This window comes from Prionailurus bengalensis, chromosome C1 (assembly GCF_016509475.1).
Source record: "Prionailurus bengalensis isolate Pbe53 chromosome C1, Fcat_Pben_1.1_paternal_pri, whole genome shotgun sequence".
Lineage (NCBI taxonomy): Eukaryota > Metazoa > Chordata > Mammalia > Carnivora > Felidae > Prionailurus > Prionailurus bengalensis.
The window spans coordinates 163015096-163159274 of NC_057345.1; the positions used below are offsets into that span (position 1 = coordinate 163015096).

At 40.8% G+C, this 144179-nt stretch overlaps 1 protein-coding gene across 1 annotated transcript; it reads right to left on the bottom strand.

The window, feature by feature from the left end:
* Positions 1 to 48410: 48410 nt before the first annotated feature.
* Positions 48411 to 108902, bottom strand: SP3 (Sp3 transcription factor). Its single transcript, XM_043577074.1, has 7 exons — positions 108744 to 108902; positions 107966 to 108120; positions 107290 to 107412; positions 98002 to 99361; positions 58200 to 58392; positions 52639 to 52835; positions 48411 to 50178 (listed from the first exon to the last, which is right to left on the bottom strand). The coding sequence occupies exons 1-7, from the start codon at positions 108748 to 108750 to the stop codon at positions 49862 to 49864; spliced, it is 2352 nt and encodes a 783-aa protein (XP_043433009.1). The 5' UTR covers positions 108751 to 108902; the 3' UTR covers positions 48411 to 49861.
* Between the last annotated feature and the right edge of the window lie 35277 nt (positions 108903 to 144179).

The following is a 144179-nucleotide window of genomic DNA, read 5'->3' on the forward strand; positions in this document are numbered from 1 at the left end:
TCATCACTACTGGAAAATTACTGTAGCTGTTGGGCTTGCCACGAGATCGGAGGACCCAAGGCATTTATAAAGAAGCCCATACATGATTGTGACTCAGCTTTTAAACATATTTTGATAACAATATTTTTCAGATGGGTTTCCTTTGTAATCCTCTGTATTTTATTTAATGAACTTAAGTCTCATTCTGAAAAGGAGCCCAGAGGCCTTACCAGACTGCCAAAGGTTTCCGGTGCACAAAGTAAGTGAGGAGCTCCCGTGGGTGAAGGGGGTAGACCGTCTGAGAGCTATTTAGGAGGTCAGTGTGGCATGGCCCGGATGGGTTGACCGAGGATGGAGAAAGGCACCTTACCATTCCTAGCGCTCTGGTTCCCGCGAGGGGGTGGGCGGTGAAGGTCTAGTGTTTCACTCAAGACAGAAGATACCAGGAGCTCGCAAGCACATCTGTGGATAAAGTGCAAGGGATTTTGTTAATGGGCTTGAGGGACATCTAGTTTGGCCACCTTTCTCACTTTGTAAATCTCAGCAGACTCACAGCTAACTGAGAAATATTGGTAAATTGGGTAGGTGTCACCATACATACAAATATAAAAATATAAATAGGAATAGTTATCAAGAAAATTATAAGTTTCACAAACCACAAGAGACTCTTAAATGTAGAGGACAAACTGAGGGTTGCTGGCGGGGTGTCGGGTGGGGAGATGGGCTAAATGGGTGATGGGCATTAAGGGGGACACTTGTTGGGATGAGCACTGGGTGTTACAAGTAAGTGATGAACCACTAAATTCTATTCCTGAAATCATTATTACAGTATATGTTAACTAACTTGGATTTAAATTTAACAAAGGAGAAGAAAATAACAAGTTTCTATTCCAGCAAAACACTTTCCAGTTACAAAGTATTTTTAATACTCACAAATGAAACAGTTACCAAAAAATCTGCCAATTCCTCTCTAACACTGTTTTCCAGAGGATTGACTCTCTTTTTCCTGGAAGACAGTTTTCATTAAAACCTATAGTCAAGCGATGCATGCTGTCTCCCAACATCTTCCTTCCTTGGATCCCAATCTCCATTCTGTTTGTTTAAGACCCAAACTTCCATCGCCGCTCCTTCAAAAAAAATCAGAAACAGCATCAACCCAAATATCCTCATTATTTCTATTTCTACACACGAGCAACATATTGGCTTTGCCAAAACAATTAAACAAACTTAAATTATGACTCACTAGCCAGAGAGTTCTCTGATGACTTCATCCAAGCCTCCTGCCAGCTATCCCATCAGGCGTCTGTTGAATCCTGGACAAGAGGAGGGTTGCAAACAGAGGAGTTTCAATTCGGTGTCCGTCTCCATTCCTGTTTACCTTCAAAATCGCGTACACCTTCTAAACACTAATGCGTTCAGAGAGAGTTTTAAATACGAAAGCCAGACCATGCCAGTCTGATTTGCCCTTGGCTCTGCAGAACTTGAGAGGGGTGTTCTCATTGTCTACTCTTTTCTTTTTTTTTTTTTTTAATTTTTTTTTGTTTTGTTTTCAACGTTTATTTATTTTTGGGACAGAGAGAGACAGAGCATGAACGGGGGAGGGGCAGAGAGAGAGGGAGACACAGAATCGGAAGCAGGCTCCAGGCTCTGAGCCATCAGCCCAGAGCCTGACGCGGGGCTCGAACTCACGGACCGCGAGATCGTGACCCGGCTGAAGTCGGACGCTTAACCGACTGCGCCACCCAGGCGCCCCACATTGTCTACTCTTTTCCCTTTCACCCGTGGAAAGAACATGTCAGGCAAGAATCCCTTCAAAAGCCTGTAGACGGGGCTTGAGAAAAAGTGGTTTTCCTTGCCCTTGTCATTCTCGGGTGTCCGTGCACACCGTGCCAGGGTTATGACACTTGTACCGATTCTTTTTCTTTTCATTTTCTTTTACCCACGTACCAGGCCGCAACTCTTTCCCGCAGAAGAATCTCAAAGAAATCAAAACCGTGGGGATTTTACGTGCCCTTCCCCAACAAGCACACTGTGACTATGATTCACACTATGCTGAGTGAGATCCATTTCCGTTGTCCTGCTCTCAAATTTCCAGACCTTCATACAAAATGTAAAGATTTGATTTGATTTGATTAGTGCACCTATTTAGCGTTCAATCATTACCTTTGATCATGGGCTCGAGACAAAAAACAATTATTTTCAAGGGCATTAACTGCTACTCTAGGCTGCTCCTTGAGAGACCCAGTTCTCTGTACTATAGAGCATTTCGACAAAAACTTTTGCATCCAACTGGTGAGTTTTTAAAGAAAATTCCAGATTAAAGTCTGCTTGGAAGACTGGACTTCCTGGCAGTTGGCTGAGGTTAGGCAGGTGGCTGGCCACATTTCTCAAACTTTATTTTTCCGATTTCCTATTACACAAATGATATAGAGTAAATTGTTGAAGGAAGAGAGAAGTTCGAAGAAAATAGTGTAGTGAGCTTGTAAGTATCTTCCTCACACAGAGACTGTGACCTACGTTCTAGGGTAGAGGAGGCGTATTTGTTCAGCTTGTTTATCTAAGAAAGCAAAACGAAATCTGCATGTGTTAGAACTTTTTGAATGGTTCACTGCAAAGCTTGGAAACACAAACCAGCGAAAAAGAAAAAGTATCTCTCGTCTGATACCAGACCCCAAGAAGAGGGCCTCACCAATAATTGAATCGGGACCTCCAACACTGTCAAAGATCTCTTTCTCTTCCTTCTCTCCTCCTTTCTATCTGCTTCTCTCTGCTGGCTCACATCATTCTCACAAATCACCTTTACCTTCCAGGCTAGAACCAGAGCTACTTCGGTTCATATATATATATGATGCTGGGAGTTTGCATATATATATATATATATGGAAAAGAATATATATGTGTATATATATATATATATATGCAAACTCCCAGCATCAAAGCAAGACAGTGAAGAACCTCTTCTTCCCTCTGACCGGCTTCTGTTTTCCTAAATGCTGCAGAAAGACACCGGTCAGTCTAGTTCTGGACACAAGCCCCTTGTCAGACCAATCATGTTGCCAGGGAATATGGTCTTGTGATTGGCCCAGCTCCCGCCAGCTTCCTGTCCGGTGACAAGCACAATGCCAGGGAGGTGAGGTCAAATTTAAAAAGTGCAACTCCCTTTCAAATCATATATTAGGCTAGGAACTTCCCGAAATACAGTCTCAGAAGGAAAAGAAAATGGTAAGCAAACAAAATAATGCCGTTTATACGGCAATCGTGACTCCACAGTCTTTACCAGGAAGATTTTGCCCTGGGGTGACACTTAAGATGCCAGAGATCGGCGTAAGTTATTTTATACCAAAGCCCTTATTTCCTCCAAAATAAAATTATAATTGTGTGAATCATTTTTTTTTTCAACGTTTATTTATTTTTGGGACAGAGAGAGACAGAGCATGAACGGGGGAGGGGCAGAGAGAGAGGGAGACACAGAATCGGAAACAGGCTCCAGGCTCTGGGCCATCAGCCCAGAGCCTGACGCGGGGCTCGAACTCACGGACCATGAGATCGTGACCTGGCTGAAGTCGGACGCTTAACCGACTGCGCCACCCAGGCGCCCCTGTGTGAATCATTAATAATGATGCAACATGGAAAAGAATAATTCTAGGGCATAGGGAAATGGGGAGATGTTGGTCAGAGGGGACAGACTTTCAGTTATGCAGTTTCAATTATGAATAGGTTCCAGAGAGCTAATGTACAGCATTGTGACTAGTTAACAATACGGTACCGTGTACCTGAAATTTGCTAAGAGAGTAGATCTTGAATGTTCTCACCATGCACACACACAAAGGTAACTACGTGAGGTGATGGATGTGTGAATTAGCTTGATTATGGTGATCATTTTATAATATATGCATATATCAAAACATCATGTTGTATACCTTAACTGTATTCAGTTTTATTTATCAATTATACCTCAAGAAATCTAGAAAAAAATCAATTAATTTAATTCCTTTTTAGGTTTTTACACACACACACACACACACAGAGGAATAAATTCTATAGTAACGTTAGGTGAAGATTTTTTTTTTTTAATTTCTAGCATTCTCTGATATTCAAGTAGGTCTTTCGAAAGGTAAAACAAAACATTGAAGGGTTCTTTTTCTCATCAGTTATAACAGGCTACATTAATAATTTTAGAGTGCCATTAATAATCTTTCCACATAAAAATAAATGCTTTAAAATTGTCCTAATTCAGCAACGTCAGCAGTGCCCAGGACATGAAATGAAAGTACCATAAACAAGTGTTATTAGTGGAAATGGCTATTTCCTTCAGCGCACAGACATAACAGGGCAACAGTAGGAGCCAGCGGGAAGGCGATTTTTCCACTCGGTGTCGACACCACAACCAACAGACGCACAGGACTCTGAACCGGAGGACCAGGAGGCTAGTGGCCATTAGCACCAGCCAGTGACCTCAGCCCTCCGGACCATCCTCTCCCCGGCTACACAAATGATAGGATTGGGGCAGACAAACTTTAAGATGCTTTCCGGTTCTGAAATATTATAATTCCAACCGAATCAGTTAGCATAAGTGGGATGTAAAGGAGCCATTTGTTTAATGGCTTGGAGGAAAGCCAGCTGTCAGCCTCTCCTTTCCGAAATGTTTACGCCCCTTGCCACCGTCTGGGCACAAGGCAAGCACATTGCAGTCCTTGTCCTCAGGGAGTCCGCAGTCTTGGGGTGCAGAGGGGAGCCCGGTGTGTACACAGATCACTAGAACGCAATGTCCCGAGGGCTCTGGGGGAGTAGCAGGCAAGGGGCGGGGGAGGAAGTGACTAACCCACCCTGGGAGATGCCTAACAGAGGAGATGCTGTTCAACGTGAGCCTGGAAAGGTGAGTTCAATAGATCGTCTGTGCAGATGGCCACGTTTGAGGGAAGAAAATCTGGGCAGGGGAGAAAGCAAGTGCCCAAGGAGCCCAGAATGTTCTGAGAAAGGAAATCTGGAGAGTAGACAGGTAGGGGGACCTCCCTTGTCGATGGGAAGACCCCCTGAAGGGCTTCCCGCAGGAGTTAGGCACGTTCAGATCTGCCTCACAGAAAGCTCCCTGGTAGCAGTGTGGAGGGTGAGTTAAGGAAAAGGAGCCTGAGGACAGGGACACCGGGCCATTGGGGATGCCCTGCATCAACAGCTGAGCCAGCTGAGAGGATCTGGGTTAAGGCAGTGGCGGGGATGGCTTTGGGGGGTGCGGTGGGGCAGGGAGAGACAGGACAGGTGCTGCCTGGGAAGGACAAGCTTCCCCGGGGCCCACGAACCCCCTAATTTTTACCATGTTGGGGAAGAAAAATTTTTCTTGGACCTTCTTAATTTCACTACACAGGGGCCCCTGAATTGAACTAACAAAGGACAAATTAACAGGAGAAAAGTCACAGGACTTTTGTTAGGATTCACGTGCACAGGAGAGAAGAACTGAAACTCACAAAAGCAGTCAGACCCAGCGATCATGTGCCACTTTAACAAAGGCAAGCGGGGTTGTGCTTCAGAGGCAGATACATCATGGGGGAGTAACCAGAAAACATAGAGGTGAACTAATGGGAGATGAGTTATTTTCCTAAGTTCTGTTTATGCAAACTTAATTCAGTGTCAGCTCCCCGTCTTGCTCTTCCTTTCCTGGTGGGAGGAGAGGGTACCTTCAAAAAGGGAAATTTATGCCCTGCTTTTAGGCAGATTTTAAAGGAAGGCAGAGAATTCTTCCCGCCATCTGTTGATTCTCAACTGCCTCCAGCTCAGAATAACCCTTACACCGAACCGGCACATTTTGGGGTGGCATTTTCTGCTCCCTTTCAACTGCATGTGTGGCTCAGAGTTTAACCTCACTGAGCCTCACTTTCCTCACCTCCAAAATGAGGATAAAACTTTGCAGATCTGCAGCTAAAATAAAATGACACAATCCACTTGAACCACTCAAGATAACACTAAGTGTTCAACAAGCATAAATCATCATCATTTTTGTTATCACACACCACTATCCGGTTCCCCGGGATGGCACGGGGCCAGGACGGCCGGGCCCACCCAACCTTGCCGTGAGATCAGTGCAGGCTGGGGCTCAGTGGACAGGGGAACCCAGAGTCATCAAAAGTAGAAAAAGCCAGAAAATGAGGGAATAAGTATGTTTGGGGTACCGAGGGTCAAAGCTACAAAAGCCAGAATCCGTCATCTAGGTTAAAACCTGGCCCTAGCGTGGAGGCAGAATGGAGAACCAAAGGCAAGAAAGGCAGGGAGATGTGGGGACTAAGTAGGAAGCCGAAAGCAAGGTTTCGAGAAAGGAAAGAAGGTCCAGAACAGGACTGAAGAGCCCAGAGCCCAGAGCCCAGGGTGTGGGTGGCCCAGATGGGTCAGAATGGCTTAAAAGACAGGCTGGATGGGAGCAGATATCCCTGACCACCACCCACTAGTGACCTTGAGGATACCTCCCAACAAAAGAACAACCTTGTTGTGAAGAATCTCTCCACCCTCCAGAAAAAGAACAGTTAAACCTCCCCCCCGAAACCTTCCAGGTAAAAGGAAAAACATTCAGTCCTCATTGCCTTCCTACCCAACACTGACACTATGAGGGAAGAGATCTTTGAACAAAATAGGAACTTTTCATTGATTTGCAAAGCCTTGTTCTTAATGTTTTTCCTGTTTTAATCCTTTCCCCTGACACTGAGGTAAACACAGTCATCGTGTCCGTTTTACAGAGGAGTAAGGTGAGGCTTAGACTTGGTGAGTGACCGGGGTGAGGTCATCCAGCCAGTGAGATCCTGGCTGTGCAGTGTAGGAGCACCCCCTGAACCACCTGCCCCCACTGGGGCAAAACGCCAGGTTGTGGAGAAGCAAGGGGCAGTGACGGAGAGGAGATAAAAGCCCAAGTCTCTTCCTCTGAGACTGGAGGGAATGCGGGGAAGGTTAAATAATGGGCTAAGGAAGTTAACAGCCTTTATTTTCTCTGAATAGCCAGGCTTGGTTTGTGTAGAAAAGTTGGGAGTGGAGTGATGGTGGGGGAGCATGAGGCCTTCTGGAAGGAGCCCATTGTGGTGTGGCCTGTGGGGAAGGCATATACTAGAACCTTGCTATTTATCATGTGACCCCGATTCAGCAGCAGGAGCACCTGGGAGGGGACTCTGCCCCCCCCCCCACCCCACACACACACTCAGATTTACTGAGAATCTGCATGTTAACCGGACCCCCCCGGTGATGCCCTTGATGTGCACCTTGAAGGGCAAGAAGCACTGTTCTGGAAGGCAAAACACCCAAGCCCAAAGCTTCAATTTGAGCCCCAAAGTCAAGGGTCTACGGCCGCAATGCGATTTTGATTCTCTTCAAAACATAAATCTCTGGAAGAGACAGAAAGGTTTGAGCCTGGGTCAGCAATTCTGGGCATGGTCTAGGTATCAAAGTCCAGAAGACAGGTGGAATGGGATGATTCCACAATGTTCCCTGAAAGGAGCAGAAAGCAGAACTGAATGCATAGCCTTGTGCAGGAGAGTGTTCCTGTCACATATTCTGTGGCCTAGGGGGCAGTGTGTCCCATCCCACCCCCACCATCCATCCAGTCATTATTGAACGGCCCCTATGAGCCAAGCACCATCCCAGCTGCAGGGAAAAACCACAGCAAATAAAATAGGCAAAGATCAGTCCTTCCAAGAAGCTTTCATTCTACTAGGAAAAGAAAATAAATTAAGTGAAAATACACTGCATGCTAGATGGTGTAAGTACGACAGAGGAATATAAAGCAGAATAGGATACGGATGATATCAGTGGTAGTTTGCACTTTTAGATAGTGGGGCACAGGTAGATCCCCCTGAGAATGTGCCATCAAGACCCAAAGAAGATGAGTGTGCAAGCTAGACAGTTATCTGGGGGAGGAGCATTGCAGACAGAACGAACAGCCAGTGCAAGGGTCCTGGGGCAGGAGTGTGCTTGGCTTGCTTAAGAAACAACGAGCCATCTGTGGTCAGAGAGGAATAAACAAGACCAGTAGGAGAACTGCTCAGAGAATCAGCACAGACGCAGATCCTGTAAACCCTACAGAACCCAAAAGTTTTGCTTTGGCCCCTGGTGACATGGCACCTCACAGTGAGGCGTGATGTGGCCCGGCTTATGCTGTAGGATCGCTCTGGTGGCTGTATTGAGGAGAGGCAGAAGCAGGGAGAGCCGTGAGGAGGCTGCTGATAGAGTCAAGCCGAGACAGGACGGGGACCCGGAGTCAGGTGGCAGCCGTGGCAGCGATGAGGAGAGGCTGGGTTCTGGATATTGAGAGAAGGTAGAGCCAAGAGGATTTCCTGTGGGAGGACTCCAGGGTGTTTGGCCCGAGTAACTGGAAAGACGCAGTTGCCCTCATCTGAAACGGGGAAGGCTGCAGGCAGAGCAGGCCAAACAAAAAAATCTGGAGCAATAGAGCACGGTGCGCAGCGCTCGGGGAAAACATGTGTCATGTCCTCGTCTCGTGTGTTCTAAGAGCAAGTGGTGTTTTAGCTTTAGTTGGAAAAAGTGGTTAGGTGGTCCCTCCTCCCCCACTTAAAAGGATAAACGAAAATATCAAATTACCAAGACTTTGCCAAATGTCAACAGTGAGCTGGCACCAAACGTATCTGGGCCAGTACATCGCCCTGAGCACAAACAGTGAAGATCCAGCTCATTGCGATGGAAACCGAGGGCTGGACGTAACCACGAAATCTGGTTACCACTAGCGGCCATGCTTCCTGGCTCGCCCCTGGCTCCCATCTAGATTCTCTCAGAATGAACCCTTTAATGAATGCTACTTGGTTCTCGGCTTCTTCAGTCACCACTGAGCAGGGCCTTTCTCTGCCTACAGGGCCACCAGCAGGGCCAGGAGAAGACCTGTCCAGGTCACCATGTGGCCACGCCTGATTCACATTTGGAGACCTCTCTTTTCCTTCCAGCTTCGTTGAGATCTAATGGACCTGTAACATTGCATAAGTTTAAGGCCTACAATGCGATGATTTCACACACATATCTCCATTGTGAAATATTTACCACAATAAGGTTAGTTAACACATCCTTCACCTAGAACAGTTACCATCTTGTTGTTGCTGTCATTGTGGTAAGAACAGTAAAGTTCTACTCTCGTAGATACATCTCATGCTATACATTGTACATCCCTGGAACTTAGTCATCTCATAACTTAAAGTTTGTGCCCATTGACCAGCATCTCCCCATGTCCTCCACCTCCTGGCCCCTGGCAACCACCATTCCACTCTGTTTCCGTAGGTTGATGGTTTTAGATCCCGCATACGAAGGAGATCATATATTTGTCTTTCTTTCCCTGTCTGATTTATATCACTCAGCCTCAAGTTCCAGCCATGTGGTAAATAGCAAGATTTCCTTCTTTTCTATGGCTAAATAATATTCCGTTGTATATATATATATATATATATATATATATATATGCCACACTTTTTTTTTTAACGTTTTTATTTATTTTTGGGACAGAGAGAGACAGAGCATGAACTGGGGAGGGGCAGAGAGAGAGGGAGACACAGAATCGGAAGCAGGCTCCAGGCTCCGAGCCATCAGCCCAGAGCCCGACGCGGGGCTCGAACTCGCGGACCGCGAGATCGTGACCTGAGCTGAAGTCGGACGCTTAACCGACTGAGCCACGCAGGCGCCCCAATATGCCACACTTTCTTTATCAACTGATCCATCATTCAACCCTCAGGTTGTTTAGATGTCTTTGCTATTGTGAATAACGCTCAGTGGACATGGGAGTGCACACATATCTTCAAGACAGTGAGTTCATCTCCTTTAGATATACACCCAAAAGTGGAATTGCTGGATCACTGGGTAGTTCCATTTTTAATTTTTTGAGGACATGTCATACTATTTACCATAGCAGCTGCACCGGTTTGCATTTCCACCAACAGAGCGCGCCTGGGTCCTCCCTCTCCACATCCTCGCCAGCATTTGTTAGCTCTTATTTTTTTGATAGTAGCCATTCTAACAGGTATGTGAGGTGATATTTCACTATGGTTTCAATTTGCATTACCCTGGTGATCAATGACATGGAGCGCTTTTTCATGTATTTGTTGGTCATACGTATGTACTCTTTAGAAAAACGTCTATTCAAATCCTCTGCTCGTTTAAAAAACTTTTCTAATGCTTATTTATTTTTAAGAGAGACAGAGTGTGAGCGGGGAGGGGCAGAGAGAGAGAGAGAGAGAGAGGGAGACACAGAATCCGAAGCAGGGTCCAGGCTCCGAGCTGCCAGCACAGAGCCCGATGCGGGGCTCGAACTCACAGACTGTGAGATCATGACCTGAGCCGAAGTCGGATGCTCAACTGACTGAGTCACCCAGGCGCTCCCTCTGCTCATTTTTAATTGATTGAGCAATTAAAAATTGTTTGTTTTGTTGTCGTTGTCGTTGTTGTTTTGCTGGTGCACTGTTCCTTATATATTTTGGGTATTAACCCCTTATCAGATATAAGGTATGCAAATATTTTCTCCCATTCGGTAGGTTGCCTTTTCATCTTTTTGATTGCTTCCGTTGCTGTGCAGAAGCTTCTTAGATTGATGTGTCACACTTGTTGATTTTTGCTTTTGTGCCTGTGCTTTTGCTGTCCTGTCCAACAAATCATTGCCAAGACTGATGTCAAGGATCTTTTCCCCTATGTTTCCTTCTAGGAGTTTTACAGTCTCCATTCTTATGGGTAAGTCCTTAATCCATTTTGAGTTAATTTTTGTGAGTGGAGCCAATAGGGGTCCAGTTTCATTCTTTTACATGTAGATACCCAGTTTTCCCAACACTGGGAAAATTGAAGAGATTATACCTTCCCCATTGAGTATTCTTGGCAGTTGGAAATCTCTTCATTAAACATTTATGAAAATCAGGGGTGCCTGGGTGGTTCAGTCGGTTAAGCATCTGACTTCAGCTCAGGTCATGATCTCACAGTTCGTGGGTTCAAGCCCCGCATTGGGCTCTGTGCTGACAGCTCAGAGCCTGGAGCCTGCTTCAGATTCTGTGTCTCCCTCTCTCTGTCTGCCCTTCCCCCACTTTCTCTCTGTCTCTCTCTCTCTCAAAAATAAATAAACATTAAAAAAAAATAAACAAAGGGGCACCTGGGTGGCCCAGTCGGTTGAGTGTCTGACTTCGGCTCAGGTCATGATCTTGTGGTCGGTGAGCTCGAGCCCCACATCTGGCTCTGTGCTAACAGCTCAGAGCCTGGAGCCCGCTTCAGATTCTGTGTCTCCCACTCTCTCTGCCCCCTCACCCCCTCTCAAAAATAAATAAACATTAAAAAATATTTTTAAAAATAAGAAGCGATCATGTTCATTGTCAGTTTAACTGAATGTTACAGAGGACTTTCCTTAGTAGAAATGAACAGCAAATGGGTTTATTCAGCAAAAGAAACCAACAAAGATTTGCTAAATGGCTAATTATGTTTTTCAAAACCTAGATTCACTGACAGCAAATTCACCAGGTACCAGCAATGCATTACCACTAAAATAGTAGGAGGAAATATATAGACTCTTTGCTGAATAATCACCAAACAGGGGCACCTGGTAGCTGAGTCGGTTGAGCATCTGATAGCTCACAGTTCATGGGTTCAAGCCCCATGTCAGGCTCTGTGCTGACAGTGTGGAACCTGCCTTGGATTCTGTGTCTCCCTCTCTCTGACCCTCCCCCACTTGCACTCTCTCTCTCTCTCTCTCTCTCAAAAATAAACATAAAAAGAAATTTTTAGTAAGAATCCACCGAACAACCAAAACAACCAAATGATAGAATGTCTCCATCACTGCTTTATTTTTTTATCCAAGGATAATGTAAACTACATTGAAATTACCGTAACATTTAAGATTTGCCAAAGCTTTCCGGCTAGAAATACACAACCATAAATTAGATGAACTCACACACTTTGTACTTCTGTGTGTTCTTGTGGGATTTCAGTTGCGCACAGAGTACCCGCTTTCTTCGGAGAGTTATCTAGTTCAGGATTTCATCTCCGCTCTTGTACTTAAGTTTCTCCTCTATGTCTTTACTTTGGGGGGGGGGAGGGGAAATGAGAGGTCCACAGAGTGTCATGTCATGTGGATATGCAATCAATATTAACCCAAGATAATGTAAACGATGTGTTCTTCATACAAACAGGTGTCTGTTACTCTTCATGCTCTGAAGAAGCATTCACACACAAAAACACAAAAGACAAATGCTGTAATGCCTTACAAAATAACTATGTGAGTTTCCAGGAGTATTCACCAAAACAATACCATCTGAATTATTCTAGCCTGGATCCCTGCTGTTTTAACACACACACACACAACCAGTTTATGTCACCTGCCAAGCAGCCTGTTTGATGCCTGCCAGGGAACGTCTGGGAATACTCTACTGTATTTGTAAGTGCACATTCCTACTGCTTGCCCATCCCCCCCTTCTCTTCTATATTATCAGACACGATGCTAAGCTGTCCATTGATATGTCATACCTCCAGCACCGCCAGCAACCGAAGCTGCATGCATGCCTTGTGAAGCCTCACGATTCTTTGCAGTGCACAGAAGACCTCTCAAGACTCAGTCCCCTTGCAGTTGGGCATGGTCATGTGACTGTCCTGACAGACGGGCTATGAGAAGAAGGGAGTGTCATTTCTGGGCTCTCGCAGGGCTATGAGAAAGCAACATTTCCAGATGGCACGGCTACATGGTGGGGAGCCCCTGTTTATCATGGTTTTGAGCCCCCTGCCGACTTGTGGGGAACATGTAACAGGAGCTAGAAACGAACATTGCTGTGTTGTTTAACACTGAGTTTGACATCACTTGTTTCTGCGGTCTCCTGATGAACCTAATAACTTTAGCTGGCGTTGCTTCTGAGCCATCTGAACCAGCTATTTCCCTTATCAATGTTCTGCCCATTCTCCAGCAGATCCTACTTCCCCACCCTGGGGAAGGACACACAAATTTAATTGCACAGATCCAGAATTCCTCCACGAGGTGACTTCTCCCTCACGAAGCACCCCTTCTTCTGGCCTACCTTAGCACACCTCCCTTGGTCTTCCCAGTCCATTCATGGGCATTCCAGGAAGACAACTGCCAGTAATCCCTGTGCAGCCAGGTCGTACTTCCCACACCCTGCTCCCAGGAAGCTCCCGTCCAGCCACCAGCTAGCTCGCTCCGGGTACGATCCTGGCCTTCCGGGTCCTCGCCAATCCACTCAAAGAATTCAGTTCACGGCTCGGTTTTTCTTTAAAATTTTTTTTTAATGTTTATTTGTGAGAGAGAGAGAGAGACAGACAGAGTGTGAGCGGGGGAGGGGCAGAGAGAGGGAGACACAGAATCCGAAGCAGGCTCCAGGCTCCCAGCTGTCAGCACAGCGCCCGACGTGGGGCTTAAACTCACAAACCTTGAGATCACGACCTGAGCTGAAGTCAGACGCTCAACCGACTGAGCCACCCAGGCGCCCCATTGGTTTCTCTAAACAGCAGACCAAGAATTGCTTCAGGACTTTCCAGAGATGCTACTTTCTCCCTCTGTTCACAAACGAACCCTCATATTGCTGCATTTTCTCTCTTTTCTACCATGGAAGGAATCAGCCAGTTTCTACTGAGAGCCAGAAGCCCGAATCTGAAATGTAGGCCTGAGGCCACAGGGATGATCTCATATATCGTATTGTCCATTCCAGCTCAGGCAATTCCCATGCAGATGCTTCCAGCTAGAGCTCCTCCGTGCTCCACTTCTGATTTCCAGAGTTTCCTTGTCTGTTAAGCCTGCCCCCTCCTGTTATTTTTAGATCTGATTTTACTCCTTCAAGAGGGCCAGGGATGGGGAAGGGAGAAACTTTTTTTTTTTCTTTTTAATTAAAAGCAGATGACAAAGACAACTCAGTCACGGAAAATAATAGGAGTCACACTGTCTCTCGGGCTCCCAATCGTGCATTTCCGCCATCAGCCTCGACTGAACAGAGCTGAAACAATGCTAATCGAGTCTCCCCTGCCTCTTCTGGAAGATACACATTATCTAAACAGATGTCTACTGGGATTCCATTAGAAAGCTGCATATGCCATTCTTTCTTTCCATTCCTGCTCACAGAATGATTGCAGTTTGGAGCTGGAGGGGGACTTCTATGACTACCTCCATATTCCCCAGGAGGAGCCCCGGGCCAAGGGAGGTTAAGGGATGCGACCGGGAAGGTGTGGCGTGCTCAGGTCCCTCCATTCCCACCCTCCAAACACTGAGCCCGTCTGTTGAATCCATGGTTCTCCGCCGCCCTAATAACCAAAATAGACCGAGAGCTCCTTCAGGTGGGACCCCTGCTTTCCGTATTCTCTTCCTTAGTTCTCAGGTAACTGTACCAGGCAGATCAACGTTCATGGACAAGCACTGGGTTTTCACACAGTCTTCCGTAAACGCTTGTTGCTGCTTACTTCCTTTCCAACGACTGTGCTTTTTTTTCCTCTCTCTCTCTCTCTCAACTGAATGCAGCCTTGTGCATATTCTGTGAGCCTGGACATTTGTTCGCTCGATTCCAGTTTTTCTTAGAAGACTTCATTTGGATTCAGTTTCAAAGTCACATTATTAAATGTGTGCACAGTTAAAATGTTCTATTACCATATACAATAATTCAGGAGGCCTGGTCTCTGTGCTCGGGTAACTTACACAGAACAGAACATAGCACGTGTTCTGGTCATGGCATAGAACTTCGTTTTGCATTGTCAAACTCTTGCCTTTCTTCCTTGTTTCCCAAAGAAGAGGGCCATGGGGTGGGAGTGACCAGATGAAATCACTTACAGGCTATCCATGAAACTAGGCCACAGAAGGTCTGATAAAGACGACTTCTGATCATATCATACGGCAGGGAGGAAAAGCATGTGTTCTAGAATTTCCGTCTACCTCCCCAGGAAAATGAGAACTCTTGACTGTAAAAGATAGAAACCCAAGCTAGCTTGAGCAAAAAGACGAACTTATTTGAAGTGTCCCCTCCCCATCCGGGAAAAGCAAGAATGCCACTGAACATCAGAGACAGCTGGGACCAGGACTCACAAACCCCCAGCATGCTCTCTTTTCTCTGCATCGGTCTCTGAGGCAGCATTATTTCTGATGTTCCACGCTGATGTTGTCCTTGTAGGGAAACCCTGAGCTCTTCCTCAACCATCAGGGAAAGATTAGCTCCCTCTCCCCAGTTCCTGTTGCAAAACTCCCAGGGAATGATTCAGTTGGTCTGACAAGGATGAGGTCCTTACTCCCATCCCTGAATACTGGGGGCTTTGCTCAGAAGAGGGGAGATCGTAGAGGGCTCTTCGGTCACCCTAATTCACATTTACCACGATATGCAGCAACGGGCAAGTTTCTTAACATCTCTGAGCCTAGGTTTCTCATTATAAAAGGACAAGTTGGGAGGGGGCACAAAAGTAATACCTTCTTCAAAGAACTGTTGATTTCACATGGATAAGCAGTATTAATGGCTGGTGCAGTGTCTGGTCCATATGAAGCATCAATAAATGTTCATTTTTCCTTCAAGGTGAGTCTTAAAGTCAAGGAAGGAGTGAGCACATTAAAACGGAGAGGAAAAATTTTTGGAGCACAGGGAACCAAATGAGAAATGCTATACAATTCAGAGTAAGAGGCACTATAGGAGTTGTTAAAAGGAGGGTAATTGAGCCTTAAATCATTCCCACCCATAAATCACCCACAAGATCCGTGTTCTAGAAAAAGGGGGAGGGGGGGTAACATTAGCTATTGGGAACCTGGAATGTCAAGTTGACCAATGAATCTGTAGCTTGTGAGACATTCTTTGCCATCGAGGGGAAGATTATTTGAGTCAAGTAACATTTTAGGGCCAACATAAAAAGAATTGTAAAAGATTTGGAGTTTGATGAACTCTGAGGAGCAAAAGCTGCATTTGCTCATATTCCCTTTATAACTTTCTGGAGTCCAGCCAATGAATATAGCCAGCTGTGCAGTAGGATAACTTGAATTTACTACAAGTTCTACAAAAAGATTCCCTATGTTGTCTTCCCTCATACATTTCATCCTTAAGTTTTATGAGAAGATAAAATAGACTTCATATTACACATTTCTTCCATAAGATTACTACATCAATGAGGCACTGAAATCAATAGATTGTAAAATTTCCAGTTTTCCCAAAGCTTTCCCAAAGAGTTTAATACATCTCAGATCTGACTTTTTTTTTTGCATTTGAATCAATTTGACTCCCACAAACATCTGTTCTTGATAAAATAATATGAAACTTAACGTCTTCATGGTGGCACAGAATCAAACTCTACCTCCTCTCCTCACTCCTCATTCCGTTCTTCCATAGTCCCCATGTCATCTGCTCTCCCAGTTTGTAAATGACCATGATGTCTTGCTCTCCAGCATTCACCTGCCCCTGGTTTCCATTTTCCTAGACACACGTGGGTGACCAAGGTGGTGGCCACAACTCCTCATCACCTGTGGTTCGTGGCGTCTTATACAGCTGAATCTTAACACTTTCCAGGTTCATTCCACTCCCTTGAGTTTGACTCAGCCCAGATCCTGGCTCTAAGACCCACTCCCTCAGTGAAGGCTTCTCTTAACTCTCCCAGCACATGGCACATTCTCCTCTAAGCTCTTACTTACACCCTCAATACTTATCAGTACTTTAAGCAAAGGCTGCTTAGTATTGCAATTTAATTTTTACATGCTTATGTCTGGGACCTTGTTGTATACTTGTTCCCTGGTACCAAGCCCAATGCCGATACATAGGGGCTCCATAAATACATGCATGAATGAATAAATGAATGAATGAGTTGATGGAATGCATTTCTACACAGCTTGGCATTTTTAATCTTTGGGAATTGAGGTCTACGTCAGACTTAAGTCTAAAGACAGCAGATTTTAGCTCAATCTTGTCAGTTACTCTTATCACAAATTACGTTACGGATCTGGGAGACACTAGGATCAGCAGATGGAGATAGCATTAAATAGGGAGCTATTAGGGATGGCATGGAGCTGTGGCCAAGCACAGAGGTGGGACTGGGGACTAGGGATGGGCAATCATCCCAAACTCTGGTTCAGGAACCGAGTAACCTGCATTCAATCCAGGTCAACCACTGAAAAGCGGGTTCTGTGAACCAGGGCAAGTCATTGATTCTTTCTGAGCTCAAGAAAGTTCATATACATCTACCAAGGTGTATACAAAGTCCCCCTGCGTCAGCAGAACAAATGACTACAGGGCTCAAGAAACATCTATTTGAAGGAAAGCAAGCCCAAAAAAGAGCTTTCATCATTTGCCTACTATTTCAGAAGAAATGTTCAGGAGCACGGGTGTTTAGGAGACCATCCTTTATGGGCTAAAATGACTAGAAGCAGCCTCCGTAAGTCACTGGAGAATTGGAAATACACTCTCGTCCTCTTGAATGTTCTTCAAGACTCAGTGAGAGGTAGATAGGTCCAAACAGAAAGGATGAAGGCTCTTCCCATCCCCTCCCCTTGACCCTTCCTGAACACAGTTGAGCACTACTAGCATTTTCATAAACATCTGACTGCTTAACAACTTGGTCAACAGTGGGACTGGGTCCCTGGGCACTGAATGATGGTGACAAAGGGCTGAGGAAGAGGAGGAGGGGAGGGAAGGAAGAGGGAGAGGAGAGAAGGAGAGCCAACCTCCTTGAGACGTTCCCATATGCCAAGCTCTGGGCCTCGGTCACTTTCTTACCTCACCTCACAAAGCAGCTCTCTGTTGCAGCGGGCAACCTAAAGCCAAGGCCTTAGGAACTTGCCCATGGTCACATCTCTGAGTAGCAGAGGCACTCACCAGTCAAAATGCACAGGCTGCAAGGGACCAAGGGTGTCAAGGGACAGAAAAGAGACCCTGAGAGGGCAGATGGAGGATGCTTGAGGCTTGCTGGGGCCAGATCTGTGGCTTGTGAGACACTTTAAACATCAACTCACCATCTGGTTTAATCCAGGTGTGACATTGTCCATCATGGGAAAGCAATGGGGGGGTGGGGGGTGAGGAGTCATGCTCTGGTGGAGCCTGAGCAGCTAGAGTGAGGGAGAGAGCATGGCACAGGAGCTTGGGGGCAGGGGCGACCTACCCATGGGCATAGAAGGATTTCCACAATCAGTACACACATTAGTGTGTACCAATAAAACATGAGTCCTAGTTTAACCCCGTTGCAGACACAGAGCATAAGATTTCCTTATGTGTAGAGTAGGAGATTAAAAAAAATTTTAAAGCCCTTTGGCAACCCCTTTAACCCATCTCTAATGAGGTCCCAGATGTCTCAACGGGGCCACAAACCCAGCACATCTAACTGCATCTGTGAGGACATGGTTCCCCCTCTCTCTACCAGAAGGCCATCCTGGGAGCTCTGTTTGGAAGCTAAGGCAATTAATTGTCGTGCATGAACCTGGTGGGTAGAGTGATAGGGAGAGAAGAGGAGAGATTCCTAAAGCATTTCCCAAATTTATCTCAACTTTCACATTTGTGCTGGGAAAAACACACCCAATATATAACCAACGGGGATAGCTCATTACTTCAATGTTCCAAGTTTTCAATCCGCTAGGCAACTTCTGAGAAAATGTCATCCCCCAGTGAGGGAGGGAGGAAGGGAAGGAGAGGGAGGGAGAGGGAAGGGGAGGGAAGGAGGAGGCCCACAGGAAGGTCTGAGGATTGCTACAGAGCCAGAGTCTCAGGAGAACACAGTGAAAACAAATCGCAAGTTTGCCGTTTCAGTGATGTTAACCAAATCATGGAATAAAAATTTGTAATGAAAAATATGGGCTGATATATACATATTGTTTATGCAATACTCTGGCAATCATTCTGCAGAGATGTAAGGAAATCAGAGCACAAAAGGAGGGACATCCATCGCCCACACCTATGCCAGGCGAAAGGGGAAGGGACCTCTGGTTTAAATTTTAAGCCAAACATAGGGCACCTGGATGGTTCAGTCGGTTACGCGTCCGACTTCGGCTCAGGTCATGATCCGGTGGTTTGTGGGTTCGAGCCCTGTGTTGTGCTCTGTGCTGACAGTTCAGAGTCTGAAGCCTGCTTTGGATTCTGTGTCTCTCTCTCCCCATCTCTGCCCCTCCCCTGCTCACTCTCTGTCTCTCTCTCTCAAAAATAAAATTGATAACATTTTTTAATAAAATAAAATAAATAAATTTTAAGCCAAACATCAAACCATTAGTCAATAGTGACAGGGTAACAGTGAAAACGGAGCTGTCTGGATGTAGAATCCACGTAAAAGTGAAATGTTAACACTGCAAAGATCCCAGTCATTGGCCCAGCTTTCACAGTGGTAACAAACAACACCGAGAGAGTTCTCACTATGTGCAGGCACCTGTCCAGATGCTATTTGGTGTAACCCACTCAGCAACCCCATATGCAAAGTGCCAACCCCACACCCCGGTCTCCAAGGGAGGATCTAAAAGGTCGTGCAAGTATGTGTAAGAGTCAAGGTTTGACTCCAGGCAGCCTGACTCCAGGAGTCCCCTTTGTTTATAATACTATAAACATTTCTTTATGTCCCTGTCCCCTATGCTTATAATATTAAACACCAACATTTACTGGGTACTTAGTATGTTCCAGGCACTGTCCTAAGTGGTTATGAGATGGTATTCTCATCCTTTGTTTTTAAGTGAAAAAACTGAGGCACAGAGAAGAGCTATACATGACCCCAGATCTCAGAGTATGTTGTACAACCAGGGCTCAGAACTAAGTAGCCTGGTTCTGGGACTCATGGCCCTGGCCAGTGGATAATTGCCTAAGAAACACACACATCCGGGTTGAGGGAAAGCGTTCACTGAGATCTTAAAAGCATGAGAGAATCCCACTGCCTGAAATCCGATCAATTTTCCACCTGGCTGCCCACATTAGGGACACAGAATCATGGGAACAAGATGAAAAACACACCTCTTGATATTTTTGCCGTGCGGGCTTGGACCCCAGTTTAACAAACGTGGCTTTGCCCTTGGTACCACCCTCTTGGCACCCGTGGGATGGTTCTCCACCCAGGTCAGGGCACCCTTGAACTCTTCATTTTCTCAAAAAGATAGCCCTTCTGTTTAACTTCCCAGGTACATGAATCTGCCCCAACTAGTCCCACACGTAAGTGGACTCCAGCCCTCAACAGTGAACCTATTCACAGACTGACTGCCCGACCTACTCCAGCCCAAACCCCCATTGGATGAAGTCACATTTGTAGAAAGAAAACTTACTCTAGGTTCGGTTCTTGCATTTAGATGGGCCACCAGAAAGCCAAATATCTGGGCTTTGTTATCCTCCCCCCGCCCCTTGAAGAATTTCTTCCCTTGAGTTGCATTTGGATATTTTGCTGTCAACATTTACCAAAAATCTTTTTGTGAAGCCGTTAGATGAAACTCCTATAGCATCTGCCATAAGAAAAAGATTGAGGATATTGTCCACTGTATCACCCAGTCCCCATAGGAAAGACCCCATAACAAACGTGCTCTTTTTCAAGCTCAAAAAAGGTTTACTCATCTTGAGGAAATAGTATGTTTTGTCACTTCTGAGCATGAACATTGTGTCTTAACGGCCCATCCCTTTTTCTTTTTTAAATTTCTTTTTTCAACGTTTATTTATTTTTGGGACAGAGAGAGACAGAGCATGAGCGGGGGAGGGGCAGAGAGAGAGGGAGACACAGAATCGGAAGCAGGCTCCAGGCTCCGAGCCATCAGCCCAGAGCCCGACTCGGGGCTCAAACTCACGGACCGTGAGATCGTGACCTGGCTGAAGTCGGACGCTTAACCGACTGCGCCACCCAGGCGCTCCCCATCCCTTTTTCTATCTCCCTCTCACTTCTTAAAGCTTCTAGGAAGCTCAGAGTCAAACTTGAAATTGAAGGTATGGGCCTTCTTAGTCTCTACAAGAGGCCATAAAACTTGTAATCTTACCATCTCATAGGAAAAAAATTAAGGTAGGTGTATATTTATTTCCTTATTTATAAGTTCTATGCATGTACCTGATTATATATTATTAGCTGATTTTTTTTTAACGTTTATTTATTTTTGAGACAGAGAGAAACAGAGCATGAATGGGGGAGGGGCAGAGAGAGAGGGAGACACAGAATCCAAAACAGGCTCCAGGCTCTGATCGGTCAGCACAGAGCCCGACGCAGGACTCGAACTCACGGACCGCGAGATCATGACCTGAGCTGAAGTCGGCCACTTAACTGACTGAGCCACCCAGGCGCCCCTAATATTTTAAAGCACAATATACACAGAGGGCAAAGTTCACTGTTCATGACTAAGGATATAAATTCATATTTTAAAATGTCTTCTAATAATTTCAAAATCGTTTTGGCCTTTTCTCTCAGACCTCGCTAGATTGGGCTGTCATCACACTTGCTCTTAGTGAAGCTGAGACAGAGCTTGCCCAGGCAGCCCGGGAAGTATCAGCAGATGATACTAGCATGAGAGGCAAACCAGCAGTTTCTTTGCAGGGATATTTTGAAGGTACTATCCTCCTTTTGCGAGGAGACACTTAAGCATGGGTAATATAAACCAGAATCCGCGTAACTGGACGCAGGTGCACGGCAAGATGCCACAGGTTGCCAACGGCAACCCAGCCAGCCAGCAAGGAGGCTTTGCAGCATCTCTGGGTGTGGAGAGTCTGCCCAGAGCTCCGCAGACACCGTCCGGGAGTGTCACGGGCTGGCTGAGGGAAGCATGTGACAGGCGCGCATTAAACAGGACGAGATCTCAATGGCTCTCATTTTAAGACGAAAAGTCTCTAACTAAACACTCTGATATGGGTTCTTGCCACACTACAGTTGATCTGATGTACAGATCACGTCCCCTCGGAATCCATCTATCTCTGTCCTCTATCTCGGTTTGCCTTATCCTGGTCCTGACCTCCTAGTCATGTGCTCTCCTCTCGGTCACTCTATTTATGGAGTGGGAACGTACCTTCCTCCACGTCATGAGCCGGATGGATAGAAGAAACAAAGAGAAGGCTTCTTCTCAGTGTCCATATCGTTCACTTCAGCTAATGGTGTATTTGGGATTCTTTCACGTAAAAGGAGTCTCGGGGGTGAGTCAGGCAGCTCCGTGAAATTATCTGGGACTCAGCGGCCTGCAGTCACTCCTAAGAGTGGTCTTCCTGTGTGTCCTCTTCACAGCAGCTAGAGCTGCAACCACCACGTCCGTTCTCCAGGCTGACAGCAACAGGACGGAGGGGTGGGGCACCCCCAGCAGAAGGGCTCCATGCCGCTTGCCCTCGCACAGCCTCACCCAGGCAGGAGGTAGAGTGAGAGGGCCGTGAGGGTGGGTGAGAAACAGTAAAAGTCAGGGAGGGGCGCCTTGGTGGCTCAGTCTGTTAAGCATCCTGCTTCTGGTTTGCGCTCTGGTCACGATCTCATGGTTTGGGAGTTTGAGCCCCGTGTCCAGAATCTCCCCATTTGGGATTCTCTTTCTTTCCTTCTCTCTCTCTGCCCCTCCCCTGCTCATGCTTGCTCTCTCTCTCTCTCTCTCTCAAAATAAATAAATAAAATTTAAAGATAATAAGTAAATAAATATGTGTCAGGGAGAATGGAGATTGGGAGAATGACAAGCAGTTTTTGCCACATCTGCTTTAAGATTCGAGATCTTTCAGGGGCTCCTGGGTGGCTCAGTTGGTTGAGTGTCTGACTCTTGATTTGGACTCAGGTCATGATCTCAGTTCGTGAGTTGGAGCCCTGCATTGACAGCACGGAGCGGCTTGGGATTCTGTCTCTCTCTGCCCCTCCCCCGCTTGCTCTCTATATCTCTCAATATAAATTTAAAAAAAAATTTTAAATAAAGTTTAAAAAAATTAAGGTTTTCATTAGCTAAGTAGGACTCAGTATTAGAATGGCATTCAGGAGAATCCTCATTCTAGACCATCACCCTGAACCTAATTTGGATCTTTTTTTGCCCCCCATTCAAAGACCCAGTATCAATTACCACTCAAAGGTATTTAATTTTTTTTTTAATGTTTATTTTTGAGACAGAGAGAGACAGAGCATGAATGGGGGAGGGTCAGAGAGAGAGGGAGACACAGAATCGGAAGCAGGCTCCAGGCTCCGAGCTGTCAGCACAGAGCCCGACGAGGGGCTCGAACTCACGGACCGTGAGATCATGACCTGAGCCGAAGTCGGACGCTCAACCGGCTGAGCCACCCAGGCGCCCCGCCACTCAAAGGTATTTAAAGTAAGAATCATCCCAGGAATACATTGTCCACTGTAGAAGCCCCAGAAAGTATGTGAATGCATAGTTAACACAGATGTACAGAAAGGCAAACATTTTTTTGTCTAATAGAAACCACAATGTGTATCTTCTCAGACACAGTTGCACATCAGGTTTTGCAAACTGGATCCTCCTTCAGTTAACTATTTAGTGAAAGTTGCAGTGAACTGGGGTGGGGGAGACCTCCATCTTATAACCTGAATGATCATATTCTAACACCTCTGTGTCTGGATTTGAAACGTTCGCTTAGACTGTTCTAAGTTAGTGCCAGCTCTCCGGCGATTGCGGCAGACTAAAACGCGGCCTCTGACGCAAACCCGAAATGCAAGTGTCACGATGGGCGTGGGCTCCTGTTTGAAGTCTCAGCCGCCGCGTGTCTCCCAGAGACCCCAGTGGCGAGATGGTCCCTGGGATTTTGCTGCTTTCCCCTCGAACTGACTTCAAGAGCCAGACATATGAGCAGATGCTGAGTGACAGTCTGCTGTTGTTGAACACGAGTCAGGGACAGAATTCATTGTGCAACGACGCACATCTCTCATCTTTCAGATGCCAAAAGTATAAAAATACCCCAATGGGTCACTCACCAGAATAACATAGGCAGTGTTCCATTCATGAGCTCACACTGTGCCAGTGACATCACAGGAAGGCCTGTGCAGTTTACAACGAATCAACCAGAGACCCTAAAATAGGCTCTCCCTTCCTGGGCCTCGCCCCTCCCACCAAACCTGGGGTGCTTGCTGGCTCGAGTTTACAGGAAAAGTCCAGGAACCTGGAGAGTTTCCCTGAGCTGAAGAGGAAAACATGTTGGGGATGGGGGTTGAATTTAACTGTGTACCTTATGAGTAATGAAATTGCCACAGCAAAAGGTGTGGTTTCCAGAAGGCTGACAGGCCGTGAGCACATTCACTCACCCGCCAGCATTAACTCCAGTGCTTGAGGAAGGGGGGGAGTCTCTTCCTCTGTTGTGTATTTGCCCCCTCTCCGAACTGTAAGTGAAAAAGGAAAACTATAAAACCAAGAGGCTGCATGTCCCCTGAGACATTTAGATGTAAGCTGGACCAAGCACTGCCCGTGTATCACAGGCCACAATTTCACCCTGGCAGGGAAGTGAACTAAGTGACTTAATGGGTATTTTCCATCTCTAATTTCCATGATTAAAAGAAAGAGGTTGAGAGGGGTACATGTGGAGCCTATTGTGAGTTTGCCAATGAATCCTAATTTAGATCAAAGAGAGTCTATGTGACACTGAACCATAAACACCCTAGTGTGCGTTACTTCAAGGAAGTTGTTAGTGCGTCCCCGATGGCTATTATGTGATATAGTTGCACTCTATAGCCTGCACCCTTTAATTACTAATATAGAAGAAAATCCCATATGAGAGGAAGGAATGTAAATGAGACCTCTGCTCTTTTGAACATTTTATGCATTTGCCAAATGAAAATTTGCTGTGGACTTTGGTTTTCCCTGATCGCTGTTGGTAGTGATCATTTGGCTCATGGGATTAAATCCGAATTTCCAAAAACGATTTCTGATCAGTGCACAGGTTTTAGATCTTTATGGATGCTTTGCACTGAGACATGGATCATCAGAACCAGATTGGGAACGACGTCTTTGAAGTTTTCAAAGGTAGGGAAGAAGCCCTCTTCCGTTCTCATCTTTCCTCATGCTGAGCGTTGCTCAGTGCGGGTCGAGGGGTACAGCTGAGAGAGGGACCTGTGGAGGCCAGAGCCTTAGTATCACCCCCGACTCGTGCACTATCCCCAACATGTGACGGTAGCTCCTGTGTAGAGCGGATCGTGCTTTAGGGACACGGGTCTGGTTGTTGCGCGCGACCACGCCTGCTGACGTAGGGTTTGCTCAGGCTAAGATTTAAAAGCACAATTTTAAGAGAAGGATGACCCCAAGGTTGCACTCGAACAGCGCGATTTTAAAGATATTTCCTTCTCTAGGATTCTTCTACCCTTAGCCTATGGGCACAAAAAGAGGATCGACAACTCGGCACTTAAATGCGGGGCTGAGTGTAGGACCAGGCCTTGTACCAAAGCGAAGACGCTCATTAGACACAACAACGACTGAAGATATTAACCATCCCGGGCGATTTGCCGTGACCAACACTGCATCGCGTTCAGTAAAGCAAACTCCTGCTTTGCCATCTGTCTCATACTACAAAGAGATAATGATAATAAAATCGTTGCTTCATGAGTACACCAGGTAGAGGATATTTCTCTGGTAGACCACATCGGTGTTCTTCTCCGAAGGATGCCATATTCTCAATGAGGCAGAGAACACAGGGGAGAGTGCGTGATTATGCACAAACGGGATGCCTAAAATCAAAAACCAATGCAGCATATGTCAGTATTTAAAGCCCCATCAAAGAAACATCCAACTTTTCAGCTGTAACCCAAATACAAATTTTCCTTACCCTGTCAATTAGCAGATTACACAACTTCTGTAGCAGGAAGACCATTCTGCCAGCAGAGCCGTAGTGTTTGGAATGGGTCCAGGTCAGACAGATGGTGTGGAAAAAGGATGCAATGAGACGTTCCCGATTGGCAGAGTCAACAGTTCTTCCGTGCGGCAAACAGAACCATCGAAGGGCGGAGCCACAAGGTAAAGTGTGTTTCCCACACAGCGGGAGAAGCACGCAGGCGGCCAGAATCACCAGGGTCATCAGTGACTAGCACAACAATGGGCTGGCTTCGGGGAAGCGGCTAGAGAAGAAAAATAGGCAAAACATTACATAAACGGAAAACTTGCTTCTTTGGCATGTAAAAAGCGCCGCCCTCCTCCCCCAACCCTGAGCCAAAGGGGCATAAAAAGCAGAGCTATATCTTCTCCAAAACACAACGGTTAAATTAGTACAAGAAAGCGTTCTTGCTGTCTTTGGAATGCTGGCTATACTATAAACAATCAAATGATGTACCCACGAGGGGAAGACAAAGGATATTTGCTATATTGTTATTAAATTCCACCTGCACATGTCACACTCTGTTTGCAAAACTGGCTCGCTTACCGACAGCACCCATCCAGCTGCACAGAAAAGCTTGATTCAGGAGCTGACTATTGAAGTTACTATGCATAGTAATAACAATAACAGCCCACTGAATTCCAAAAGTGAGCTCTCAAATGTAATCACTCCTTGAGGATCTTTTTTTTTAATTTTTATGAATTTAAATTCCCTTTCATTAAGATCAAAGAAGCAAGGCTATTTCATTAACTTAAACATCTTTAGGTCAGTAAAAGTGTCTTTGTAGCTATCTCTTTATTTTTTTATTTTCTAAAAAAATTTTTTTTAATGTTTATTTATTTTTGAGACAGAGAGAGACACAGCATGAACAGGGGAGGGCAGAGAGAGAGGGAGACACAGAATCTGAAACATGCTCCAGGCTCTGAGCGGTCAGCACAGAGCCCGACGCGGGGCTTGAACCCACGGACTGTGAGATCATGACCTGAGCCGAAGTCAGATGCTTAACCGACCGAGCCACCCAAGTGCCCCTGTAGCTATCTCTTTAATAGCAACCGGCCATCGTAAGCACCATCAGTGCACTTAATCCTCTACACAACCCTGCAAAGTGGAATGATTCTCATCATTTTAGAGGTAAGAAATTAAAGACCCAAGAAAGGAGCCTGGACACCCTCTGGCCGTAGCTCGAAGTGCTGCTATTCCAATACCTGGGGTCTGGCTCAAAACCCTGTTTCTCCATTCCCCTATGGTGCCCCCCAAGGAGGAAGTGAATGTTTGTTGCAAGTTCCAAGTCAAACTTCTGTCTCCAAATGGAGAAGTACCTGGCGATGATGTGTGGATGAATTGGCCCAATGCAAAAGAGCCGGTTGGATGTATGGTGCTAATTTTGATTCTCGCTACCTCTGGGCCTTCACTAGAAATCACTTCACCGTGAAGTGATTTGTGCCCAAACACAAGTTGGAGTCTTACTTTTAGGCAGCTCTTCCTGAAGGGGATCCTGCATGACCAGGAACCTAATTCCACCCTGCCACCTGTCTTCTGCTAAGAGACAGAGAGATAGGCAACTCCTAAGGTAGTCATGGTACGTCTGATCTTCACAGCGCCCTTCTCCACCAAACCCTGATTCTTTTCCTTCTATTTTTGCCCACTCACTTATAGAGGCTCAGGTCTCTATGTCGCAATCGCGTAGAGAGGAAAACACGGAGGTCATTATCCGAGGCTGCTGGGCTAAGTTCTTTTCAGCTGCACTGGCAAAAGCAGACTCTGCCTTCGTACAGAGGCTGGGTTTTCTTTGACATGATCTTGTTGGAACAAAATGGGAGAGAACTCACATGTCATGCTCTGTCTATAATAGCCCCTGATTAGAGAGAATATAGACCTGGCAACACGTTTGATGCTATAGAGATTTCAGAACCAAAGCAAGGTCGACCTGCCAAGCCTGGCATGAAATTTTATGACCACTGTTTTACTTCAGAACAACTGTAAGAAAGATGATTCAATGATTAAAACAGCAAGTAACTTGGTCGTCAGTTTCAAGTTTTCAACCCAGGTCCCTGCCCTATATCCACACCCTGTGAAGAGAAGGGGGGAAAAAAGCACAAAAGGCTCATAGAAGTAACAATTGCCTATTTTAATGTTGGCAACGGATAAATGACAATTATGTTGTTAATTGATAGTTATTCCAATGAGTTGTCATCCATGTAGATTGTTCAGATTAGCAATGTTGTTTTTGCATTGTGATTAAACCACTGAGTTGCTGCATAAAGGCTGTTGTATTCCATAGTAGACACATTCTAATAACCCAGAAGAGAAAAAGGGCCAAGCCCCTTAAAAGAGGCAGTTGATTTTTTAAAAAGGCTGGGAGATATAAAATCTCGTTAAGATGTGATTTTTAGCCAAATGCTAGATTAATGAAATGCACTGTTTAATTAAGGAAGTTTCTATACAAATGAAGTATTAATAAGACAAAAGGCAGTAAAAACAGGGAGCAACACCCAAAGAGGTTTAGAACAAATTCACACCCCAAGACTAAATAGCAGTCACCGACTCTGTACCTTTAAAAAACAAAACAAAACAAAACAAACAACTCTACATCTTGCTTAAATGTTTCTGTGGCTTTCCAATGTTGCAAACAATTTAGAAATTTGAAGTTTTTCTACTCTATAGGAGCTTTAAGTTATAGCCGCTGATCAGTAACATTAAAAAAAGTGATCTCATCAGCCAGGTCACGATCTCGCGGTCCGTGAGTTCGAGCCCCGCGTCAGGCTCTGGGCTGATGGCTCAGAGCCTGGAGCCTGTTTCCGATTCTGTGTCTCCCTCTCTCTCTGCCCCTCCCCCGTTCATGCTCTGTCTCTCTCTGTCCCAAAAATAAATAAACGTTGAAAAAAAAAAATTAAAAAAAAAAAGGGGCGCCTGGGTGGCGCAGTCGGTTAAGCGTCTGACTTTGGCTAAGGTCATGATCTCATGGTTCTTGAGTTCAAGCCCCGCATGGAGCTATGTGCTGACAGCTCAGAGCCTGGATCCTGCTTTGGATTTTGTGTCTCTCTCTCTCTTTCTGCCCCTCTCCCCCTCACACATTTTCTCTCTCTCTCTCTCTTTCAAATTAAATAAACGTAAAAAAAAAAATGATGATGGAGGCATATCAAAAGGCATGGAAGAGCTTCCAATAGCCAAAGATGAACCATTTGAAAAACAAAATAAATAATGACATTATTGGATTGTATAATGACAGTATAGAATAAAATAAATGTCCATAAATGTCCAAGAATAAAATAAATGTACAACGTGACTAGTCAGGTTGTAATTTATAGAATAAAATAAATGTCCATGTCATGGACATTTATTGGTAATGATACCAGTAAGTAATTGAATAAATATATCAATGGAGAAGAAACAGCTTTTTTTACAGAAAACTTCCAGCCAATAAATATAGATGGAATGAGGGAACTGGAAAATTACTATTAGAATAATACAGTAAAAATTGTTGCAGGCAAAATCAATCTATGATTTCCAAAATTAATGGGCAAAAGTTTGAGGGAAAATAAGGTATTTGTGTAGTCCCAAAGTATCTCCCCCAAGATATGTATTAATTACAAGGGGAGATATTGTTAACTTTTCATTGGAGAAACCTGGCTGACACCATGTTAAATTAACATTACCAGTAATACGACATCCTGGTATCATGTACCCCCAATATGATGGCCTGAGAAGAGTCTATATTATTTCTGAGGTATTCTTAACACAAATGCATGACCTCAGTCCCATCATGAGAAAACATTAGACTCAAATTGAGCGATGTTTTACAAACTGACTGATCAGTACTCTTTGAAAGTATTAAGGTCATTAGAGACAAAAATGGTTAAGGAAATGTCACAGAATGGAGGAGACTAAGGATATGTGACATCTAAGACGTGAGATCCTCAACTGGATGCTGAAGCAGATTTCCATGGAAAAAAATGGCGACCCTCAGTCTTTTCATTTAGATTGCAACAGTATTAAGTTCTTAGTTTTGAGCATTGTACTTTTGCCACCCAGGAAGTTAATATTACTAGAAGCGGGATGAGGGCATTCAAGAACTTTCTGAATGACTTTTGAAACTCTTTCACAAATTTAAAATGATTTCAAAATGGTTTTTGTACTATTTTGTACAGCATGGGGACTATAGTTAATGATACTGTATTGTGTATTTAAATGTTGCTAAGAGAGTAGATCTTAAAAAGTCTCATCACAAGAAAACAATTTTGTTTTTTGTGTTTTTTTTCAACGTTTATTTATTTTTGGGACAGAGAGAGACAGAGCATGAACAGGGGAGGGGCAGAGAGAGAGGGAGACACAGAATCAGAAACAGGCTCCAGGCTCTGAGCCATCAGCCCAGAGCCCGACGCGGGGCTCGAACTCACGGACCGCGAGATCGTGACCTGGCTGAAGTCGGACGCTTAACCGACTGCGCCACCCAGGCACCCCAAGAAAACAATTTTGTAACTATAAATGGTGACAGATGTTAACTAGACTTAAAGTGGTGATCATTTTACAATATATACAAAGCAAATCATTATGTTGTACACCTCAAATGAATATGTTATATGTCAATCACACCTGAATCAAATTTTTCAAAAATTAAGATAGCTTTTTTAAAGTTAAAAAAAAATTTTTTTGATATAGAGGTTAAAAGTCAAGGGTCATTTAAGATTACTGAATAATGGCGCAGGAGGAGAAGAGTAGCCAGGGCCTGAAAATAGGAGCTCCTGGATCAAGCTATGACTGAAGCTAACCACGCCAAGGCTTTTTGGTTGTTTCTGGACAAGGATGCAAATAAATTTATTCTACAGAACAATAAATTTAAATAAGTACAGCAACGTTGGGAAGAAAGCAAAAGAGAAGTGTACAACAGGAGAGCAGGTAAAAGTTGCATTCTACAAAATGTTAAAATAGTGTCACTAATATTTTTAAAAAATTGAAATGTTTAGGGGCGCCTGGGTAGCTCAGTCGGTTGAGCTTCCGACTTCAGCTCAGGTCACGATCTCGCGGTCCGTGAGTTCGAGCCCCGCGTCGGGCTCTGGGCTGATGGCTCAGAGCCTGGAGCCTGTTTCCGATTCTGTGTCTCCCTCTCTCTCTGCCCCTCCCCCATTCATGCTCTGTCTCTCTCTGTCCCAAAAATAAATAAACGTTAAAAAAAAAAATGGAAAAAAAATGGAAATGTTTATAAATACGCTTCCTCAGCTTGCCCAACACTTCTGAATATCACTTCAGGTTATCAACTGAATTCACATTTTGCCTAGCGATACTGCCTACCTAGTGTGTCTGAGAAATGCAAGAAAACTCAGCCTGAAACATCTTTCTATTGGCCATGCCACAGGACATGAAATTCACGGTGTCCATTTCCTTTGGAGTTAATGCCCTAAAGATCTCTACTAAAATGGAAATCCTGTGGCCCAACATATAAAGGCCATCCAGGTTCTATCTGGAAGAGTAATAGTTTATCAACAATTAGCAACTTAGCACCAATTTATTAACCAGATTAAGCACTGCCCCCTCAGAGGGTCTGGGAGGAACGGAGCAGAGGATGAGGAAATTTTTTTAATGTTTACTTATTTTTGAGAGAGTGAGAGAGACAGAGTGTGAGCGGGGGAGGGGCAGAGAGTGAGGGAAACACAGAATCTGAAGCGGGCTCCAGGCTCTGAGCTGTCAGCACAGAGCCCGACACGGGGCTCGAACTCACGAACCATGAGATCATGGCCTGAGCCGAAGTCGGATGCTTAACCGACTGAGCCACCCAGGTGCCCCGAGGATGAGTACTTTTTAATGAAAGAACCAAGAGGGAGGAAGAATTTGAAGTCTAAGAGGGAAGATCTGGATAATGTGCTGACACTGGAGGTCCAGCTTGAAGGTAGCAGGCGGAGAGAGGAGAGAGGAGCACAGACAAAAGGAATAGGGAAAGAAGAATGGCACAGTGCCAAGAACAAACCTGCCAAAGATGCCTGTCTGCAGCCACCTCTTGCAGTACTAATAGAATCATTGTTCAAAGGGTACATTAGATTATGGCTGCCATATACAGTTGTGCTGGCTGTTCCCAGGCAAGGGGACGCGTCAGGATTGAAATCCAGCCCAAGATGCTCTTGCCAAGCCGTGAGTCCTGGAGGGGGGGCGGGGGGGCTGCATCTGCTGAGAGGGAGGCCTTTCCTGTCGTTGCAGTGGCGGCCTTGCATCAAAATAATTGTCAAGCCCTTTTCCCCGGGGGGGACGAGAACGTGTTGATACTTTCCTGGTGGCACAATCTCCTTCCACTTCCGGGGAATGTGCCAATAGACCTTGTTGCCTTTCACATCCACTGTGCTCCCAGGCCACTCCCACCCAGTCGCCCTTCTAACACTCAGATGTGTTTTGGAGGTGGTTGCAGGCAGAGGGCAGGGGGCTCTGGCGGGAAAGAACTTTGTAGCCGGTATCAAGTTATTTTCAAAGGCAGAACTACTGGACCAAAGTCTGTGCCGGAAACGTGTTGTGTACTCGTCTATCGTTCGAGCTGTTCAGGGAAGGACAGTGACAGAAGCTTCCATGCTACTTGCATCCTCAACAAAAATCGCAAATTAAACATCTTCATCCACTCTTTTTTCTGCTACCTTATGGGCTGCAAAAAACACTTGAGTCAAAATTAGGGCAATCACCATGCCCTGTGAGTTATTTCTCCCTACTGTTCTCAGGACAGTGTTAAAGTGCACGGCTGCTTCTGATATATTTTGACAAGGAGAAAGTGGCAAGTTAGCTCATTATCTCTTTAGAGCAGTGCAGAGACGCTCGGAGAAAATCCCATCTGGCCTTAGAGTATCTTACCTGAGGAGCAGAACCAGCAAATGCTCGCTTTTGTTTTGCCCAAACTCTTTTCTGCAGCTTTTTCTCAGGCCAGTAGTTGAAGCCAGGCTCCCTTTGGACCAGAAGTCATCTGCTGTCCCCTCAGGATTGTGGCCACTTCTGTAGAGCACCACACACCCATGGTGAGCCCAGATGAGAGCCCAAATTTCACTAGTGAAGGAAGTTTAGGCGATCATCATTAGCATTTATTTCCTGGTTTTTCCTATCCATATTCCCAATCAGTGACGTAATGAAGATACAGGAGGCAGCCACGTAAGAGCTTTTATCTGAGACACCATCTGCCCTGAAGCTCTTCCTCCCTGAGAGTCTGCTGCTGCCCAAAATATTTGCATAGGGCTACGTTCCTGCTGAATGCAAGCATGTTGCTGTAGGACAGTACATTAATGGCCCTTTCCGCAATCACACGTCCATTATTTATTGACCGCCTACTATATTTAATCAGGTCTTCTGCTAAGCCCTGAGGAAACAGCGGTGACCGAAATAGACATGGGGAGTGTCATGTCCAATTTGCCATTCTTACCTAGCCAACCCTTTCCACCTTCAGTTTTTGTCACTCCGCCGGGAAGCCCTCCCTGAGCCCTAACCCTGATTTAACTGACCCTCTTCTAGTCTCCCCTCGCGTTCTGTGCACACCCCCGTGGCACTTAATGCTAAAAGGGAACCCCCAGTCCCCAGGATTTCAAACAGGGGCAAAGGTTAGTTTACATCTCAAAATCTCCTTTCATTTTCATTTCAGTTGTAAAGGACCACATAAAATAACTCTTAAAACGTCACCCTTAAGTGCCACTGAAAGGAGGGGAAAATTGATATTCATTGCGCAAAATCTGGAAAAAATAAAGTCTATATTGCTCATAATGGCAAATGTGGTTGTGGGTCATGAATCTGGTCTAACTCACTAAAATCCATAAAAATAGTTACAACTTGTTCATAAAACACCTCTTGCGAGACTTTCCATAAGGAACTTCAGAAGGTAATGAAACATCGGATAATGGGGAGTGCTAATTGACTCTGGCAAAGCCCTGAGAGGCTCTGCTTCATCTTCATTAGGTGCGCCATGAATACTGCCCCCACAGACAGGTGACTTCTTCACCCAAGTTTCCAAGAACCAATGGCCAAAAGAGCCAGAGCCCTTCCTACCATGAGACCTCTAACCTAGATTTTACTTTTGAGTTTAACATGGTACCTTCTCGTGTCTTCCTGCACATTCCTGGGTCATCAGATAGAGTGATTTTGGTAAATAGATCCTATAATTGAGAATTAAGATCATTAAGGTCTCCCAGGCATGTCCCATGTTCAAAATTTCAAATTGAAACCAGGCCTATAATTCATAGTGAAAGATGGAAAACCAAAGGGAAACTAAAGTATAAAAGAGAAAAAATTCTCTTTTTCTCTGAGAATACCTGAGAATTTTCTCTGAGAATACCCTTTCATGTCTAGCTTCTCTCATAAAATATGGAGTCTTGGGGAAATCACAGTATCTTGGATTCAGAAAACCATTTTTACTCTTCTTCTTCTTTGCATTTAAAAATAAAAAAATCCATGATAGTCTTGGCCCACTTCCTCAGGTTTTCCAGACCCATGAGCCATTCTGCATCACCATGGCATTTATTATAATCTTGAGCTCTTGACAAAAGTAGAGGCAATTTTCCATCACGGTGAAACATTTGCTAAGTACCGACAAACACAATTTGCACATCTCCAAATGGAGCTAATTTTGACACGATAAAATAAAATAAGATTACTGCGTATTTAGGCTTCATAATGACCCATTTGATTTCACAAAATAATTCAAAGGGAGGTAGGGGAAATCCACCAATTACTAACCGTCAAAAACATATTAAGTGGCATCATGGCCAGTGTAAAGTTATTAAGTTAATCTACGGAAACTTCTGTTCTCCCCCCAGCCAATCTTCTGTTCAATATTGACTCTCTTGACAGTATCCTTTAATGCCTAGGAACTGCTTTAATAATCTTGAAACAGGAAAAAATAATTAGCATGTATTTGTAACAAAAGGTGTATAGACATTGATGCTGTAATTATAGATCATAATAGAGGATATAACTCAACATCCTAGAAGACAGCTTGCCTGAACACACGTGGGAGATGATTTGGGGATGTGTGCAGGGATGGTGCAATTGGGTACTCGGAAAATAATTTAGGCGGCAAGCAATGTGGTCTGCTTACCCAAACCACAGAGCGAATGTAATTAAAAGGGGGAATGGAAAATATTGTGGGTTTGCCCCCAAAAAATTGGGTAGGGACTTTTTCTGACTATAATCTTCTCTTGTTGCAAACGTCAGCAGAAGGAAGTAGTGATGTGAAGAACGGGAAACAATGGCAGATCTGTCCAGGCTATTCCTCTTAACTGCTTGGTATGCAGACAAACAGTGAGGAAGACAGAGGGAAGTCTGGATGGTAAGGCTGGTAAATTTAGATACTTCATCCCCTTTGATAAAAACTCTGTACCAGTCCCCTTTAGTCTTCAGCTGAATTCAATTGCAAGAAAAAGAAACAAAGAGAAAGGAGATAGAGAAACTCGGGGTTAACATGAAAAGAGAAAGACCTGTTCAAACAAAAACATGGCTCGCTTCTTCTGTCTTTTCTGCTACCGCCAGGTTCCTGTAAAAGTATTAGAGAAGCTCTACAATAGAGTACCAGGGAAGGCACCATGTTCTCTCTCATACAGTATTTATTTATACTTTATTCTACTTGGAATTTCTTTCTTCAGGAAGTTCAGATTTTACTTGAGGCTTTCCCATAGCACAATGTCTTGAAGAAAAGAACTAGGTCAGCGTAACTGGGTTGGATGTTACGATCTGACACCACCAGCGCCGGGCTTGAGACCAGAGGCATCGGTCATTTTTCTTTCGTTAAAGTCAGGCTCCCCGAGGGGAGGTAGTGAGCTGGGGGAAGAGCACGAGAATCAAGAGAGGACCCTGGTGCCAGGAGCTGGGGAGATGGGCTAGGCTCCAGCTGAGGGAGCCAGACAGTGAGTTGATTATACATACAGATGTGCAGAGCAGTTCTTTGCTTTGAGCGCAGAATGCCTCTTGCCACCAATTTATTTCTCCCTGGGATGGAAATTGAGACTAATCCACTCTCCATCTTACTCAGTGGGTCCCATCTCCTCTCCCAACGGACACTTTGCACCCTCCCGTGGTGTGGCAAAGATACAATAGGAACATCTCAGATGGAAGGACCAGAATGCAGGGTCCACTTAATCATCAGGCACGGTAGGCACAGTACCTAGGCTCAGAATACATTTAGGGGTCCATGCAGATGTTTTTAATTTGTTTTAGAATCAGGAGAATAATGAATCCAGCAATCACGCTCCTAGGTATATACCCCCTAAAGTTGAAACAGGCATTCGAATATTTACACGTGAATATTCACTGACGCCAGTAGAAAGGTTAAACAACCGAATTCCCACCAGTGGACGAATGGATGACCAAAATGTGATCTATCCATACAACGACGCAATACTATTCGGTCGTGAAAATATTCAGTCACGTAACTGATCATGTTCCATTGTGGATGAACCTCCAAGATGTGGTGTTAAGTGAAAGGAGCCAGATACAAAAGGTGACATGCCGTAGAATTCCACTTAACGTGAAATATCCAGAAGAGGTAAATCCATGGAGACAGAAAGCAGATTAGAGGTTCTCAAGGGACTGGGTGAAGGAGGTTATGGAGAGTAACTACTTAATAGGTACAGGGTTTCTTTTTCAGGTAGCGCTTTGGAACCAGACAGAGGTGGTAGTTGTACAACATTGTCACGAAATTAAATGCCGTTGCATCGTACATCTTAACATAGTTCATTGTATGTTATGTGAATGTTATCTTGATAGAAAAAAGAAAGAAATGAATCCAACCTGGATCATATTTACCTTTGTACCAAGGTTATCATAAAATACAAACTTGTAGAAAATTCGTGCAGGGGCCCCCAACGCAAAAGTGCCTGCAGCATACCGAAGCCATAAAGCAGCCTTGACAGAACGCACAAAGCCCAGGCGCAAGCCAGAAGGAACATGAACTATCTGAGGAAGTGAGAGAAGCCACAGTGGCTGGAGCACAGCAAATGAGGGACAGACTCCTTGAGGAAGATGGTCAAGTCAGCAGGGGATCAACCACGGGAAAGACTCAGGATGCTATTGGAAATGCCAATAAAGAGTTTTAAGGAGACTGGTTTTTGTTTGTTTGTTTGTTTTAATCCCTCTGGGCTGCTATTTTGGAGAGTAGACTAGTTAGGGAGTCAAGAAGGGTGGTTACTTTGGTGGAGTCCAAATAAGAGGATATTGCCATAATCTGGATTAAGACAAAAAAATAATGGCTGTTGGCAGGAGAGGTGTAGAGAGACGCATGGCTTTGGAACATTTGAAATATCAACAGGACCGATATGGGGGATGAGAAGGAGAAGGTGGTCAAGGCTCATTTTCGCTTTTCTGGCATGAGCATCTAGATGCATATGATGATGCTATTCATTAAGAAAGATACTGGGGCACCTGGGTGGCTCAGTCAGTTAAGCGCCCGACTTCGGCTCGGGTCATGATCTTGCAGTTCACGGGTTCGATCCCCGTGTCGGGCTCTGTGCTGCCAGCTCAGAGCCTGGAGCCTTGCTTCGGATTCTGTGTCTCCCTCTCTCTCTGCCCCGCCCCTGCTCATGCTCTCTCTCTCTCTCTCTCAAAAATAAAGACATTAAAAAAATTAAAAAAAAAAAGATAGATACTGATGGTCCAGGATTAGGGGCAGACATTCAGCAATTGCATTTTGAACATACAAATTTCGAAGTGCCTGTGAAACTTCCAACAGGGAGGACAAAAGGGTAGTTCAATATGTTGGGTGCAATTGAAGTGGGGAGCAGAGCAGGGACAGAGAACTTGGTGATGTCCATGTGCAGAGTGAAAGGAAATCCCCAGAATGAATGAGATCAAAACGAGGAGAGTAAGAGTGCAAAATGAGGAGAGAATTCAACTCAGGTCAGGACTTGAGAAAACCCAACACTTAAGTGTCAGAAGAAAAGCTAGGAAAGGAGCTGAGTGGAAAGAAGTATAAGGAAACTCAGGAGGGCCATGGATGTCACGGAAAGATACTGTTTCTTTTTTTTTTTTTTTAATTTTTTTTTTCAACGTTTATTTATTTTTGGGACAGAGAGAGACAGAGCACGAACGGGGGAGGGGCAGAGAGAGAGGGAGACACAGAAACGGAAACAGGCTCCAGGCTCTGAGCCATCAGCCCAGAGCCTGACGCGGGGCTCGAACTCACGGACCACGAGATCGTGACCTGAGCTGAAGTCGGACGCTTAACCGACTGCGCCACCCAGGCGCCCCAAGATACTGTTTCAAGAAGAGGAGGACGCACAACTGACCCCAACACTTTGGAGGTCAAGCAGAATGTGAATGTTTAAATGTTACATGGTTGTGCTGTGCAGGTCATTCTCGGCCTTTTCGAAAGCTTGTTGTTAGTGGATGGGACAGAAACCAGACGAGAGTAAACTGAGAAGAGGGTGGGAGAGGGGCATCCGGGTGGCTCAGCTGGTTGAGCATCCGACTTCAGCTCAGGTCACCATCTCATGGTTCATGAGTTCAAGCCCCGAATTGGGCTCTGCGCTGACAGTGCAGAGCCTGCTTGGGATTCTCTCTGTCTCTCTCTCAAAATAAATAAACTTAAGAAAATTTTTTTAAATAAGAGGGTAGGAGAAGAGGGGGCGGACAGAATGTGGAACAGCTCTTTCAAGAAGTTGACTGTGAAGCTGGAGGAGCAGGTGATCGTGAGACAAGCCAAAGCACGACTTCGCTCACCCTCACTGCCCATTTGGCAAGAGGGGAATGAAGGCACAGCAGAGACTGCTAATTCTTAGAGACCAGGGACGAGCATCAGAGGCCCTTCTGCAGCTGGAGGCTTGACTGCCCAACAACTTGACAGGAGCTGCACCACGACCCTGCTGATTTTGTGACTTTGCAAAGGACAGCGTTCTCCGCCCTTTCAGAGCAAAACCACAGAGAAACTGAAGTTTGGCAGCTTTCTCGCCAGCAGCTCTCAAGTTGTGGGGGGAAATCCTCAAGAACACGAAGGCATGATCACAGTGGGCCCGAGTCCAGAATGCCATCTTCAAATAATATTAAGACTCTGTACAAACAGCAAGCCAGAGGGCACGTCGGGGAGGGGCAGAGGGAGAGAGAATCTTAAAGAGGCTCCAGACCCAGCACACAGCCCGACACGGGGCTTGATCTCACAGCCCTGGGATCGTGACCTGAGGCAAAATCAGGAGTTGGATGCTCAGCCGACTGAGCCAAGCAGGCGTCCCCCGAACACATTGTTAGGAGGACACCCAGCACCAGTGCTGAAGACGGAGCCCCGCCCCGAGATCCCCTTGCACGTTCCTCCTCACTGTTCACTTCCTTCCACCGCGCCTCTCCCCCCTGTGTCGTCAGTTTAAATTCTGGGACACAAGAAACATCAGTACTGTCCCTTCATCCTTTGCCAACCGCAGAAGGAACCAGCCCAGCAGAGAGAAGCCCAGATGATACAAGCCTCCTGGTTCTGGGTGGTTTACACCTACTGCCCCTGCCGATGTATAGCATCAGGCAAATGATGCTTTCACAGGGCAGAATGTTACTTTTTCCTTCCTCAAGAACTGAGATTAGAGAGTTGGCTGTGTGCGTATGTTGCTGCCTTAGAGTCTCTAGTTTCTGTTTCAGGGTTGACTACTGTCTCCAGTGTTTGGGTAGATTCGAGAAGACTTGAACCAGAAAGACAGACCCCCACAAGCAACTTTTCTGGGTTTTTTTTTCCCCACCCTGAATGTGGCCTATCAAGTAAGCTTTGAGGTTCACACTAGAGCCTGAGCAAGTAAGTCTCTATGTTCTTTCTTTGAACATCATAAAATGTTTATTAGGTGTCCTCATGCATATAACCCTGTGCCAAGCAGACAGAGGGCCTACACTCTGGCTCTTACATACTTGAGGTACGATGTTCCAGATGTCACATCTGTGGACACTTAGCAGGGTTATGCTGGAGCTCCTGGAGGGTAATGTTTAAGGGGGAAAAAAAAGCTAGCCCTCCCCTAACTTTGAAATAAAGGGAATATGTTGCTATAATGTTAAAGAGTACAGGAAACTAGATTAACAAGATAGAATTTTTTTTTTTTTTTTTTTTTTTTTTTTTTTAAGTCAGAAAGGCAATCGTAGTCAGAATGTCATCAGCCTATTAGCCTTCAGGACAGAAACTATGAATTGATCATCTTTTTATCCCAAGTGCCAAGCTCATAGCACAAGGATCCAATGTGAGAAAGAAAAGTAAATGATAGTCAGAAACAGGGCAGAGATGTCTGTTATCAGCATTTCAGGTTAATACTAAGCTGCCAATGCAGTAAGATAGATTTTTTTTTCTTAAAAATGTTTGTTGTGTTTTTTTTTTTTTTTTTGAGAGAGAGAGAGTGTATAAGCGCAAGTGGGGGGAGGGGCAGAGAGAGAGAATCCCAAGCAGGCTCCGCACAGTCAGCACAGAGCCCGACGTGGGACTCGAACTCACGAACCAGGAGATCATGACCTGAGCAGAAGCCAAGAGTCGGCCGCTTAACTGACTGAGCCACCAAGGCGCCCTGCCATAAGATATTTTTAAAAGTAGAGGTATCAGAATTGGAAATGAAGAGACAAAACTTTTCTTATTTGAGGACTACATGGCTGTCTCCATAAAAATGTTATAAAATCTATAGGCAAACTATTAGACCTAGCAAGAGAATTATGTAGGATTGTTAGACAGAAACAGTTTATAGAAATCAATAGCAAGTATATAGATCAGTAGTGACTAATTTACTCATTTAACTTAAAAAAAAAAAGGGGGGGGGGTGCCTGGGTGGCTCAGTCAGTTAAGCGGCCAACTTCGGCTCAGGTCATGATCTCGCGGTCTGTGAGTTCGAGCCCCGCGTCGGGCTCTGTGCTGACAGCCTGGAGCCTGTTTCAGATTCTGTGTTTCCCTCTCTCTGACCCTCCCCCATTCATGCTCTGTCTCTGTCTCAAACATAAATAAACGTTAACAAAAAAAATTTAAAAAAAGAAAAGGTATTCCTATAGCAAAAGAATAAAAAACCAAAAAACAACCAAAGAAACAACATAGAAAAAAATGTAAAAAGATGTGTAAGACCTTTCAAAGAGAAGATTGTCTATAAAAAGAACATTAAAATAGACTTGAATAAGGGAAGATACAGAATGTCCATGGATAAGAAGATACCATTCTTCCTCCAAACTAACATATACACTCAATATACTTCCAATAGAATCCTAACATGATTTTTCAGTGGTACTTGACAGTTTAATCTTCAGCTCACAGAAAAAGCTAGGGATCAAAACAGTCAAAACTATTTTGAAGGACAGGTTAGAGGTGAGCAGAGGCTTGCCCTACCAGATAGCAAGATGTGGAAGCTAGGGCACCTACGTGGCTCAGTAGGTGGAGCGTCCGACTCTTGACCTTGGCTCAGGTGATGATCCCAGGGTCGTGGGATCAAGCCCTGCATCAGGCTCTGCACTGAGCATGAAGGCTGGTTAAAATTCTCTCTCCCTCTGTCCCTCTCTCCCGCTTGTGCTCTCTCTCTCTAAAAAAACAACAAAAAAAGATATTAAAGCCATGGTATGGTTGTATGGTGCTCACACAGGGAAGACAGAAAGGACTGGAAGAATAGAGCTACATAAAAATGGAAACTTGATAAATGACAGAAGTAGCATTACAATCAGTGGGGGAAAGTTGGGCCATTCAATAATGTGCCAAGAAGACATCCATATGAAAATAGTAGAGACTTCACACCTAAATGAATAACTTCAAATTGGACTAATAAGCTAAACTGAAAAACAAAATGGTAAAATTTTTAGAGGAAAATATTTTTATAACACCAGAGAATTTCCTCAGAAAGACAGAAAAGCTGCACCTCATAGATTCACTAAAACTCTTACAAAACAGCAACCTATATACACAAAACACCATAATGCTAGGAAGAAAAGCCCCATGTCGGAAAAAGATATTATTAGCCCATTGATCTCTAAAATAATATGTATCTGGAATTTATCATGTTTAATTTTTTTTGTGTGTTTACTTATTTTTGAGACAGAGAGAAACAGAGCATGAGAGGGGGAGGTGCAGAGAGCAAGGGAGAGGCAGAATCCCAAGAGGCTCCAGGCTCTGAGCTGTCAGCACGGAGCCCGACGTGGGGCTTGAACCCACGAACCATGAGGTCATGACCTGAGCCGAAGTCGGACGCTTAACCAACTGAGCCACCCAGGTGCCCAAGAATGTAAAAATCAATGCAAAAATGCAAATAATTAAAAAGGCAGAAGGGCAAAGGATTCAAATAGCTAATTCCCTTCAGAGGAAACATGGATTATAAACTTAATGAAATAGGCTCAACCGCACCAGAATAAAGGGAAATGAGAATCAAAATCATGAATTATTTCACATCCATCATGTGGGAATATATGGTATCTGGGGGTCTGCAAGAGAGGGTTTCCCCAATGTGAAGCTGGCTTATGCAGCTGGCGGGCTGGTCAAAAGGACTACGTGAGCTGGAGTGGGTGTGGGGATGCCGGGAAGAACTGGAGAACAGAGCAGACAAGAGGCCACGGTCCCGTAGCAGCCTATATCCCAGCCCCTGGATGAAGGGCACCACGGAAGGCAGTCAGCTGGGCTTGAGCCTTCTTTACAATATTCCATCCAAGAGGGTGGTCTCCTGTGTAGAGGCCTCGACAGTGAGAGGCTGGGGGGAGTAGCACACCAGGGCAGGGGCTAAATTGCCAGTTAAAGGGTGGAACCAGTAAGAAAAGCACGCATTGTTTCTGTTACTCTTGTCGAATGCTCGCTTATGCCTGCTGATATCAATGTCTTTATATACACGTGGCTTAGGTTTTCCGATGCCTTTTTGACTTTTTACCCTTACTTTTCTCCCAGATGAACTGTAAACCATTTTGTCAAATTCCAAAATAAAATTGCATTGCTTTTCATTGGAAAAAATCTCTGCCAAGGCCAGCAGTTAGAGAGTATGGGAACATGTGAACGCCTATACACTGCTGGTAGGACTGTGATTTGGTATGAACCCAGTGCAGATCAACTTGGCAATATTTAATAAATTTGAAGAATATCCTGTTGGCCAGTGACCGAAGTTCATGATACATACCTCAAACACTCACACAAGTGCACAAGGAAACATGTCAAGTATTTCATTGCAGCATTGTTTATAAGCGAAAAATTTTAAATAACTGAAACATGCGTCGACAAGAAAATGGAGAAACTGTGATATACGCAATGAACTACAGCGTTTTTAAATGAATGCTTTAGAGAAACATGTATTCACATGGATACATCTCAACAACATGAATGAGAAAAACAAGTTCCATAAGGTTAATCTACACTATGATACCATTTATATAAAGTTTCAAAAACATGAAGACAATCCTACATATGCACATATATAATAAGCATGTAACACAGTTCATGGTATCATCCCGATAAACAAAATCGAGAGCAGCAGGTACCTCTGTGGGTAAAGGGAAAGGAATGGAATGAGACAGGGCTGCATAGATTTCACTGTAGCCAGAACTTTTTAAAAAGAAGCAAATGTGTGTAAAATGTAAGATTGTAAAAGCTGGATGGTGGATACACGGGTATTCACTATATTGTTTTCTATATTTTTTTCTGTATGTTTAAATGCTTCATAATAAAAAGGCACAATACAAATAATAGCAATTTTGTTAATGTTTGCTGATAGACAGCTAGCTAGATGAAAGCCAATAGACACATTAATACATGATGGGGATAACTGTTTCCAAATGTAGGAAGAATATTGATTCCTCCAAGGCTTATAGTTACTTAATTCTTAGCTATGTATCAGGCACTGTGAGAAATGGTTTACATGCATTAACTTATTTAATCTCCTCCATCCCCCTTATGGAGATAATGCTCCTATTATCATTTCACAGATTGGAAAACTGAGGCTGGGAATGGAATGTAGAGTCCAAGGTCACATAGCTAGTAAGCAGCAGAGCCAGGACATAAATCCATATGTGTCTAAGTCTGAAATCTAGGCACTGTGTCTACTGTGAAAAGTTTCACCTGTATTAAATGAGTCAAGATGAAAAGCCACAGAAATTTACCAAGAGCACAAATGGGAAAGATGCAATTTACTGAAGATTTTTAAAGAATCAGGGTGTAAGGACGACTAAGTAATTGGCTACACACAATTAAAAGTGAGGCCCAAACCAAACCTGTGTGCATAATGAAAATATGAAGGGAAGAACATATAGCATGAGAGATTAACTACAAAGCTAACATTGGCAAGAAAGCCATTATTCCTTAACTCCAAATACACAGCCCTTTGATAAGAGTCCTCAAACAGCAGATGGGCTTTTCTGGCCTTTTAATCAGTTCCCTTGGGTACATTTCACTGGCCCTTCAAGGCTCACCCTTTCTGACTCACTCAGGCTCTAAACTAAGTTCTCCCTCATCTAAACCCGACTTATCTGGCACTGATGATGGTCTTTTTTTTGTGGTATTTTCTACAGGACCAAGTCATCAACTAATTCAGACCACTTACGTTATGCAAGAAGGAATTGTATCTTATGTTTTAGTTGGCATTATTTGATAACAAGTAACAGCCTCCCAGACGTAAGAACTAAAGGTGGAAGGCGAGGAACCTCTGTAAGGTTTTAAGGGTATCTTACTGAACCCAAGAGCCCGAAACGTAGACAGGCACAAAACATTGGAACAAAAACTGCGGTTACCAGCAACCAAGGCAGCTGTTCTCGTCATCTTTTTATTCTGGGATTGTACAGTCTTGTCTCTTACTCTTTCTGCTTCACATCCATGTCCCAAATGCAACCTCCCAAGACATCGGTTTCCCTGTTCTAAATTCGCAAATCACCTACTTGGCTCCAATTTGACCAGATGTCCACTCCTTGTCCAATCATCTAAACAGCTCCTCCCTGAAGGTGGCAGAAGTAATCCTCAGAAAATAGGTCAAAAGTTGGGCAGCAATCCTAGAAATTATCTGCCACAACATTTCATTTCTGTTGTCTATTAATTGGACGCTTAGACTTTTCTTGGAGAAAATAGGCTGAATTTCTTTGATGGCCTTTTCCAACTTAAGGTTGGAGCCACTGAATGCTAAATTCAATCAAAATGAATCTAAAGATTCTCTGGTTGGTTCCTAGAAATGCTAAAATAGGATAGAATTCTACATCAGGTTGTAATTTCCTTAAGATGACACTTTCTGTGCTTCATTCTTTATTTCCATCCTTTCTGACGGGGCAGTCACTTCACTGACATTGTCCACCAGCAATTTAGATTCTATAGTTCTCTTTTCATATTTTTTTTTCCATTAAAAACAAAACTCCCTCTTTCTGAAGAAGAAAAATCAATGCATGAACTACAAACAATGGAAACCCCCAAGTACTGTCCGCTTCACCACAGAAAAATGTCTTCAGATGTGGAAGGAGAAAAAATTATGAGTTGCTGCTCTAAGCCAGAGGCACTACGATAAATGCTTACATTTTAATCCTCACAACAATCGTATGAGGGATACCATTGTTATCCCCTTTTTGTGGATGATGAAAATTAGGTTTTAAGAAGGTAAGAAACCTATCTGTTCTCACGTATCAAGTAGGTAGCTTAATACGGATTTATAAAAGAAACAAAGGAATTAAAACCTGGGGAGTGGGGAAAGACTGAAGGAAACCGAGACCTCTCATTCGGCACCCTTTTAATACCGAAAAACTGCATTTAAATATATAATGATGAAATGATTAAGAATCATGTTACTTAACAGCATATGCAGTTCTTTAAAAATTTCAAATCCAGGGGCACCTGGGTGGCTCTGTTGGTTAAGCGTCTTGACTCTTGGTTTCAGCTCAGGTCACGATCTCATGGTTTGTGGGTTTGAGCCCTGCATCGGGCTCGATGTGCAGAACCTGCTTGGGATTTTCTCTCTCTGCCCCTCCTCTGCTTGTGCTCTCAAAATAAACTTAAAAAAAAAATTTCAACTCCAGCTTAGAGTTCCCTTAAATTTTTATAGTTAATATTTATTAATATAAAAATGTACCCATTTTATGAGAAACTTCAACAATTTTCTCATTCCTTACTCAGCATCTGCCTCCTTTATTCTCTTTACCATCAAATTTAACAGAATAGCTATGCTTGCTGTCTCCATAGACTCTTCTCCTATGCTTTCAACCAGTCTTTTACCCAATACTCTCACCAACTGCTTAAAAAGATCAGCAGGCAACTCCTTATTGCCAAAACCAATGGTCTTTTCCTGCTTTTCATCCAACTTAACCTCTCTACTACATTTTATGTTCATCACCATCATGACACCGTCTATGGTTTCTGACAACCTCCCTGAAGACTCCTCTTTCTCCCAGTTCCTTAAGTCTGACCGTTTTCCAAGGGTTCAGGCTTTAGCTCAAACAGATCCCCATGCAGTGTTCAAACATCTTGGATTTAAATGAGAGCTCTTGCATTTTTCTCTAAGACCCAGGATTCCAAAAAGATTAGGAACCACTGGTAAAAATTAAATTCTGAACGCCTCTGCAATCTGACCACCTCCTCCAGCTCTTCCACTCCATTCGTCACAAATCCTCGTCATGTGTAACAAATCACACTGTGCCTTTCCTGACGCCATTTCCTCTGCCTTTCCCCAGATCTCTCCATGCAGAATTCTCCCTCCTCTACATTTCTGGAGCACGTTGCATCCGCTGCTGGTATATATTTATCACGATATATACAAATCTGTCCAAAAGACCAAAATCAGTATCTCTGGGTCTTCAACACTTTAGAGAAGGTGATTTCACTAAAATATCAACCAATTCATTTTGTGCTCAGTATCAGACAAAAGACTTGCTACTCATTTATGGCAAAAAGTTTTAAACATAATATTTGGTGAACCAAATAGTTCTTTTACATTAAAAACATTCTTACCAACTTAATTAAAACTAAAAACCAAACGGTTACTAATAGGGTTAAAGCCAAATGCTATTAGTAATAATAACCACAAATTTCAAGCAATTTTGAATACAAGATTTTTAATAAAACAAAAATTTTGAGATCAAAGATGCTTGCTCTATTTAAGTGATTCTAACCCAGGAGTGTTTATCAGAACCACTTACAGAGCTATTACAAAATACATATATAGTCTCCATCCCCAGAAATGTAGATTTAGGTAAAAAATGCAGCAAGACCTGTGGACGTTTTAAAATGCTCCCAGCATTTTCTGATGCAATACTGGCTAAAAACGATTTTCTATGAAGTATGTTTGACATGCCTTCAACTTATGAGTACACATATTTTTACTATTTAAGTACTTCCACTATTTTGAAGTATCTTAAGCATTTTCACTATTTTGCCCAATGTTACTTACAGGGCACCTGACTTTTGCAACATATTCCTTTAAAGCTTTATGTGCTTTTGGGTTAATTGCATTACTTCTCAAAGTCATTAAGTCTCAAAATACAGAAAATAAAATTTTCTTGTGGTATTTTAAGTTGAGGTATACAGAGTACAGACATCTACCCGACTAGGTGACTACGTTCTGATAGTTCTGATAAAGAGGAATTATTTGCATGTAAATATACTGAATATGCACCCTCTAGGCCTTCACGAAAATAAAGCAACTGATGAAATACCTACTAAAGAGTATACTTGCACTAAGAAATATACTCTTACACAATACTAAGATTCTAGAACTAGAAAAAAATAGATCAATATATTCAGCACTTTTAAATACAAAAATAGAAATATTTGAAATGACCTAGGCTGAGGCTGAACACTGACTCTTTTTGCTAGGTAAAGAGCCACAGCTCACGGACATATTCCTAGTGGGCACTCTTTAAAATCTAAAAGTGTAAATAATTTTTAGGACTACTTAACGTTCTTCATTGTATTCATGCTCCAAGAACTGATAAAATATGCTTGGAAACTCATGGATCAAAAGCACTCTATAAGCTTACTGTAAAATTTCAATATTATTTAAAAACATCTCTACTATCACACCCTAGAAAGATTTTTAATCCCCTGACTTAATAGGTATTTTGCTCAAGTGAGCAACCTTCTCACATAATCCTCTTCACACATCTTCAGTAATAAAAAAACTTCTAAAAATTAACTGGAGTTTAAAGATTCAAATTCTGATCCTTGTAACTTCAAAATAATTGTACATTCCATTAATTTCTATAATTCAAGTAATAATGCCTATTTCACATCACAAGCTTAAGTCTCACATTTAGGAAAGAAAACTCTGCCTGTGTTTCTATGTGTATCTAGAGTTGTCCTATGCATTCAAAGATATTATTGACAGTGTCAGACTGGGCCTGGAAAACAATGGAAATCTTAATCTTCACCCCCGCTGGAAACACATGGAAAGTAACTGGATTTTTCATTTAAAAATATCCAAAATTCAGTCATAATGTTAACTTTTCCTTTCCTTTTCACTCTGCCCTTATCATGATTAGACCTACACAAACTCAAAACGTAACTTTTTCAACTAACTCGTGCCACGGTTACCAAAGTATGTCTTACATTATCATTTTCAAGAATCTTCATGTAAACTCACATTTTTAATAAATCAAAATATTCTGCACTGCTTTAACTGCGGAAATAAAAACAAGGTTTGCAAAATGGGATTATTACAATTAATGTGAATCAATGTGGACTTAGAATTAAAAGATTTTTTCTCAAAAGTTTTATTTAATGAGCTCATTTTCAGGAGAAAATCAGTCATCTGCTAGGGCCTCTACTCCTCCCTTTTCAAGTAAACTTCTCCCAATAATTTCAGTGTCTGAGATCAAGAATCTGTGAACAAAAGGTGAAGAAAAATGAACCATACAGATTTTTCTTACCCCATACCACTGCAAATATTTTAAATGCATAGGAATACAACAAACTCAAAAGAAAAAAAATAGTGTTTTATTAACTACCACACTGTTATAATACACTTTAAACGTACAATAAGGTAGCCTTTAAGTTTGAGGTGGTCTTAAGAATAACAAATGAACAGAATTCCAAATTTTGAAATAGGTGAACTGCTGCAGTTATAGGTATACATTTAGGAAAATTGTATAGCTCTTACAAGACCAGCAATGAAACTTTATTTTGTACATTTTTTAATAATTGAAAATATAAACAATAATTAAAAAATAAAAAGAAAATACAGCATAATAAAAAACATACATTTCTCAATTAAATGTACTGGATACATATAAATTTTAAGGGAAGAAGCAAAAAAGGAAAATGGTTGATATTTAAGTGCAGACTGACTACCTAGACAAAAAAAAAAAAAAAAAAAAGACTTAAAAAAATATCATAAACCTCTAGTTTTCTATGACTAATATCCATATGGTTGGAGTATCGTCACTATGGAAGTGATTTTATGTTTGCATATGTTATACTTTACTGGTAATTTACATGATGGCTTTTAAGGCCCTGGCAGACATATGGTTTTTGGAAACAAGATTGGATTTTAAAAAAAAAAAAAAAAAAAAAAAAAATCACTGCTAAGACGCAATACACCTTATTTTTTTTGGTCCTCCAATATTCAAGAAAAGGGATAATTCACTTTAACATTTTCTTACCACCCAAATGCCTCAACCTATACATTTTAAACTTTTTTTTTAAACATTGGTTATATTGCCCAACTTCGTTATTGAAAGAATATTAACAAGACATTATTTTGGCAAATTAAATCTTAAACATGGCTTTTCAACAGGATTTTAAAAGGTGACTATCCCTAGAGTTCCATGTTAAAATGTAGTTTTCAAAATCTTACAAGAGTAATGCTTAAAATATTGTACATAGTTAACCTAATTAAAATAATTAGCTTCAAAATGACAAATTGATAAGCTAAGTAAAGCCTACACTATGTAACATTTGCTTGGAAACTTGATTTGTCAGTTATGCATAATAAAAATTCCAGTCATCAAGAAAATTACAAAAATTTTTTTATCATAACATGATTTCTTTCACCCACCAACTTTTTTTTTATCTTACAATAGATAAATACCAACATGTTCTCATTTTTACACTAAACCACACAGGATTGATGCATTTGGTTAGACTACCATTCGCATTGTTAAATTCAATTTTCTCTTTATATAACTTGGTAAAATTTCATTTCTTCTAGATTCCAAAAGTACCTACAAAACCCATGCAATTTTACCATTTTTAATATACTATGGAATATCATACAAAGTAAGGCATTTCAGTGTCATGTATAACCAAGTTACTGTCAATCCAAAAATTTTTGCACATCAATAAAAAGATATCTAAGAACTTAGGAACAATATTCTTCTCACTACTGTATAAAAATAACCACAATGAATAAGTATTTGTGTAATATTTACTCCATTGTCTCGTTTCCAGAAACTGTGACAAGCTGTAAAGGTATTTCAGTGTTGGTAAGGATATCCTGATTGCTGGTGGTGGAAGTATTAACAGTTCCTATCCCTGAAACAGAACCTTGTTGAATATTTGCAAGGATAAGTGTTGTTCCTCCTGCAGTAATCAAAGCATCGTCTCGTGCAGCTTCCACAGATGCCAGCACTGTACTGCTAGAGTGAATACCTTTTTTATTCTGATGTGTTTTAATATGTTTGGCAAGGTGGTCACTTCTCATAAAGCGTTTTGAACATTCTGGACAAACAAATTTCTTCTCACCTGTTAAAAAGAAATTAGGTTACTTAGTTTTTTAAATTCAACATGAATAGACTGATCATCTGCTGAGAAAGAAAATAAGCCAACACTGACAGAGACAGGAAGCACAGTTCAGTTCCATTAAAAGTATATTCGTTTCGTGAGCGGTCCTTGCAAGATTTCTCACATAGAGTACTCTTCCCTCAAAATAAATCTGTCCTCTTTACTTCTGAATGAAAAGTGATCTTCGAAGTTATAGACTGATATTTGGATACGACTTGAATACCTCAGCTATGCCAATAGTTTGTTTTGAAACATCTGTTAGAAGACACCGTAGAGCTAAAAAATGACCATCTGCAAAGAGCACACTGTTTTAAGCTATATTTAAGGTATTATTAGCATGTCATATCCACGATACTAAACCTTTTAAATGTGAATTCAAGGAACTACACAGGGTACTTAAGATTAAAGCAAAAACATAGCCTGTGCTCCAATAAGACTGATAATCCCAGGAATAATGGAGATGGCTAGCTGATGTGATTTTAGCTGAAACAGTCAAGAGCAAGCCTGATATGCCATGATGTTATAGTTAATTCAAGACCCTGATGCCTAACTTTATTTCCCCAGTATGAATAAAATCCTTTTTTTAAATACAAAAGACTGACTGAACTTCTATTATGTTGAAGACAACTACAAAAGAGAATTACTGGAGGAAAAGGCAAAAGGCAAATCTAAAAGGAATCCAGAGAGAAATCAAGTAGTAAACAAATCTTGTATTTTGTGATTCTCTTCAAAATTCTTACCTATCTCTTATTTCAGCACCTCCACCTTAAGTAGGTCCTCATCAGACCTCACGCCTGAACTATGCTGCAGTGACACCCTAAGTCATTCCCCCTCTCCTATCCAGTCAGTCAATGGCAGACAAATCTTCCTTAAATACCAAATCGTATCAGTGTGAAACTTCACCATGACACTAAGTGGTACGGAAATATAAGAATAACTTGCAGATTATGAAATAGATTCTCTACTGCCTAACTTAAAAGGACCTCCATAACATAGCTCAATCCTACTTAACAGAAATGTGCTATACAGAATCTCATCTTCACTCATGGCAAATGGTCTCTCACCTCTTCTAGTCACATATCATTCTATTCTTCTGAGAAGGTATTTCCCAAAATTTCTTTTGGAATTAATCCTGAGAGATGCTCCACAGAAAATGGCACAACAATCAAAGGAGGCTGGGAAATGCTACACATACTACATCTCCCAACTTAAGAGATGCACAGTCTTCTTAATGTTCAATTAATGGTCCTAAGAGGTGTTGCCTTGAAGGTAGCTGGACTAAACCCTGTTTAACTCAGTGTTTCTCACATTTATTTGATCACAGACTTTTTTGTCCCCTTTTATGTTATTCCTTTTTATATCCTGATCAAATTCCACAGAGGAAAATTCTGTTACCAGGCCACTTTAAGGTCCCAGCCCACTGCCCAACAATGTCTTACTATCCCATGCAACACTGATCTCTGTCTCTAAGTATACTTGACCTATTTTCTTATTTTGTTTGCTGCAACTTGAAACAGGTTAAGCTCATCTGTCTAACCTGACAAATAAGACAGAAAATAAGTAGCACATGTAATATATATACTACTACATACTTCACAGGTTATTTTATATATTTAAAGACAATGCAGAAGGTGTGAAAGTAGAGTGAGAGCTTATTTGCTTACTCTAACAGAGAACCTGGATTTGAACCCAGATCTAGGACCAACACTTTCATTTCACCATGCTTCTTCCTTCTAAGCTTTATTGTGACTATAACTATGTATTTTTCAATTCTTCAGTGTTGAGCATAGACTGATGAACACCTTGACCATTATATGGTAGCAGGAGAAAACTCTAAGATACATTAAATTAGGATTTAGTTGGAGTCACTCCTAGGCTCATTTCATGTAACAACCCCACAATACCATGAAAAACAATCAAACAGAAGAGTTCTCCCATCAATAATGCCCTGGTTATTCCTCATTGAAATGTTTTTTGCTTACCTCACAGATACTAAAACAAGAAAAGGTAAAATACTTCAATTTATCAGAAAAAAAAAGAATTATTCTTTAGCATGTTGAAGAAAAATAAAGACAGATCAAGAGTAAAAGCAGACAACTAATTTAAAAGGTTAACATAATAAACAAGAATTGCATAAATGTGGCTTAAGACATTAAACGTTACAGCAAAACAAAAAAAGCTAACTATATAAAAAAAAAAAGCTAACCAAAGTCTGCATAAAATAAAATGTTATTTTACAAGATAAACCATATTGGCTTATTTGGAATTACTGTTCTTAAATTGGTATTACTGAAGATAAAAATTGAATGTAACTAGTCATATTTTAAAAGATTCAGATCAGTAAGATGGGGGGGGGACTTCAAGATACTATGTAGACCTATAAGTCATTTTTTTTTTCAGTTAAAAGTAAATATTAGTAACCTGTATGTGTTCTTCTGTGCCTCTGTAATTCATCACTTCGAGTAAATCTTTTACCACAGAACATCCAGTTACAAACAAAAGGACGCTCCCCAGAATGCCAACGCAGATGAGCTCTCAGATGTGAGGTCTTCCCATAGACTTTACCACATCCTGGTATATGACAAATGTGTTGCTTCTTTTTTCCAAGATTGGTACCTCTAAAAAACACACAGAGAATAATATATACTTCTATGGAAATATTCAAGTAAACATTACTACTTCTATATTCCCAAGCTGAATTTCAAATCGAAGACGTTAACGCCATGAGGTCAATCAGAAACCAAGACCATTTAAGATCAATTTAAATTAAAAAAAATGTGTGTGTGTGTGTGTGTGTATATATATATCAAACATGTAATATCACATTATTAATTTTACTTCAGATTTAATGTGATTGCTGTCCAAATGTAAACATGCTCAAGAATTATATAATTTAAAAGGACATTTCATAAAGACAGATTGTACAAATAAAGCTACTTAAGTATTCTGTCAGAACCATTCACAAATTCAATGCATAGGCCCAATCCATGTCCTAGTGGTATAAGAAACGAAATAGTCTCTTCAAAGTCACAATGTCAGCTAATTTAAAAATTAAATAAACCAAGAAATGACTACATAACCAATCACAGGTACAATAAAAACGATAGGCACCTTAAGCAGACTTTAAATTAACATGACTTAAGCATATTTATTCCTTTATTTGTATAGCCACACCCTGAATATACACGGAGACTTGGGAGAAAATCGTAAAAAAAAAAAAATCTAGACAAAGCTACTGTCATAGCTCCCTTAGCACTACAGAAAATAAATATAAATCAAAATTATCTTTATAGCTAAAATTCCTTTCATATTAACCATGCAAAGATACCCCAAATTACACATCAGAGATATAATAAAATACAGTTTCTCCACAGCATAAAATTTGACATTTGTTACATTTCAGTATTTGATACCAAGAACAGGGTTTGGGAGATATGTGCTTAGATGAATGAACACAGGTATTTTAGCCTAAGCAAGAAGAAAACTTTTTTGATTCCAGAACTGATATTCAAATAGTATTAAACACTATAGAAAGTGTTATTTCCCAAGCTTAAAAAAAAAAAAAAATTGGGCTGGTTACTAAATAAAAATAAATGAGTTTATAAAAAACATGACACTTTAGACTCACTGTCAAAATCATATAAACTCTGCAATGTTTCTGAGATTAAAAAAAGGTACATTTAAGACCCCCCGCCCCGACTTCCCCTCCTCCCCCAATCTCACAGTCTAGGTATATAGCCTGTAAACTGTCCATAAGCCTGAAAATCCTCCTTTATATATTATACCTAGCGTTTTTCAATTTTTACTGGAAAAATGCATATTTCCCCACATTTATATTTTAATGTACTCACACTCAGTAGCATGTGAAATTGCCATAGGACAAACAGTGCTAAACGGTGCAGTGCTGGCTGTTAGATGCCATAGGTGTTCTGAACAGGGAGACATCAATGTGGGCTCCAGTAGTTAGAGAAGGCTTCGTGGAAGAGGTGGGTAGGATTTAGATAGAAAGGAGGGAAGGCATTCCAGGCAGAGGAATAGCATAAGTAAAGACAAGGAGGAGTCATGCTGTTGTCTTAAGGGCAAGGACGTCATAATCTAACACAATTCTAGTTTCTGCTCCAGTCCACCCCCAATTTCTATAACTCTCTTCCAAGAGCTGAGTTGAGTGAAACAGGTTTTTCTGGCTCACCTGCAATGCCAAAGTATTAACCAAAGCCAAGATTTCATTTAATTTAGTTTTTAAAATTTATTTTATTCTTACACAGCCCTAAGAAAAAAGAGTAATGTTTGTGGTTATTGGTGTACAAACCAATTTCACATATTGTGTTCACCATAGCAATTTCACAGAGAACCCAATTCAGTTCACTCTTGTACTCATGACTTCTTGCCTCTATGCTAAGTGTACCACTCAGGTGAATCCATGTGCTTTTATAAACTCAAAAGTGCTAAATACTAACTAAGCAAAATTTAGCTTGAGAGCACTAACAAAGCACAAGATTGTAACAAATTACAGCAACAAATCTGGGTTCTCAAAGAACCAAAGAGCCCGGGAGAGGTATTTTCAATTGAATTATAAGAAAATGAGAAATACTATTTGAAAATGGGACAGGCATCGGGGGGGGGGGGGGGGGGAGATGGGGACAGGATGCACACAAATATATCTAATTTAAGGGAAAAGCCTAACACCCGGGTCCAAATTTCTATTTAAAAAGGAAATTTTATTCAAGATAAGATCTAGATATGTTAGATATGGATTTATGACACGTGATGTGAAGGAAAAGAACTTTCTCAACAAATAAATATAAAGGTAATAATAAAAGATTCAGTCGTAAGTTTTCTTCTTGATTTCCGTAATCAAACCACTAACACCTATACCACCTAGAAAAAACAAACAACTTTGAGTTTCTATTCCTAACTGCCTAAACTTGTTCTCAATAGTTTAACAATGCCAAGACAGAGTGACACAATAAATAATGCTGAATTCTCAGTATGGGAATTAAGAAAAGTGAAGTAAATCAAGTACTTTCTTTTGCTTGGAATGGAAGAAATGAGACACCAACTGAAATTGCTGACAGATTTTGCAAAATAACTTAATTTTTAAAATATGGACTGATGTTTAATCCACACAAACCCCACATAACAATAATGCTTTTAGAATTTATTCTACTTTATTAAAATTACCTGCCTCTTCCACTAGAGTAAAAAGTTTCTGAGGGCTGGTTCTGCTTAATAAATATTGGTTAAATGCCCAGATGAATACAATTTTTAAATATTTAACTATATTTTATACCTTGCTCAAGAAGGTAAACAAAATTTTGTTCTCTGAATATTCCATTTGATATATGTGTATTTTTAAGAATGTAGCTGAGGGAAAAAAGGCCAATATTCTAAAATTTTTAAAGTACTACCCACCTCACCTTTGCAGAACCCTTTAGAATGCCCTGGATTTACTATATGCTATGCTTCTACTAATTAGATGCAACAACTATCAATGATACAATTTTGCCTGTCATGTATATATCAGTTGAAGTTTGTTCAAATGAGCTCTAAGAAACCATAGTTTTTTTTCTTAAGAACTTCCATTTTGATTGCTTAGAATAATTTTAAAAAACGAACTCACGAAAGTTCTAGAAAAAATAAGTCTTTTTTTTTAAGGTATTTCATAAAGACTGATTCACTAAAACTTTTGTGCATAAAACAAAGTTTGCAAAGTTTTAAGTGGTGGAACTCTTCTTTTACTTGTGTAACAATGCATTATACAAACCACTGACAAAGTTGAAAGGCAATATAAAACTAGGAAAAAATATCTGCACATATGACGGTTAAACACACGAATTAACAGATTCACAAAAGACAATTCACAAAAGAAATCTTAAAATGGTAAAATAACACACCAAAAAATGTTCAATCTCACAATGTAACAAAAAATATACTAAATGAAATAATAATGAGGAATTATTTTTCATACCAGACTTTAAAAGGTATTAAAAAAATGATGAAATCCATTGTTGGCAAGGGTGTGGGAAAGCAGATACTTTCATACACCACTGGTAGGAGTTTAACTTGAAACAGATAGAAAAGCAGACAATTCCCTTCGATCCAACAATTTCACTTCTGCCAACTTACAGTGATGAAGTAATCAGACAAAGGTGCAAAAATGTATGTGTAATATTAGAATGACAGCAATAAACTCTCAAAAAAGATGTTAAATTCTTACGCATCCATACAACAGTATTAACAGCCATTAAAAACTTGATGTAGACTCTATACAGACTTGGAAATATGGTCACAAAAATTTTCAAAATAAGAGCAGACATGTAAACAGTGAGAATGATTCCACTTTAAAAGATATGTAAAGTCTGAAAGGATATACACAAAAATGTTATAACGGTTATCCTGACATGGGGTAGAAGTTTGGTATTGTTTTAATATTCTAGATTTCTGAATTTTTATGAGCACATATTAGTTTAATAAATACAAATCTAAAGGAAGTTCATTTTCAAGAAAATACGTTAAGTAAAATATAGGCCAGATCTTGACCCTCAATTAGATTGGACTTTCACGAACAAATTTATCTTTAAAGTTCCTCTAAAAAGGAGAGTAAATTTCAGAAAAGTTATTGTCTAACCAAACTTATTTAAATTGGCCAAAACATGTCAAAGAATAAATAATATTTCAAACAAATAATTACCCAGTAAATAAAAATACCTAAGGATCTGATATAGAAGCAAATCCACTCAAGAGGTAGTAAGTACAGTTTAGTGGTTAATGCTCTGGAGTAAGAAACTGGGTCCAAATCCCAGTTGCATGTTGCTCTTAAGAATCATTCAACCTCTCTGCCTCATTTGTAAGACTTTCTCACATCTAAAACTCAGTAAGCCCTCAATGTTAGCAGTTATTAGTCATTGTTACCATCATTGTGAATGGGCTGGCCAATGTACAAATCAACTAATGACACCAACTGGAAGGCAGATAGGCTCTATTTCTATTAGCTTAAGCTCATTAACTGTGTTAATAGTATATTTTGTCTATTTATGGCATATTTCTGAGAGAGATGTGTCAAGGCTTTTCACTATGACTAGGGATTTGATTAGTATGTCATTAAGAGTCGTATCACAGTTTCTGCTCTCTATATATGTCAATGTTATGGGGGGAAAGTATCGTAACTATTAAATCTCCTTTGGTGAAAACTTCATATTATTAATAAACCTACCCCTATTTAACCATGTGATCCTGATCCTTCATTGTCTGACAGTAACACTGCTATCCAAGTTTTCTAGTTAACATTTGCCTAATAAATCTTTTTCCACCCCTTCAACATTCCTGTGCCAATTTATCTGAGATGCTCCCTATAATTAACATAAGGCTGGATTTTGTTTTTAAAATACAATCTGAGTTTCAAGGTCTTAATTATTAAGCTTAATCCATCCACATTTAATATAATCAGTGATCTGTTTTGAGTTTTTCCTGTCATGTTATTCTGTCTTAACATTTATTTTTTTAAAGTACAGAATTAAAATACTACAGTTCCACTTTCTTAAAAAATTCCATCATTAAGGCTTATTATTCATTTCTGTTGAAAATAGAAAATGTTTATGCTTATCAACTATTTCTGAACTTATTTTTATATAACTGCTATTCTCAAGCTAAAAATCAACTCTTTATCTGTATTTAGGCAAATCTCATTGCTGGTTTGCAAATAGGCTAATTTCTCATAAGGGCCTGTTAAATGGCATCTGTTACATTTCTTTTTAAGGCAAATTAAGTAACTTTAGTTTTAAAAAAGGCACTTCGATCTGAAAATTCTATCTTACATATTTTGTCCCCTAACTTTTTCTGCCACACTCATACAGACATACACACAAAATGATCATGTAATGAGAAATTTCCCATAATTAAGTGATACCGCATGCAGTATTTCAAAAATTAGGGTGATGATATTAGCAGTGTTAAAAAAAAGAGTATGTTTCATGTGTGCATACCTCCCACCACCTTCTTTACAGTTGGGACAGGTGCAAGCTACCCTTCGAAGTCTTTTTCCTTCTTGATGTTGTTGGTCCCCTTCTTCATCTACCACCTGCACTCTTAAGTGTGTTAGATCATTGGTATTCAATGTAGAATCACCACTGAGCTGCCACTCTTCAGGATCAGGTTCTTCTTCCTTGATCCTAATATCTAAAGAAAAAAGCAAATACAGATGAGAAGCAGCCCACTGGCCCAAAAAGCATGAGATGTGAGCCTCTCTAAGGTAAAGTGAATACTATGTAAAAGTCAAAAATCATGTCTATGGAACATAACCATTGGTCCTAAACATAATCATTGGTTCTCATTTCTATCTTACTCTAAAGATCAAAGAATTCAGCCAAAAAGAGAATAAAGCCAGCATGAGAGCTTGCTTTTTAAAAGATTTATTAAGAAAAGTAATTTTCATATGTGGAATTTAAGATACAAAACAGATGAACATAAGGGAAGGGAAGCAAAGATAATGTAAAAACAGGGTGGGGGACAAAACATAAGAGACTCTTAAATACAGGGAACAAACAGGGTTGCTGGAGGGGCTGTGGGTGGGGGGATGGGTTAAATGGGTAAGGGGCATTAAAAGGAGGACACTTGTAGTACTAGGTGTTATACACAGGGGATGAATCACTGGAATCTACTCCTGAAATGATTATTGCACTACATATGCTAACTAACTTGGATGTAAATTAGAAAGAAAGAAAGAAAGAAAGAAAGAAAGAAAGAAAGAAAGAAAGAAAGAAAGAAAGAAAGGGAAAGACATTTTTTTTTAAGCACGCTAAGGCTAAATCACAATCTGAAACTTCAATTATATACTCGTTCAGCTAATCAATAAATCCAACAGTCAATTCAGATTGGAGCAAATTCTAAAACCCTTCACAGCCTATATCAATCGTCCCTATCAATAGGCACTATGTGAATGCAAAAGAAGGGATCATTCACTTGAAACTGTTACTCACAAATCTAACCTTTAAATTAAGTCATCATTACTAAAATATCTATAATGGCCACGATGTCACTATAGAAGGAGACAGAAATATGAGAGACAGTTTCTATTTTCAAGGAGTTTTATTACAAACCAGATTGGGAAACAAAATGAGGAGGCAATGGTAAGGAAGAATGGACATGGCAGGAAGTTGTGTCATTTTCTCAGCAGAGCCAAACATCTTTATATCGATAATGATACAATATCATTTTCTACATGAAAACGAAGAGGTTTTTCATCTCAGAAAACTTTTTTAAAGAAACAATACAGGATTTAAAACAAACACTGAATATAACCATCTTCGGTAAAGCAAATTCTCACAGATTTTTATTCTGATTTATGTAGTAAGTAAACCAAAAATCTTAATGGAAAATTATTATTTTAAATCCAAATTAGTCACTAATAATTGGGGCAAAAATAGCTTTAAAAAAATCAAATGTGTCTTGTAACTGATGAATTTAAACTAATGAAAACTAGAATGTATAACCAACAACCAAGAAAAACACCTCAAACAGTGTAAAACTAGTTTATTTTATCAGGATAACCACAACAAAGTATTGGGGGGGGGGGGGGGAGTAGGAAGAAAGGGAAGAAGCATGGCATGGGCAACAGGGTAGAGAGCAGTGCCATTCACCAAAATAGGAAATACTGGAGAAAGACCAAGTAGAATTAAAGAAGGACAGTTAATGAGTTCAAGGTTCAAGACCATGGAGTCTGAACGAGTACAGAAGCAGGACCTATACCTTTGGAGCTCAAAATAGAGGCAAGTGCTGGAGATACAGAAATTATCGGTATATATACAGTGATGGGAGTCTTTCCAAAGAAGTAGGTTAGATCACTCCACGACTATAAAGAGGATGAGAAAAGAAAGTAGCCAGTGAGGAATACAAACATTTAGGGAACAGGCAAAAGAGGAGGAACCTGCAAAGGAAATTAGTATCCAGGAAAATGTGCTACATCAATGAAAGAATGTGTTTCAAGAAAGAAAGGAAGTGGTCAACATCAAATACTGCAAATAAGTTAAGAAAGAAACCAAGAAAGTGGGCAAGAAGTGCGAATGTGTTTAATAACAAGTACAGATAAGTTTTTCAAGAAGTCTGGTTTAAGAGAGAGACAAAAATATGGCAATAGAAGCTTGAGAGGACCAAAGAGGAGAATTAAGGGGAGGGAGTGTTTTGTTTTATGTTTAAAGACACAAAAAACTTGAACATGTTTAAATGCTATGAGAAAGATCTACTACAGAGAGACTGGTTGAAAATACAGGATTTTGAAACCCCTAAAAAGTGAGGAGGGGATGATGACCCATAGAACCTACAAGTTCAGCTGATGGAGCACAGCCACAACTCCCTCTACAAGCACATTTGTTCATCCCATAAGTAATTAGCTGCTATGTGCTGTGAACAATGCTAGACTCCAGATGCAGAGAGAATTCGATGGCTAGAAATTGAAGGAAAATTGGTTTCTATTTGCTCAGTGAAAAGATGAAGAATTACACTATATATAAAATTCCTCCAAATACAAAACATAAATATGTATTGACTTCTGTTCCTTTATAATCTGATGTCCATCTGTATCACTATGACCAGATACGTAAGTACTTGCACAAATATTGCATAATACTAGCTTTGTAAGTTAAAGAAAAGACACAGTACATGGATACCACATATCCAGAGTAGAGTAAGTTTGAAGTCCACACATGAGGCAGTTTATCAGATGTTTTTAAAGCTGCTCATCTTACATTATTTGTGATGAGGCAGCAGGTAAAAAGGAGGACAAAATACTAATATCAAGGATGGATAAAGCAGTCTAGAGAGACAGAAGACTTGAAGACACCAAAGAGAAGAAAAAAAAGCAATTGATGAGAGAGGGCAAGAATGAAATGCAACTTGACTGAGGGAATGAAGATATTATATAGCATGTTCCTGCCCCCCATTGCTAGTTCTCTTACTGGAACCTACAAAATACGTTTAAACATTGTGTCGTGGACATAAATACTCACAATTTAGTGTCCTTTCTTACTGAATCTGAATACAGCACAAGCAAAAAAACTTCACATGTAAATTGAACCCATCTTGTCCACCAACCAACCTTCTCCTGGCATCTCCTTTAGTTGACAGCATTACAAGTCACCTAATTTTTCGGACTATCAACTCTAGCTGAGTCCTGTCAGTCCATTGCCAGCCTCTCATCTTCCTCTTTTGCTAATCCATCTTCTCCACAGCCTCTAAAATGTTCTTAAATAAAAATCTAATGACATCACCTTCCTGATAACCATACTTACACTAATTCTCTATTTTCTACAGTATAAAGACCACACTCATTAATTAACTTGGTATTCAAGAATGTTCTCAACCTGGCCCCAGCCTGGTCTTCCAAACCTCACTATTAAAAACACTGAAATTCTCAGGGCTCCTGGGTGGCTCAGTGGGTTAAGCATCTGACTCTTGATTTTGGTTCAGGTCATCATCTCACAGCTCATGGGATCAAGCCCCACACACATCAGTGGGAGCCTGCTTGGGATTCTCTTTCTACCCCTCTTCCACTTGCACTCTCTCCCTCAAAAAAAAAAAAAAAAAAAAAAAAAAACCACTGAAATTCTCACCATTTTCAGAATACATGCCCTCTCTCAATGTCACTCCCTTGTGTGTGCATCTTGCCTGGACTGTTTTCTATCTCTTTTCCTTTTTCATCGAACTAACCTCTATTTATCCTTAAAGGCTACTTCAAATGTCATCTTTTTCATATATACTTATGGTAGAATTATATTTATTGTCTCATACATCCCTTTAGATATTGAGTGCTTCACTCCAAAGTGCTCAGAAAATACAATCTGACTAAATGAACAAAAACTTCCCTAAGGAGGAACTTCCAATATAGGCAATAATCTACCTGGAGAGACTTTGCCCTCTGCTTCTCTATGCTCCTTCTATCTGCAAATAATACATAAAGAGAAGTGTTTTTTTTATAAGATTAAAAGTCATTTCATAGGGACAGGACCACTAAGTGTTCACTAAAAATAATAGATTAATTGCCCAAAATGTGTTACACCAATTTTTAAATCACTCCACTTGTTCATACGCAATCTGGGGTATTTTAGAATCTTAATGATAAAATTAATTAACCCAATAAATTGGAAATAATTCCCCTTTGCTAACTGCATATCATTTTAATTACAGACACCTTAAAAATAAGTCTCCAGTACTAGGCAGTCAAGGTTACATCTTCCTCAATAGCTGAGTGTAGACGACAGGAAAATATTTTTTACGTGCTCTATTAATGTCTTACATGTAGTACCTAATCATTCTTAGAAATCTATTTGTAAGGCTCAGAGGAAAGGGAAGTAATAATCCATCAAAATAGACCATACAAGTATGAAGAAGTACCCAATATTATTAGGTATCAGGAAAATAAAAAGCAAAATCACAATGAGGTATCATACCACCACAATGGCTAACATTCAAAACAGACCAGGCCAACTGTTGGCAAAGTAGTGGAATAACTAAAACTCTCCCACACTGCTAGTGGGTGTATAAATCGGTTTAATTTTAGAAAACCTTTTGACCATATCTTCTAAAACTAAACCTATGCATACCCTATAACCCAAGCAATTTCACTCCAACAGAAATGCATACACTAAAAGTTCACCCTAAATGAAACAATTCCAATGTCCACCAGTATTAGAATGGAAAATAAATCACAATATATTCATTCATACAGTTAAATGTGTTAAAACAATGAAAATTAACAACCTATATGCAACAGGAATGAATGTCACAAACATAATTTAAAACAAAAGGCTCACAATTTTTCTCTGTCTCTCTAGAAATTCTATTTTTATATAAAGCTTAAAACAGGTAAAACTACTCTACGGTGACTGCCTATCTTTAAAAAGGGGTAATAACTGGGTCTAAGGAGATTGCTGGTTTGTTCATAATGTCCTATAGTTTGATCTGGGTAATTTTTCCTAGGTGTTCATTCTATAAAAATTCATCAAGGTACACACATATGATTTTACATTTTTCTGAATGTGTATTATACTTCAATATAAATATTATTCTAAATAAAAATTTTTTTGAGTAATCTATAGATTACTTAGGAATTCTGTGTCAATCAGCTTCTTTTGTTGCGGCTTCATCTCTAGTTCCTTATAACCAACTAACACCTTTCCCCGACATAGGAATTTAAAACAAAACAAAACAAAACAAAACCTTTAAGAGATGAGTGTGCTCTAAAAATTAAGCCCGTAAACTGAAGTTTAGAATATAATATTATTCACTTAACAAGTATGTGAGTGACAATAATGTGCCAGGCACTGTTGTAGGTTCTAAGGATAAACAGTTAATACAACAGTTACCTTCATCAAGTTTCCTATTTAGTTGCGAGAAGACAGAACAATTAAGTAAATACACAGCATTTTAGGTGATAAAGTGTAATGAGAATGGTAAAGAGAGCAGGAAGTGAAAGGAGTGAAATACTAGCTGTTTTAAATAGAGGGGTCAGAGAAAACTGCCTGGAGGCAAAGGATGAGCAAGGTGGAAGAAAGTATTCTGGGCAGAAGGAAAAGCAAGTTGGATGCATGTTTGGTGTATTCAAGGAAAAGCAAAGAGGCCTGTGCGGGTAGAATGAAATGAATATGGAGAAAGTGTAGTAAGAGATAAGATCACAAAGTAAAAATGTGGAAGAGGAGGAGAGATGATCATATATGATGTTACACATTGCATATTACCTCATAGACCATTATAAGGACTTTACATTTCATTCAGAGTGAGGGAAGCCACCAAGGCATTAGGCGTAGAAGGGTGATATAATTTAAATTACATCTTACTAAAATAAATTCAGTATCACTCTGGATGCTGCATTAAAGAGACTGTTGGGAACAAGGACATAAGTAGGGAAACTAATTAAATTAGGGAGCTAATATATAATTACCAAAACAAAAGATGATAGTGGCCTAAAATTAAGGTGTTATTGAGGAAGTAGTAAGGACTGGCCAGTCAGGTAGAGTCCATGACATTTGCTAACAACCTGTTAATTACTAACAGGTTTTTTTGTGAGGTGTGAGAACAAGAAAGGAGTTAAAGACAATTCTAAGGTTTTTGTGCTGTGTAATAAAAGAGATGGAGCTGCCATTAACTGAGATAGGGTAGACTGGAAGGTGAAAAGACTGTGGGAGAAGGGTGCCAATCAGGCCCCCATTTTTGGATATGAAAGTTTGGAGGTGCCTATGAAATAACCAAATGATGATGCTCATCAGGCAGTTGATGGCTCTGGAGTTCAGGCAAAAGCATGCCCTGCAGATATAAATTTGGACATCCATCAGCATATACAGCTGATTATTGAGAGTGACTTGGAATGGAATACAGACAAAAGGAAACCCTGGGCACTTCGACGTTCACAAGTAGAGGAGACTAAAAGGAACCAGCCAGAGACACGAGGAAACTAGTGTCCAGAAAGCAAGTGAAGCAGTCATTTCAAGAACATAATCATAGGTGTCAGTGCTTGATGAGTCAGGTAAAATGAAGACTGAGAAATGACTTTTGGATGTAAAAATGTGGTAATCACTGGTGATCTTGACAAAAACTGCTGCAGTAGAGAAGTTAGGACACAATCCTGCCTAGAGTAGATTGAAAGAATGAAAGATGAATTGCAAACAAGTACATACGACACTTCCCAAGAGTTATGCTGGGAAAGCAAGCATTCTAAGAATGTCACTGAAGTTCCTAAGCTAGCCAACAAAGGCAGATTTAACACGTCTAGTAGCAAATACATGTATTAACATATACTAACAATATAAAAAATGAATATGCTTAAAAAAACAAATGTGCTTATTTAAAAGGACTTTGGGTACATAAGAAAAAACAAGTTTAAATGCAAAAAAAAAATTGAAGCAATATAAATAGAAATTCTCAAAGAGGGATGCCTGCGTGGCTCAGATGGTTAAGCATCTGACTGTTGATTTTAGTTCAGGTCATGATCTCATGGTTGGTGGGATCAAGCCCCCCGCCAGGCTCTGCACTGACAGCATGGAGCCTGCTTGGGATTCTCTCTCTATTCCCCTCTCTCTCTCTGCCTCTCCCTGCTGGTGCACGTGTGCAACGCTTTCTCTTTCTCTCAAACATTAAAAAAAAAGAATGTTAAAATAAACAGCACTTTTTTTTAAAGTTTATTTATTTATTTTGAGAGAGAGAGAGAGAGAGAGAGAGAGAGAGAATCCCAAGGGCTAGAACTCACAAACCCCGAGATCATGACCACAGCCAAAATCAGGAGTTGAAGGCTTAACCAACTAAGCCCAGGTGCCCCAATGGCACTATTTTTAAAATTATATTTACTCTCTACCTCAAAATGTTTAAATTTCCTTTTCATCTGGTTTGGTATATGGCAGTATTGTCTCACGTTTATGGTTGTTTTGGCCTACCATAATAAAACAAAATAGGAAGGAAGGGAGGGAGGGAGAAAAAGAGAAAGAGAAAGAAGGAAGGAGGAAAGAAAGTTTGGCTGCTTTTGTGGATTAGGAAGATAAAGCCAGCCAGTGGTCTCCAAATCTTTGATTGGCACTATTAGTAAAGCTGTGAATATGCACCCCATAAATATTAAGCATATACACTCTAATTGACTATAAAATATTAGAAAACAAATACATGTAAGAGATTAACAATTTTAATTTTATTGTTAATTACAGTAGCTCAATATTAGATAATGCCACACAAAATATTTAGGGCAAGATTCAATGTTATCAATAGCAGAGAGAAAGTGACTACTCTGCCATTTTCTTGGGTGTTCAGTGATAACTTCATTTTCTTTGCTAGTCAATGCATGGCTTCTTTACGTGGATATTAAAGACACTTGTCCACTTTAAAGGTTATTTAGTTAAAATCAGAAAATATAAATTCATTCAATTCAAGGATATATAAATAGCAATATGCAGCATCGTGCTAAAAGCATGTAAAAAGAGAGAGAGAGTGAGCAGGCATATCATATGTAACACAAACAGAGCTGACATGGAATCAATGAAGGCACCAGTGGTAATCTGTATGTATAATCAATATTAGTCAGGCATTAATAACCCAGGACATGCATAGATTTCTATTAAAAATATTACCAGAAAATGCTAAACGCTTCCTCCTAAGACTATTTATCAACAGAGCTAATAGAATATTTAAGATACATTCTTAACTGGTTTATCAAGTCTGGAATATGCATATTTAATTTAAATAAATAATACTAGATAAATATGAATTACCATACTGTTGATAAAATGAGATATTCTCCTTTATCAATAGTATATCATTAGGATTTTTGTTGTTCTTATCAAAGGCTTTCATATTCTGCCTTCAATTTTTTAAGCTCTGATGAAATTATTTCATTTGATTCTAAAGTTTTATTTACATTTTCCCTTTAATCAGTTTCACCTGCCATAAAAAAAAAAAAATCACCTGAACAGAATTATAGGATAATCCTACAAGATCTCATATATTATTTTAATTAGATTTTCACATTCATAATTATTCAGATTCCTAAGGATATGTGAGAGCTACCAAGTCTCTTTTTCCAATTTTTCTTTCAAGGAGCTAGTTCTAAACTCCAGACATTGATTCCTAGAAATATAACTGTGCTAGTCTAATCAAAAGAAATGAACACTTTAGGGGAAAGTTTTAAAACCAAACTTTATTCCTTTACCTATTTTAAACAAAATATATGTACATATATTATCTGTGCTTTAACATGAAGCAATCTCTTCCCCACAAATCCTATCTCTCTAAACCTAGATTATTCTTCTATGACTGCTCCCTTCCCCCTACTTAAAATTAATCTTTCATCTCTACTAATCTTTTTCAAATCCTCCTTCTCTTTTTTATAGCAGTTTTCAGAATCATCTTCAAAGCTTTTCTACCCAAATAGAGATTATACAATAGGATTATTCATCCTAGTAAATATAGACAATAGAAGCTTTTATCAGATACACACACACACAAATGTAAACATAATTAGAAAGAACTGATTTTCTAATATGCCTTATAGAAGACTTCACTTTATAACCATACCACAAATATATGAGAAAAAGGCTATGTGACTTGCAATTAATATACTGTAAACAGTAAAATATTAAGTCTCTGTTAAAGGGAGCAGCGTTCTATCAAATAACACTTAAGATTTACTCCTTGTTCGGACACTACTGTAAGCACTTAATATATATTCCTCTACTTAATAGATAAGAAAACAAACATTAGTAGTTTCAAGTAGTTAGAAGTCACATAATCAAAAATGGATAGAGTCAGAACACAAGGAAAAAAAATTATGCAAAACATACTCCAACTATTGCTAAAAATCGGTTCTCTACCAGGGTTAGTTCCCAGGAAAAGTAGCTTAAGTAAGTTAGCTTCCCTACATATGAATATATGTCTTTAACTGTAGTTTGATCAAATGAAATTAATGTGACTTTTAAAATCTGGGGAGGATAAAGAAAATGTTGTATATACCTACAATGGAATACTGTACAGCCTTACCAAAAAAAAAAAAAGAAAAGGAAATCCTGTCACATGCTACAATATGGATAAACTTGAAAACATTATATGCTAAGTGAAATAAGCCATTCACAGAAGAACAAATGCTGTATGATTCTACTAATATGAAGTATCTAAAGTAGTCAAAATCACAGAAACAAAGTAGAAAGGTGGTTGCTACGCACTAGGGAGAGGGAAGATGGGAAATGGATACAGTTTCAGTTTTACAAGAGGAAGAGCTCTAGAGATCTGTCCCATGAAGGTTGAGTGTTAACTACAGAACTAGACACTTAAACATGGTTAAGATGGTACATTTAATGTGATGTGCTTTTTACAATAAAAAAAAATCTGGAAAAATCTTCCCTGTTGCTTCCCACCATAGAGGACTTCATTTGAGGATCCTCACAGATAAAATCTTCAATGTCACAGATAACAAGTTCAGAATAACTGTAAAGGATACACATCAATATAAGACAGTACTGCAGACAGTATAAGGCTCCTCCCTTCCCCCATAAGTTTTACAGACTAGTTTTCCTCTCTCCCTCAGATAAGAAGAGACTTTAAAGTTACTCTGAAGTTTAAAAAAAAAAAAAAAAAAAAGATAAAAGTTGTTCTCTACCACATTCCCAGGTTAAAATACCAAAAAGGATGACAGTTTCCAATAATCCTTGACTGCTAAGGAACAGCAAGAAAGTGATCTGTTACAAGTGGTTATCACAACTCTATTCATGCCCTAATAGTACCAAACATTCATTCTAAGAGTAGATTCAGTTTTCGGAGACAACTGAAGATGAACTGAAGTGACATATTATGACTATATTAAATACTTAAACTGGGAGATAAAACATTATGTTATGTGACCATAACACAAGCTGGATCTTATAGAAGTTAATTAACATTCTTACCACCTAATTTCTAAATATTCTATCCCTGGAAACAACTTCCTAGTCTAAGTATATGATGACAAAATTACACTTAAAAAAACTCTTTTTCCTTAGTAAAAAAGCAAGGGTGGAAATCTACAAAAACAGCAATCAAAAAGTTATGTATGATTCTTTAACCTCACCTCACACAATCCTATTCTCAGTTTTCATGCCAGCTACCCAATAAACTTCTTCCATGTTCAGATATATACATGTTTCATTACTCATCAAGCATGCAAGCAAAAAAAAAAAAAAAAAAAAAAAAAAAAAAAAACACCTCTACATTGATTTCATTACTAAGTCATTCTCATTTCATGTTGCAAGAACTCTCTTCTAAAATACATGGTTTGCAATCCTCTCTTAAAATATCTCTTTACCAATACTGAGTTGCATGTTAACTAAAATTTTTAAAAATATATTTCTTTAAAAAATAGTCATTACAGATTTCAGTTATGTTTTTTAGACACTACATATTATCATAACTTCTTGAAATACAATGGCAATGGAATACAGCATAATATAAACTCATTTTCTCAAATTTAAATAAGGTAGGCTCTTTTCATTAAGTTTTAATTATAAAAACTTAAAATTAAACACTGGAGAAGAGTATTATCTACTACTTCAATGTTTATTTGTATACCACTTTTTTTTAAAATGTTTTTATTTATTTTTGCAACAGAGAGAGACAGAACATGAGCAGGGGAGGGCCAAAGAGAGAGGGAGACACAGAATCGGAAGCAGGCTCCAGGCTCTGAGCTGTCAGCACAGAGCCTGATGCGGGGCTCGAACCCACAGACTGTGAGATCATGACCTGAGCCGAAGTCGGACGCTTAACCGACAAGCCACCCAGGCGCCCCTACTTTATTTTTGTTAATGTTTATTTATTTTTGAGAGAGAGAGCACACGCACACAAGAGAGGGAGGGACATGGGGGGTGGGGGTGGGGGACACAGGATCCAAAGCGGGCTCTGCACTGACAGCAGAAAGCCCATTTGCAGGGCTTGAACTCACGAATCATGAGATCACAATCTGAGCCGAGGTTGGACACTCAACCAACTGAGGCTCCTGGGTGCCCTTCGAATCACTTTAAAAATACACTGAAAACTTCTAAAATTCAAAACCTTCAAGGCATGAGTTGTTTAGGATGGTAGTTTACAAGATAACCACAGGGTACCATATTTTGAATGGAAATCTCTCCAGAAATAATTACACACTTACCTACTTTCTTTAGCAGAACCTGAAAATATTATTTAATCTTTAATGACTGCAATTCATTATTAAAATAATTTGGTACTGGGCAAGCCCTAGGACACTGCACTAAGTCCAGAATTCCATTTTTTTATTTCATATATCTACTTTTTTTTTTTTGCCTTCTTCCCAACTCTAGTGATATCAACCCTATCTCCCAAGCTACACACCCATTATCCTTTCTAATGTGTATCTTCTAACTCAACTTGAAACTGGAAATCAGCCAAGTTTGTTAAAAATTGTATCTGAATACTGGAAAAATTAGGCCTAAAGAATCTGAGGCTTCTCCTAAGGCTTCTCTTGAGGCTTCTCCTAAGAAACTCCAAAAACTATGCCACAGTGGCTATACATACTGTTGCAGCTTAAGGGCTTTCAAACTGTCTGTAAAGGACACTATAAACTGTAAATCTGTCAGTAGAGAAAATGAATACGTAGGGTCCCAGGTCCTCATGTAAATCAGAGCAACTCCATGAGGTCAGTTTTACATACTGAGGTTCTGATAGCCATATTGCTACCACTATATGACTAGGAAAAATAATAGTTTGGGGTTTTTTCCCCTGCCTCATTTAAAAAAAATTTCTCCATTTAAACAAAAGATTCCTTTTCCTCAATGTCTCAGAAATGCCTGTTTTTCCCCCTAAGGATTATTCAACAACACTTTCTGTGGATTTTCAACAATCTTAACTTGAGTTGCTATCATCAGGAATAGGAAACCACACCACCTATGTACAACTTTGAACAATTATGTTTAGTTGTATGTTAAAAGTTTGTTTTTCTATCTTTTCCTTTGTCTTCTACCTAACATCATCTCTTTGCCATACCACCTACATAAGAGGGGCACCTTGTCATTCTTGGGCTTGGCTATCACAAGGAAAATAAACCGAAAAGCCGCACCTCAGCAGTTTTAGAATTTATCCATTTTCCTTTGCCCTTAGATTCCAATGTCTTCAATCCAAACATTTAATGAGCACCTACTGTCACTAAAATTATAATCTAACCCATCAATCAGGACTAGTAAGGTTGTGCTACAGTAATAAACAATCCCAAATCTCAATGGCTTGACACAACAAAATTATTTATTTCTCACTAGTTTTACATATCCAATTCAGATTTGCAGGGGGGATCGGCTGGCTCATCAGTCCCTCATGAACCTAAATGCTACCTGACACACACTTCCAAGACTGCCTTGATGAACAAGGTAAAAAGGAATGTGGTAAACCACATTCTGCTTTTAAATTTCAATTCAGTTTATTGGCCATAATTCACATGGCCACACCTGACTTCAAAAATGACAGGAAACATCAAGAGAACAGAATTGGACTATTTATGAAGAATCCTGACTCCCAAGTCCCCTTCGTGGTCAAACATTTAATTTATTCTCCTTCCGACAAGAGGAATACACCTGTCCCCTACCTGTAGAACACAACCTGAAAATTCCATCTAGTAATAGCATTAAGCTCAAAGACCAGGATCTGTTGATGGTATGGAAATAATCTATCAGATCCAGATGTGGCCCCTCTTCACAGAAACCTATTTACTAAAACAAGTTATCTACCTCTCCCTACACATAAAAAATACACAATGATACATGTAAATATAAGTATAACCATAAAAATGAGGTAAGAATGAGGTTAAGTATAACCATAGAAAACTACTCTCACTCAAAAGAAAGGGAACAGGAGACACAACAGTCAGTGGTTCATAGTAATTCATAAACCTCGCTGAACAGACGGGGTGGGGGCAGGGTATACTCTGATCACTAGGAGGAATTTCTCAGCAGTGTTCTCTATGCCTCTTAGCTCTACCCTCCAGGATGTTTTTCCTTGTCTATTATCCTGCTTACCACAAATGAAGTGGACACAGAATGTGCCTCCCCAGCTAAGCAGAATCCTCAGTCTGCTGGTCCAAGGTTAAGGGGCAGGGACTAAGAATATTAAATCTCAATCAGTTACAATTTTTTCACACTTTTTTCATGCTTGTGGCTTCTTCAGCTATACAACTCCCTGAAAAACTTAGAAGGCTTTCTTATATGTTTGATTCTAGCCATTTCCAAGTGCCAGTATCTAGACCACAGATTTTTTTTCTAGATACAGCTTAGACTGACTAGATTTGCTGGCTTTCTTGTCACATGAAAACTGTGTCTCTCTACTTAATTGTGAGTACTTAGGGCTTACCTTTACCTGGCTTTAGTAGGGAAGCCATACTTTCATCTCTTTTCCCTAACCAAAATGAATTAGTAGGCCGTTACTCTGAGTCACCTTAATGCATTCAGATATTTTAACAATGGATGATGGTCAACACCTTGTTTGGATCCTTGCCATAAGACTTTTAATTATTTTCTCAAAAGGCTTCTCAGTTTCATCTCTTACTGACTGAATGTGAGAACCAGTTGCTTCTTCCAATCCTACAAATCCCCAAATAGCTTCTCATTCCTACATGCAAACCAGCCAATCATTTTCTAGCTCATTTCCTTCTTATATCTTGTCAAATGGAGCCAACAGCAGTTAAAATACAATTTGTTTTCCAGCTTCATCCCCTAAAGCTACAAATGCATTAGGTATATTACTTGTCCTCAAGTTATTGCAAACAACTCTGCACAGCATCTTCCCAGCCTCCAATATCAGTTTCCTTGCTGCCTGATCCTTGAACCACATCTGAAGATTTTTTGTTAGAGCACCCTACAGTATTAATTTTGATTTTAGTCAGAGTAGGCTACACAACACAGGTGCTGCCCAACAGAAACAAAATGCAAGTCACTTACGTAATTCTAAATTTTCTAGATGCCACATAAAAAAACTTAAAAACAGTGAATTTTAATAATATGTCATTTAACCCAATATATTCAAAATAATTACACTTCAACCTATAAACAGTACAGAAATTGACCTATTTTACATTCTTATTTTCTTGCATACTAAAATGTTCAAAATCCAGTTTGTATCTTACACTTAATCATATCTGAGTTCAATCCAGCCACAATTTAAGTGCTTCACTGCATCAGACAGCTAGTGCCTACCATACTGAACCATGCAGGGCAAAATTAGGTTGCAGGAGCAATAGCAAGCAAGCCCTGAAACCTCAGTGGTTTATCTTTTTATTCATGTCCATCATAGGTCAGCTGAGGGTGTACTGCATGCTTTCCACACTTAGGGGTCAAGGCTAGCAGAGTAGTCACTATGGTCTGTTTCATTGGCCAAAGTAAGCTATAGGGCTACACCCAAGTTGGGTGTGCCCAGAAAGAAAACCAGAAACAATAGGTAGATAGCACTAATGACTACCATCTCCATTTTTTAAATCACATTTTAAAACTTTCAAATTACATCTTCAAGGAACTGGAATTCCACATTTTTCTTTTTTCCCAATATACACCCACTTCAAAATGCAAAACGATAAAATGGTAAACTACTTCTACTACTAGCCAGTTAAAACAGGAACTCTAGAATACGTATAGTTTCTTCACTATGGAACGTAATTTTTTCTTCAAAAAGGATTCTGAAGATTTGGTAAAAGCAATTGAAAAGATGAGACTAGAACTCAAAATACTCCTTTTACTTCAATTGTGGCAGACAAGTACTTTAAATCTTCTTTAACTTCTCATGCCAACCCTAAGTGATTACTGCTGCTGAAACAAGTCCAGGCTGAAGAAAAATGGTAGGGGAAAAGCCACATTCCTCAAAAGTAGGGTGAAAGAAAAATAAAGAGAGAAATAATGTTACTCAAAATTAAGGATATTTTTCAAAAAGATTTCCTTATGGTCCTTATCAGTTAACTTTCTGCCATTTAACACTATAACATAAAAACCAATTGCCTACTTATTTATCCAAATTATAAGGTAATACTTCAAAGCCTGATGTTTTATTTTCACAGGTTTAAGGTGAAACCCCCTTCCTCTTATAAATAAATGCTTATATTCTATTCCACCTTCATTTAAGCATTCAAAGAAAGAATTTTAGCATATTAGAGGACCCAAGATAATAGCTGGATTTGATGAAATGCTGGGAATTAAAGAGTATCCTAGTGAGTTACATGTAGTAGGCAATAAAAAAGTTATCACAAGAAAGGGCTTAGGTAAATAAGAAAGCCAATTTTCCTTAGGAAATAAATGCACTGGTATATATGTGGACTGGTTTCATATAGCATTTAATTCCTCCTTACAGAATCTTTTCAAGTCTGGTGTTCTAACTTACTAAAAGACTAGGATAAAATAAGCTCTTTCAAATAAAGCAGAGGTGTTAGCAGAACCAATAAGCAATCCATGGAGATGCATTTCTGAGAAAAAATAATCCGACAAGTCAAATCTCAACCAACAAAACATCCAAAACCAAATCTATGGAGTCCGAACTAAATTTTCTGACGCCAGACATTAGAACAAATGCCTGTCCTTCTGCTACCCAAAGAAATTATTACCCACTAAAACTTTATAATCCTACAAGATTATCCTAGAAATGGTAGAAAATATAGCTTTTTCTATATGTTTTATTGATGCTACCAAGGCAGCTAACTGTAGTCTCCATCCCTAAAAATCTCCTGAAAATCTTTCTAAGTCTCTTGTCCAGTTTACCTACTCTCATGACTTCATGTCCATCACCTCTACAGAATTTCAGTCCTCTATGTCTACTACCAACAGTCATTTCAACCTAGAACTACAAATTCAATCCATTAAAACTGCTTTCCCTTTGCTTCCCCTTTGCTTCCCCTAGATCAGTTTCCCTTCCCAACTGTCAATGATTATGACCTTTTTTAAAACAAAAGACTAATCTTTTATTCCCAACAGCTAATCACCCAAATCGTGTGGATTTGTCTTTTGAAATGTCTAACATTCTTACTTCCTTACTTTATTCCTGCATAACTGAAATAGCTTCCTACCTTCTTTAGTGCTAATGTCTTCCCATTCCAATCTATTCTTGAAGTACGCCTTCCAAGAACTGATCAATTCATGTTATTCATCTATTCAAAAACCTTCAACCTTTTAACTTTCAGTTAAAAATATTAAAATCCTCACCAGTAGTATAGTCAGTGCTCCCCAGTCTTACCCAAACGTGTCCTATCAGCCACCAGTCCCCAAACAACATCCCAGCCTTCTCTTCAGCTATTACAGTATTTCCCAAAGTGTTCCTTATAATTAACCCAACAAAATACGAATCTTTAGAGATACATAATCTAAAAAAGAAAAAGGATGCTACTTCATTTCCTTAAACAGTGAAGAGGTTTATTTTCCACAGGATTTCTCAGAAACTTTACATGTTAAAGAGAATTATCATAACTTGTTTAATAATATCTAATAACATCTCACAAACCATTTTTTTGGGAAATGCTAGGCTGTCTCCTGGATAGGCTGCCTCTATGCTCTTAATGCTTTTTGCCTTGTTGGTATGTATCTTCCTTTCATTTCTCTACCTATACAAATTTAGATTCCTCTACAGAAGTTCTGGAGGTTCTCTGTTCTCTGTAAGTCTTCCCAGACAACTGGAGACCTCTTTGAACTTCTACACAATTATCTGTAACATACAATTATAACATCACACTGATTTATACTGTCAATTGTACATAGGTTTATATAGTTGATTACTGTTCCACGTGTCTGATTTAAATACCCCCAACAAATCTGTAAGCTTCTTGGAAATATGAAAATATGCATCCTTCTCTTAACCACATAATATCAATATTAAGGGCTATCTGACTTACTTGACAAAAGACAGTTGCACTCTAAGAAACCTGTTCAACTCCTCTCTTCTCTCAAACTCTTGGGCCTTAGTTACTATCCCTTTGCCAGAATTTAAACAGCAAAAGCATTTATAAAAAATCTATCTAGTTTTTCCCTTTCATGTGTAAGAAAAATCAAGAATATTTCATTGTAGTTTAGTATAACTGGATAGTGTCTAAAATTTATCACTTATCTTCATATTAAAGGTGATAAAGCAGGGAAACAGTCTCAACAGTCAAAATCCATCTTCCAGGTTTTCATAGAACCATACAACCTCTTGACACTTGTGACACAACCATGTCCAAGCTATTATTATGAACAAGGCTCACTAACCAAAACAACACAGGGGATTTTAGACACCAAAATTAAAGTCCAATCTTACAAATTTCTTTTTTAAAACCTCAGCAATCCATAATGTCCCCTAATAAAAAACAGGAGAGAACAAGACCTACATTTCCAGAAGCTTTTTGGTATAGAAACTTCAAATATATACAAAATTAGAACAATATAATAAACCCCAATGTACCCATCATGCAGCTTCAACAATCAACTCTGGGACAATTCTGTTTATCCATACCCACATGGTCTCCATGTTATTTTGAAACAAATCCCAGATATAACATTTCATCCACAAACTGTTCAGTATGCATTGCTCAAAGATAAAGAAGTTACATTTTTAAAATCTCTCATCACATTATTCTTAGAATATACAAAACTTAACAGAGTTAAAAAAAAAAAAAAGACTTCAGGTGAAGTCATTTAATTCTTCTAAATTCCCTCACATTCAGGCAAGACTAAATCTAAAATTCCTTTTGCTTCTATTGGCTTTTTTCTCCACAGGTTTATAGGTTGGTTTCTGAAACAGAATTCTAAACGTAAAGAGTCTGTTAAAAGCTACAAATTTCGCACAATTACACAACTCAAAGTGGTATGAAATAAACAGGTACCACGCATCCCATACATCGGAACAAAGTTAACTGTTTCAGAAGCAAGCAGGTAAAATTTGCCTTATATATTACCAGACAAATCTATGTTTTTTCTGTATCCATTACTGATATTTGTTCATGTATTCATTCTCAAAAAAAAAAAGAGGGGCGCCTGGGTGGCTCAGTCGGCTAAGCCTCTGACTTCAGCTCAGGTCATGATCTCACAGTCCATGAGTTCAAGCTCTGCGTCGGGCGCTGTGCTGACAGCTCAGAGCCTGGAGCCTACTTCAGATTCAGCCCCTCTCTGCCCCTCCCCTGCTCATGCTCTGTCTCAAAAATAAAAACATTTTTAAAAAATTTTTTAAAAAAAGAAAGAAAAAGAAAAAAGCAGACGTAAAAATGAGTGAGAAATGACTACTGAATTCCAAAAGGAGACAAACATGTAACTATAATACAGAACAAGGGAAATAGATGCTATTAAACAAGCAGTAATTTAAAGGAGGCAGGAGGCTCTAACGGCTATGGGACAAGGTAGCATCTAAGCTAAGACTTTAAAGATGTCAATCGGAAGGTTACTTCTCTCTGCTCCCAAAGTACTATCAGTTCAATGTTAGTACATCATTTGCCACTTTATATTACAATCTTCTACATGTCTGCTAACCCAATGGTTCCCAAAGGGAAGAAGAGGAGTCCTGCCCTCCCGAGGACATTTGACAATGTCTGAAGCCATTTTTTATTGTCATGACTGTAAGGTAGGGAGTGCTACTGGCATCTAGTAGGTAGAAGTGAAGGATGCTGCTAAACATCCTAAAATACACAGGACATCCCCCACAACAAACAATCAGCAGACCCAAAATATCAATGATGTGGCTATTGGGAGACCCTGGTTTAACCTGTTAGACTGTGAAAACTTTAGTGCATCTTTGTATCTCCAGCATCTGGCAAAGCAGGAATTCTGTAATTATCAGCAGACTCAACAGACCTCAATTTAAAGGTAATGGAATACAATTTTATGTATCAATTATACCTTAATACAGTTGAAAGAAAATAAAGGCAAAAGAAAAGCCAGTGAAGATTTCAAGGAAACCAACAGCATGGCCTGTCTTAAGGGAAGAGAACTTATGCAAAGAACATATTGGTACAACTTCCAGTATCCTCCAAAATTGTAAATGCATACATTGTAGGGGGTGCCTGGGTAGCTCAGGTGGTTAAGTATTGATTCTTGATTTTGGTTCAGGTCTTGATTTCAAGGTCTTAAGACGGAGCCCCACCACAGGCTCCGCGCTGGACACGGAGTCTGGTTAAGACTCTCTCTCTCTCCCTCTGTGCCCCTGCCCCGCTCACGCATGCTCTCTCAAAAAAAAAAAAAAAAAAAAAATTAAATACATGCACTGTAACCTCTAATCCAGGAATTCTGCTCCTAGATATTTATCTTTCAGATATGTTTACTTTCTCTAAGGGAAAAAAGAGTACATGTATATAAGGATATTCACCACAGTATTAGCTGAAATATGACTGAAAATAAATACCCATCAATAAGAATATTATTAAATAAATGACAAGATACTCATTCAATACAACACTGTTGTTGCCATTGCTAAGAATGAGAGAGCTTTACACTTAAGATCCAACAAAAAAAAAAAATTTTTTTTTTAAATGTTTTAACGTTTATTTATTTTTGAGACAGAGACAGACACAGCATGAGTGGGGGAGGGGCAGAGAGAGAGGGAGACACAGAATCCAAAGCAGGCTCCAGGCTCTGAGCCATCAGCCCAGAGCCCGATGCGGGGCTCGAACTCACGGACCGCGAGATCGTGACCTGAGCTGAAGTCGGATGCTTAACCGACTGAGCCACCCAGGCGCCCCCCAACAAAAAAATTTTTAATGCAGAAGAATGAGGGTGTGTAGCATGATACAATTCTAAGAAAGGCATAGAACATATAGGTAAGGTATGTTAATGTCTGTACATGTATCCTTCCACTAGAAACATTTCATGCATTAAAAAATCCATACTTCATGTATCATACATTATATAATATATACATTATATACTATATCATACACAATGTATCATGTTAAAAATATTATACTAGTGTCATCTATACTTCATTAATAAACTTAAAAAAAAAAACCTGGTGGTGATGGCTATCTCTAGGATAGGGAACTGGGTGGTTAAGATAAGGAGGGAAGAAAACTAACTTTTAATACTTATCCTTTTACACTTTCTGATTTTGTGCCTTGTGCAGGTATCATTTATTCAAGAACTAAATACATTTTTTTAAAAGAATTTTAAATGCACTGGGGGAAGACTGAGGCATGGAAAAAGATTAAATGTTATAAACAAGAGCCTAGCTATAACAGTAAAAGCCAGACTACCGATATGAGAATGGAGAACAGATCACAAAAATATGGCAGAGATGAAACCAAAAGGACTTAGAACTTTCTACAAGGAAACAGAGAAGAATTAATCATGCACCAGCATCCAAACTGCTGGAGAAAAAAAAACAATTGTGCTAATTACTTAAGTAGGCACCCAGTCACCCCTGCAATTCTACATTTCATCAGTAATTTTGCTTTCCAATTCTCTCAGATGACCATTTTATATCTTCTTCCTTCTTAAATTTCTATCACCTGACCTCCTCGCCCATCTCAGCTTGTGTCTTATTACAAAGGGAAATTAGAAGCAGAATGACAAGAATTACCTTATCTTCCCACCACATATCTGCATCTGTAAGGCTCTATCTTATGTCCTTCCTGTCAAAACATGTGATTATCCCTACTTTTATCAGCGGCCAACCCCTACACCTGTGTCCTGTATTTCATCTTGCTTGCCCTCTTAAAAATTTTCCTCTATTATACCTTCTTTCTGCATCAATTTCTCACTCTTCATTGACACAGGCACATGAAAAACCCTACCTCGACCTCAAGTCCATCTCCAGCTACCACCAATTTCAAAATTCCTCTTAACAACAAAAACCTTAAAATATTAGTCTGTAATTACTACTGCTACTTCCTCTTCCCTTAAATCTCCTTTTATGTCATTCTATTCAGCCCTCCTCACCACTTGTCACCAACAACCAGAATCCCATTTCTCTATCATCTTACAAACCTTCCACAATATCTGAAAAGAACACTCTCCCCCATTCTTAAGCAGTTTATTCACTTGACTTCTTGGATATTACTCTCTTCTTGGAAGTTACTATTTCCTTTGCTGGCATCTCCTCTAATTCTCACCCCCTGAATGCTGAAATCATAGGATTCAGTTCCAAGCATTTCCCTCAATTTTGGCTGTTTTAAGTTTCAGTTACTGAATTTCTATTCGGTTCTTTTACAAATTTACTATGTCATTTTGTTATAGTCTCTAACTCTGTTAAAAAGTGCTTAAGCTTGGGGGTGCCTGGGTGGCTTAGTCAGCGATCTTGTAGTTTGTGAGTTCAAGCCCCATGTCAGGCTCTGTGCTGACAGCACAGAACCTGGAGCCTGCTTCCGGTTTGTGTCTCCCTCTTTCTCTTCCTCTCCCCTGCTTGCAATCTCTCAAAAATAAACACACATTAAAAAATTAAAAAAAAAAAAAACAAAAAACCCTTAACTTTAAAAAAAGTGCTCAAGTTTGGCTTTTATCTCCTAGACCACAGTAAACAGCTTGTGTTAGTCTATGTTTGATAATTGTAGTATCTAGAGTTCAAATAAGTCTTACTTCTGTTGTCTGACAGGTCTCACTAATGCTGTCTCATCTTCTCATATGCCTGGTTACCTTTGATTCTGTGCTAGACATAACATTTAAAAAATCTAGAAAAATAATTTGAGGCTCCGAATTATACTACTTTCCAAACTCTTCTTTACCTATATTCTCTACTAAGTTATTAATTTTCAAAACACGTGCACTTGAAAATCACTTGGGAACTTATTTAAAATAGATCTTTCCTGGGGCGCCTGGGTGGCTCAGTCGGTTGAGTGTCCAACTCTTGATTTTAGCTCAGGTCATGGTTTCACAGTTTGTGAGTCTGAGCCCAGTGTTGGGCTCTGCGCAGAACCTGCTTGGGATTCTCTGTCTCCCTCTCTCTCTGTCCCTCCCCTGCTCACATGCTTTCTCTCTCTCTCAAGATAAATAAATTTTAAAACAAAATAAAACAGATCTTTCCTAAGCCTCATGCATGGCAATTAAATTAGAATTGGGAGGAAGTAAACACAAGTTGCTGGCATTTTTTTAAAAGTTCCCTGTGAGAGCCTACCATGCAGCCAAATATTGAAAAGCAATGAGCCAAAAGATTTCATCTGGTCACATCTATCTACATTAATGACTCCCAAAGTCTTATCTCTAGCCCATCCACTGTTTATTGAACCATCCACTTGGGATATCTAAATAAGCATTTCATATTTAACAACACCAAAATAGAAGTCCTAATTCTCCATTTACTCCACCTTTCCCCACTTTCCTTATTACTAGCCTAGCCAAATTCAGTATCCTCTTTTGCCTATATTATGGCACTAGCTTTGTGCTTAAACTAGCCATTGCAATTCCCACCCCACCCCCGATCCCCATCTGCCACAGAGACCTGCCAGAGTGATCTTTTTAAAACATAAATAAAATGAGGTCATTTCCATACTCAAAACCCTCCAATCGGGGCGCCTGGGTGGCGCAGTCGGTTAAGCGTCCGACTTCAGCCAGGTCACGATCTCGCGGTCCGTGAGTTCGAGCCCCGCGTCGGGCTCTGGGCTGATGGCTCAGAGCCTGGAGCCTGTTTCCGATTCTGTGTCTCCCTCTCTCTCTGCCCCTCCCCCGTTCATGCTCTGTCTCTCTCTGTCCCAAAAATAAAAATAAATAAATAAATAAATAAAAATTAAAAAAAAAAAAAACCCTCCAATGTTTTCCTATTAAAAAATAAATAAATAAAAATCCAAATACCTTACCATGGCCTATATCCTCTGGCTCCTGCCTTCTTCTAATCTCATCTTCCAACACCTCTCATTCACTAAGCTCCAACCCCCTCAGTTCATTCTCCCATCCAGGAACATTCACTCCTGTAGATCTCAGTATGACAGGCTCCTTTCTTAATGTTCAGACCTGTACTTCAATTCTATTTCCTTATAAGGAGGTTATTTCCTAAATATCCTACCTAAAATAACCACCAATCTCCATGGGGTTTTTTCATGCTCCCTACTATTCCATAACCCTATGTTATTTTCTTCATAACACTAATTATCTAAAATTACTGTTTACTTTTTTTCTCATCCACTAAAACACAAAATTCATAAGAGTGAGGACTTTGTGTCTTTACTATAGCAAGGAACTTAAAAAAACATTACCTGGAATACTTTAGCATACCCTCAAACATTTGATGACTGAATGAATGATGATGGATTACTCTCATCTAGGTCGCTGGGAGGATGATGTTACTATTCATCAGAGGAGAATTTATGAGATTTATGAAAAGCACCACATGTCAAGTACGCTCATAAAATAAAATTGGATACAAAAACTATCCCAAGAGGGGCGCCTGGGTGGCTCAGTTGGTTAAGCGGCTGACTTCGGCTCAGGTCATGATCTCGCGGTCCGTGAGTTCGAGCCCCGCGTCAGGCTCTGTGCTGATAGCTCAGTGCCTGGAGCCTGTTTCAGATTTTGTGTTTCCCTCTATCTGACCCTCCCCTGTTCATGCTCTGTCTCTCCCTGTCTCGAAAATAAATAAAACGTTAAAAAAAAAATTAAAAAAAGAACAAAAACTATCCCAAGAACCACTAAAATGACCAAGTATTTTAGAGACTGGCTTTAATAAAGTAATTCTCTTAGATTAAAAGTAATAGGGCACTATAGATCAGTGTATCAATGAAAGCATACTAATGAAAATCACACATTAGGTGATTTCCATTTTGCTGGGTCTAAGAATTCTAACTTGCATTATTACTAGTGGCTACATTATGGAAAAAATTTGGCTAATAACAAATTGAATATACTACTTAAAAAAATGAGAAAAATAACTTAAAAACAGATCCAGAGATCATTTGTTAAAGATGCATCTAATGAGTTGAATTAGTTGATCTCTCTAAGATTCCAAGATTTAAACTGCATAGCTACATCAGAACAATACTGCTATTATATTTACCAATGTTAGATAGATATTTGAGACTTCTGTATCATCCTCAAAGAATTATTCATGGATGCATGAGCACTCTATTTCCATAGACTCTAAAAAAACAAGTGTTACCAAAAACATACATTAAAAATGATTTTACTTTGGAAGGCATATAATGTACTCCAGATAAGAATTATGAATTGAAATTTCCAATGTCTTGCAGAAACTCAAATTATACTGGATGATTTGTAAATCAATAGAAATTAAAATCAAAAACTATGCTCCAAAGTTTCTAAATTATTTTGCTCAAAAAAGTGTCCAGTAAAAACTTTCATATACCCAAAATTCACCATGACCAAACTTAAAAGCAAATGGAGAAAAAATTTATGGTATGTAACAAAAGAGTAATGGCCTTAACATATAAAGATGTCTTAAAGGAAAAAAAAAACAAGATATCTTACAAATCAGTGGGGTAGAAACATGCCAAAAAAAAAAAAAAAAAAAGGAAGGCAATTTACCAAACACAATTTGCCCATAAAGAGGCAAATACATTCCAGTTCCCTAATAATAAATGAATGTGTTAGATTCTACTTATGCCCTCCAAAGCTTTGCCCATTTGATAAAATGATTATCCCAGTATGAATGAAGTATGCAAAAGTATAATGCCGGTGCAAGAGCATTTTTGCAATATATAGAAAAGCCTTAAAGAATTAACATTCTTTAACCCAACAATTCCACTTTTAGTACTTCTGCACGAGTAATCCGAAATGTGAGCAAAGATTTCTATATAATAGGAAAAAATGACGAATAACCTAAACATCCGACAATAGAAAATAAGTTAAATCATGGAACATCCATACAAACATACTTATCTACAAATAATCATGTAGAAAACTGTGGGAAAATGCACATAATATTGTTTGAAAAAGTTACAAAGCTGTTGTGTACATGACCTCAATTTTATCAAGACACTTAATAGTATATAATATGCACAGAAAAACAGACTGGAATATTAGACAGCAGATTACTAGCAAATAATTTACCAACTTTACTGGCTGTGGGATTACTGTTTTTTTTCTGTTTCCTTTTCAGAGCTGTCCTGAATTTCTGAATCTAGGACTCTTGTTATGTTTCTTCTTTCTGATTTTCTGCTGGACAGATAATTTTCTAATGGATTGATAATTTTCTATCTCCTGGCCTAATTTAGAAGTTAAAAATTACATTTTTATTCTTGTTACTTATATAAAAATTATAAATTTCTACAAAAAGACTAAATCTATTCTCCATAAAGATCATCCTCCTAAAAATGACAAGAACCTTTACCCACACCTAGATTCCTTTATTTTCATACTTAGCATTCCATTTCTTTTTCAACAATATAAACATTAACTACCAAAAATGAATGCTATATATTAAAACATAATTGATAAAATGAGTTCATAATGATATCCCCCCAAGATAAAGAAAATCTTTGATAGGACTAGGACACCAATTCATTCAAAAACAGATAAATTTTTTAAAAATGAATTTAATAGCTTATCTTGCCTTTTTTTTTTTTTTTGAGCAGCAGGCAAAAGTTTATTGGGAATTATAAGATTGGAGAATAAGAACAGTAGGAAAACTCTCTTTACAGAGAGGGGATATTCGAAAGCTAATGCCCTTATCTTGCCTTTTTTGTACAAACCTTTTTTTGGATAACCAAATAGCTAATAAGGGAAAGTTTTTTTATGGGAGAAATCAAAAGTCGTAACACAAAAAGATTCAGAAGATTAGAAAAATCACCATTGTACAAACCTTAACGAAATAATCCAAAAGACGATGAAAAGCTGTTAAAACCATTAGTTGAGAAGCGGAGAGCTGGAGGCACATCAACCAATAAAATAGTCTCTGAATCCTAATTTGAACAAATTAATCCTTAAAAAAAGCCTCTACATTTTTAAAAATTTATTACTGAAGTATAAATCGGCATACAGTGTCATATTAGTTTCAGGTGTACAAAATATTGATTTGACAATTCTATACCTTACTCAATGCTCACCACAATAAGCGTTAGTCACCATCTGTCACTATACATTATTACAATATTATTGACTATTTTACACTCCCTATGCTGTACTTACATTTCCATGGCTTATTTAGTTTATAACTGGAAATTTGTATCTCTCAATCCCCTTCAACTATTAAAAACACATTTTTTTAACCAACTGGGGAAAGTTAAACATTATAAGGATATTAGGTAATATTAAAAGATTACTAGGAGCACCTGGGTGGCTCAGTCAGTTAAGTGTCCAACTTCAGCTCAGGTCATGATCTCATAGTTCATGGGTTCAAGCCACATGTAGGGCTCTGTGCTGACAGCTTGGAGCCTGGAGCCTACTTTGGATTCTGTGTCTCCCTCTCTCTGCCCCTCCCCTGTTCGTGCTCTGTCTCTGTCACTCAAAAGTAAATGTTAAAAAAATTAAAAAAATTTAAAAAAGATTACTAGAAATTTAGAGTATGGTAAATAATATTGTGCTTATGTTTTTAAACATCCTTATTCATCAGAGCAGTTTTCAAACATCTTATATCTTTTAAACTCATGATCACTTTTATACTGTCAAGGAGCTTTTGTTTGTATGACAACGTATGTCAAGGAGCTTTTGTTTGTGTGAGTTACATCGATTTGCCAGAGGATGGGGTGAGGGAGAATAGCTGACTATGAAGTGGTACGGGGAACTGGTAGGAGTGATGAAATGATACTGTATCTTGAGTATGGTGGTGATTACACATAACTGCATGTGGCTATCAAAATGTGCAGAATTATGCACTAAAAAGGATGAATTTCTCATTTAAGTTATCTCTGTATAAAAAATGAGAATGGGAATGCAAACTGGTGCAACTATTCTGGAAAACAGTAGGGAGGTTCCTTAAAAAACTAAAAATAGAACTACCCTACGACCCAGCAATTGCACTACTAGGCATTTATCCAAGGGATACAGGTGTGCTGTTTCGAAGGGACACCCCCATGTTTATAGCAGCACTATCAACAATAGCCAAAGTATGGAAAGAGCCCAACATCTATCGATGGATGAATGGATAAAGAAGATGTGGTCTATATATACAATGGAGTATTACTCGGCAATGAAAAAGAATGAAATCTTGCCATTTGCAACTACATGGATGGAACTAGAGGGTATTATGCTAAGCAAAATTAATCAGTCAAGAGAAAGACGATTATCATATGACTTCACTCATATGAGGACTTTAAGGTACAAAACAGATGAACATAAGGGAAGGGAAGCAAAAATAATATAAAAACAGGAACACCTAGGTGGTTCAGTCGGTTAAGTGTCTGATTTCGGATCAGGTCACGATCTTACAGTTTGTGAGTTCGAGCCCCGCATCGGGCTCTGTGCTGAGAGCTTAGAGCCTGGAGCCTGCTTCGAATTCTGTATCTCCCTCTCTCTCTGCTCCTCCCCTGCTCATGCTCTGTCTCTCTCTCTCCCCCCTTCAAAAATAAATAAAAACATTTAAAAAAAAGTTTTTAACAAATAATATAAAAACGGAGGGGACAAAACTTAAGAGACTCTTAAATATAGAAAACAGAGCTGCTGAAGGGATTGGGGGGGGTGGGCTAAATGGGTAAGGGGAATTAAGGAATCTACTGAAATCACTGTTGCACTATATACTAGTTTGGATGCAAATTAAAAGATTAGTTAATCAAAATTTAAAAAATTAAAAAATAAGAAATAGGAAAACATTTAAAATGTTTATGCACTCAAAGGGCCTTTGTTTACATAAGTATAATCTATCAATATTTACCATATTAGGAATCAAAATGGGGAAAACTTAAAGCTGTATTAATTTTAAAATAAACTCATTGGGGCGCCTGGGTGGCGCAGTCGGTTAAGCGTCCGACTTCAGCCAGGTCACGATCTCGCGGCCCGTGAGTTCGAGCCCCGCGTCAGGCTCTGGGTTGATGGCTCGGAGCCTGGAGCCTGTTTCCCATTCTGTGTCTCCCTCTCTCTGCCCCTCCCCCATTCATGCTCTGTCTCTCTCTGTCCCAAAAATAAATAAACGTTGAATAAAAAAAAAATTTAAAAAAAATAAAATAAACTCATTAGACGTTAACATAAATAACATTTTTATGGAAAATATATTTTCAAAATGTGAGAACAGTATTAAGTCTTTCCAAATCTCTTTAATATCTAGCTTATTAGGAAACAACTAGATCTTTATATAAGCTCCTATGTTCAATCTGTTATCACCCATTGTGTATAGCTTCAGGAAACTCCACTGCACACTATATGCGAAGTGAGAGTAAAAAGGGCAAATAACATATTAGTATTATTATGAAAATACCTTTGATCTCACAGACCTCCCATGAAAAGGGTACCAGAGACTCCCAGACCACATGCTGAGAATCATTCCATTTTGGGTTAAAATTACACAATTCTGAAATTTTACTTTAAAATACTCCAGAAGAACAAAATTTTAAACAGCAGAAATAGAGGAAACAAGAATGACAGAACACTGATAAATGTTGAAACTAGGAGGTGGTTACATTAAAGTTCACTATACATTTCTCTGCTTTATGAAATTTCCCACAGCTCTCAAATAAGTTACAAGTATTTTATTATCAGTTAAACTTCATTTTTTTTATTTTAGAGAGAGCGAGCAGGGGAGAGGAGTAAAGGGGAGGGGAGGGGGGGAGGGGAGAGAGGGAGGGAGGGAGGGGAAGGGGGGGAGAGAAGCTTAAGTAGGCTTCACGCTCAGTGCACAGCTTGACACAGGGCTCGATCCCATGACCCTGGGGGATCAGGACCTGAGCTAAAATCAAAAGTCAGACATTCAACCAACTAAGCCACCCAGGTGCCCCTAAACTGTTAATTTTTTTTTAAGCTTTATTTATTTTTGAGAGAGAGAGAGAGAGACAGAGCGTGAGTGGGGGAGAGGCAGAGAGAGGGAGACACAGAATCTGAAGCAGGCTCTGGACTCTGAGCTGTCAGCACAGAGCCTGATGCGGGACTTGAACTCACGAACCACAAGATCATGCCCCGAGCCGAAGTCGGACGCTTAACCGACTGAGACACCCAGGTGCCCCTAAACTGTTAATTTTTTATCCACTTCTGTGATCACTATTATTTCCGCATTTCCCACTCATTTCCTCTGGAACCATTTTTCTACCTAATCCTTCAGTAGTTAGTTTAGTGAGGTCTTTGAATAGTAAACTCTCAGGCCTTGAATATTTAAAATGTCTTCATTACATCCTAATTCTTGAGTAGAAGTTTAATTGCATATAGAATTCTTGACTGCTGGTTATTTTCTCTGAGTACTACAAAGATATTACTACACCATCTTCTGACATCTGTGTGGCTGATGATAAGTTGGTAGGTCTGCGATTTCTATGTAAGTAATCTGTCTTTTCTGTTAAAATTTATCTTTCTCCGTAATTTTAGTGTAAGTCAGGGGTGAACTTATTTTTGTTTTCCTTAATACCTGAAGTAAAATTTTCATCTGTGGACTGTATTTCTTCAACACAAGAAAATTCCCATCCATTATCTCAACAAATACTACTTCTCATACCATTCAATCTATTCTCTTTTTATAAAATTCCTATGCTGGTGGCTCTCGATCTTTCAAGTCTCCTGACTGCTTGTTATTTCTATGCTGTATTGTGGGCAAATTCCTCAGTACATCACCATTCGCTCACTCTTTTCCTAGGTCCAGCCTAAAGATTGCCCTATTTCCTCCTTCCATTCCTCCACAAATTTATTTCACCTAATCTAAAACAATGCTGACAAGACACACCACCACCAGTAAAAAAGAAAAAGCACTATCAATTAAATATTGACATGTCATGGATTGTGATATATACTCCATGTTTCAGAAATATTAAATGTTAAATAATGTGTGTTTTAGAAGCAATGAAGTATGTTTAGCGTTTCCAGGATTTCTGATTATTGGTTTACATATCTACCCTTGTTTTACAACTTCCTTTTTGTCATTAATGATTATAAACATACTGATCTTATTTTATTACTTTTTTTTTTTGAGAGAGAGAGCACGAGCAGTAGAGGCAGAAAGAATCTTAAGTAGGCTCCAAGCCCAAAGCATAGCCCGACAGAGGGCTTGATTGCACAATCCTGAGATCATACATGACTTGAACTGAATCAAGAGTCAAACATTTAACCAATTGAGCCACCCAGGTGCCCCTAAACATATGGATTTTAAATTAAACTCTTCAACAGGCTGTTATTTCTTTAATCTGACATGAATTAATTTCCTAATTATTGATTTTATTGGCTATCTTTCATAGATTTTTGCATTCACCAAGCATTTTAGAATTTTGGTTTTCAAGTTTATCTTCAGTAAAATTTTTCTCTCTGTATCCCAAGTCTGGAATTGTTGCAAGTGCCTCCACAAATCTCTCTGGCCCCAGCACAGGTCCAGATCTTATATTGGATTTAAGGAAATATTAGGGATATCACAAATCCAGACTCTGAGCTAACAGTTCAGTGTTTCAGACTGGTTCAAATGCTGGTCAGATTGTGTTCCTGTCCTCCTATTCCCTGTAACTTCTTCACATTTCTCTAAGTGTACAGCCTCATTTAAGCCATACCTTGGAGTAACAGAGACCTACACTGTTTTAAACTCCCCTCTAACAAAAGGGAGCTGTACTCCAGCTCTTGGTTTTGGTTTTGTTTGTTTGTTTGTTTGTTTGAGGGAGAGCACACACATGCAAGGAGGGAAGAAGGGCAGAGAGGAAGAGGGAGAAAATCTTAAGCAACCTTGATGCAGGGCTTGATCCCACGACCCTGGAATCATGACCTGCACCGAAATCAAGAGTTGGATGCTTAACCAACTGAGCCACCCAGACACCCGCCAGCTGTTGGTTTTAAGCAGTGAATCTGATTCTTGGCTCTTCCTTCCTCATGTGGGGTGACTTTTATCGATATTAATAGATAATTAAATAGGATATAATTCCTGACTTAAATACTTAGCAGGTATGTTCATCCTGTTAAAAAAAAAAAAAGGAACTAAAAATTAAGCAGGATTAAAAAAACTGTACAGGCAATATAATTATAATATTAAAAAACATACATGACACCATGTTTTATCTTGAGAAGAGATTAGAGACTTCCACATTCTACATTAAAATTTTCAAAAAGAGGGGTGCATGGGTGGCTCAATCAGTTAAGCATCCAACTCTGGATTTCAGCTTAGGTCATGATCTCACATTACATGAGATCAAGCCCACCATCAGACTCTGCACTGACAGCTCAGAGCTGGCTTGGAATTCTCTCTCTGCCCCTCCACTTCTTGCACGTGTGAGCACTCTCTCAAAATAAAGTAACGTTTAAAAAAATTTCCAAAAAGAGGGGGCGCCTGGGTGGCGCAGTCGGTTGGGCGTCCGACTTCAGCCAGGTCACGATCTCACGGTCCGTGAGTTCGGGCCCCGCGTCGGGCTCGGAGCCTGGAGCCTGTTTCCGATTCTGTGTCTCCCTCTCTCTCTGCCCCTCCCCTGTTCATGCTCTGTCTCTCTCTGTCCCAAGGATAAATAAACGTTGAAAAAAAAAAAATTTAAAAAAAAAAAAAAAAAAAATTTCCAAAAAGAAAAAACTATTTCCATAATGTTTTTACTTTCCATACCAATCATATACTACACTTTTATAAGCAGATAAAGCAACTTCAATAAGTACAGAAAATACACACAACTGAATGAATAAAAAGTACTGGGGAAATCAGAGTATGAATGATTTTCCCAAGCTTTAAAATAAAAATTTTAGAAATTTCCAAAATTTAGTGAAAGACCATGACATGCATATACAGTATACAGATCACAAACGAAGAGTTCATAATTAGAAACAAAGCAGGGTATACTGAATAATATCTAACTAAAAGATCCTCAGATTGTGTTAAATAAAACACTTTAAGGCCTACATAAAACAGTAGCTAGGTTGATCCTCTATTTGTATAAGAGGGCTAAAAGATTTACCAATTACCTTAAATCATCATGGATCACAGTCATTCACGTTTTTTTCCATTCTTTAGCTCTACAAAGACTGCATTTCCCACCATACATTCTGTTTTTCAAGCAATAGTTTTGGCCTTTTAGCAGCATTTGTCCATTCCTATAATCAGCCAATTCTGACATGTGATTAATTAGATAAAACCAAAAATTATTACTTTCACTTTGTTATAATCACCAATAAAAATACTTCAGAAGATATTTTCCCCTACACTTACCATGAAAAAAATACAATAAGGCTAGTACCTTCCTCCAAAAAATGAAAGAAAAAAAAAACATACTGATGTAAATTAAATAGCAGAACATCAAATCAGTGTAGTATAGCAAAAAACAAAACAAAACAAAAAAACAGAAAACCCACAAAGGCTAGTTGTAAAAGCCTTGGGCCAGTTTCCTTCTCTACCCAAATGTTAGAAAAGTAACAAGATTATTGCAAGAAAGAATTACATTATGTATCTAAAAACACCTAAATAGTAGTTGACACATTTTTCTCTTTTACCCTTGCCCTTCAACACTTAACTATGAAAAGTTTTAAAAGTCCAACTTTTTGTAATGCTTCCATTTTCTCCCTATAATTTTAAAAAGCACAGCTACCAATTAGTCCACAACTATGCAGTTATCCAAGGGTAATAGGAAATTCCAAACATGAGGCTTTTTGCTCTAAAGAAGTAATGAGAGGTGCCTGGGTGGCTCACTTGGTTAAGCATCTGACTCTTGATTTGGGCTCAAATCATGACCTCAGGGTTTGTGGGATTGAGCCCCACACTAGGCTCTGTGTTGCTGACGGAGCATGCTTGGGATTCTCTCTCTTCCTCTCTTTCTCTGCCCCCCACCCCCCACAACTCACATGCACACACTCTCTAAAAATAAATTAAAAACCTTAAAAAAAAAAAAAAGAAAGAAGACAGACTTCAAGCTGTATTACAAAGCTGTAATCATCAAGACAGTATGGTACTGGCACAAAAACAGACACTCAGATCAATGGAACAGAACAGAGAACCCAGAAATGGACTCACAAACATATGGCCAACTAATCTTTGACAAAGCAGGAAAGAATATCCAACGGAATAAAGACAGTCTCTTTAGCAAGTGGTGCTGGGAAAACTGGACAGCGACATGCAGAAGAATGAACCTGGACCACTTTCTTACACCATACACAAAAATAAACTCAAAATGGATGAAAGACCTAAATGTAAGACAGGAAGCCATCAAAATCCTCGAGGAGAAAGCAGGCAAAAAACCTCTCTGACCTTGGCCACAGCAACTTCTTACTCAACACATCTCCGGAGGCAAGGGAAACAAACGCAAAAATGTACTGGGGCTCATCAAAATAAAAAGCTTCTGCATAGCAAAAGAAACAATCAGCAGAACTGGAAAGCAACTGACAGAATGGGAGATGTTTGCAGACGACGTGTCAGATGGAGACTTGGTGTCCAGGATCTATGGAGAGCTTGTCAAACTCAACACCCAGGGGACAAATGATCCAGTGAAGAAATGGGCAAGGGACGTGAATGGACACTTCTCCAAAGAAGACATCCAGATGGCCAACCGACACATGAAAAAATGCTCAACATCACTCGTCATCCGGGAAATGCAGATCAAAACCACAATGGGATACCACCTCACACCTGTCAGAATGGCTAACACTGACAACTCAGGCAACAGCAGATGCTGGCAAGGATGCGGAGAAAAAGGATCTCTTTTGCACTGCTGGTGGGAATGCAAACTGGTGCAGGCACTCTGGAAAACAATATGGAGGTTCCTCAAAGGATTAAAAACAGAACTACCCTACGACCCAGCAATTGCACTACTAGATATCTACCCAAGGGATGCAGGTGTGCTGTTTCAAAGGGGCACATGCACCCCAATGTTTACAGCAGCGCTATCAACAACGGCCAAAGTATGGAAAGAGCCAAGGTGTCCATGATGGATGAAAAGATAAAGAAGATATGGTATATATATACACAATGGAGTTTTACTCGGTGGTCAAAAAAAAGTGGTCTTGCCATCTACAACTACGTGGATGGAACTAGAGGGTATTATGCTAGGTGAAACTGGTTGGTCAGAGGAGGACAGATGTCATGTGACTTCACTCATATGAGGATTTTAAGAGGCAGAGAAGATGAATACAAGAGAAGGGAGGCAGGAATGATATGTGAACAGGTAAGGGGACAAAAACATGGGAGACTCTTAAATGTGAAGAACAGGCAGAGGGTTAGTGGAGGGGTTGTGGGAGGGGTGATGCGCTGAATGGGTGGGGGGCACTGGGGAGTTTACTCCTGAAATCACTGTTGCACTGTATGCTAACTTGGATGTAAATTTAAAAATAAAAAAGAAAGAAAAAGAAAGAAGCAATGATTTCCATAAACCTTTCTTCCTACCTCAAAAACCTGACTGAATTTTAAATGTGCCCAGTCTTGAAGGATAAATTTGTATTTATATAACAAAATCTGGTAGAGAACTAAAATTTGAGAACCTGAGTAAAGGCAGTCTTGGTGTGAACTCTGGGGACATTTTCTGACCAGAAAAAATGTTAGAAAGAGACATAAATCCATACTTTGTCTCTCCCCACTGATTTTCAAATACACAGCAATGGTAGACAAAATAAAACTTCAAAAAACAGAACTTCTCTAAAACAGCATGCATTTCTCAACGGGAAAAAAACAGAAATATAATAAGTGAGTGGGGTTGCAACTTGGGGCATGATGAGCTGCTCTATGTTCAGTCTGGTTTCTAAGGGATAAGAGGCACTAAACATACCCATCATGAGAAGGGGCCCAGAGTCAGATGCACTGCCTTAAACAGGCAGGAGCTGGTCATTTTTGTTAAAGGGAAACTTAAGAAAAACAAAAAGTCAAAGCAATTCCAGAGCCCCAGTAAAAAATCTGTGTCTTCTCATTTATTGTAAAATTGTTACATACTTAACAAAAACAAAAATTCAAACCAATGATGTAAAAGTATTTGAAGCATTTCATCTGGGCATACTATGCTCTAACACAGATTTTAAAAACCTTATTCTTATTTTCAACTAAAACACATCCTAAAATAATTTATCTTGCTTCTTGCCAATTAAAACTCCAACACACGAAGGGATAGTTTTCCTATCACCAAATCTCCCCCAAATTAAAATTTCCTGGGTTTCACTGCTAAATATGCTGTTGTATACTATGCAGCATTTATTCTCATTCTACTTTCTCAAAAAATTTCCCCATTCCTTTAAAACTGGAACAAAATTCACTTTTAATGGCCTTCTTTTATTTTAGCCTTCTTTTATTTTACCCTTCCTTGCCACCATTCAATAAACTCAATTACCACTTTAAAAAAAATTTTTTTTTCAACGTTTATTTATTTTGGGGACAGAGAGAGACAGAGCATGAACGTGGGAGGGGCAGAGAGAGAGGGAGACACAGAATCGGAAACAGGCTCCAGGCTCTGAGCCATCAGCCCAGAGCCCGATGCGGGGCTCGAACTCACGGACTGTGAGATCGTGACCTGGCTGAAGTCGGACGCTTAACCGACTGCGCCACCCAGGCGCCCCTCAATTACCACTTTAAAAAGTCCACTTCATATTTAATTCCTACAGTGTTGTCATTCTGATAGTATTTTAGAAGTAATGTATTTGAAGTATTTGGTGCTTTGTAACACTGATTTATGACCAACATAAATCCACAAAATCACAAATAAATTCCCTAGGGATGTTTTTCTAACATGCACAGATCTCCACAACCTTAACTTTATTCAAGCTTTAAAAACTGATTTAGGGGGCGCCTGGGTGGCACAGTCGGTTAAGCGTCCGACTTCAGCCAGGTCACGATCTCGCGGTCCGTGAGTTCGAGCCCCGCGTCGGGTTCTGGGCTGATGGCTCAGAGCCTGGAGCCTGTTTCCGATTCTGTGTCTCCCTCTCTCTCTGCCCCTCCCCCGTTCATGCTCTCTCTCTCTGTCCCAAAAATAAACGTTGGGAAAAAAAAAAAAAACTGGTTTCGAAAAACTACCAGCTAAATCTTCAGAAGTCTGTCATTCTCAAACTTTTTGGTCTCAGAACTCCTTCTAAACTCTTAAATATTACTGAAGTCTCCAAAACTTTGTTTGTGTAGGTTATATGTTTTGATATTTACCATATTAAAATTTATGACATACTGTAATTGTTTTGTTTAAAAATAGTAAATTATTATGTCAACATAAATTAACATTTTATGAAAAATGATTTTCCAAAAATATAAACAAAAAGTTTAATGAGACACCATGTTTTACATTTTTGTGAATATCTAGGTTAAAAGAAAACAACTAGAGTCTCATACTTGCCTCTACATTCTATCTGTTTGCAACATGTGGTTTGGGCTGAAGCATAGAATATTTAGTCTTACAAAGATACGTGGCTAGAAAAGGAAGAAATAATTTGTCTTTCAGTCAATTGTGGGTATTCTTTGATACTGTATCAAACTTGACAAGTGGCAGTTTCTTATAAGTCAGTGGCAGTGTAAAATCTGAAACCATATTGATAAACTTTCCATACACTTGTTACAGGTGTATCTCAAACTTTGAATGGATCTTTTTACTGCTGTGTGATTTTGTAACACGAACTGGTTATCTGACAACTACTGGTTCACTGAGTTATCACACAGATCTTCCAAATGTTGGCACATTTTGTTATAATACAGTATCAAATCCTATTTATTAATATCATATCCATCTCATCAAAAAAGTAATTATTAACAAGCAATCAAGTTCACAGAAATAAACTTGAGTTTTCCAAAATTCTAATTTTCACTGGAAAACCCAAATTTTATCATTGGTAGCAAATACTGTTAGGCTTTTTTCCTTAAGTGATAGGCTCACTTAAATCTTTTTTTTTTTTTTTTGAGAAAATATTTGCACTTAAATACATGAGTCTCTCAATAACCATAGTTTGTCAGTTGTTCTTTCAAGTAAAAACACTCTTTCACAAAAATAGCATTTAGTTCACCTTGCAACTCACACAACTGCACAATTGGAAAAGAAATTTTTTTAAAGATAATCATCTTGTTTATGGTATGACGTAGAAATTGCTTCATTAAAGCATAGTTCCCATTTTGTCACAAAGAATATTACAAAGACATAGCAGGAACTGCAAATTAAATACGAGACAGCACTTCACATCCACTAAGATGGCTATAATCAAAAAGAGGGGTGCCTGGGTGGCTCAGTCAGTTGATCTCACCATTGGTAAGTCCAAGCCCCACATCCAGCTCTGTGCTGACAGCTCGGAGCCTGGAACCCACTTTGGATTCTGTGTCTCCCTCTCTCTTTGTCCCTCCTCCACTCACACTCTGTCACTGTCTCTCTCTCAAAAATAAATAAACATTAAAAAAATAAAAAAATTAAAAAAGATAGTAACGGGTGTTGGTAAGAACGTAAAATGGTGAAATGGTGCAGCCGCTTTGGAAAAAGTTTGGTAAGCAGCTCTTCAAAATGTGAAACATAGTTACCAAACAATCCAGCAATTCCACTCCTTAGTATATACCCCAAATAAATAAAAACATGTCCACATAAAAACTGTCCTCAAATGTTCACAGCAGCATTATTCACAATAGCCAAAAGGTAGAAACACAGTCTGTCAACAGGTAAATGAGTAAAATGAGGTATATCTATACCATGGAGTATAATTCAGCCACAAAAAGGAATGAAATACTGGCCCAGGCTACAATACAGATGAAACTTGAAATTATTATATTAAATGAAAGAAGTCAGACACAAAGAAGCCACAAAATGCATGATTCCACTTATCTGAAATAATCGGCAAATCCAGAACAGGCAAATCCAAAGCGACAGAAAGTAGATTAACAGTTGCCAGGGGTTAAGAGGAGGGAGGGAATGAGGAGTGACTGCTGATGGGCATGGGTTTTTTTGTTTTTTTTTTTTTTGCGGGGTGATGAAAATGCTCTAAAATTAGATGGTGATGATGGCTGTACAAGTGTGATTACATTAAAAAAAAAACAACACTGAATTATATACTTTAAAGAGTGAATTGTGAACTTTACGGTATGTGACTTGTACTTCAGTAAAGCTATTTTTTTAAAAAAGACATGCTGCACTCGAGTCAAGATTTAGTAAAAACAACTATTTTGACTGGTTCATCAAGGTCATTCTTCAGTGAAAATAGCATTTTTCTTTAACTGCAAGCACATGGTCATGAAGAATACAACAAGCCTGGAAGTGGTACTACTTTCATTTTTGCCAGGACAGAAGCCATTTTAGCCACCATCAGGGAAATGTCAACATGATGCAAAAGGCAAATAACATCAGTATTATGAAAAGTGGTGTCCTTGACATCAAGGACCTCTGAGAGGGTTTCTGGGATCCCCCAGGGATCCATAGACCATGCTTTTATAATGGCTGCTCTAAACCACTGCTTCAGGAGGCTCAAATGCAATTAAAGTCTTGCCAAGTACAGATCTGAGGCTTCAGAACAATTCTGATTTTCTAAGCATGTATGACAAATTTCTTCAAAGAAAAAAAGTAGTATCTATGGTGATGGGAATTACGTCAAAAAATTAAATTCAAGTGTCCTAATGTAAGAGTTTGGAATCTTTGACTCACTCAGGTTATAATAGTAGTACAATCAACACAATAACCCAAATACAAAATAGAAGAGTAAAACTAAGGATTTAGTGCACATCAAAACACTCAATAAAACGTTATCTAAAGAACATTAAAGTAATAATGATACCATCTCTTTTACAACTGTTTAATTTCTACACAACATTCGAAAAATAGACTTCTGAGATTTCTACCCATACTATCAATAGCCATGTATCTAGCACGGTTAAATTTAATGCTCAGCTACACACCTGTAAGAATAAACTATCACAAAATCAAAGAATTTTAGGTCTGGAAGGCACCCTAGATATAGTCACCTAGTCCAACAACCCCATTTTATATAATGAGAAAACCAAGTTTGCAAGAGAAAAAGTAACTTGGCCAAAATCACAGCTAGGTAGTAGGGGAGACAGACAGTCTTGGCTCCCAGTGCTATGTTTTCACCATGCCAACCTAATTCCCCAACCAAAAATAATGCATAAAACATTTAACTTACATCACACCAAGCACAACCAAGACACCTTACCTGCCAAATAAAAATTTTGTAATGCCACCAATCAACACCAATCAAAGGTGAAAACAGATGTAAGATTGGGGAAAAACTACAAACATACTTGGCATAATGGAGAAATGAATCCTTGACTTCAAAACTTTTCAGTGAAGAACAATCTGGAAGACACTTTGATGTCTACCTTTCATACAAACATAGGGAAATGTATCATCACCTTTAAAGATACCCAGATACTGAAAACACCTTAAACCAAAAAATATCCCTACATGTTAACAAATCACTGATCTATGGCATGACATGACTTAAGACTCACCTGCAGGACTGTCAGCATTCTCTCCTGGGTGTAGCTGTATACCAGTAGAATCTATAGAGTTCACTGTAACTGTCTGTAGATTTGGCAACTGACCAGTGCTTAGACTAACTGGAGTTGAAGTCAAGGCTCCACCTGCTGCAACTTGACCAAGCGTGAGTGTCTGAACAGGCGTCAAAGTTATTTGCTGGGCAGCAGTATTCTGTATTTGTAAATTCTGCAAGTTCTGGACCCCTTGTACTTGAAATGTTTGCCAAGTTATCTGTCCAGAAGGGGTCACTGTCTGTGCCTGAATTAAAAAGGTTCCAGGATTCAGCTGCAACTGAAGATTTTGCAAAGCCTGTTGTGATATATTTTGACCACTGGCTTGCACACCATGGATTGTCTGTGGTGTAATACCTTGCACAATTTGGGCTTGACTGGTTGGCTGCTGAGACTCTTGAAGTTGTAGATGTTGTACAACAGGCTGCGCTGTAGAAACCTGAATATTCTGAGCCTGTGTCTCTTCAGAAACAGGCGACTGGATATAATTTCCCTGAAGATCTGAAGAATGGACTTGCCCACTAGAAGTAGTCAAGCTATTTGTGTTTTGTTGTAATATACCTGTACTATCTATAGTTACAGGCAACTGTGATGAAGAAGATGTTGGCACAAATAAATCTGTATCAGTATTCGTTTCATTAATATCAGGAGAAACCCGCTCACCAGTCCTTTCTGAATTGTCTGAACTATCCATAGCTTGTCCTGTGTTTATCAAATGTCCATCGGCATTAATGCCTGCAGTCATTGTCTGAGAACTGCCCGAGAGTCCCAAAGAATCTAGATCGACACTATTGATTGGTACAAAGGTAATATTTCCTGGCAGACCAAGAGGCACATTCGCAACTACTTGGGTTTGGCCAGGAAAAGATGAACCACCAATTGCAACTCCCTGAACCTGGACTTGACCAGTCTGTGGTATGAGATTCTGGATATTAGCAGGAGGTGTTCCAGAGGCAAGCAAGGTTTGATTAGAGCCAGGAATGATCTGAATTTGACCACTTTCTTGATTTATACCCCCATTATCTGAAGAGCCTGTGAAACCAATCTGAACTTGCTGACCATCTGTTGACTGAATCTGTGGTATTACTTGATATTGAACATTGGACACTGTACCATTTGATGAATCTGATCCTGGTGCAACTGAAAATATTTGCTGATTCTGCAAATTCTGAAGGGGAAGGACATACTGCCCACTCGAAGTAGCAGCACTTGGAATCTGTACTAGATTACCAGCTTCATCTTTTATAGTTGTAGGTGTGGCTGACAAAACCTCCCATCGGTTTGGTGCTCCTCCTAACTGTGCAGAAGCCAAATCGCCTGTCTGGATAAAGAAAACAAAAAATGTTATGCGATATATGTCTGTGAAATATTTGAATCAATCCTCAAAAAAATCTTAAAAACTGACATAAATCCTACTACCTGAAATTAAAAGTTCTCTTAGTAACACAGTAGACTTCAAATACTGAGACAGTACTATATAAACCATAATATTTACTATTATTTCCAATTTTGTTAATTATTACAAAGATAACCCATGCTATTTGAGCAGGAAAAAAATTCAGAGTGTTCTTTGTTTTATGACCACAAACTGGTCTTCTATTCCCTCACCTATGATCTCTAATCCATACAGTTAAATAAAAATACAGGTGGCTAGAAAAGATTATGAACCGCTCAAACCAAACATTATCACAAACACTGAGGAGTTCAAAAAATATATATACTAAAATACGTATCACTAAATCAGTACATTATATTTGTGTACAAAAAGGAAACATAACCAGTACAGTGTTATCAAATCACCTAAATAAGAAAAATTAAGATTTGTGTATTACTGCTATAAACCTTAAGTCAAGCTATTAAAGCTCCCCTTTTATGGCACATATTAATGTCCTCCAGAGTAAACTCTTGGCTAGGACTATTCCATTAGCAAGCCATCATATTCTTTACTTTTCCCATGAACTACAAAAAAAATATGAGACCTTAAAATTTTTTAATGAGGAAAGATTATTGCCCTGTGACCACATGGCAAAGTCACTCCACCTGAAAGGTTTTTCCAGAATCTAAAAGCTGGAGGATACAGACATGATTTTATCTACCACTCTATTTATGTTTGCAGGAAAATGACAGACATATACATTGTGTATTCTGTTACGTAACAGAATTTAGTTATCATCCTCATATTTTACAGATTGAGCAACACAGGAAAGCAGAAAGCAATAAAATCTTACACATCAACATCAAAGGGCAAAATTTTTTAAGAAAATAAAGGTAATGTCTCACATTGGAGCCGTTCTTTTAAGGCCAAGTACTATGATAGTGATTTATGAGATTATTATCATCTACTCCTTACGACAATTTTGTTAGGTAGGTGTTATCACTATTCTCATTTCACAAATGAAAAACTGAGAAATATCACACAGCTATCAAATGGCCAAGATAGGATTTAAAACTAGGCCAAGTCTAACTACAGAACCTAGGCCTTTAATTCATACCAAACTTGTCTCCCACTAAGATCAAGGGTAAAGACACAGAGAATAAGACCTTATATGAATTATCCTCAAAATAAAGTCATTCCTATGCCACTTCCTTCTCCATCTATATGTGAATTCCTATGACTATGCTTATCACTAGACAATGAAAACATAAGCAAATCTAGTCCAGCATTCTCAACCTAGGACCCATGCTTGGGCTTCAAGGGATCTCTGAATCCTCTAAAATAACACAGCAACTTTTTGAGAAAGTACAACTGGGGAGCAGAAGGATAATCTAGGGTTACACTGTATTCTCAAAGGAGGTCTATGACCATAAAAAACAGTTAAGACATATACTGTTCTCTCAGTATAAACCAGTCCACAAAACTTAATGCAAATATTGTAGAACCAGATTTTAAAAGTTTCTTAAAGAAACTCACTACCTAATTCTCATGCAGACGCATAGTTGAAAAGCATGTATTTCAATGGATGAACCACAGTTCAATAACTCAATTCAAGACATTTGAGCATATGTGCCAAGTTGAAATAAGCATGAGTAAGCACATGAAACACACACTCTCTATTTTAAATGGTTCACAGTTTATCCAAGCAGACACAGAAATACATGCTACTACTATGTGAATATAGGTGTGCACTAGCCATAGAAGGGGAACATAGAAGATTGGGGGGGGGGGGGAGGTATCACACGAGATATTTAAAGTACTCTTAGAATAAATTTATGATTTCACTGTAGGCATCTAGGAAAGAGAGATAGGGGCATTAATAAAGGCATAAAAAAATATTCACAAACAAAAGGAAATTCTAAAGAATGGACAGTTTGTGGAGTTCAAGAGAATCCAGAAAAGGCTCATATTCATAGAGAAAAGTAATGGGGAACAAGACATTTTTATCAAGGCCTGTAGTTAATGGCTTTGTAGATCCTGCTAAGGAGTTTGGACTTTATCCTGCAGATAATAAATGAAAGCTATAAAAGGTTTTTAAGCAAGTGATGCAATCAGGATCTGTGTTTTATAAAGATAAACTAAGGCCCAGTGAAGGAGACTGAAAGAAAGGCGGAAGAGACTAAAGACAGATAAACTGTGGGACCCAGTACAAATGTGTAAGCTTCAACTAAAATAATCATCTTTTAAATACAAACATTTAAACTTATCAAACTTAAATTACTAAAATGAAGACCAGTCATTAAAGTTGCATGTCATTCTTCAACTTCTATCTGGTATAGGAATTATAAGCTTAAGTCATCGTTCTCAATATCTGAGTAATAATTCATGTTTCATTTCAGTCTCTTGGCATCTTAAATAATCTAAAGACATTTACATCTAGACTTTATACTGAAATCTACACTAAAATATGTCTAATATCCAACCTTTATCTTCCTAAGGTTGTTGTTCACCTCTGAATTTTGACCAGCATTAAATTTACAATTATTCAACTTATATCAAAGAATACAGTATCTCAGGTACAGATTGTTTTATCATACTGGCATTTTACCTTTTCTCATTCTTTAAAAAAAGTCAAATTTATGGCATCTGAAGTATTTTTTTTTTTACAAAATAGTAGTAAAGGCAAATAATCAACCATCAGTGAACAGCTTTTTAGTCAAGAAATTCCTTGAAAATAAATATAACTACTCAAATGACAAATCTGACTAAGTACTATCCAAGGATCCAGAAGTTAAATAAAATAAATTGTGGTACCACTTTTCCCAAAAATGCAGGTCATTAATTGAAGGGAAATCCCCAAATGTTAAGTAACACAGCATGATGCATCTGAACTTTTTGAATAAACCTAAGGAGAAATGCATACATAAGAAATATTTATGAAGCACAAACCCAGAGGGAAGAAAAACAGCAACAAATAATTTAAGCAAGAGACAGGCAAAAGGGATCTTTTAAACGAAATAAATTTAGTTTTAAAAAATTTACCAATATTAATTTTTTTAATAGAACTGGAGGAAAAACACTGAATCAGAAAACTATTAGACTTTCATGGTTTAAGCCACAATTATGTTTGGAGGAGGTAAGTATATTACATTATAAAGAAAAGAACTGACTTCTAGCTAAAACTGTGGGATTGTGTGTGATTTAAAGCAGGACTCAATTTTCTTATGTTAAAAATGGGGGTGGGGGCGCCTGGGTGGCAGAGTCAGTTAAGCGTCCGACTTCAGCCAGGTCAAGATCTCGCGGTCCGTGAGTTCGAGTCCCGCATCAGGCTCTGGGCTGATGGCTCAGAGCCTGGAGCCTGTTTCCGATTCTGTGTCTCCCTCTCTCTCTGCCCCTCCCCCGTTCATGCTCTGTCTCTCTCTGTCCCAAAAATAAATAAAAAAACGTTGAAAAAAAAAATTAAAAAAAAAAAAATGGGGGTGGGGGGCACCTGGGTGGCTCAGTCGGTTAAGCATTCAGTTAAGCCTTCGACTTCAGCTCAGGCCATCATCTTGCAGCTGTTGAGTTCGAGCCCTGCGTTGGGCTCTGTGCTGACAACCTGGAGCCTGCTTCAGATTTTGTCTCCCTCTCTCTCTGCCCCTCCCCCACTGGTGCTGTCTGTCTGTCTGTCTCTCTCTCTCTCAAAAATAAATAAACATAAAAAAGAATTTTTTTTATGGGAAAACTGGGACACCTGAATGGCTCAGTTGGTTAGGCAACTCACTCTTGATTTTGACTCCGGTCAGGATCTCACCGATCTGGAGTTCAAACCCTGCTTCAGGCTCTGCGCTGACAGGGCACAGAGCCTGCTTGGGATGCTCCCTCTCTCTTTGCCCCTCCCCCTCCTGTTTGAGCGAGAGAGCCCACACACCCGCTCTCTCAAAATAAGTTTTAAAAACTTAAAAAAAAAAAAAAAAGGGAAAATTATTACCTCACAGGATCTTAAGAATCAAAATAAAGCATTATGCTTTATAAACTATAAACCACTATGCTATAAACCACTATGCTATAAAGCACTATCCTAAAATCCTATCATTATGATTACTCAGATTATGAGAACACAGCATGATTTGAATGCCTAGTACAATCCCTGGCATAAAGATCAGCAAATATTTATTGAATGAATAGTTAAAAGTATTTACTTTAAAATCACTGCAAAGAAAATGACAGAAAGAATGGATCAATAAAACTGACCTTGAGATATTAAAGTCTTCCATGAAAAACTCCCAATTTTAAACCAATTTCTTTCCATAATTCAACAGTAAGTCCCCCCAAACTTTCAAAACTATAGAGCCTTTACTAAGCCCATTCATTTGTAAGAGAAATTTCATTAGCAGCACCCCACTCAAAGAGATGACGATTCATAAAATCAAGAGACCAAAGTAAAAACATGTGATGTTAAGCTATTGGAAACACTAATGTTAGGCTTATTGGAAACACTACAGAAACAAAAGAAGAGAGACCTAAAAACACATAACCCAGGCAAGAACTAGCATTTGGTTTAGGTTCAAGATAACTCTCAAGAAAAATCCACCAGTGTTTGTCTCAGTTAACTCTTCATATTCTTATCAGACAACTAACAAACACCAAGCTGACATGGAAGTTGGCATTATCGTAAAGTTGTAACTTGAAGGTACTCTTAGGTCTCCCTCTGTACATAAACACATAATCACACCGTAAAAAGGACCAAAACCAAGAGTAGCCCTAGGACGTTGCTATAGCAATTCATTACAAGGGCTTTCTCCAGTGCAACCAGGCATAAAAATGGAGGGGGGAGGAGCAGTTGAATGGGGGGGGGGGAAAAAAGAGGCTATCTTCTCAGATAATACCTGTGGAAGGGGGGAAAAATGCATAGCACTTATTGCATAGCATTTGGAAAGGATTATTAACTTCTCAGTTCCCACAAATGGCTTTGTGAAAGCCAGAACCCGGCAAGGACAAAGTGTTACTGGAAACAAAAACAAGTGTGAAGCTAAGGTGGAAAGAAACTAAGAACGACTCAAGTTTCTTAAAATCTTCAAGGAACACTAAAGAACTCAAACCAACTTCAAATAAAAACAATTACCCAATTAACTGATCACAACTTGAAGTACAAATGAAATAAGCAAATAAATAATCCAGAAACTCACATGAATACAGATTGGACAAATTAATGTGACATAAAGGTCTACTTCTTACATTTCTTGATTTATTTTTAAACAACTTTTAATAATAAAGTACAAAAAGGGCTTTGACATCAAACCAACTTTGGGAGTCCATGCTGTGGAACATTACAGTTGAGAATGCCTTATGATTAGACCTATTCAACACTGGTCTGAAGGTAACCAAACATTCTTGGCCAGGATCCAGAAAGAACCCCTAACATATTATAACAAATTCTAAATTCAAAATACTTAAACAAAACTTAAAACAAATCTCCAGTGTAGCTCACTGGCTTTTCAATGCCCTTTTAATCTTAAAATACCAAACTCAACTAGCATAAAGTTGAATTTTATGTGTATTTCCACTTGATTTCATACACAATACTATATGCAAAGTGTTACCCTGGATTAGATCCTGGAACAGACAATGGGCATTAGTGGGGAAAAAAGTAAAATGAGAATGAAGTCTGTAATTTAGTTAATAATACTGTATTATTGTTACTTTCCTAGTTTTGACAAACATGGTTATATTAACATTAGGGGAGGCTGGGTGAAGGGTATAATGTAACTCCCAGTTCTATCTTTGCAACTTTTCTATAAATATAAAATTACTGCAAAATAAAATTTTAAAAAAGCACAGCTACAAAAGCTCTTAACAGGCCTCTCATGATTCCCAGTAATTTGAGTGATTACAGTTAGATTACCTAAGCACATTTTTAAGTAGAAAAAAATGCCCATAAAAATTGCTTAAATTTTTTCATTTTCTGAGATGTACATGTCTGAAATTCATTTTTAAAATGGAAAACTAATTTTCCCACTTGCTAAGGCAAACATACTCAAGCCAGTCTTGCTAATTCTACTCGGTGAAAAAAATTTATGCATGCATACCAAACATACAAAGAAAAAAGTGCTCCTACTGATTCTAGTTCACGTTCATCTGGCGGGAAATGTGATGTCAGTAGAGATTTGGTAACTGAGAGGAGGAGTCAAAGAGGCAAGGAAACAAGCTCCCTACAAGTATATGGCCACAGGAGGATGAGACTAGAGACAGTGTTCTACTCCCAGGGCTGAGATTCCCATCTACAAGTACATATACATATACATATTTTTCACCCATAACTTCCTCCTTCACTCCTCCCCTCCCCCTCCCCTAACAGTGAGCTATATACACTTGCTAAGTTGTGGTTACAAGTTTTTGTTCTAATTGAAAATATTTTAAAAGATAAGTAGAAGCAATCTGCTTCACAATTTTACTTGTACAGTGTTTTTTAAGATAAACCATTTGTTTTGGCTCTATGGGCCTAGAGGAATAATTCGTTAAAAAATGCTTACCAATCCGTAAGTTTAAAAGTAACAATGCCTCTCACAAATATAATTTTATGCTTTTACATTTTAATCAGCTTACAAAAGCACAAAACCTAAAATACTTTCTAAGACATTAAAACTACTCATATACCTCTACAATATAATTTGAAGCACTAAAAATACAAATACAATATTTAACAATATAGCTTAACATTAGCTTCACTTTTAGTGCCTAGACATACTAAGAATTTCCTGCAGAGTATGCCAAATATCAAACTTTTCTGTCTATAGTGACTATTCAAAATATCTCTACACAAACCAATTCCCATAATCCACCTCAAAAAAAAAAAAAAAACTGGGAGAGGTTTTAATTACTTAACAAATGAACACATCCACATGTTTAACACAACAGCGACGATTCAAACAGATAAAATTCACAACTGATTGTCTTAAAAATTTTGTCTAGCTAATTTGTATTAAGCACTCATGAAACACACTGACCAGCTCCACCCTCTGCCCCCAAACTAAAAACACTACGAACAGGATCCCATCACATTGTATCAGACCGGTAATCATAACAAAATGGAAATACAGCTCTGCCAATCACATTCAACTGTAAGTACAGTATACGTTAGTATGCATGTAAATACAATTCCTTAGAGGTACTTTTGTTTCTAACACTGGTATTCCATATTCAATTTCAAAAGCCAAAGTATCGTCTAAGTAACTTCGCGGATTTCAACCGTCGCGAATTAAATGTTTCACTTACTCCACTTACGAAAAATCACAAATTTAAGTCATCTGCAAAAACTAAAATTCATCAATTTAGAATGGCCACTAAAAAAAAAAGCACTCACAAAGTATTCACTGCTGCATACAGAAAGGTAATTCAAAGACTAAACCTTCATTCCTTTTTTGGTTTCTTTTTAGCAATTTAAGATTTAAATCAGTAAGAACTAGTAAGTTGCAGCAGAAAAAGCTCCAGGTTCAAAAACACTAGAAACTAAAGACACTGCCTCTGTAGTTGATACTATCTATGGCCGATAGGCTGTGCTTGAAAATTTTGTAGTGTTCAGCGAAGGAGTTTTCAGCACTGATATGAAATGCTCAAACATCCATTTTGGAGTCCTCCACCCCCGCCCTCTCTGACTTCATTTTGTAGTGAATTTGGATCGAGGCGCCACAGTGACAATTTAGAGAAAGCCGGGGCTGGCCTCTGATCCACAGAGGCATGCTAAGGAACCCGAAAGGGCGCCCCGGCTGCGCGATCCGTCCGTATCGCGGAAGACGCGGGCGCCCGGGAGGCCTTTTGGGCAGGCGGGCGCGCCACAGGCCCGGGATGGCGGGCCCAGGGCCTTGGCGGGGGCGGGCCGCGCGCGCGAGACTTACCGCTCCGGCGGCGGCGGGGGCCCCGGCTGCGGCAGCCGCCTCCTCCTCGTCGTCGCCCGGCGATGGCGGCCCTATCTTGCTGCAGGTAGCGGCCAGCAGGGCGAGCGGTGACGGCTGAGTGTCCTACCCCCGATGGGCGGGTTCAGAGAGGGAGACAGGGGGAGGGGGTGGCGGTTAGGGCCGGGCCGCCGCTCGCACAGGAAGTGCGCCTCGGTCCTCGCAGGCTGCGCCCGGGCGAGCGCCAGCCCGCGCTCTCCTCCTCCTCCTCGACTCCGGCTCGAGTCCTCCCGCTCGCACGCACACCAGCTCCACCGTCCGCGGGAAGGCGGGCGGCAGGCTGCGCGCCGGGCCTCCACCTTCCGCCCGGAACCCACCCCCGGGAGGGCGCACACGCTCTCACGCTCGCGCACACACACACACACACACACACACACACACACACACACACACACACGCGGGCGCGCGCGCGCACACACACACACTCACACACACACACACACACTCACAAAAAGGCGGCGGGAGGGGGAGCGCGGGCGGGGTCGGAGCGTTGGCGCCTCGGGCGGGCAGCTCCCGGGGCGGGGGGAGGGGAGGAGAGAGGCGCGGAGGGAGGGGAGAGGCGAGGGGAGGAGAAAGCGGCGCTAGGGGGGAGCCGGGCCGGGGCTCAGCCGCTCCTCACCTGGGCCGCCGCCGCCGCCGCCGCCACCGCGCCGTTTCCGTGCTGCTGCTGCTGCTGCTGCAGATACTCGCCGTGGCCGCCGCCGCTGCCGCCGCCGCCGCCGCTGTCCACGTCCAAGGCAGCCATTTCCTCTTGTTTCACGGGCTTTTCGGGAGCTGCAGGCACAGCGCGGGGGGGTGGGGGTGGGGAGGAAGGCGGGTGGAGGAGAGGGAGGGGGCCCGCGGGCCGAGGCGAAATTACTCCGAAAGCCCGGACCGAGTCCCCTTCCCCTCCCCCACCCGCCCCCCGGCGGCGGCGGCGGCGGATCCCTCCTCCTCTCCTGCTGCTGCCCCCGCCCGCCGCTGCCTGTAACCCTCCTCCTCCTCCTCTTTCCCTCCTCCTCCTCCTCCCCGCGCTGCCCCTGCCCCCTCTCCTCTCCTCTCCTCCCCTTTCCCTTCGCGCCGCTCGCTCTCACTCGCGCTCGCTCCTCTCGCACCGTCAGTCACTCACACACGCCCGCCCGCCGCCCGCGCCCGCACACGGGGGGATGCGCTCCCGGCGGACCGGGCCGCCCGCCCCAGGGCCCGGCAGGGACACGGCGTTGCTGGGGCTTAAGGGGTGGACGGTGGCTGGCCGGGAGGGGAGGGAGGCGGAAGGGAGTGCGGCTTTCTGCCTCTCACAGACACTCGGTCGCACACACGGGGCCGGGAGCCGGCGGCGGCGGCCCCGGGCTGGCTGTGGTCGGCGGCGGCGGCAGCGGCGGCGGCAGCAAAGGTTGCTCTCTCTCGGCTTTACGTACCGGTCATAGTGTGTTTAGGGCACCTCAGGCGGGGCTCCCCGCCGCCTTACACATGGTGAGGAGCGAAGGCGGCGGCGGCGGGAGAGGATGCGGGAAGCGGCGGCGGACACGGCCGGAGCGGTCCGGGGATTTTTTTTTCCTATTTTGATTGACTGTGCGGGAAACACAAAAGGTGGAGCCTCCAGCCCAAAAGGGGGGAAGAGGGTGACAGCCCGCCCGGAAGTCCCGCCTCTCTTCTCCGCGCTCATTCGCCGCCACGCTCTTGGTCGGCAGTGCTCATTGGTCCGGATGCCCGTCAGTCGCTCGGTCAGCCGGCGCGCTTCCTGTTTGCCCCCGGGTGGAAAGAGAGAGACAATAAGCGGCCGTGGCGGCGTAGGTTCCCGAGAGCGGCTACGGCTCGACTGTTACCCCGCTGTGCCCGCCTTGCTCGCCGGCTGCCGCTGCCAGGCCCCAGACGCAGGCCTCTTTCACCTCGCAGGTGCTTGGAGCAGGCCCAGCCAAGCTGTAGAGAGCTGGGCCGGGGAGGAAATCCGTCCCCGGCGGCCCCGGTTCCACTCGACGCTTCCTCCATCCCGACAGCAGCCTCCGCCGGTTCTCCCCAGGGCCTCACGGTCTCGGAGCCGCCGCTTTGCGCTGCCAGAAGGCCGCCGCCGCTCAGCCCCGGGGCTGCCGCTACGGCCGCTGCAGCTACTGAGCAAACCAGACCCGCCCCACGAGCCCGGGGGGAGGGAGTTGGTATTGGGGGAGACACCCCCTCCGAGGCTGGAGGAGGATTTTCTCTCTCACACATTCAGCTCTTAGATTCACAGTCAGAGCCATCTCGTTCCCATCCCCCTTAGCCCCAGGTTTTCCACGCGTCTCCCACTTGTACGTACCCTGGAGGCAGGCATTGAAAACAAAAATCTCAGTTCACCTCACTAACGGGAGAACTTTTTTCATTCTGGCCAGTGGCACCAAAACAGGCACTTAAAGTGTATCTCATTTGGTACGTAGCGAGTATATATATTCAACGGGGCAGAATAATTTTTTTAATCCACTCAATCATTTTGCTGGTCAAACATACATTATTCCCTGATTTTGGATCGTTTTGGTAACAAGTCAACATCCGAAAAAACCCACCAACTATTACCAACATCTTAAAAACAGTGATTCTTAGTATTTTTTCTTGGAACATTTTAGGTATTTACTTTAAAATCTCATTTCACGTATTGGACTAGTTTAACACTACTTTGCCCTAATCACCCTTCATATCTTGCTTTTGTCCTGGAGGGAGAGTAATGCTTAGGCTTTGTGTGTGTGTGTGTGTGTGTGTGTGTGTGTGTGTGTGTGTGTTTTGCCAACTAACATTTCTGCGTATGACCTTTAGATCTAATTGCCAAGAAAGGTTAAATTCAAGAGGTGGAAACACTGTCCACAATAACCCTTTTTATTAGAAATCTAACTCAAACAAGAATTAATGTTTCAATTATTGTATTTTGTGTGATAGAGTTGTGCAGTCCAAGCAATTGAACTAGATTTTGTGTGTGCTAACTAAATACAATTCTTAGCCCGTTTGTGAGACACTAAATTTGCACCTCGATTCTAAGGCACTTATACTTGTAACCTATACTCATAGGATCAAAAACACTATATTTGGCACTTAATGTACAAAAGACATAACTTCTAGGGAAATAACCTAAAAACCACAAACATGCAAAAACAAGACTTGAAATTCAGAATTTCAAGTTGATCTCATCTAATAGTAAGACCTTTGGTCTCATATTGAAATAGAAGAATAACTTTAAAAGGCGAGTAGCATAAATGCTGTACTATTTTACCCTTAAGTTTTTTAAAGGAAAATTAAAGCATCAGAATAAGCTGGCTTGGGATGGGGGGAGGAATGGGAGGCTTGAAGAGGAGGACAGACCTGAGAAAAGTGGAGTAGGAGAGGAGGAACGTCACGGTATTGTCACTTTTCTGGCATGGATATGTTGGATAGAGGATCATTCTGTCCCTAGAAGAGGGATTTTCAGCTGTTTCTCTAAGAGTGGCAACGTGTTTTATGAGTCTAAGATACCACCTACGTGCCCCTTTTACAAAGTCTTAGTCCAGCCACCTATAGAGAGCAAAGTATTTGGCCACAGGAATTCATTTCCTCATTGGTGCCAACTGACAAATGGAATGCAGAAATCATTTTCAAACCTCTTTGGTTCATAGACCATTCTGGCAAGATGCAAAAATACCTCACTCATTTAATCTTTCTGAAAAGGGAAACTAACCTACCAGAGCTAACTATTCTGCTTTTAATGCAGCACTTTTAAGAGCTATATATACCAAAAGCATTACTACTACATAATCAGATTCACAGGACCCCCTCAGCCCACACTTAAAAGAGTGATCGTCATGCAATATCTTAAGGCTGGAAATGAAGACAGTCTCCGGACAGAATACCTTTTTCTTGGCTATTCCAGCACTGTAGTCAAATCTTGAAGTACAGCTTATGTTAATTAAAAGATAGCAGGGTTTTCTCAGTAGAATCTACTGCCACATTACATAAGAATCCAGAACTGCAGTTGCTTATTACGAAGGGAAGCACCATGCTGGACATCATTTATACTTTCTCCTTTGCAAAGATGATTTCAGGAAGTTCTGTGCTGGCCACTGTTTTACATCACAGTAGGAGAGCTGGGTGTTACTATATTTTCCTTTATCCTCAATTTCCTCACTTATTTTTGTATCTTCTATGTCTTTGTGTAAAGTTTTCTGAAATCCTTTGGAAACATAAATGTCAAAGGGCCTAAAAGATTTCTACACCCAATCCATGAACTTTAACCCATCTTCAACCCCCTTTTTCTCTGCAAAGAGAAGAGGCTACTAAATAATGCTGGATTCACATCTGTAAGAGCCTAGCCATTCTGTATTAAAAACAGCAACAGCCCCGATGAACTGCGCCACAGCTGAAGGACTCTTCCCTTTCCCTCATAGTCTCTACTGCTTCTCTTCCTTCCTGAGCATCTGTAAGTGGACCATATGAAACTGCCAATACTCAACCATTTTCATCTAAATGGCAATTTTTAATAGTTATACCTAAATCAATGTCTCTTTGACATAACCTTTGTTGCTATGATTGTGACCCTCCTCTTACCTACCCCTGGATCTCTTTAACCTGTTCACACTGGATTTCAAGAATCTTCAAGTTCTATTTACATAATCACTATCATATTTCAGAAACATTCTGGTTGACATTGACTAGTATACTTAACCCCCTTCATACTTTCTATCTTCCCTACCCTATTAAAAATATACCTCGGGGCGCCTGGGTGGCGCGGTCGGTTAAGCGTCCGACTTCAGCCAGGTCACGATCTCGCGGTCTGTGAGTTCGAGCCCCGGGTCAGGCTCTGGGCTGATGGCTCAGAGCCTGGAGCCTGTTTCCGATTCTGTGTCTCCCTCTCTCTCTGCCCCTCCCCCGTTCGTGCTCTGTCTCTCTCTGTCCCAAAAATAAATAAACGTTGAAAAAAAAATTAAAAAAAAATATATACCTCAAAAAAGGAAAACAAAAAGTATATACCTCAAAGACATATTTCTTATTTTTTCTTAATCTACCAAAAGAGAGAGTATTTGGGGGCTTTTCCTATGTGCCAACTCCTTCACATTTTTAATCCTCACAGCCTTAGGAGATATGTATCATAGACTTATCACTTTATAGATGAGGAAACTGAGGTTAAGCAAGATTATGGGACTTGTTCCGTGTTATTTTTCAAATAGGTGGCAGAATCAGGATTTAAACCCACGTGTGTCAGTTTCACCAATCAACATATCAAGTTTTCTTAAATCACCAGTTTAAGAGTTTCATCTACCTATTATGGAAAAAAGAAAAGATAAAACACAATAGGGGTACCTGGCTGGTTCAGATGGTACAGCATGGGACTCTTGACCTCAGGGTCCTGAGTTTGAGCCCCACAGTCGGTGTAGAGATTTATACTCAAACAAACAAACCCCTCACACACATATGCAATAAAGTAGATAAAATAGGTACATATGTATAAGGAAGATCATTTAAATTTATTTTTATTTTAGAGAAAGAACACACAAGGGGGGAGATGGGTCTGGGAGAGAAAGAGGCTCCATGCTGAGCGCAGAGCCCCGGAATCACAACCTGAGCCAACATCAAGAGTCAGATGCTTAACCAAATGAACTACCCAGGTGCCTGAGGAAGATCATCTTTAAAGCAAGTCTTAGGGTGTGAACTCCATGTGTCATCATCATATTTTGAATGCTCTAACCAATACCTAACACATTGTGGATGTTTAAAATTAAGCAGAAAGATTGTTAAGATAATTATCTTGTGGGAAAACAAATGATGAATTAAACCAATAAATACTATATGATAAAATTTGTTCAACCTTATAATAATCCTCCTCTTTCAAAATCACTTTTCCCAAGTAAGTTAGACCCGCATTTTCATTCATTCATTCATTCATTCATTAATGAATAGCATCCTAGTACAAAAGGACTCATCTTTTCATAATTCAAGGGATCTCATTCTCTTGATCTAACTTATTGACATACCTAGATATTCTAAACTTTCTAATTGCCCATAACACTTATGAAACCATCTTAATGTCAGTCTAGGAAGCTAAGTGCGCTGACAGATTTCTGAGTCATTGCAATTTTCTGAAAAAAGATGGTTTATGTATTTCTACCTTGTTAATCTGTCTTCAAATGGGGCATCTGGGCAGCTCAATCGGCTAAGCACCCAACTCTTGGTTTTGGCTCAGGTCATGATCTCACGGTTCCTGAGTTTGAGCCCCGTGTTACCCCAAACCAGGCTCCACACTGACAGTGCAGCACCTGCTTGGGATTCTCTCCCTCTCTGCCCCTCGCCCCCCTCAAAATAAACTTTAAAAAAAATGTGTCTTTGAATTATAGCGTCTTCTTAATTGCCTTTCTTAGAATAATATAAAATGCTAGAAAGTCTCTTGGTTGTAAATTAGCAAATTGATGAGGTAGCCATACTTAACAAATGACACTACTAGCCTGATTCCACTAAGGTATGATGTCCTTAAATGATGAGAAACAACCTTCAACCTGAACTATATTCATACTTTATTTCATGATTCACTGTCTTTTAATAGAATTTTTTCTATTCTTTAATCCTGTAATCCAGACATATCCATCAACTACAGTGGATCCTTGAACAACACGGGTTTGAACTACATCAGTCCACTTTATGCAGATTTTTTTTCAGTAAATACAGTACAGTACTGTAAGTGTTTTTTCTCATGATTTTTTAATATCATTTCTCCGCCTTACTTTATTGTAAGAATACAGTGTATAACATATATAACATACCAAATATGAGTTAATCGACTGTTTAAGTTATCGGCAAGGCTTCCAGTCAACAGCAGTCCATTAATAGTTAAGTTGTAGGGGATTTAAAATAGGTTGTAGGGGTATATGCAGATTTTCAACTGTGCAAGGGGTCAGCGCCCCTAACCCCATGTTGTTCAAGGGCAAACTGTATTCCCAAAAGAGCCAACCATACCCAAGGCCTAGTTAGAGAAAGTAAGAGAAAAGGGAAAAAAAGAATCAGGTGGCAGGGAAAAAGCTGGATAGAACTGTATAAAGTATTGAAAACAGTTTTTACCTGAAGGAATGGAAGTTTTCCAATTACCACTAAAATGGTTGAAATGTCACACCATGTCATCATTCCGTTTCAGTCCAAGAGGTGGAGTACAAAATAAATGCAATTATACATACACATACATCTATATATATTATATTTATAATATATAGTATAATCCACAATGATTAATAAGTTATGGTGTATTCATTAAGTAACATTTAAAATAAATGAAAAAAGATGATTCATTATGGATAAATCTCAGTAACGTTAAGTGAAAAAAGCTTGTTACAGCAGGATAAACAGTATAAATTTTATATATATGGAGTTGAAAAACATACCAACTTATATTCTGCACTACATGTGGGATAAAACTATAACATCTTGCATGGGAATGATAGACGCTAAATTTTATTTTTTTAATGTTTATCTTTGAAATAAAGAGAGCACAAGTTGGGGGGGGGGGGTGCAGAGAGAGGGAGACACCGAATCCGAAGCAGGCTCCAGGCTCTGAGCTGTCAGCACAGAGCCCAACGTGGGACTCAAACCCATGAACTGGGAGATCATGACCTGAGCTGAAGTCGGACGCTTAACTGACTGAGCCACCCAGGCGCCCCACAAATGCTAAATTTTAAGTGGTGACAACCCTGGGTGTGGAGAGGAGAATGAGATCTGAATGCATTTCTCAAGAGGCTTTGTATTTGCAAGTTTTACTTAAGTTATGCTGAGTATGTTATTCTGGTCTTGTCCTCTATTACTACTGTTCGCCTGAAATACTTCATAATCATAACTTTAAACAAAGAGAATAAATTAATAAATGAGTCTATGGCAGAGTAGTAAAATAAACATGCCCAGGCAACTGATTGACTGAAGGAGTGGAGGGGAGGGAGAGAATGATTCACATATGACTAAGTTTTCCAGCTTTAGTAACTGGAAAGATGCGTTAGAATAAGGAATATAAAAAATGGGAATGGGTATGGGTTGGACAATCATGAGTTTCATTTTAGATGTGTTGAGTTGGAGGGGCTAGGAGAATATCCATGAGATATCTAAGAGACTATTGTAAATTTGAACCCAGAGCTAAAAAGAGAAACAAGTGTAGGGCATGGATTTGGAAGCCTGTGAAATAATAGAAAAAACATATATTGGCCTCTGCACCTGGCTCCTGGCACAGAGCCCCTAAAACTCTTGTGATTTCCTAAGCGATCAGAAGGTACATCTAACTCTAGGTACATCTTGTGTTCAAATATTTGATCTTTGACCCTGGATCTTGACACAGAGCACCTAAATCCCTTGGAATGTCCTAGATGATAGGAGCATCTTTTGTTCTAATGAGGTGACTTGGGGTGGGCTCCTGGACAGGGGCTGGTCACTAGAAAGACCAAGCCATGATTAGAGGCTTAGAACTTTCAGTCCCACCGCCACCCCCTGGAAAGGTACTGGAAAATGAGTTAATAATTGGACATGCCTATGTGATGAAGGCTCCATAAACATCCTCTAAGTACAGAGTTTGAAGAGCCTTCCAGGTTGCTGAACTCATGAAGTTGCTAGAAAGGTGGCATGCCCAGAGAGAGTATGGAAGCTACGCCCCCCATTCCCCCTGTCTTGCCCTATGTGTCTCTTCATCTGTTTATCTACATCCTTTGTGGTAAACTGGTAAAGGTAGGTAAGTGTTTCCCTGAGTTCCGTGAGACATTCTAGCAAATTATCTAATCCTAGGAGGAAGTTGTGGGAACCCTGATTTATAGCCTATTGGTCCAAAGCACTTGCAATTCAGGGCACCTGGGTGGCTTAGTCTGTCAAGCGTCTAACTCTTGATTTGGGCTTAGGTCATGATCTCATGGTAGTGAGATCAAGCTCCATGTCAGGCTCCCTGCTGGGCATGGAGCCTACTTCGACTCTTTCTCTCTCCCTCTGCCACTCCCCCATAGGAACATGCTCCCTGGCGCTTTCTCCCAAAAACAAAACAAAACAAACAAACAAACAAAAAACAGAAAGAAGAAAGAAAGAAAGAAAGAAAGAAAGAAAGAAAGAAAGAAAGAAAGAAAGAAAGAGAAAACTGGTGAACTGGTCTCTAACATCAGGACAGTCTTGCGAGATTGAGCCCTTAAACCATGAGGTCTGACACTAACTCCAGGTAGATGGTGCCAGAACTGAACTGAACTGTAAGGCACTCAGCTGGTGTTGGTTGGTGTGGGCATAAACATGCACATTTGGTACCAGAAGGGAGAATGTTCTGAGCATCGTGAATGTGAGAATAAAGAGAAAAACCAGGGAGCTTTTCCTAGATGGAGCCCTTACCATCTTCATAGGTGCACTTAACTTCTAACATGAACAGTCTCCCCATCCTTAAAAAGCCTCCTTGTGACTCTGAAGTTTTCTTGAATTATTGTCTTCTTTCTTTCTTTCCCTTCCTTCTCTGAGGTCTCAATAACTTTCTACCTACTGCCTCCCTAATTTAGTGCTATACTCAGTTTCTGTGCCTACGATGCTACTCAAAATTGCTGTCTGAAAGGTTGCCAAGGACTTCCTCATTGCAAAACCATGGGTTCCCCATCCGCGCTGATTTTCATTCTTTTTCAGGTTTCTTAGCATTTGACACTTAATCCTTAAAACTCTCTCCTCCCTTCAAAGGTCATCTGCTCTCTGGTTTTCTCCCAAATGAGTATTTCTCCATTACTTCTCAATGCTGTCCAGTAATGTTATCTGTGATGATGGAAGCACTCTGTTCGCACCTACCACGTGGGGCTATTGAGCACTTGAAATACAGCGAGTATGACCAAAGAACGGAATTTTTCATTGTATTTAATACTCATTAATTTAAATTTAAATGGCTGTGTGTGGCTAGTGACTACCATATTGGACAGTGCAGCTTTCAAGTTTCTTTTTCTCCTCCTAGGTCCTAAATACAAAAACATTACTTCAGACTCAGTTTTTGATTTCCTGAACTTCTCTTTAAAACTCATCCTCTGGAAGCTGAACCATTCTCGGAACTTCAGCCATGTCTCTAAATTTAATCCCCAAATCTTCTCTTTAATTGCCTCCTGTCACCTTGACTTCCTCAAGCACTAAAAATTCTCTTAATCTCTTCGGGTGCCTGAGTGACTCAGTTGGTTAAGTGTCAGACTTCAGCTTAGGACACAGTCTCATTCACAATCTCATAGTTCATGAGTTCGAGTCCCGCGTCGAGCTCTGTGCCGACAGCTTAGAGAACCTACTTTAGATTCTGTCTCCGTCTTTCTCTGCCCCTCCCTGGCTTGTGCACGGTCTCTCTCTCTCTCTCTCTCAAATATACATAAACATTAAAAAAAGTAAAGGGGCGCCTGGATGGCTCAGTCGGTTAAGCATCTGACTTCGGCTCAGGTCATGATCTCACAGTTCGTGAGTTCAAGCCCTACGTGGGGCTCAGTGATGACAGCTCAGAGCCTGGAGCCTGCCTCAGATTCTGTGTCTCTCTGCCACCTGCCCCCCTCCCTCAGGCTCTGTCTCTGTCTCTGTCTCTCTCTCAAAAATAAACATTAAAAAATTTTTCTTAATAAATAAGTAAATAATAAAAAATAAAATAACAATTCTCTTAATGTCTCAACATTTACCTCAAACTCAGAATATTCAAAGCTGAACCCATAACTCTACGGAACCAGCCCCCCTTTCCCTTATGACATTCCTGTCTCTGACAACAGTGTCCTCAGCATTTTCTCACATGCCCACACGTGAAATTACCCCTGTCACATCTCTTTCTTCTCCCATTGGCAGCCTGTTACCGGGTGCTAACAAGTCTTCCTGCAGAATGTCTCAGCTATCTGCCCATTGAGCCCACAAAATTTACTGAACCCCACCCTGCCAGATACTGCATGACCTCCACCTTCAAGAAGCAGATAATCTAATTAAAAGACAAAATATTAATAATATATGAAATTCAGATAATATAGAAAAGAAATAACAAAGTCTAAAGTTCACTAGATGCGTTGCCAAAGCAGTGCCCTCTGAATTCAGAAATCACTGAGGGGCAGTCAGCTCCTTCTGAAAGAGATCAAAGCATGCTCTGCCCTGGGCTGGCCTTCCGTAGCTCTAGAGAGTACTCCAGACTTTCCCTGATCCTTTCTGTTCTGCATCTGCTGCCAAAGTAATCTTCCTTTACCTTGCTTTAAGGGGCGCCTGGGTGGCTCAGTCGGTTAAGCGTCCGACTTCAGCTCAGGTCATGATCTCGTGGTCCGTGAGTTCAAGCCCCGCATCAGGCTCTGTGCTGACTGCTCAGAGCTTGGAGCCTGTTTCGGATTCTGTGTCTCCCTCTTTCTCTGACCCTCCCCCATTCATGCTCTGTCTCTCTCTGTCTCAAAAATAAATAAACGTTAAAAAAAAAATTAAAAAAAAATGTCAGTGGTTCCTGGGGTGCCTGGGTGGCTCGGTAGGTTAAGCACCTGACTCTTGACTTTGGCTGGGTCGCGCTCTCAGGTTTGTGAGTTCAAGCCCCGCATGGGACTCTGTGCTGATGGTGTAGAGCCTGCTTGGGATTCTTTCTCTCTCATAAATCAACATAAGGAAAGTTTTTTAAAAATGTTAAGTCATTCCCAAGATGTAACAAACACAACTCTCTTGCAACTCCTCACTGCCCTGTGTTTAATCACCCTTCCCACCAGGACTGTGCTTCCCACTCTCCTACTCTCATACAAATTCTCACATGCCTTCAAGCTTCCTTTCAAGTCTTAACCTCTGCCATAAAGCCATTGCTTCCAACAATTGGTTATTCCCTCCCCTTTAACTTTCCGTTACATTTGAATATGTACCCTTAATTCAAGACAGGGCTGTCACCACTGTTTAAATTATATACATATTGTGTACAAGCATGATGTATCAGCTTCCCTGACTTCCCTGAACCAAGGAAGGAGAGGGGTATGGTTTGAAAACAATATAGCTCTTCATGTGTCCCCCCGGGACATTTTTCTTAAAGCTATGGCATGAACTTATTTGAATTTCCAATATTAAAGAAAAATGGTAGATGTGTATGCTTTATCAAAACACCTATCTTGTTTAATAAAAGAGTTCAAGAAACAGATCTACGGCGGTGAGCAAATCGAAGATAACCAATAAATATCTGTTGAGGGGCGCCTGGGTGGCGCAGTCGGTTAAGCGTCCGACTTCAGCCAGGTCACGATCTCGCGGTCCGGGAGTTCGAGCCCCGCGTCGGGCTCTGGGCTGATGGCTCAGAGCCTGGAGCCAGTTTCCGATTCTGTGTCTCCCTCTCTCTCTGCCCCTCCCCCGTTCATGCTCTGTCTCTCTCTGTCCCAAAAATAAATTAACGTTGAAAAAAAAAAATTTTAATATCTGTTGAATTATTCACTGCTTTCAATAAACCACACATTTGGATTGTTGGGATTAAAGTTTCAGACTTCTTATTTTAATGGAGAAACTGCTAATAAAATGACCTGCGAGTTGTAAAGCGGCCACAAAACTAGTATTCACCAGCTGAACAAATCATCAGAAACTCATAAGGAAATCTTTAAATGTTTTTGTTATATGCCATTTGAAATATATACAATATGTGTAGCATATATGTAAGTTGTAAAGCATAATAAATAATAAGTTTCGTGACCGGGTCAACTAATTTATTTCTGGTATTGACAGGCCACTCATAATTTAAGGGTTCTACCATACTTGAGAGCAAGTGTCATTATGTTTGCTCTAATTGTATATATTCCAGTGAGTCATTTGCTCAGTCTAGTACATTAAAAATATAATTAATATTTTTATTGAAATATTAACATTTACATGAATATTTAAATTCTGCAGTCAATATTCCTGCCTCACTCATAGCATTTGAATGCTTTTTATTTATTTCTAGCACAATCATGTACACATCTAATGAGTTTTTCCTTTTTTTTTACTCTATTTTGAACATTCTGATTTCATACTACCGCGAGATAATCTTTCTACTTCATATTTCCTCCACACTGAAATGAATAAGCCACTTATCTGCTTATGGTACTAGTCTAGTCAAGTCATTTCATTCCTTCTTTGTATTGACTGTCCCTCCCTCTGGTTTTGTATGACCAGCTTACTGCATGTTCCTTCTTCTAAGTCAATGAGATATAAAATGAAAAAAAAAAAAAATTGGTCCTAATATTGATCCCTGGAGCTTTGTAATCCATCTGTTCCAAACTCTTCCACACGTTGACATCAAAGTCAGTGTTTAATCTACTTAAGTAGTTCATCCCTATACCATACTTCTCTAACTTCTAGATTAGTTGTTGGTATAGTATTCTTTTCATGGTGCTTTATCCTAAGTAATTGGCTCATGGCTTCCCTCAGCTGATATTTGTCATTATATTTCACATCACTGAGGCAGATGAGATGTGAATCCATGCTGACTCTTTGAATTAAATAATAACTTTCTGATACTTCCAATCATTGATTTTCTACAAAGTTTACCAAGGTCTTATCCTCCATGGAAATTATACTTGATACTTCTAAGTTTTAGGGGCACGTGGATGGCTCACTTGGTACAGCATACAACTCTTGATCTCAGGGTTGTGAGTTTAAGCCCCACATTGGATGTAAAGATCACTTAAAAAATAAATAAACACTTTTTAAAAATTAAAAAAAAATAATTCTGAATTTTATATGCAGGAGAAAAGGGATATTTAGGGAATGATCAATAATTTAATGAGGGTTTTGTTTATTATAACTGATATAGACAGTCTATAAGTATTTTAAATCACCTTTATTGGTGAATTCAAGCATCTATTAAGCATCAGGAGGGGCGCCTGGGTGGCTTGGTCGGTTAAGCGTCCGACTTCGGCTCAGGTCATGATCTCATGGCCGTGAGTTCGAGCCCCGCGTCAGGCTCTGTGCTGACAGCTCAGAGCCTGGAGCCTGTTTCAGATTCTGTATCTCCCTCTCTCTCTGCCCCTCCCCTGTTCATGCTCTGTCTCTCTCTGTCTCAAAAATAAATACACGTTTAAAAAATAAATAAAAAAAAAAAGAATCAGGAAAAAATAACTTGAAATACAATAGTCAAAATCTAGTAGCCAAAACTCCATAGAATTATGCCTAAAAAGAGTGAGTTTCAGTGAATGTAAATTATATCTCAGTTTGTTTAATGGGAGAAAAAAATCAAATAGAGAAAATCTTCACTTTAAAAAATCTGATCGGAATACTGAAAGTGGAAGACCAGAAGAACCGCATAGGGACTGGAACCTGTACATAGGGGAGGTTTAACTCATCATGGAAACTTTTTCGAGGAGGAGATGAGAGCATATGAATAAAGGCCAAGCAATGAATATTTTGAAAGCAGGTAAAATCCATCAATAAAGCAATGGAATGGAAGGAAGTATAAACTATTTAAAGCTTATATGTTCAAAGTGAAGGCGTAAAAAGGCAAGTGAATAAACCCACAGGGTTCCCCACAAACACATATCTCTGAACACAGCAAGATAATAAAAGAGAGCAGTGTATATCTGGATATATCTGCTTTGTCCACTCAAAAGCAGGGATGAGCAGAAAACTTAGCACAGAGTAGGACTTCACTACATTTATTCAATAGATGGATATTTAACTTCTTTAGCCATTATTAGTCAGTTGTCCCTAGTTTGTTTATATTTTGTTTTTAATTTATTTTGTTGGTTTTTTGATTAATGTTTTATTTGTGAATACTTTCAGACTTATAAAAAGTTATAAAGATAATGCAGAGTTCCCATCTACCTCTAAGCCAGTTGCCCCTAATGGGGACTGACCAATCATCCCAGTTTTCTTGTGACTGCCCAGGTGTTAGCACCAAAAGTCCCATATTCCAAGAAATCGCTCTCCCAGGCAAACAGGGATGGTTGGTCACCTGCTACGTCAACATCTTAAATTACTGTGGTCTTTGCGTCAAAACTAAGAAACCAACACTGGGGAGTTACTACCAACCAAACTCCAGACCTTATTTGGATTTCACCAGTTTTTCCAATAACGTCCTTCTTTCCTGTTCCAGGATCTGATTCAGGATACCTGTGTCTAGTTGTCATGTCTTCATGTCCTCCGTCCTGTGACAGTTTCTCACTCTTTCCTCACTTCTTACGGCCTTGACTTTTTTGAGGAATAATTGTAAAGTATTTCGTAGAATCTCAGTTCGGATTTGTCTGATATTTTGCTCATATTTAGACTGGTCTTAGGAGCTTTGGGACCCTGATTTATTTTTTAATTCTGCAAAGGTCATGCTGATTTTCTTGGCTACAGTAGCCATGGTGGACTTTAAATTCTTCCGAAATCGTTCTAATTTTTAAAAGATAAAATCACTCGTCCAAGAGTTAGAGTAAATTTTTTTATTATAGATAGAGTTCTCACATTACTATTCTACAAAGGGCAAAATCACATTGCTTCAAATTCTAAAAATTCTTCTTTAAACTTTGAAAATGACACATAACTTGGACTCATTACCCACAGCCTTCTCCACTGATACTATCCTCAGAGGGTAAAGCTACATCACTGTTTGGCTAAACAAAGGTAGGAAGGTTTATTTTTCTTTTCTTTTTTTCTTTTTTAATATTTATTTTTGAGAGAGACAGAGAGACAGAGACAGAGTGAGAGTGGGGGAGGGGCAGAGAGAGAGGGAGACACAGAATCCGAAGCAGGCTCCAGGCTAGAGCCCGACGCGGGGCTCGAACTCACGGAGTGTGAGATCATGACCTGAGCTGAAGTCGGACGCTTAACCGACCGAGCCACCCAGGCGCCCCCAAAATATGGCACTTTAAAAAGTTGCATTTCTTTGACTACAGTGGAGGTGAGCATTTTTTTATATTATTACTGAAGTATCGTCGACACCCAGTGTTACATTAGTTTCAGGTGTATACCACAGTGATCTCACATCTCTGTTGTAAGTTATGATATGCTCACCGCAAGAGTAACTGCCATCTGTCAACATACGACACCATTACAATAGCATTCACTATATTCCCTATGCTGCCTTTCATTCCCGTGACTTAATCATCCCATAACTGGAAGCCTGTATCTCCACTCCCCTTCAACCATTTTGTCCACCCCCTCCTTCCCTCCGGCAAACATCAGTTTGTTCTCTGTATTTATAGGTCTGTCTCTGCTAGGGTGAGGTTTGCTTTTTGTTTTTTGTGCTTTTAACTTAAATCCACAGTCGTTAACAGATAGCGTAATAATGATTTCAGGAACAGAATTTGGTGATTCACCACTTACATATAACACCCGGGGCTCATCCCAACAAGTGCCCTCCTTAATGCCCCTCACCCGTTTAGCCCATCCTCCCACCCACAGGGTGAGCATTTTTATATGGTTAGTGCCGTTTGTATTTCTTATACAACACTTGTTTACACACTTTGAAATCCAATGTCCAGGGTGCCTGCTGGTTGAGCCGGTGGACTGTGGGACTCTCCATCTTGGGATTGTGAGTTCAAGCCCCACGTTGGATGTAGAGATTACTTTTAAAAATGAACTTAAAACAAATTTAAAAATAAAAAAATAAAAATCCAACTTCCCCTCAGGGCATCCGTCACTTTCTTCTTGATTTAAAAGTGCACATTAATGACATTAAACTTCTCTCGTAGAGGTTTCAAATACATACATTTCTTTACCTGTTTTTCGTTTGCCTTTTAATGATGTTTTGATTTTCAGAGGTATGTAGTGTTCTCATTTGTTTTCTGCCTCTGGTGGATGTTTTCGGTTTTTTGTTTGTTTTCGTTTGTTTTTATGGTGAGCTCAGTCCTGAATCTTGGTTCTAGTTTGGGGCAGTCCGTGTGAGTCTAGGAATCCTACAGTGCGACCACTTCAGCACAGGTTCGTATGTTCTTTCCTAGTGAGGGAATGCCCTGAGTCCTCCCAGTCCAAGCTTTAGGAAAGAAAAAAGAAATAAATTCAAAAGCCCACTGCCCTGAATGCTGCCAAATTCGGGCCTCCGAGGAAAAACAATTCCAAAGACAGTAATAACTCAGTTAAAAAAAACAAAAACAAAAACAAAAAAACTCTTTTAAGACAATTCAGCTCCCAAGCCTCAAAACTGTCCGTTTTATTTATTTTTTTTTTCAACGTTTATTTACTTTTGGGACAGAGAGAGACAGAGCATGAACGGGGGAGGGGCAGAGAGAGAGGGAGACACAGAATCAGAAACAGGCTCCAGGCTCTGAGCCATCAGCCCAGAGCCCGACGCGGGGCTCGAACTCACGGAGCGCGAGATCGTGACCTGGCTGAAGTCAGAGGCTTAACCGACTGCGCCACCCAGGCGCCCCAAAACTGTCCGTTTTAATAGCTGTAGGGCTGTACCGACTGGGGATCCCCAGCCCACCGCTTGTGAGTAGTACCCTGCCTCCAAGTCCTTCCCAGGCTCCTTGCTCCCTCCAAACGGGGATGAGAGTCCGGCCTCTGAAGTCAGGCTCCGGGGGGCCAGGAGTTCTCTTTCTATTTCCCCTTCTCCTTGCCTCCATTTTAGGACATCTCAAGTCATGACAATTTCAGGACAAATGCCGGGACTGAAAGTTATTAAAAAGAACCAGAAAGACTTAAACGCCTTCTTCCTCTTTTCTTTTTCTTTTTTTAAATGAAAACATGTAGGATGGCTCACGTTTTACATTAAACTTAAGCCGAGAAAAAATAAATAAAAGAGAAAAACTTAAGGTAAGAAGAAGGCCTGGCTCACATACAGTAAACGTAGTCACTTTTGCGCCGTGAATCAAGGGGCCTGGGGAAGACCTCCTCCTCACACATTCCCCAGAATGTCTCCCTGCCACAAACTCACCATAAATGGTTCCTTTCTCAAGTGCTTGACCCGATACCCAGATAGAGTGGGTATTTGTGAGTAACTGTGAGAAATGTGATCCTTCTCGGAAGTACTGGGGTCTATGAACCAGGTGTTTGTCCTCAAGTCTTGAGAGACGCAGACTGCCCTACAAAAATAAAGCGCTGCTTATGGTTCTGCCTGACCTGCCCTTTCCAGTTGAGAAAGGGGCCTCGACGGAGACGAGAGCCCTCATGGCCTTGATCAAGGTGGGAGCAGGAACTTAAGCGCATGCTTACTCTGCCCATCGGATAATCCGTCCTGATGGCGATACCACACTGATATTAAATGGTATAAAAAATAGGAAATGGAATATGGTTTTGACGCTAACCTACTCACTGGTCCCAGAAGCTGCTTTCATCCCGAAGCTGTGCATCAGAACAACTCAACATTCAGCCAGCAACCCTAGGTCGCATCGCTGATTCTAAAAGGCTCCAGCCCAGCTCCCACTCAATGAAGCTGTGTTATAGAAATATTTTCTTTAGCACTTGTAAACTGCTTGCTTTCTAGAGTTTCCTTGTTGGTGACCTTATTTTGCCATTCAGCTTCAATATTAATTCAGCACGGAAGGGAAGTGGAGGGATGTCCCAGCCTGAGCCCAACCTGGGCTCAGAGCCAGGATTCAGATTCGTCCGGGCATGTCTGATGGGCCTGCCAGGAGTCTCTCAGCATGAGGGTTGGAGGAAACTCATGGAAAACAACATCCTAAGGCAGTGGGTGTGGGGGATACATCACAGGTATCAGAATCACCAGGGAAACTTTTAAAAATATGTACACCCTGCACAAATGTGTCCCTCATCCTGGTCGTGTGTGCATGTGTGTGTGTCTATGTACACAAATGGATGCACACTAGCAGGAAGCACTGCTTTGGCACCAAAATTGGCCCTGAGATTTATGTAGAAATATTTTCTGTATTAGCCAGCACCAGGGGCACTGAGTACTCCAGAGAACATAGGGTGGCTTCTCTGCACATGAGAGTTCCCTGGGCTCTGGCAGTGTGGCCCTGCTCTGTAGCTCTGAACACCAATGGCTCCCACACTTCAGGGACTCGCTGCACCAACAATTCTTAAACTGGAGATCCTGGCTTCCTGGGAATCCAAGAATAGGCTACCAGGGTCCCATACACTTCTGAAAAGTACTTACTGGGAGTACGTTTTTCTGGAAAAGTTTCTCTAAGTGTCTCAGATTTTGAGAAAAGGAGATGACCCTCAAAAGGTCAAGAACTAGAAACTGCCAAGAAAACATTGGGCAAGCAGATGTTATAAGATTGTAAGAATGTCATAATGACCAATATAGGCAAAGCCAGAAAGACTGTGTTTTGTTTTGTTTTGTTTTGTTTTGTTTTGTTTTGTTGTGCTTTCAGTTAATGTGACTTATTTTTACCTTGAGGCATCCATGACCTGGTGAAACTCTGGCTACATGAAAACATGAAATCCCACCTCTGCTTCAAGCCCACCTCAAGTGTCTCCACCTCCCTCCCACTCCCGAAGCCAAAAATCACTGCTCCCTTGGCCCAGGCCTTGTTTGTGTACCTCGTATAACAACACTTTTACTTTAGATTTTCCACCTGTGTGCACACATCTCGTCTCTTCTACAAACTATAACCTTTGAGAGTAGGAATCCTGCCTTCCCCCTATTCTCCCTCTTATGGTGTCAATAAGCATATTGACTTAGTTCTCAACAGACGAGGGAATGAACAAATTACAAATCCATCCCATCTACCAGACCTTTTTATTCCCTTTTACTGAAAGACTAGCCCTATTTCCTTGTAAATTATGCATTTCAAATGCATTCCTTATCATTTATATTGTCAGTCAATTGATTTACTTCTTTATGCATGGTGCATTAATTACCTGCCTTACCTGTTTTATTTGGTTGTAAACTGCCTGAAGGGTAAGGATCACATGTAAGGCACACTACGTAAACCTACGAGCCTCTTGGGAGGAACACACGGGGCTAACCAATGTGTTCAGCGTCCTAGACGGCAGGCTCGCGAGGAAATCTTTCGTGAGAAAACATCGGCCAAGGTAGAACAGAGGTGGGTAGAAAAGAAAACAAAAAACAAACCACACCTGCTAGTAGGAACAAAGCTAAAGAACGAAATCGTCAGGTTACAGAACTGACTTCTAAAGAGGAGGTAAACCAAAGAGAGAGCAAGCCTGAAGCTGCGTGAACGACAGCTCAACGAAGAGGCCCAGCCTCCGAGGGGGTGTGGCTGGACTACAGTTCAGAGCTTTGGTGTTGGCTCCGCACAGGTTCTGGAAGGGCTGCCAGCTTTTTTCTAGCCCGTTACCCTGTTTGGTTTGTTCCCTGTTTGTGCCAGGCTTTTCTTGTGTTCAAAAAACCCTGACCGCCATTATTACATGTAAAATGATGTTAATGAATCATTTTAGTCTGTTTTCAGAGTAGAACGCTGGCAGGGTATTTTTAAAAATTTTTTCTTTTGATGTTTATTTATTTTTGAGAGAGAGACAGAGTGTGAGTGGGGGAGGAGCAGAGAGAAAGGGAGACACAGAATCCGAAGGAGGCTCCAGGCTCTGAGCTGTCAGCACAGAGCCCGATGTGGGGCTCAGAACTCACAAGCTGCGGGAGATCATGACCCTAGCTGAAGTCAGACGCCTGCCTACCGACCGACCGACCGACCGACCCACCGAGCCACCCAGGCGCACCAGCTGCAGGGTATTTTTAAACGGATCATCAGAGAGAGGCACGGACAGAAACACGGTGGCGCTCTCTTTCTCTCCTTTACTTCTCAGTTTAATATTTACTTAACTTCCATATCCACCCACACATTAACACACCCTTCATTCCCTGCCACGGAAGGCTCTAGAAGATTGCGTGATCTGCTGACCATTTTAGCTTAATGACTGAATTGTTACAGTGTGATTATTCTGGGGATGTTTACTAGCTGAGGGTGGGCAGCGTCATAAATATGACACATAAATATTCCACAGGCAAGAGTCAAACTAGGCAAAGTGCAAGTGGGAGGAGGAAGGGCAGGCCAATTAGTGGCTAGGTGGATAGGAGCTTAGCTAGTGGTTCCAAATTAACCATGACTACTCAGATACCAGCCCCAGGACACACGGGTAATTTCAGGTTGAATACAGCTAAATAAATGAGATAATCTTCCATTGTGTATATAGTTTGTCACAAGTTTAGAGTATTCATCTTTCAGCAGCACGCATTGGGTGCCTATGTGTGGGAACCATCGTTAAACAGAGCGAAAATCCTTGGATTATCTGTCAGTCCTGGTGGTAATTTTGCATCTTGTCTCGGTCTTCACTCTTGGAGGTCGTTATCTTGCCTGTCTCTATTATTTGCATCTCTGGACCCCAAATAAGTTTGTTTTCAGCTGAGTCTTTGGGGGAGCAGAGTCCTTGCATGTCTAAGTCAGACTGTATGTAGTTCAATTAGAATTTTTTTAAAAATCTGTGTTCCATAACCGAATCCATGTATAGGTTTTTATCATTGTTTTCTCAGTTTACGAGGATGAGCCAATTTTGAAAGTGTCCAGTGTTGTCACCGCTGGGCTGGACTATGCTAACAGAAAAGAGAATTCCTCTAGATCTCATTCGATATCAGAATTAGGAACAACAGCGGCCTCGGCCAATACGGCTGGTGAATATGGGGCAGAGAGAGCCCAAAGCCTGGGAAGCTTGAGCTTGCTTACCATTTCACATGTTCTCTTCAAGAACCCTAACAAAACGTAAAAGTTAGTAAGAAGCCATAGGATCCAAGACATATGTACGTAATTCTTTAGCTTCTAAGTCCTTACCAACTAATTAATCAGCAGTTATGCAAAGCACGGATCTGGTATCAGAAGACTTACATTCTTCATGTACAGTTTTATGACTTGAGGCGAGATCCTTCACTTTTCTGTGCCTTGGCTTCCCCATCCATAAAGCAGAGACAATAAAACCTGCCTCATCTTCCTCTCTACATTGTGAAACTTAAGTGAACAAGCCTGTGAAGGCTTTTTAGAAACTCTAAAGAAGTGTAAAAGTTTAAGGATCATTATCAATTAACATTCAACCTGAAAACTTTCCTAATTGAACTCCATCTTAAATTTAGCAGCTATATGAACTTAAAACTCTGCTTTGGGAGGAGGGCTTGCATGCTTATTTTAAAATTCAAAGAAATAAAACCAATTCCTATAGGTATAATCATATGAATAAAAATACATTTTCTTTTTTATTTATTCGTTTTCTTTCTTTAAAAAAATTTTTTAATGTTTATTTTATGAGAAAGAGAGAGAGAGAGAGAGAGCGCTAACGGGGCAGCGGAGGAGAGAGAGGGAGACACAGAATCTGAAGCAGGTTCCAGGCTCTGAGCTGAGCTGTCAGCACAGAGCCCGATGCGGGGCTCAAACTCACGAACCATGAGATCATGACCTGAGCCGAAGTCGGACGCTTGACTGACTGAGCTACCAGGCGCCCCAGTTTTCTTTCTTTTTTAAATAAAAAATACAATTTCGTTGGAGGGAAAAAGCCCATTGGGGCAAGTGTTTTAATATACAGTTTAGGGAGCAGATACTGTTTTCTCAATTGCTGAGTGCTAGAGCAAAATGAGAATCAGTAGTACCTGCCCATCCTTCCAAAGGGCTTGCAAGTTTGGCTGCTAAGAAAATCTTGCTCTTTCAGATCCTCTACTTCCATTTTCCACCATGGAAATGTTTACTTGGTCCCAAATTGCATGGAGACCCAAAGCTTTGGCGCTTTCAGTCTCTTTGATCACAAACTGACGGTACAGATTTGGATGCTCAGGCAAGTAGACTGATGGCCAGATATTTATGAGTATGCACAGACCTGAGGGATACCCTTCTAATGCAATAATTCTTAAGTCCACATGTGCCAACCTCCAGGACGTAATTAACATTATTTTACTTTATTTTGTAAATTGCACCCTGTGCAACACAGCCCTCCGGGGCTTCTAGAGAAAATGAGCACATTATAACAAATAAAATATTACAGAACAACAACTAATAGCTTAAGCAAATTAAAAATAAGAACCCATAAAATAGTCTTGTTGCTGGGCCACAGGGGAGGAACAAAGTCCTTTAACCACTAAGACTGTTAGACGCTTTAAGACTTTTCCTTCTTTCATGCAAGAGGAGGAGAGGGAAGAAGGATTGGAAGAGGAAAACCACAAGCTTCACTCAGAGTGCATTAGTTTCCAGCAGGACCACAAAAGGCCCCTGAGTTATGGTAAGGGACCAGCACTTTCCTGATGCCCATAGTTAGGTAAGGTCATATTTGGTTTCTTGAGATGTATGGTCCAACTTTCAACAAATAACTAAAGACTTCTGTGCTTCACTTTCCCACCAGACTCAGACCTGATGTCATATTCTTCATTTTCCTAAATAGGAAAAGTTCCAAATTATTTAAAAACTTAAACAGACCTTATCTATCCTATAGGTACACATAATAACACCAACTATAAATATATAAATAAGTGCACACATGCACACACACACGTATACATGTACACTCCCACATCTGTAATTGAACTTCCAGAGGCCCTTCTGCAGATGACAATATGGGCTAACAGAAATAATCTTCTAGCCAAATACAAAGCCAGTCCACTAGGCATTTTTAAAATAAGAGTGTACTCTAATTTTTCCTTAAGCCTCCACAAAGTTTTGCATTGCTATCAAAATATTTTTGGAAATTCTGTAATGTTTCTCCTTTTCCCTTGGCTTCTTATTTCTGGCAAGGACTAAACCCCAAAATATCTTTCCTCTGGGACACTGAAATAACTGTCCCAAAGCAGCTGCCAGAGCCATAGCTATTCAGAGATTTGGGACAGATTTCCAAGGAAGGCCACTTGCAATTTTTATTGTTTGAGTCAAAAGCCCCACCTTCTGAGATTCTCAAAGAACAGGTGTGAGGGGCGGGGCTGGGGGGGGTGCTGTCTCCTGGATTCTCTTATTTTCGTTTACAACTCAGTCTGCTGTTTCACTTCTGTTTCTTCCCTCCTCTTGTCTGCCGCCCACCCTCCTGTGGGTTCTATTTTAGATGCAAAGAGAAAAAACAACCCACCACTCCCTCTCCCCACCCCACCCCCATCCCCAGTGCTCTGAGGTTGTATTTCTCCTCTGCTGACTTTCCAAAAGCTTCCTTATTCTAATGGTGCCACAGAACTGGGTTCTTCTTACCCAGGGCCACCTCCCTCAAGTTTAGAACTATGCAGCGGGCGTATCTAGTAGATTAAGAGAAGAAGAAAGAGGTCTCTACCACCAAGCAAGCTGCCTGACTGGCCCAAGCTGGGGGGTTTCCTGCAGACAAATAAGGTTTGGACTTGTTATGTAGCACACAAGGACCTTTACATCAGTGGTTCTCAGCCCTACTCGCGTCTCAGAAGCGCCTGGGAATTGTTCCCAAAAATACCTTTGTCAAAAACAAAAACAACAACAACAAAAAACCCCAAACCAAACATAACAAAACAAAACAAAAACCTTTGTCCAGGCCTGTTGAACTGAATCTCTGGCCTGCGCCTGGGCGTTGCAATTTTTTAACAGCTCCCAGATGATTCTATTGTGCAGCAGGATTAAGAACCACCGATTTAGATTCCGCTTGTGGAAGTTATCCAACCCCGAGCTTACTCCCTTCCTTCCAAATACACCCCAGGAGATTCCTCTGCCTGCTCTCACACCAAAGATTTCTGGGAGCCAGGAAATGGAGTATGGTGGTCTAGGGAATGCAGTTTAGTTTTAGAAAAGAAGAGGGTTGAAGAGAAAGGTGGGGCATGGAGGAGGCTGGTCCTGGTGGTCCTCCTGGCCCCCTACATGTAGGGGCACACAGCTGGTGTACATGAGGCCCCTCCTCTCCCTGGGGCCCGATCCTCTTAGAACTTGGCAGATGAGGCACTTGAAGCATCATGATGCTTTCTTGCCTGCCTGGGAGAGGGGAACAACTAAGTTGTGGGGGACACCGGAGACTCACAAACTGTGATGCACAGACTCAGGATAAGAACACATCCCAGCCAGCAAAAAGACAACTTAAAAATTAAGTCACATCTATCCTGTAAGTGTTAGGATACAATAACAAGTGTGATTTTACATGCAGATTATAGCCAGAGAGATGGACACATAGCTGCTGCCTTGACACAGTCTATTCCCGGTCATACAAAGGCCGGGGACTCCACTGACCAGGGAGAAAGTGGTTCCTAAAGCCCCAGACCACCATGGTCTCTTCAGACCCTCCAGCTGCTCACCAAGCAGTTAGGAAAGGATAAGGAGTCCCTCCCTCGAAGCCCAGAGTTCTAACGAACTCCAGGGGGTTCTAACCCTCCCACGTCCCAGTTGCTAAGGCAACTGGTGGGCACCATCCAGCTCTTCTAGGCCAATGACTCTGCTGGGCAAGGGGCCTACCCTGTACTTAGCTTTTGCTCAGAGCTTCTTGGCTCTCTGCCCGCCTTCCTCTGGCACATTTACAGCTGCTGTTGCACTCTTGGCTTAGTCTATACAGAGAAGGTCTTTCTTCCAATCTCTCTCTCTCTCCCCAGATGTCTCAGAGTTTATGTGGGAAAGCATATTCTTACAGCCTGTTAAAGAGACCTTCAAAGTCATGCCTTCTTCTGCAACCTTTGGAATCCACTGGATCCAGGCAGCGTGTCAAGTGGATTGAACGGGAGGGTGTGACTATTTTGCACGCGCTGGGTAGAGTTCCTAAATGTTTCTGGGTTTCCCCTAGCATGGTTCTGATTGTGAGCATCCAGAACTCGGGGTCTTGCCCTCAGAAACAACCGTGAAAAGCACGGGCAGCAGGATTAATGCAGATGTGCAACATGGATGAGGTCCAGTTACCAGGGAGCAAGGGTTTTACATTTTCTTGGCCAAATTAAAACCTTCCCCCATTCACACCACCTTGGCGCTTCCAATATAATGAAGCTCCATTACTTGGAATTTGGGGTGTGTTTCTTTCCCCACCCCACCCCCACCCTCAAAGCAAATTCAAGCAAAAAGACTGAAAGAGAGTAGATGAATGATCTCTCTTTCAGATAATGAACTGCCAGAGTCCTGGCTCCTGCCAAACCATACCCCACCACCAAACCAGCAAATGTCAGCCTGTGCCGGTCACCGTTGCTCCTTCCCAGAGCCACGTCATCCCGCCTGACTCGTCTGGGGCTAGGGCCCATCCCTTCCTAAAGCTTCAGCATAAATTCGCACACATGTGCAGCTCCCCACTTTAAGAAAGTTTTTTTGCTTTGCTTTGCTTTGTTTTGTTAATGAAACGAAACCATGTAACCTACTGTATTTATTTGCATTCGAATCCAATAGTTAGATCTGGATACTGAATATGATATACCTTTAAAACTTTGTCAGAGTGATCACATTCCAAGACTGGGGACAAGGAATGCCTAAAGGCAGACCCTCCTACAGGAGGGGACTGGCAGGGAACGCCCTGCCTTGGAACTGATGCGCCCTGCTGCAGGGGTTTCTTGCCTTGTTTCATTTTTAGAAACCAGAAAAACACGAAAGGGCTCCAGTTCTAACCATCCCACTCAGGCCAGGCCCCAGGCAAAACTAGAAAGCAGACCAGGAGGGCCAAGCCAGGCTTCCAGCTCCTACTTGCCCCGTGAAAATCAAGGACCCAGTCAGGGACCCCATACTCCCCAGCCCAGGGTAGACGGAAGCAGCTCAGGGGCACATGCATCCCAGAAGTCTCTGAATGCAGGACAGAAGAGCAGAAAAATCAGTTAGGTATGTCAGGGAGTCAATATAATAATCATCATGATGATAATAAAAATAATAATGGCCACTAGGATTCTTATCCCAGCTCTTCTACTTAGAGGCTTTGTGACCTTGAGCATTTAACCTCTTTCTTCGCCTGTAAAATGATGACAATTATCTACCCTGCCCTTGCCCCAAGGGTTGTCATAAGAACCAGATGAGATCATGTAAAAAAATTTTTTTCAAAAACTATAAAGTTGGTTTGGAAGCTGTTCAGAATATTCATTCCTTTCTTTTTTTAATTTTTAATTTTTTTTTTTTTTTAATTTTAGAGAGAGGAAGTGGGGGGAAGAGGGGAGGAGGGAGAGAGGGGGAGAATCCCAAGCAGGCTCAACACTCAGCCTGGGCTGGGGGCTCTATGTGGGGCTCCGTGTGGGGCTCAATCCCACAACCCCGGGGTCATGACCTGAGCCAAAGCCAACAGTCAGCTGTTCAACCCATTGAGCCCCCCAGTGCTCCTGAATATTCATTCTCTTTAAGGCAATTTAACATCAGTAGATATGCAAAACCAGATACCACACCTAAGTATTATACTAAGTAGATGAAGTCTTAGCTATCTATTGATAGTTAAATATGCATATGGTATTTTTCTTCTAATAAGTTACTGTTACTGGGAGATCTGTAAATAGCCTCATTGCATAAAACCAGTTCCGGCACTTGCTAAAGTGGGCTTCTACCTCTTGATGTGGTATAGTTTCAAGGGTCCCTAAGGAGTGCTCTGTACAACTCCGAGTGGGTGGTGCAAGTCTTTAGCTAGACCACATAAAAATTATATCTATTCTCATTGAATGCAGCTATCTCTATGATTTGTGAGTAGGCTGTTCAATGAGTTCAGAAAAACATTTCCTTCTAGCTCCAGCTGGCAAGATGTCAAGATTGAAAAACACATTTCCTGCTTCTCTTTCTTGCCCCAATTGGGATGGATGACCCTAATTCTCACCACCCCATTTCCTTAAGCCATTAGCAGTGATTGAATCTCTGCCCATCCCAATGAGCCTCACACAGACGATTTCAATGCACAGCGGCACCCGTAATAGAGAGAACTATGTTGTGAAACTCCAAATTTACTTTTAATTCCATCTTTGACAGACCAAATTGAAGCCATGGGTTATACTTTGTTATGGCCGCTTAACGCTAGCTGGAAAACTCAGGCACCCTCCAGTTTGTAAAAGTTTCCTTCTCCCATTAGCCTCAGATCAAATGAGATACCTCCATCTCTGTCTTGATGGCTTTCAGTGCACAAAAAAAGAGTCCGTCACGATGGGGGAGGTTCTATAGAAAGGACAGCCAGAAGCCAATGTCCCCGAGGAACTGGGGAGCCAGCAGAAGAGACAACGAGGCAACCAAGCATTGTCCTCTTACTGTCCATACATTCACACACACTTGTTACAGGCTGCTGAGCAAGGAAGGAGTTCCATAAGACACACAAAAGCTCTGCAAGCAATATTCACTCATTCTTAAGTAACCAGGCACCACTTACCTGCTCAAGCTTGAGAGAAGAAAAAGATAATAACAGCAACACTGCCACTGACTGTTCCCCCTCTTCGCTCTCACAACGAACCCACTATGATCCCCATTTGACAGACGAGGTACTAACAAGGCTTAGAAAGGTTATGTAACTTGCCTAATATGTCATAGGTGTGTGCTGGAGAGCAAAAATTCCACCCCAGATTTATCTGATTGCCGAGCCTCTGCTCTTAACCATTACACTCGGCTGGCTTCATTGTCCAGAGGAGTCAGTCAGGAAACCTTTGGGATGCTGAGGCTTGAATCGGCTCTTGAGTGCAGTGCGTGGCTTGGGTTGAGGGAGAAGAGGAGAGGGTGTAATCCAAATTGCTGAGTTTGTATCCCCAGGGCTCACCACACTGCCTACTACATGGTAGAAACTCAATGTGTATTTAATGAATGAATAGATGAGAAAATGAGAAACAGTACAAGCAAAGGTAGGGAGATCAGTCTAAGAATGGAGAGCAGATGTGGGGAAAGGGAAAAGGAGAAAGTGGAAGGGGAAAGAAGCTCAAGGAGACCAGACTGGAGCAGTTCTCACTGTAGCAAGGAGTAGGAGCGGAGGTCAGCCAAGCCAGGTGGAGCTATTTGAGGAAGGCTTAAAATTCTAGAGTCATGAGTCTGCATTTAGTTCCGTGCGTGGTTAATTCCTAAGAAGGGGCGTGATAAGGTGGAAGCCTTGATTGAGAAGGTGAGTCTGGGTCTGGTGTGTGGGAGTGGCTGGAGGTGGAGCCCCAGTGAGAAACACACTAGGGAGGACTGGGGGCTCTGATTGGTGACCTAGGTACGAATGGAGCGCAGGCTTGTCTTTTTTTTTTTTTTCAGGTTTGTGTCTTAAACAGACAAGAGAGTTGGGCATGCCATCATGACTGCATTATTTAGGGCAAGCAGAGGACAGCAAGGAGGCGTGCATGTTGTTTTCATGACAAGCAAGCTAGGATATGGAGATACGATGAAAATAAGCAGCTCAGCCTCACTACACAAATAATTACTTTTAAAAATCTGCGGTCATCAGGTCAAAGGAATTAGCTACTACCTGTCTGAGCAAGTGGTTCCAAGTATGTTTAATGATCTTCATTGGCCTGAGATCTTTTTTTTTAAGCCCTCAAATAATTAGAGCAGCTCTTTTGTCAAATTTAGGTGGATCCTCTTGCTAATAAGAGTCATGAACCACAGGTAACCATTACTATTTGGCAAACATGTTGAGAACAAAGGCAGGACCTTCTCCTTTGGGGGGAACCTCGCAGTGGGTTCAGCACGGAGTACACAGAAATGAGTGCCTCGCAAATACATGTGGCCTTGACTTCCTAGCAACTGAGAGCTTTCTCCTTATGTCCCATACAGAGCCGGCACTCAGATGCTTCTAGCAATGCTCAAAGAGCTCCTGGGGCTCCAAACATTTGTGCCCAACATCAGTTCTCTGACTGTGCTTTAATCACATACATTCACAGGGGGTTTTGCCTTAAGAAATGAGCCTTGGGGTTCTTCGATGTTGGTAGTATCCTGTGAACAGAAGAGGATTTGAAACTGCAGGCACGTAGATGTTCATTTAATCATTCAACATACTTACTATGTACCCACTATGTACCAGGCTCTGTTTATGGCACTAGAAATATATCAGCGAACAATAGAGGCAGTCCTGCCCTCATGAAGGTTACCATCTAGTCAAAGAAGACAGGTAACAAACAATAAACGTAACTAGTAAGTTGGAAAGTGTGGAGTGCTATGGAGCAAAGGAAGAGTGTGAGGATTGGGGCCAGTGTCACAATTTTAAATAAGGTGGTCAAGGTAGGCTTCATTGAGATGGCGACATTGATCAGAGACCTGAAGAAGATAATCGTCTGTGTTGTTCCTGACTTATCACACTTAAAACCTTTCTTAAAGCATCAAACTTAAGGTAAAAATGAGGCATCAACATCTGGTATAAGCGGAATCAGGGACTAGCCTTCTTGTTGCGAAACTAACCAGACACATATTCAATATACTTGCATTTTAACAAATGCGACCAGATAAAACTTAATTTTCTGAGGTAGAATGTGCTAAAATAGCACTCCAAAACCCTTTCTGGGTAACAAAGTTCCCCCGTTAAAACTCTGGCCCTGGCAGTGCCTTTCTGTCAGGTACCATACTTTCTCTGAAAACCACAATAAGAACTGCTCTTTTATATCAAGATTAGAAACAGATACCAAATGGTTAAAGGGGATAATTAATAGCCAACAGCAAATCTTTGCATTAATGCAGTGGCAGGTGAATGGGTTATGAAAATTCCCTTTACCAGAGAAACAATCAGCTGCTTTACCACTCACCCTGCAGCCTTTATTTCTCGCTTGGAAAAAAGCCATATTTATGGCTTTTATGGGGGAAGAAAAGAGGCCAGGAATTCTGTGTTGGATAAATTTGATATCTGTCTAACCAATGATAACAATTCACGTTTAAGTGCATATTGTTAAAACCATAATCTCCGTTCCAGATTCTAAGCTATCGTAATACGTGTATTTTCAAGCCTTTTGGATTCCAAATGGCTCCCAGATCTAGAAAGTTATCTTACTGCTCAGCCAGGCAGGGGTTTGGTCTTGCACAGAGCCAGTTTCAACAAAGTCCCTGAAACACAACGTGTTCTGAGAAATTAGAAAGCATGCAGCGTGTGTTTCTTTTACATGATTATAACTCGGTTTCTCAGTGGTTTTCATACTAAATGGTTCTGCTCCGAGATTTCACCCCCAATATCACCTCCACATTTCTACGTCCTGCCTGCATTTCTCTGGTAGCTCATATATCTTCAACTTCTGACTCTGCTCAACCCAGTTCGGGCCTTCCTCAATTCTAAGCTGCCAGAGTATCATGGCTGAAATACTTGAATACTCATGTGAAAGGAACTCAATCAACTTCTGCTTTTGTGTCATTTAGTAACAGTTGCTCTATTTCCTTCTCTTCTATTAAGCAATTCTATTTGCACAGAAAAAACATAACCAACAAATGACTCTTCTTTTGTTTACCAAGTACTAAAAGCAGTGATAATAAACTAAACCATGCCAGACATTTACATAACCTACTCCACGCTCACATGGCAATGTCACATAGGGCTACGTGATGTGAGCCCCTTCAGAGGAGAAATGACAAAGGACTTCAAGGACAAGAAAAATTGCTTTTACCAAGAAAAAAGAAGCATGGTTTAATTGTGATTTGACTTGACAAGGGACACGTCCTGCTTTGAACAAAAATACATGAGCCTCTTGGGCAAATTATCAGGTTGATGTTGAATACACCGGTTTATCTTTCCCATCTTTTGCCAGATGCTCGATTTCATGGGTTGGTCTAGAACCACAAAATATATCCTATTAAAGCACAGGAACAAAATAGATGTTTTCTTCCACAGGAAGGCTCAACATGTAAATAACCACTATCTCTTTGACCTATATCCATTCCTGAGGCTGCACTCGTGACTTTCCACAAGCACCAAGCACCCCTGTATCTCACTATCACCTCAACCATCCTGCTATTGTGTAGATGAATTAACTGTGACAAGATGAAGTGGCTTGCTCAAGATCCAGTCACCACAACTAGCACTCAGGTGCTCTTTTGCCCAAGGTTACACAGATAATTAATGAAAGGTGATATCATTCCCTGCCTTCCAGCTTCTGGCAACACCCAACTTCCCCATCTTCTAGTATCTGCCTCAACGCACCTCACCTGTGCCCTGCACTCAACCAGAATGTCTGACTGCCAAAACATGCATTTGAACCTGTGTTTCTTCTACGTCATTTGGTGGAGTGCCACCTGTCTTAAAAGCAGGGCTGATGTACAAAATATTTAACCACTGCTATGGTCTAAGCACTTGACCATTCAGAAAGGATATTGGCTTAATGCTGAATCAAGGACTGGAGGCTCCCCTCCACCCTCAATAGGCCCTGTTAGCTGCAGGTGTGTGGGGGAGATCAGAGGGACCCCTAGGGGCAGTTTCTAAAGAGAAAGGTGTAAAGGATCCAGTCTTCTGTAATCTGCGCACCACATGTACAATGCTTCCAATTTATTATTCATTCAACAAATGTTAAGCACCTACAATATGTTTTTCCTTGTGGGAAAAAGAAAAGCAGTCAGACACACCCTCACGTCCTACCTTGTTTCTCGATGGAAGAGACAAGAAATGTCTGTCAATAGTTACAACAGAAACCAGAAAATTGTTTTAAGATAGGTCCAGGAAGATGGGTATGGCTGTTGACAAAAGGAGGCATCGTTTGTGGTTATGCATCACAGAAGGCCTTCTGGGAGGCTCATTTCAGCCATGGCTCTTAAAGGGTGGGGAGGATTTGGGGAGGAGGAGCTAAAAGGGACAGTATTCCAGGCTTTGGGAAGAAGTGCACACAAAAGTAAGAAATGGTAGGGTATATAAAGACCACAGATGTAGTCTAGCTGGCTGGCCGTCACTGGTGGCACGTTTACAGGCATCAGCACCAAGGAGTGTGGCCATAGGAAAGGAAGGGGTTAGCAACGACTGAATGAATACTCCAGAGCACTGCTTCCTGGGCTTCAGGGCATGCTCCCTGGGAGCCCTCTCATTTCTAAACTGGTCAGGCACCCCTCCCCCAATTTCTGACTCTACTAGAGAACAGGCAGGCATTGGCTAAATGGACCAAGGGATTACATGCCCTTGCCAGGCTCTGATGGGCCAGGGAAGAACTGGCGATTGAACGCTGCCCTTGGAATCACTGCCTGGGAACAGGATGCATTCTCCAGCCTGCTTGGAGGCAGCCCAGCACTGAGTCTGGCTCTACTCCAGCCTGGTCCCAAAGCCAGAAGTGGGAGTATGTGACAATGGGCCGTGAGTGCTCCCTCGTTCCTCAGTTGGGGCTGGAGGTGGGAGAGGGGAGGGTTTGTTAAAAGTAGATCTAAAATAGGAGTAGGCAGAGAACACTGTGTGAAGTCATTTAAGAAGAATGATCGACTCTCAGAGTTTGCTCTAGACTAAACTGGAGGAGATTTTTTTCAAAGTTGCTTTTACCATCTCCTGTAGAATATACGGGTCCCTCATTATTTTAGTTCGATGATGGAAACCAGCAACTTGCTAATTGGAAAGAGCACGGGCTTTGGAGTTCCACCAATCTGGCCCCAGCTCCTTCCTTGTCAGGAAGAGAACACACTTCCTATTTACCTAGAAATGATGCACTGGCAGGGAGGGTTCACGGATTCAAGATGAGGTCTAGGAAAAAGGAAGTTAGTAAATAAGAAGTTGTCAGTGCTTCTCTACCATGATGCAAGAACGATGGAACTCTGTTCTCCCTGACTGGTAGTCTTAAACAGAAGCATTTGTAGAACAAGCACAGAGAGGAAAACCAGCTCCCCTGGTCTAAAGGCTGTGCTCCCTGCGAACAGCCAGTTCCTTCTGTTCTTATTCTACACCCCACAATCTGCCTTTACATCTACAATCCAGTTTCCTGAGTAGACTTGCTTTAGAGCATCCTGTGTATATAACCAGCTCCAATTTTCAAACAAAGCCTTTCTCCTATTGCATTGTTTTCCATATTGGAGACTTTAATCAAATTCTCAAGAGGTCCATGAATGCTTTAGAATACCTTTTAAGTGTTGTGTTTTCATTTGAAAGATCGCATAAACATTTTAACACAAGCATCACCTGGATCACCATCTTTTTACAGAGTAATGCTCTGTAATATCAATGCCCAGACTGGATTTGCATTGATGACTATTTTGGTCAAGTGACCATCTAAAGTCTCATAATGTAAGTGTGAAAGCAATCGTTCTCAAATGGGGATATATTCAAGGGTCCACACGTTTTCAAGTCTGAGAAACATTTCTTAACTATAAATAACATGACAGGCTGGTTTATATATCAGTCTCTTGTAAGTTTGGCTATCAAATCCCTCCCAGCTTAATCACCCTGAATGAAGGGACCCAATAGTTATTGCATCTGTAGAGCTAAAGATCAGATCTGTGGTATCTGTACCAATATACTGCCAGTCAGTAAAGCAACCAGTTAAATGACCTCCTCCTGAAAAGCTCTACTCTCTTGTATGTGACACATAGATTGTGATTGGCCATCAGAAAAACTAATCTTAGATCTGAAATAGAAGACCTTTTGATCTCTGCTCTCAACCTTGTAAAATGCAGGTGAAGCTACCTCCACTACTATTAATAGGGATATGGGGCTAATAATTCCAGACTTTCCGCCGTGCCAGGTCTGTCTGGCCCTGCTCCTGACTCAGTACTCTTATCTTTTTTTTTTTTTAATTTTTTTTTCAACGTTTTTATTTATTTTTGGGACAGAGAGAGACAGAGCATGAACGGGCGAGGGGCAGAGAGAGAGGGAGACACAGAATCGGAAACAGGCTCCAGGCTCTGAGCCATCAGCCCAGAGCCTGACGTGGGGCTCGAACTCACGGACCGCAAGATCGTGACCTGGCTGAAGTCGGACGCTTAACCGACTGCGCCACCCAGGCGCCCCTCAGTACTCTTATCTTAAGGAGATTACAATGTGCCAAAGACCAATGAGATGAAAGAGGCATGAGAAAGAACATTTGGAGAAAGTCACACCTGAGGTCTGCAGGCTAACTCAGGTAGGACTATGCAAAATTTCTTTAGGCAAATCATGCATCTGAAAGACGTCTCTGAGTCCGGGTCAGAGTAGCAGTATTCATGTTTTGGATGCAAATAACAAAGTCACCAAGGGGACTCATTTGTTCTCGTAACTGGCAGTGCAGAGGTTGATCCGACTTCGGGTGTAGACTCAGTGGCTCAGCACCGCCCTCAGGACAATTTCTTCCTGCCACTCTGCCCTGCCAAACACAGCATTGGCTCCAACCTCAGGCTGGCTCTCCTCACGAACACAGGATGGATGGCTGCCAGCAACACGTAGACCATGCGCTTCCTCCTTTGGGGATGCTTTTATTTAGCATTCCAAGCAACAATTCCAAGATTTCACCCTGATTAGAGTCCTTGAGATCGCTCTTCTCCAACATTCACATCGAATCAATCAGAAAACGATGGATTCTGCCTTCAAAATATATATGGCATCCAACCACCTGTCACCATGTCTGCTGCCACCACCCTATTGCCATATTTCACCTGGATTACTGGAGTCACCTCCTAACTGGTCTCCCTGCTTCTGCTCCTATTCCCCCTAAAGCAGCCTGCGTGATACTTTAAAAATGTAAGTCGGGGGCGCCTGGGTGGCGCAGTCGGTTAAGCGTCCGACTTCAGCCAGGTCACGATCTTGCGGTCCGTGAGTTCGAGCCCCGCGTCAGGCTCTGGGCTGATGGCTCAGAGCCTGGAGCCTGTTTCCGATTCTGTGTCTCCCTCTCTCTCTGCCCCTCGCCCGTTCATGCTCTATCTCTCTCTGTCCCAAAAATAAATAAACGTTGAAAAAAAAAATTAAAAAAAAAAAAAAAGTAAGTCAGATCATGTCACTGCTCAGAATCGTCCAATGGCTCCCCATCGCACTTGCGAATGAGCCAGCGAGTTTGCAATGCCCTGTAAGTGCATAATCTGGCTCCCGGCACCCTTTTGGGACCTCAGCCCCTGCCGCACCCCCTCCCTTTCTCACACCAGGTGTGCTCAGCTTCTGATCAGGGACATTATACTGGCTGTCCTCTTTGCCTAGGACTCTCATCTTCTGGAGAGCCACACGGCTCACTTCCAGGTCACTTTGTCAGTGAGACCTAACCAGGTCACCCCATTGAGAACCACAATGTCTGCAAGACCCTCTGCACTCACAATCTCCCTACCCTGCTTACTTTTTTCTCTAGTACTGCTCACCTAGTGTACTTATTGATTTATTGACTCCTCCCAGCAAGAATGTAAGAGATTTATGTCTATTTGTTTCCCTGATGCAGGTGCTCAAAAAGGTTTGCTGAATGAATGAATGAATCAGCCTGGCTCTGACACCTCACCTACTTCTGAACTCTTTTTTTTTTTTTTCCAATGTTTATTTTTTGAGAGAGAGAGAAAGAGAGAGACAGAACGTGAGAGGGGGGAGGGGCAGAGAGAGAGAGGGAGACACAGAATTCGAAACAGGCTCCGGGCTCCAAGCTGTCAGTACAGGGCCTGATGCAGGGCTCGAACTCATGAACCACGGGATCATGACCTGAGCCGAAGTCAGATGCTCAACCGACTGAGCCACCCGAGCGCCCCTACTTCTGAACTCTTATGGGAAAATGCCTAAGACCATAAAGTTAGGAGTAGGACCTACCAAAGTTGGACTACGCTGGATGTCTCCAGAGAATTCTGGTTGGAATTTTGATTATGTTCTAAGAAAGAAAATGATAGGAATCAACAGACAATTGGTGGGGTTAACAACACCTATGGTGCTCATGTAAAATGATGGTTCTTGGGTCCAACCACAAACTTACAAATCAAAATTTCAAGGGACAGGGATTATAAAAATCTCCATCTTCTTTTATTTCTTTCTTTCTCGTTCCTCCTTCTTCTCCGTCTTCTTCTTTGTCTTCGTCTTCACCCTCATCTTCATTTTCGTCTTTTTATTTTTATTTAAAAAAAAATTTTTTTTTCAACGTTTATTTATTTTTGGGACAGAGACAGACAGAGCATGAACGGGGGAGGGGCAGAGAGAGAAGGAGACATAGAATCGGAAACAGGCTCCAGGCTCTGAGCCATCAGCCCAGAGCCTGACGCGGGGCTCGAACTCACGGACCTCGAGATCATCTTCGTCTTTTTAAATCAGCAGCTCCAGGTGATTCTTCGGCTCATTAAAACTGAGAATAGTTTGGGGAGTGTGTATCCATACTTGGCAGGAGCAGCACAGGTGTACTGTGAGACATAACAAGTATAACAAAGACAACTGAGATATAATAA

Bases quoted from the DNA above. Each gene is read 5' to 3' on its own strand.
- SP3 (XM_043577074.1), bottom strand. The intron at 52,836-58,199 runs GTATGCACACAT...TGTGTTTTTTAG, and splicing joins TGTAAAGAAGGTGGTGGGAG to AGGTACCAATCTTGGAAAAA. The intron at 50,179-52,638 runs GTTACTAATATT...TCTTTTTAACAG, and splicing joins GCACAGAAGAACACATACAG to GTGAGAAGAAATTTGTTTGT.